Source organism: Engystomops pustulosus, chromosome 2, assembly GCF_040894005.1.
Source record: "Engystomops pustulosus chromosome 2, aEngPut4.maternal, whole genome shotgun sequence".
Lineage (NCBI taxonomy): Eukaryota > Metazoa > Chordata > Amphibia > Anura > Leptodactylidae > Engystomops > Engystomops pustulosus.
This window is the reverse complement of record NC_092412.1, coordinates 96458886-96603064: the sequence shown is the minus strand read 5'-3', so window position 1 is coordinate 96603064 and position 144179 is coordinate 96458886. Positions and strand designations below refer to the sequence as shown.

The 144179-nt window shown below is 41.2% G+C and overlaps 2 protein-coding genes across 10 annotated transcripts in view; one reads left to right on the top strand and one right to left on the bottom strand.

Moving 5' to 3' along the window:
• ATP11A (ATPase phospholipid transporting 11A) overlaps positions 1-42791 on the bottom strand; it is a 121823-nt gene extending 79032 nt beyond the window's left edge. For 6 of the 8 annotated variants that reach the window (XR_011853144.1, XM_072135588.1, XM_072135585.1 and 3 more), the window contains exons 1-2: positions 42346-42791; positions 6612-6734 (exon numbers count right to left, since the gene is read on the bottom strand). Coding sequence is in view for 7 of the 8 variants with exons in the window: in XM_072135588.1 (XP_071991689.1) it covers positions 6612-6734; positions 42346-42384 (162 nt within the window). In the remaining variant the exon portion in view is untranslated. The remainder of the gene's footprint in view (positions 1-6611; positions 6735-42345) is intronic. The other 2 variants (XM_072135586.1, XM_072135591.1) reach the window with 1 other exon arrangement.
• A 28314-nt stretch (positions 42792-71105) lies between these two features.
• TUBGCP3 (tubulin gamma complex component 3) lies at positions 71106-129544 on the top strand. 2 transcript variants are annotated; one of them, XM_072135584.1, is made up of 22 exons: positions 71106-71397; positions 76933-77040; positions 78259-78326; positions 81061-81138; positions 82371-82588; positions 83173-83345; positions 84833-84951; positions 90268-90393; positions 91233-91301; positions 92126-92252; positions 92338-92504; positions 103246-103356; positions 104203-104311; positions 105721-105910; positions 106179-106314; positions 114255-114323; positions 120227-120362; positions 123953-124041; positions 124145-124276; positions 124886-125026; positions 128365-128481; positions 128927-129544. In XM_072135584.1, the coding sequence occupies exons 1-22, from the start codon at positions 71322-71324 to the stop codon at positions 129083-129085; spliced, it is 2718 nt and encodes a 905-aa protein (XP_071991685.1). In that variant the 5' UTR covers positions 71106-71321; the 3' UTR covers positions 129086-129544. The 2 variants fall into 2 exon arrangements, with proteins under 2 accessions (XP_071991685.1, XP_071991684.1); XM_072135583.1 differs by having other exon boundaries at positions 71107-71397; positions 92120-92252.
• The last annotated feature ends 14635 nt before the right edge of the window (positions 129545-144179 follow it).

The following is a 144179-nucleotide window of genomic DNA, read 5'->3' as shown; positions in this document are numbered from 1 at the left end:
TATAAAATCATAATAACCTATAAAATCTGTATAAAACCAAGCGACTTAGCCTGATGCGCGGTGTCGTCCTTAAATACTATTTTTTTGATTCGCTGGTAGAACCCCGGTTTGGTCTAAGTTGCTCTGTGTTTGGATTATACAGATTTATATGTTAAGTGCTTAGTTTTAAACTCCGTTTGTGAGAATATCTAAGGAAAATACTTTTATTAACGTTATTCTGGGTAACCTGCACTATATACTCATCTTATGTGGTGCCAGAGAGGCAGTGCCGGTGTCGTTTGCATTCTATGGGAGGGACCCTGTTGCGGTTGTCCTGGACATGTGATGAAAGAGGTTCTGATGTGAATATGGACATCTTTATCTAATTCATGGAAGATTAAAGAGTTGAGCTCAGACTGCATGTTAATTCTTGAAGAAAATGTCCAATGCATCTGGTCTTCATAAACAAAACAGCAATAAAGAAGTATCTACCTGTCGCTGATCCATAGATCTAGTCAATGTGGCAGATTTACTTACGCCATCCCGTGGTGTGTTGTCCGACGAGAATTCGGGTCTTCGGATTCACCAAGGTCTGGTCCTGCATCCGTCGCTTCTATGCTGAGGTCCGCCGGAGTTCACCTGCTTCTTCCCGGTGCATATAAGTGTGTGTCACAATTGTGACACAATTCTAAATGTTAAATCCTGTGCGATGTCCGAATCCGTCGGGTTGTCCAATGGCCCGCCCCGCGATTTCTGTCGCGTGCCAATGCACCAAAATCCGATCGCATGCACCAAAATCCCGGGGCAATTCGCCGCAAAACGGAAATCATCGGGCAACCCGATGAAAATGCGTCCGACGGACCCTTAGTGAATGAGCCCCAATGTGTAATGCAGATAGTACATCTTTGAGGGTGCAGTCACACATTGCAGTTAAAACTGCATCGCAATTAGCTTTAAGGTGGTTTTATGTGCAGTTTTGTCAATTTGACAGGTGAAAGACATGAACTAAACGAGTGAATTGGATTTTAAAGGAGAAAGCTGTTCAACAAATGTCATTCACCTGTTGATTTGTTGTCTTTTACTTTTTACTCACATTACTCATGCAATTTTTTTTTTTTTTAAGCAACAACATTTTTTTTACTTTTGGTCATGGTAGATCATTATGTGTGAGGCTGTGCCAAATGGTCCAGCTACCGCATGTGATAGAGTATTTCCAATTATTTCATTAAACAGCATTTCTTTTAGAAAGTTAGAAAACTTTATTCCATGTCCTACCATGACATCTGATTTTCAATAATTCAATGCAGCTCTACTATTATATCATTAAGTAATCATGACCTTTAATGGCAGATAATACTAATACAGACAATGCCATATGCACCATATGGCCATAATGCTCACAAACAGCGTGTGCCAGATCCTAATGTTAGCGGATGTCTGGATGAAAGTTCTCAGTAATAAATTCATTATAAAACAAATTAGAATTTTTTTTGTTCCAACCAAATATAATTATCTAATTTAATAAACATTTCCATGCAGCAGAGATGAAATAAACAAAATCGGCTAAAGATGGTGATTTTCAGATTACCTATGCACGGCTAGCAGACTTAATAGTAGCGCAGCAATCAGCAGAGCACGCAGCTGTGCCCGCTTCAATAAGAATGTATCTCATCAACAAAACACTGGACAACTTCTTCTACCTAATCAATAATTACTCTAATTACAAAGGCTACCAACAACATGACGGCTGTGTCCTCATTGTGCTTTCTTTCTTGGGTTTATGAAAGTTTTGCAACACAGAGAAAACTCCTCTTAAAAAATGCTTGTAAAAGGCATGTCTGGTCCTTTAATGACCAAGGGTAATTGGTGCCTGAATGTCCAGGTATCAATTTTTGCAGTTCTGTTCTACTCTTCTTTAAATGATTATATATTTGAAACAGCTTTACATTTCATAACAATCTTTACACAATTTTTTTTATGGCATGTGAGACTTTAACTTGATATGTCATTAACAAATGACTAAAAATGTGAAAAAGAACATAGTTCGTTGTATTATCGCTTAAATTTGTGAATGTTTTTGTGCAGATCCACACCTGCCACACCTGTGTGTGACTTCTTTAAACAAAAATCTGCAAAAGTAGAAAATTCACAAAAAGTCACACATTCAGCGTAAAGGCGTATTTTCATTCAGATTTATGTTGTCCATGGATACGACCTCCTCCACACTCTTCCAGCAGTGCCCACATTTGCTCTATTGAGCACTGTCTGACCACCAGGATTCAGTGATCATTACTACAGGACGGCTGTGGGACATGCAGTAACTCCCAGATATTTCATATGCAGAAAAAATTAATTTCTTTGTGCAATCACTCCAGCAGTGGTGGTCGAATCTAAGGACAGCTGTCCTTTATTTATAAGGGTCCATATGAAGGCATTTATGGGAAGTCATCATTTTTTTAACATCCAACTGAAGAAATCTATGACAGCTGAACAAAATTAAATGTGAATGCTGAGATGAGAACTTTAATTCCTTAAAGGGGTATTCCCATGATGACAAGTTTCTTAAATGTACTCAGGATAACAAAATAACACATTCTCTAATTCACTGTTAAAAATACAAAAATACAGCATTTCACAGATATAATTCCAACCTGTCTCTATCAGTCCTGGTGTACACAATTTCAGTTGCCCCTAGACACGACCCTGTAACTTATGACTTAGGGTCGGGGAAGCCATCTTGGATTTCTGTGTGACAGCCATGCTAGCTGAGTTTCCCTGTTTCTGCTCCCTGCACTTTAGCTCTGCCCCCCTGCAGTGCAGCACGGAGCTCACTCACTGATGCACACTGAGAGACAGAATCTGAGTTTCTGAGGCAGCAGCAGCCAAAGGAGAACTACAAACTACACACAGATAAGTTGTTTCGCTGGAGAGGCACAGAAGGAAGGCACACCATATCTAGTGTGTTGTGAAATAGCAGAGATGTAGGAGAGCTGACTGTGTCATTATGTGCAATAGGTATGGATCTCATCATCTCTGATCCGTCTCATCTCTTTCTATGGGGCTCATGTACTAAGGGTCGCGCAAGCCCTTTTGTCGGACTGTGTACAGTTTTAAAGGCTAAAACGGCCTGCACAGGTATTTAATAAGTATGCGCACTGTGATTGTGGTGCATGCAATTCTTTTGTGGTGTAGCTGCGCTGGCTTCCATGCGACACAAATTAGGGGGCGTGCCAGCGGACAGTCAGTGATTCAGACTGAGCGCGGGATTTAACTTTCAAATTGTGTCGCAAGCCCATGCACTTAGATGCACCACTAAAAAGATGGTCAACTCTGTCGGACCTGAGCAGGGAAGCAACACATTCATGACTTTGGGCAGGGTGCATTATAGTCTGACAATGCACTTTCTCTGAACTACGGTGACCCCCAGTGTTCAGAAGCTGAATGAAAATGTATATAAACCACATTGTCAGCTCACAGAACTAGATGGATCATAATGTGTCTGCTTTGAGAGTCCCCATCCACAACCTGGGATTTTGCACTGGCAACCTAGGGAGGGACTAAACAGCAATAAAATTGAGTAAATTGTGAAGTAAAGGGTTAAAAATTATCTTTATTGTGTTAACAGGGGCCTACCAAACAGGGGCATAACTACAGCGCTAGCAGCCATAGCAACCGCTATGGGGCCCACAGTGTCAGGGGGCCCCAGCATCCGACCTGACACACTGAAGAGTGGCGGATGTGCATCATTATATCCATATTATGCTGCACTTTGTACATCATAATATGTATATAACATATATGTTACGTATATATGTTGTATATGTATACGGTGTATGGCATCTGCAAATACTATATGTGTGTGTATATATGGTGTGTGTTTGTAAATGTCACTGTATGTGTGTGTAAGTATATGCTCTATATGAGTGTGCATAAGTGTATAAATGTGTGATTGTAATTTTCATGTGTGAGCATGCAAATATGTATAATTTTCAAGTTGGAAGGGGGGCCCCATGCCGAAGCCTGCTATGGGGCCCTGCCACTCCTAGTAACGCCAAAGCTACCAAAGTTAGCTCCCTCAAGGATTTAATGCAGTGGCCGGATTTATCTTTGTAGCCAAGATATTTTTTCACCTTGTGAGACTTTTAGGTTCTGAAATTGTCCCGTTCATGCCCATAATATGTCCCAAAACAGAGCATGCTAGACCCAGACTTTTGGGATCTATTGTTTAGAACTAACAATTCGCACACCACAAAAAGCCCCAAAAGTGAGACTAAACAGGCGACTCATCACATGTATCACAACTCAAGGGAAAAAAACTTACATTGCAATGATTGAATGGGTATTCTCATCTGGGCATTAACATTTAATTTAATTTATCTGCCATTTATATACATTTTTTTAAATTTGATGTTATTAAAAAAATTACCTGAGTGAAGATAATTTCTCATAAATGTAGTCATTTGGACCCTTAGAAACAATACTGTGTCCTTGGATACGGCCACCTCTGCTGGAGGGATTGCACAAAGAAACAAAAGGTTTTTGTATATGAAATGTTCGGGAGTTACTACATGACCCACAGCCGTCCTGTGGAAATTGATGCTGAATCCAGGAAGTTAGACAGGACTCAATAGTGCATGTCTTGCCACCGCTAAAATAGTGCAGGTGGTCGAGGAATCTCGTTTCTAAGGGACAACATGGCTACATTTGTGGGAAATTATCTTCACACAGGAACATTTTTTTTAACAACATCCAATTGAAGAAATGCTTACATATGGCAAATGAATTTATAGATGTGAATGTATAGATGGGAATACCCCTTTAGGTAGCCCAACTTCAGCCAAAAAACTATGATACATATGCCTCACTGACTTCTATGTCAGTTTGGTGTCTGCTATGTGGAAGAAATAGTGCATGCTCCAGTTTCAGCATATCACTGGTATGTGGAATAACATGCGAATAGGCACACAATTAACATGTGAAAAGGAACATAGACAATAAAGGGTCAGTATGCTATCCACTGAAATTATGGATGGCATAATGAAGAAAAAAACAGAATGAGCCCCAAAAGTTATGTGCCTAATGTAGATATTTTCTGGATTTCTATATAGATTTGTTTTGGAGTTTTCTTTGTGGATAATCCAGCTGCTGCACAATTGCTCTGGGGGCATGTCATTTTTTCACATTTTCTAAAATACCGTATTTTCCGGGCTATAAGGCGCACCGAACTATAAGGCGCATTAGTGATAAAGGCCTTATATATGGAATTAATCCATATATAAGTCGCACCGGACTATAAGGCGCAGGGTCCGGGGGCGTGGCGGAGGTCCGGGGGTGTGGCTTCAAAACCAAGCGGAGAGGTCGCAACCAGCGACTCTCCACAGACCCGGCAAGAGGTAAGCGGTCTCCCCAGGGAGATGGGGAAGGGGGTCCGTTCAGGTGGAGGAGGGCAGCGGACCCTACTTACATAGGTCCCTGCTACCGGAGACAGCAGATCTCCAGCGGGAACTGCAGACCACGCGGCAGAAGTTGGTTCGCGCTATGGCGCCTGTTGTTCATGCCGCGTGGTCTGCAGTTCCCGCTGGAGATCTGCTGTCTCCGGTCTCCGGTAGCGGGGACCTATGTAAGTAGGGTCCGCTGCCCTCCTCCAGTCACCGCCCTCCTATAGGGCCCTCCACTGCTCTCCTATAGGGCGCACGGGACTGTAAGGCACACTTTGGATTTCTAAGGAAATCTTAGGTTTTTATGTGCGCCTTATAGTCCGGAAAATACGGTATATAGAAAATAAAAAGCTAAGATTTACATACATCTAACATATAGCTATCCAAAGCTATCGACACTCTACTATTTTTGGATGCTATATTGTGGTGCCGCTTGTGAATCCAACAGTTTTCTGGCGCTTCTATTTGTTTGACTCGTTTTGTGCAATTTATGACGCATAAAGAGAGCAGCTAAAAGTGAGTTCTTAACCCTTTAGTTTGTGCGCCAATTCATTTATCCCTTGCTCCACAAACATCCCACCGAAAAATTCAGCACTATTCATGCGCCCAAATTAATAAATGCACCTTTTTTTGTGCATTATGTGTCAGTTAAGTTATGTAGGCAGGACGGAAGCAATTACAATGAATATTACATTTACACCCTGAAACCACATAGGTGCATGTTTATTGGGATACTTTCAGTATATTGGGTGAATTTTTTAACCGTCTGTACAAAAGGAACACTCCCCAACCCCTATCAAGAAAGAAAGTAAATAATTTTTCACCATATAAATAGCTTACATAAATAAACTGTATGTATTCAATTGTTATTATTATTTATTGTAAAACAATAGGTACATATATGCATTAAAAACGGTAAAGAATATTGCTTTGTTTTTGCATAACATAAGAACAGCAAGCCTACATTTTAGGATTAGGGTAGTCTGCCATCAACATATGCCACTGTAGAATTTTTCTAAAGGAAACATTCTATAGGTGACATAAGGCATTTGTACAATAATGCAATAAGTGAGTCAGATGCTGATCCGCACAAGGCTTAGAGGATAAACAATAGGAAGAAGCAGCTGCAGCTATGGAAGGCTGCAGCCAGGTAACTACACAGGTGACTTGAGCTTGCGGTGTAAACAAGCTTACCTTAGAGGAGACAATCCTGTTATCTGGATACCTCTGAGGAATGTACGCTTCAGTGCCTGGAGGAGGTTCTTTGTGACCGACATAAATAGTGCGATTGTCTACCCAATTTTCTTCTCCAGCACACTAAAAGACAACAAGAGTTTATTTTATGAGCTTTGTATTAAAAGGGCAGTATAATATGTAGGTGAGGAAGGTAGCAATGCCACCATTAAAATGTAGTGTAATCTGTAGGGAACATTCTATAGAACATCGAGGCAGATTGTTCCCTATCTACAGTCAGCATGTTGTACTTGTTGTATAGTTTTGTTCTAGATATAGTATTACTTGTGATTTATAAAAGGGTTCTTCCTATTGGTAGCTGACAGCTATCTCTGTATGTACAATCATCTCATCATGGGGGAAGTCCTATCAGTGATTGACAGCCAATCATCTAGACATGGGGGGATTCTATCAGTGATTGTTTGTATAGAGATAGCTGTCAGTCATCTAGTCATAGGCGGTGGTCCTATCAGTGATTGACAGCCAATCATCTAGACATGGGGGGATTCTATCAGTGATTGTGTGTATGGAGATAGCTGTCAGTCATCTAGTCATAGGCGGTGGTCCTATCAGTGATTGACAGCCAATCATCTAGACATGGGGGGATTCTATCAGTGATTGTGTGTATGGAGATAGCTGTCAGTGATCTAATCATAGTCATAGGCGGTGGTCCTATCAGTGATTGACAGCCAATCATCTAGACATGGGGGGATTCTATCAGTGATTGTATGTATAGAGATAGCTGTCAGTCATCGAGTCATAGGCGGTGGTCCTATCAGTGATTGACAGCCAATCATCTAGACATGGGGGGGTTCTATCAGTGATTGTGTGTATGGAGATAGCTGTCAGTTATCTAGTAACAGGCGGTGGTCCTATCAGTGATTGACAGCCAATCATCTAGACATGGGGGGATTCTATCAGTGATTGTATTTATACAGATAGCTGTCAGTCATCTAGTCATAGGCGGTGGTCCTATCAGTGACTGACTGCAATCTATATATGGTTGTGGATAATGAAGTAGCTGTCAAATAAAAATAGGAAGATCAAATACAAAGGGGATATAGATTAATGTATTAAGGACAGTGTATACTAAAACGTTCCATATTGACAATATCCATTTATATTCAGATAACACCCCATAGAAAAAAACATCTTTAGAGATGAACTGAAGCATTGAACATATTCAGCTTTTACCTCCTGATATTGTCATCACAATGTTTTATTTTACATCTCATGGGGTCAAGAGAGGTTCAGTAACAATGTATTTCTTATGACCATTCCAAGCATCCACCACTGAGGGGCTTGTAACATCAGTATGTCAGAGGGTATATCAGGTCACATTCCAATCCACTGTAACCCTGTTAATAGCAGTGAAAAGCTGTAATATTGGCAGTAGTCATTGATTGATTTTATTTTAATACAAGTCCCTTAAGCTTTTCAGCGATTGATTAGTTGTGTCTGCTCAACTGGCAGATAGGTCAGCTGCCTAATCCCATGAAATTCTACATGAGCCTGATATTTGTGCTTCTTCTAACTTCCACACAGCTTGTGTAGGGAAATCCCCATGTATAAATAGAAGTAGTAAGAAGGGCAGGGGTATTAATCTATGATCACATATGCCATGTTAACAAATGTTTTCCATACTTCATAGAAGAGGGAAGACTCCTGCATTAGGCAACCAGTGTCCACTGTGTACAGTGGAGAGTAGGAAGAATAGTGACATTTCCTAATCAAATTCTAGAAGCTGATGCTAATGATTTCCACTACAAAGGAGGGAAAGGTGAACACATAACAAGATAAACAAGGATAAAAAACAGCCTGCAAATTGCCCGCCGGAGTTCTCAGCACACCAGTGTCCGTGACTACAGCTCCATTGATAATAAATCCCTTATACTTTGATAACCGCTCTACCGTTTTCTTCCAATGTTCAGATTCCTCAAACGGAAGAAATTGCAACACCACAACATATAATCAATTATCTTTTTCAAATTAATTTGGAGATGTAAGGTCTGTGAGTCCAAATCTTAATCCAAGTTTTTCCTGCTATGTTTTTGGAATATGTTACTTGACTTAATTTACTGATGCCTTGGCATCTTCACCTTTAGATGGAGGTTCCAGATGTTTTTTTTCTTAAATTCACACAAGAAACATAAACATAAAGTAAGGTAACACAGACAAACAAAAATGTCTAGAAGTTAAAGGGGTATTCCGGAATATGAACGTCTGATACAAAACCCCATGATGCTATAAATAAATGAATGTAAAAAAACTCAATGTCATTAGTCACTAAATGGAGCTTAAATAGTTTGAATTTATGATTCACAAAATTTTATGGCCTCTCTAAAGTATGCAGACTTATCACCAAGATGGCCGCCACTGGAAACTACAAGTCCCAAGATCCTTTAGTTCTCAGTAACTCCTCCAAAAATATGATGTAAATACTTTTGTGTAAAAACTACAAAAGTGCTTAAGGAATGATACCTTTATTGGCTAACCTGAAAAGTTATATTTAATTTCGTTGGTTAGCCAATAAAGGTATCATACCTTAAGCACTTTTGCAGTTTTTACACAAAAGTATTTACATCAGATTTTTGCATAAGTGTAGCTACATCATTCTCAAGGTATGCTCATTTTGCATAAAAGCAAATGGTAGATTTTCTTTAATATCTCAGAACACAATGGGAATTTTTTTTCTATTTAAGTATTGATAGATTATAATTTTATTTTATAATATGGGCCAGAATATTGCTGCCCGCTGCATTCAACACATTTGTGAAAAAAACTGTACCAAAAGGAATAAGAGTTTACAATTTCATGCAGGAACTTAGAAAGATTTAATAAATGCCTTTTTCAGGACAGCTAGGTAGGGAGAGGAGGTCAAACTTTAAATACGGTAAGTGACCTTTTTAGGCCAGTATGAAGAACTGCATCTGTATACTGATACTGAACTATAGCACAGTGCCAGTGACTGCAAGTCTAATAACAGTCCCATACCACAGTCACTGCATGTCTAATGTCAAACGGTCTCATACCACAGTCATTGTATGTCTAATCTCAAATGGTCTCATATGCATTCACTGCCTGTCTAATGTCAAATGGTCTCATACCCCATTCACTGCATGTCTTTTCTTAAACTGTTTTATACGCAGTCAATGCCTGTCTAATTTCAATTCTGAAATGGTCTCATACAGTCACTGACTGTCTAATGTCAAACGGTCTTATTGCAAGTCACTGAATGTCTCATCTAAAATGGTCTCATATGCATTCACTGCATGTCTAATGTCAAACAGTCTCATTTTGGAGTCACTGCATGTCTAATCTAAAATGGTTCTATATATAGTCACTACCTGTATATCTTATTGGCACAAGGGGTTAATGAACTGGGGTTTAGAACTCCCTAGACTTGCTTTAAGCTGCTCTATTTTTGCGCCACAAATTGCACCAAAAAACGAGTCGGAAAAATTGAAGCGCCATAAAACTGTTGGATTCAGTTTAAAAAAAAAAAATAATTAATTATCTTAATTTTTTATGTACCCCATTTTTGGCAAGCTAATTGCCCTATTATTACTCTTACTTTGCAATCCTCTACCCCTTATTACCCCCATTCAACAGCAATTTTGAGTATTAAAATTTGTGTCCCCATTGATTTCAATGGGTTTGGGATCAAGTTCGTACCGGACTTTGCCAGATCTGCTCATCACAAGTATTTATACGCAAATTAAGAGGAGACCACGAAACAGAGAATCCAGATGAGAAATATAAAAAAATAAAAAAGTCGTAGAATCACATGAAAGTCATCTAAAAAAATTACAGTATGAGGAAGGATATTCCCAAATATAAATAGAATCAATGAAAAAATTATAAAACACAATACAATTTTACTGCATATTCCTGTCTCCATTCTCATACAAGAAATACAATACCTTTTAGTGTATATAAATGAATAATTTAAATACACCTTTGTAAAAATGCATTATGTTAATGTACAGTATAAAATGGTATGACTGACAAAGAGGGCACAGCTACCTGCCCTGTTAACAAGAGATGTAAGCAGTGCAGGCCGTTTTCCATTACCATAGAACATCTTGTCAGTGTACCATAACAATTAGGAGGAGAGCAGACACAATGCTCATATTACCCCGCTCTGACTATCAGAACAGACAATGCTATTTGACCTGACCGTATTGCACTTGTAAACAACACATTAATGTTAGCAATAAAACCCTTTCTGGGAGCGAGTCAGACAAAAAGTGCATATCAGTTATCATCATGAAGCTGGATAGAGAGATGCATTACAGCTGTATAGAACATTGCAATCTAAATCTGTCTATTTAAAAAAATATATTTAAAAGCCATTACAATATTTCCCAAAAGCAACAAATGCCATTTATCAAAGAAATTCAATCCGATGGGATCTCTGACTGACATTGATGAGTGTGCAGTTACTGGAACGGCTATGAACACAATGTAATAACATCTACGGTATTTAAGAAACAATTCTTTTAATAAAAAAATGGAAAGGTCTGTCATAGTGCAAACAAGTCTATTGATTAGTTCCTTAAATCAAAGACATAAAATGATGTACGTACCCAGCCATCGATTGCTGTCTGAAGTCAGGACTTTTCAGATGACTTCTGCTGGGGCCTCACAAGCTAGAACCTGGCTATATCTAGACCTTAACAGTGCTTGAAAGCTGTATTTCTAGATTGGTAACTAAATGGACAATCCTCAGCTCTATGACATATGTGAAAGGATTACGTCTTCAAATAACTCCAAATTGCGTCTTCAATTATAGAAAACTAGTAGTGGGTCATTGGTGGCCTTTAGGCTATGAGACCACCACCACTTATAAGAGCAAGGTTCTTCAGTTGAGTTCAGTTAAGTATCAAGTACAGGAAATCCAGATAAATAACCCATTTTAAATTGTCTTTTGTAAAAAGGTTTAAAGGAAACCTACCATTTCAGATCGTCGGTGTAAGCTGTAAACACCGAGCACCAGCTCAGGGTGAGCTGGTGTCGGCGCTTAGTCTCGTTAGTGTTATAAACCGCGGTATCGCGGTTTTAACACTTTTAAAACTTTATAGCAGAAACTGCTTCGGCGCTGCTACCATGCGCCGCTATCTTTTTGAGGCTGCCGGCAGCCCACGCTGTGAAAACAACCGCGATCGGTACTAGCAATATGCAATATGCAGCAAAGACTTACCGGCTATGAGTAGGGCTCAGCCCGTGAGCCCTCTCCATGCAGTGCGACCTGACCACGCCGTGAATACACGGCGGTCGGTCGGGATTACCGGCGTATAAGACGACCCCAGAGAAGACAGAAGATTTTTCTGTCTTCAAAAGTCGTCTTATACGCCGGAATATATGGTATATCTGTGAAATATTGTCTTTGTTAATAACAGTGAATTAGAGAATGTGTTATTTTGTTATTCTGAGTATATTTAAGAATCTTGTTTTCGTGGGAATACCTTTTGCTCTTATAAGTGGTAGGGGCCCTAAAATGAATAGCCGACATTCAACTCCTTAAGCAGATAACACAAACCCTGTTTAGAAGGATGGTTGTGCTGTCCCTTTATGCACTAGGCTGTCCAGAATTAGCTGACAAATCTCTAATGTGTGTACAGACAGCTTAGCAGAACTTTCCTCCGTGCTAACAAATACTGGGACTGATGGGCTTATACTAACAAATAATTAGACAGAGTAAACTTAGCCTAGACAGTTTATTCCCAATTTATCACATTAGCTTATGCTGGATAATAGCAATCGGTGCACATTAGGCGGTCTAGTGTAGGCCTATATTACATATACCACATTAAGAGAAATGGATGTGGTCACTTAATGACTAAGGCCACATTACACCAAATCACAAACTGGCAGTGCTAATAGGAAGTGCAAAATTAAGTATCAACTGTTAAACTGCACCAAATTTTCTATCCACCCTTAGACACCACAGTCTCTAATGCAGGTATAATGGTCCAGATATAAGTTTTAACTTTTGTATTTTCTTATGTGACATTGTATTATTATGCTATATAACACTATTCCTAAGGTAAAGTCACATAAGTGGCAGCACTAGTTTCAACATTTCGTGTAAAAAAATATTTATCTACTAATTGATTATTTTTATTGTAATACAAATTAAAAGGTACAATAAGTGTTTAGAATCCTGAACATACACAGAATCCAGTTTAGCCTGTGTCAGAAAATCTCAACAGCCACTTTATATTTTGTATGTATGTATTTTTATATATTCACTTAGGGACACAGGAAGCAGATAGCTCCATTCTGTTTGTAGTGGTCACACTGAGTGGCTGAAAATCAGCTTCAATTAAACTTAATATTAACTAAGTTACAGTGACTTGTTTCAGTAATTTGGTTCAGCTTTATGAGCTGCCTGAATCCTGTTCCAACTTCTCAGAAAAGCTAATATTAAGAGATGCTGGTGGTTGGATCTCCATCAATCTAACATGTAAAGCCTATTCCTTTTTTGTTTTTTCATTTTCATTTTTCACTCCGCACCTTAAAAAATCTATAACTTTTTTATTTTTAACCTTTTTTTTTTTGCAAAGTCAGAGTATCAGACATTAATACATATCATGTTTTACGATCTTGTACAACATTACATGTTACCAGCATTGTCTAATCTTCTATATTAACAGAAACAACAATAAAACATCGAGTTTATACCATCTAACAGTTTTGAGTGAGTTGGTTTTTGGTTTTACATTTGTGCTTCATATTACTATGAGAAGGCTTGTGCTGTTGTTCAGTTACACTATGTCTCTAACAATTATCTTTGGAAATAGATTCTCTTACAGTTCCATAAATCTCTGAATCTGGAGCTCAGGTTCCCCTCAATTCTCGGGGGCAGTATTTAGTCCGGGTTACAATCTAATTTCATACGCCCAATAAACATATCTCAGGGGCGTGTAGTAATGGGACTGGTAAGATAGTAAATTGTTAGGAAGTTTGTTATGTCCTTCCAATATTTTTGTATTGGAGCACAGCTCCAGCTCATGTGCCAGAAGTCTGAGCCCATATCTCCACACCGGGGCACGCTGTGGTAGGTACCCGACCCATATCCCTCACTTGGACTGGAGTTAAGTATGCTTGGTGTGTGAAGTACAGCTGGATAAACCTGTTGTTTACTGAGGGAGAGACCTTAAGATGTGACGATAGGATGTCCGGTATAGATTCCTCATCTAGCGAGGGAATAAGTGTGGAGATTTTAGGATCTTTTTTCAGATTAAGTGAATTTTTTTATTTTTCCAAGAGCTCTGTGATGGCTTGTGTCCTGCGTAACAAATTACACTTCATAGTGATGGTATTTATTATTCCATGCCATGTACTGGGAAACCGGAAAAAAAAAATCTAAATGCAGTGAAAATGGTGAAAAAACGCATTTGCATTGTTTTCTTGTGGGTTTGGATTTTACGGCTTTCACTGTACACCCCAAATGACATGTCTACTTTATTCTTTGTATCGGTACAATCATGGGGATAAGAAATTTGTATAGGTTTTATAATGTTTTCATACATTTAAAATTAAAACCTCCTGCCCAATTTTTTTTTTTTTGCCATCTTCTAGCACTAATAACTTTTTCATACTTCGGTGTACGGAGCTGTGGGTCATGTCATTTTTTTGCCAATTTTGATCACGTTTTCAATGCTACCAGTTTTAGGACTGTACGACCTATTAATCACTTTTTATGGAATTTTTTTATATTTATCAAAATGTCAAAAAAGTGGCAGTTAAAAAAATGGCAGTGAAAAAAACGTTATTATATTTTGATAGATTGGGCAATTTTGGACGGGGCAATACCTAATTATACAGTTTATTTCTTTTTAGATCAGTTCTAGGGAAAAGGGGGTGATTTGAATTTGTATTTTTTTTATTATAATTTTTTTTAACTTTTTTTTTATTTTTACTATTTTTCAGACTCCCTAAGGTACTTTAACCCTAGGTTGTCTGATCGATCCTACCATATACTGCCATACTGCAGTATGGCAGTATGTGGGGATTTTCCACCTCATTCATTAAAATGTGCAAATCGCACATTGTAATGAATTGGTTAAAACGAGATACCCTTGGTTCTTTGGAAGACCCGAGGCTGTCATGTCGACCGATCGCTGCTCCCCGATGACGTCAAGGGGAGCAACGATCGTCACCAATATGCAGCAATATGAAACAAAGACTTCCCGGCTATGGAGAGGGATCACCCCACATGTAAAAAGTTGCCTGCTGAAGTGAGTGCGCAGGCGTGGGTTCAGTAACGCCCATGCTGGCCCACTCCTGACCACCCCACTGGAGTGAAGGTGGCGGATTGGGGAGAATAATCACAAGTGCTAAGAATAAGCTAACATTTGTGATTATTTCAGGGCTTCTACGCCACTGATGCAGCACAGAGGCCCTGATAAATATGCCCCTCTGTCACCATTGTCAACTTCCACATTCTCCTTCCTGGATTTTGAGAAAACCTCAAGGTAAGTCCACTGTCATTCTCCAAGCAGCTAAAAGGAATTGCTGCTCATGCCGTTTCCCACAATTTTTATAGGAGAAAGAAGTATCTATGCAAGATCATAATTGTTATGTTTCCCTGCTGGTCTCTGCAGATAAAAACTGTGTGTCACCAGAATTTGGAATGGAATCATTACACTATAGGAGAAAATCAATATTATGTATTTAAAGATGAAATCACAAATGGCAGTCACTGCATATGCTGATCAGGCAGGGGACTGCTCTGCAACTATTGCTATATTATTGAGTGACAGAAGATATACACTACAAATCCAGTATAAGATATTCAGCGCTTTATTTTGTCAAAATATAAGCCCCCAAAATAGGTTAGAGAAATCTTTAGTGTATCTCATGTCTCTCTTAACTGGGTTATAAGTGGCAGTGTCTTTTCTATTTAAAATAAGGCTCCTTCCAGGCAGCTGTAATATGTCTCTGTAGATTAAATTTTAGCTCAAAAAACAACATTAAATATTAAACATTTTAAACACAAACTTTCTTCTATAATAGAAAGATGAAAAAATAGTAATAAAGCTCCATCAATTGAAGTACCAAAGGAAAGTGTACAGGTTATGCTGTTAAAGGGATCAATAAGTGAAATGAGATGCATTTTCATGTTTTTTTTATAATTATTTATGTTCTGAGAAGACTGCAATGTAACTGGCAATAAGGGCTGAAAACATTTTATAGAGACTGGATTAATTTATACCGGTAGCTTCTAAGAATAAAATTTATACCCATCTTTGTGTCAGAGAAATATTCACCTTTATAGCGACTATATAAATATTAGGTCTTTGACGGCATTAGTGTAACAAAAAAAGGAAATCACATCTACTCAAAAGCCTATAATAGTGTAATAGTGGTATTTTTTTATTTCATGGATGGCTGCGCAATATTAAATGATAAAATAGAACATATTTAAAGAGTTGTCAGGATGATATAAACTAAGGCACCTTTTTCCATAGATTGTTTTTCGTATTATAGCATTGGGTTTAAAAAGCAAACCTGTCACCACACTAACTGCCTCCAAGCCTACAAGAATAACCTTTTTCTGTAATATGTACGTCCCCTGGGGGAGTTTTTAGTATATTTCTAGGTTGCAGCATGAATTAAGAATCATCTTTTGTTGTGTTGTATGATGCATTCAGGTAACCCCACCTCCTGCTGTCCGGTAACCCCCACCTCCAGCAGTCACTTTGCTCTGCCTACTCAATGCATCTGAATTTCCAGCTCTGCCTCCTTATTATGATGTAATTCCCTGGATATCTGGAGATCTAGGAGTTAGGGTTGGGCCAAACTAAATGCAGGAGGCGGGGTTACCTGACTGCAGGAGGTGGGTTTGCTTGAATGTCTGGCTGCACCAATATTTTCTTTTTTACCAAATAGTAAAACATATTACTCTTTTCTAATCTGGTTTTAGTTTCAATTCTAAGGATTGCTAGCTTCATTTTTTATCTACTGTATAATTAAGAATCCTCTCTTCTGCTATTTCAAAAGAATTTATATATACTTTATACTGTATATACTTAGATATACTTCGCGGCAACCTAATTGCCATTGACCACAGTATGTAGGCTTAAATAAGCAGCATATATCTAATTCAGTCTTATAGAAAATAAAACAGAGTGGCAGCTTGCAACCTCTTCTATTGAGACAGGAAACTTGGGAATCCTGTATTTGTCAAAGGGGGAATCAAAACAGTGCAACCCTTACAATCAGACAAGCTTAGTTAGCACAATACCATTTAGAATATTCAGAAATACTGGCTCAAGGAAGTTTTTATTTATAACCATTCTTCTGGTATTTATTTTACATTACATAGTGAAAAGAATATATCTAAGCAGCTCTTGTATAAACATCATTGCTACAACATGTGAAGCAATATGACAATATGGGGCTTATTTACTAAGCATCCGTCGCGTTTTCCAACGTTTTCGGGGATCGTGCCGCTAGGACAGGGATTTAGAAGGGGATTGTGTTGCACGCTTTGATGTGACAGAAATCGGGGGGCGGGCTGTTGGACGATTCGACTGATTCGGACAGAGAGTGGGATTTAACTTTAAAATTGTGTCGCAAGCCATGAACTTACATGCACCGGGAAGAAGATGGTGAACTCCAGCAGACCTGTGCTGATCTGCAGAGTTCCAGGCTGTTCTAGGTAAACTGAGGGGAACTTGCAGTCCCCTGTCCTGATGATGATAGAAGATAACTTAGTTTATGAAGAACCATGTACAGCAGGGGTAGGTAATTCATTTTCACATGGTTTTAGAGGACCGGACTAAGATACTTAACTCAGTTCTACCCTAACCTATATATTTTATTCAATATACAGTATAATAATAATATTAATAATAATAATCTTTACTTATATAGCACTACCATATTCTGTAGAGCTTTACAAATAAATAACCCCATCCCTATATTAAAAAAAAGTAAATTAAACATTACAATGATTAAATGAAAATATGGAGGACCCAATTGCATCATTATTTCATGATGGGGAGAGGAATTTAATTTTTCAACAATCTCACACTGGCCGGTCAGAATTAGTGAGAGAACTGGATGTAGCCCATGGGCCGTACAATGCCCTGTAATGGGACCACGGATTATAAATTACAGACACCTTACAGCTGATTATTGCAATCTGGGACTGTAGTCAAGCATTCAGAGGGCTTCACCAGAGGTCAGAGGGGTCTGTCTGTAACTATAGGTTGTCTGTAAGTCGGGTGTCCTTAAGTAGGGGACCACCTGTAATATACATTCTGGTTGTCTCCGTAGTGTAGTTTGATCCATGTATGTAATAAATCAGTATTAAATATTTCATATTTAGCAAGTGTATAGGCACCTGTAGGACTTTCATATATCACATATATTTCTCCATTGGACATTGTTTTATGTACAATAAAGTACATCCGTCTCCTTGGTTATAACAGCTAACAGCTGACATCAATTACATCTATACTGTATTTTCTCTGTAAATGTTAATACAATGAAGCTGAGGCCTCATTCAGAGAGAGCTGTAATGCTACACCGAATCACAGCCTGAGTTTTATGGCCTAATCTACCATCGTCTTAAGAAATGATGATGCTATTAGTTTGGGTCATTAGACCAGCAGATGACATGAGACTTGTGTGTGTATTGTGGGTGCTGAGATGCAGCCACATTAAGACTAGTACAATAAAGTCAGTTCTTCAAGAATGCACGATGCAAGACCTATAGAGAGAAAAGAGGTTGTCAATACTAGAGAATTGCCCAGCCTGTCCACCCACACCTACCAGCAAAAGCCTAAGAACCCTTTAAATGATATGTCCAATAAATAGCAGCACACTCACATGTAAAGATTATAGTCAAATGGGAGGAGGAACTTTATCCAGATGTCTACTCTTAAGCAAAATGGGAGCTTTATAAAGGAGGTGCACCATTAACATGTGTAAAAAACGCCTATTACAAAATCATTCAAAAATGCCAATTTACATAAATACACATACAGAGACATCCATCATAGCGTACTAATTAAAAAAAGTAGCCCCTATGTTTAACTGTAATATCCATCGGTGTGCTGCTATATATACTGTATATATGTACAATAAAACTGTGAACTTTTCTGTGTTTTTCATTGTATGCAAAAGAATATACCGGTATTTCTATTTTATCACATTTCGAAATGTCACATTGGCATCAGTGTAATGCATCAAAAATATCCCACAAAATACATATACAAAGGGCAAGCATCAATACTAATGATACAATATGTCTCATCCCTTCCCATATTGATCCAGTGATAAAATCAAAGCTATTAAAAGGCAAACAGGCAGCTCATCGATTACCTGAAATAGCAGATTGATTCTCAGGCTACCATTAAAGGACTGCAATTGGTAAATGTAGCGGGAGGATTAAAGCTTTATTTCATCTGATTAAATAAACGCAGAACCGAATAAGGGCGCAATGCATCAGCGGCTATCACTATGGGGTATACAAGCTGCCTTTCAAAAGACAAGTGTAGCAAAGGGACTTGACAATTTCAGGTTACATGCCACTAGAAATTAGTCTAATGTGAGAAATTAATTAACAATATTTGATATATCATATTACTAATATATTACTAATACGTATACATATATACAAAGACACACACATATATATATATATATACACTCACCGGCCACTTAATTAGGTACACCATGCTAGTAACGGGTTGGACCCCCTTTTGCCTTCAGAACTGCCTCAATTCTTCGTGGCATAGATACAACAAGGTGCTGGAAGCATTCCTCAGAGATTTTGGTCCATATTGACATTTGTCGGCTGCACATCCATGATGCGAATCTCCCGTTCCACCACATCCCAAAGATGCTCTATTGGATTGAGATCTGGTGACTGTGGAGGCCATTTGAGTACAGTGAACTCATTGTCATGTTCAAGAAACCAGTCTGAGATGATTCCAGCTTTATGACATGGCGCATTATCCTGCTGAAAGTAGCCATCAGATGTTGGGTACATTGTGGTCATAAAGGGATGGACATGGTCAGCAACAATACTCAGGTGGGCTGTGGCGTTGCAACGATGCTCAATTGGTACCAAGGGGCCCAAGGAGTGCCAAGAAAATATTCCCCACACCATGACACCACCACCACCAGCCTGAACCGTTGATACAAGGCAGGATGGATCCACGCTTTCATGTTGTTGACGCCAAATTCTGACCCTACCATCCGAATGTCGCAGCAGAAATCGAGACTCATCAGACCAGGCAACGTTTTTCCAATCTTCTACTGTCCAATTTCGATGAGCTTGTTCAAATTGTAGCCTCAGTTTCCTGTTCTTAGCTGAAAGGAGTGGCACCCGGTGTGGTCTTCTGCTGCTGTAGCCCATCTGCCTCAAAGTTCGACGTACTGTGCGTTCAGAGATGCTCTTCTGCCTACCTTGCTTGTAACGGGTGGCGATTTGAGTCACTGTTGCCTTTCTATCAGCTCGAACCAGTCTGCCCATTCTCCTCTGACCTCTTGCATCAACAAGGCATTTCCGCCCACAGAACTGCCGCTCGCTGGATGTTTTTTCTTTTTCGGACCATTCTCTGTAAACCCTAGAGATGGTTGTGCGTGAACATCCCAGTAGATCAGCAGTTTCTGAAATACTCAGACCAGCCCTTCTGGCACCAACAACCATGCCACGTTCAAAGGCACTCAAATCACCTTTTTTCCCCATACTGATGCTCGGTTTGAACTGCAGGAGATTGTCTTGACCATGTCTACATGCCTAAATGCACTGAGTTGCCGCCATGTGATTGGCTGATTAGAAATCCAACGAGCAGTTGGACAGGTGTACCTAATAAAGTGGCCGGTGAGTGTGTATATATATATATATATATATATATATATATATATATATATGTATATCACTTCCCTTTGATAAGTACAATTTTTATAATTCTGGATGATCTTTATGGGGGAATGCATTTAAAACAATTAATTAATGCCCCCACAGTTTTTAGCATGTGTTATTCATATGAGGCAGTGTATCTCTCATCTCATGGCTGCAGGCAAGTCCCTCATCCCCCTCCCTTCGGCAAACGAGTCATCCTCTGGTCTGGGAGTGGTGAAGGATACACTGTCTCAAATGAATAACACACGCCCTTGGGACTCGCTGCTCCTTCTGGCAGGGTGCCAGGTAGACTTGCAAAGTTAATTTTCTGGGAATTGGAACTACACATTTTTAGCTAAAAACAGTGTGAGCAGAAGTTAGTACAGTGCTATGGGAACCTGTCATTAGGCTCTTTAGTGTAAATCTGGTGACATGTTCCCTTAATAATGGCAGCTATAAATATGCAGAATATGTAGCCCCTTAAAGCCCCCTTTAAGCAGTATATTTGTCACTGAGGCTACATTGTCGCTTTAATGTTTACAACTTTTAAAAACCATATACCGTAACTCATTTCTATCAATCAGAATAAAGTGTATTACTTGCATATTACATTCATATACATTATCTGCTCTGTATCATATAATAAAGGTCACAGTCAACTTATTTATTTATATAGTTTCAACCTTATTGTGATATTGGATGGCTGCGACAGCTATGGGGATCCATGTGGCTGTCACACCTACAGGGACATTGTGGATGTCGCAGCTATGGTGACCCATGCAGCTGTCGTGACTTTGGGGAACCATTCAGCTATCAAGGCTTTGGAGACCCATGTGGCTGTCATAGCTATGGGGACCGATGCCAATATCACAGCTATGGTGACCCATGCAGCTGTCGTGACTTTGGGGAACCATTCAGCTATCAAGGATTTGGAGACCCATGTGGCTGTCATAGCTATAGGGACCCATGCCACTATCACAGCCATGGGGACCCAAGGGGCTTTCACAACTATGAAGATTCATACAGCTGTCATGGTTATGGGGACCCATGCCACTATAAGAGCTATGGGGACCAAGGAGGCTGACACAGTTATGGAAACCCATGAAGTTGTCACAGCAATGTGGACTAATGTGGCAGTGACAGCCATTCCCTTGTCACAACTGTGGGGACACTGTGCCTCTCATAGCTATGGGGTTGTTGTTTGGAAAGCTCAAAAAGCACCCCACACAAGTCTATTTCTAGTTGTCGTGACATTTGAGAGCTACTAGAATCTCTTTATAAATAAGGTACATCAATAGAGATTATAACAGTTATAGAGTGAATACATAGAGTGAATACAGAGGACCTCTGTCAAAACCGTTCTCATCACAGTCAAGAGGCTAACACTGATATGCACATCTTATTAAACCAATATCTACCACATCACTGCCCTAAGGGTCGACTTGTTCCAGACTTAATCCTGTCAAAGCATGTTTACAAAGACACTGATCAAGGAGACTATAAAAAAAACCTAGATTCTTTACTCATATCCCTTAAAAATCAACAAGACTGTTCAATTCATTTTCCAGATTTACAATAGCCAAATGTTGTCAGGATTCCATTATTCCCAAGCATTTGTAATGAGTAGTAGCTAAATGTGAGAAAAGTATACTGCTAAAAGTATCTAAAACTACGCTGCTGCATTTACAATCACTGCTACCAGACCCACAATGTGTTCACGCAATGTATTGTGGCTTTTTTCACATGTGATTAAACCCCCCTAAAAATTGTACTGTGCTATTCAACTGTTATCCACAGCCATATGTCTCATACAGTATACGCTCTCTATTCAACATAGAAGCACATATTCACGCACAAGTCATCATGTCCTTAATGGTTCTGTAAATAACCAAATTCTAGAAAACTAAACATTCACAATCAAAGACATTCACTGGTTAACAGCAAAAATTCTATAAAGCAACTTGTAATTAAAAGGGTAGCGGATGTTGAACTATGTACAAATGCAACGTACATTACTGAAGTCAGGAATATTATTTCCCTTATGAAACATAATTGCCAAATGTTTTACTTGAGTTTTTGTCTGCTTTCTTCCGGATCAATAAATTTATTTTATAAATATCTCAGTGGATTAAATGGAAGGTTGGTTGAATGTAGTGGAAATACTGCTTTGTTTCCCCTAACCTCTCTTACCACATTTCTAACGGGAGCTTGTAATGAATAATAAACAACTATATAAATATTACAGCCGGATACTTAAAATCAACTTGTTGTGCAGGTGGCAGTAAAAATCAAAAGTCATTTTATCTTATTTAAAGGGGTTGTTCAGTCACAACAGGTTAGCCCCTTTCCACAGTGATGATCAGTGGAGGTCTCAGTGATGGGAGAAAAATCACAGGAATGGGGTCCATTGTACCCTGAATGAATGTGACTTGCTGCTCTATTCATCTCCATATCTTGGAAATAGAACCACTGTTTCTTCATCACTTCCATCGACAGTGAATGGAGCACATGTCTGACCTGCCGCTTTAATAATTTGGGGTGCAACAGGAGTACAACCCCTATATACGTCATCTATGGGGTGCACGTCATCTGAGCTAAGATGAGACTAACAGAATACTGACTAAGAAAGGCAATTCTTCTTAAAAAAAGGAGAGTTACATAAATGTAACATACATGTGATGCATGCAAAACATACAGGTCCACATTAGAATATGCACCAGTATTTGTATGCCAAACTATGCAGCAGAAATCTGTCCATTAGACTTTTTCTCATTCTCTTCAACTTCTGCTTTGTGGTCAGATCATTATAATAGTATGGATATAAGACAGCAAGTGCAACTGAACTGCCTACAGCTGCAAGTGCTCAAGGTCTCCTCTACAAATGTAACTGACGTAGCAATAACTGACATACCTAGCCTATGCAAGAAGCTCAATTTTTGGAAGGCAAATCTGGAGATTTATGTCCATCCCAGATGCACCTACAGGCTGACTTGCTAAAACACATAAAGAAGTATAGCTTTATGGTTTGTAGCCACAAAGGTAAGTTCCTATTAGTCAGGAAAACATTCCCAGCTTTACATAGCTACATATAAAAGGATATAAAAATCTAGTGACTCCATCTACTGTCATATGTATTTACATAATTGTTACAGGGCGTCTGTTTTTGCAGCGCTCATCATCTGCCAGCACCATATTCTGGAATGTTGACTTTACTTGACAGAATTGACACCCATGTGCACCACAGACATGATTGACCATGAAAGTTCATAAGGACACGATAATTCATATCACATTTATTCTAACTCTCCACTTACAGCTGAACACATACACAAATTTTCTATGCACCTAAGGTCTCCACTGATAGTACTGAGAGGGTGATATAACTAATTCTTCAATGCTTGAATACAAATCGACAATACATTGTTTTAGGGGAAAGGTTATCTGCCAGATATACCCTAATGAGTTTGTGCCTATATCCAACCTAAGTAGGGAATCACAGTCAAATTAATAAAGGCATTATTTTAAGAAAGGTAATTAAACTGAGAAATACAAACATAAAAGTTTTTTTATGTGATTGTTTAGTAAATCATATGCAGATTATAGACTTGGTTGTCAAATTGGTTATTTTAGTGTGGTTCAGTAGTTAAAGGGGTTTTCCAAGGCACTTTTTGAATGAAACTGTGTCTACAGCTCTGCCATCTGGCCTATACACCATGGATCTAATAGTACAAAGTTCCTCAAAAAACCCTTTATAGAGAACCTGTCACCAAGGACTCCCCCACAAACCAAAAACACAGTACCTTCTAGATGTCTTTATATACGCTCCAGTAATATCTCTATGCATGGGATTGGAGCCATTATTCTTCTGAAACAAGACTTCTATTGATATTGAGAGATGCAGTCTGTACAGCCTGTATACCCCACCTCTTCATTAACACTAACACTGCTAACCTGCCCCCCTTATGAATGACACATAAGACACATGTGACTCTCTGAAGACTATTCCTAAGAGCAGTATGAGACTTATTTCTCTTCATATAGCCAGGTCTCTCTCATTCCCACCTTTCTGAGAGAGTGGTTAATGATGTAGCAGTGCTGAGTCACAAATTGCCCCTGTCTGTGTCTCTCTCTCTCCCAACGTTCCAGCAAGGGATTGTGTAGATTTTCCAACATTCTCTACAGTCCCAGCAGGGAAAAATAAAGGGAGCTTTATATGTTGCAGGTGGTCCATAAGTACAAGTTCCATACTGGCAGTATGTTTGTAGCAGTGAGACACATCAATCAGGAACTGAGAGACAGTTCAGTGCAGAGACCAATGCATATTCAGTACCCAATTAATATAATTGGACTCACATCAGGTGAGTTGCATATAAGTTTACAAACTGATTTTTTTTTAACATTGCAGCCATGGAGAGGAACCATTTAGGGATAAGGACACTGCTTTTTAATCATAGTTTATAATGAAGTATTTATTTTGGGGTGGGTTTATTTGTATGTCAGGTTTTCCGTTAAAAAGACTTTAGGAAAAGTTTGCTCAAAAGGTAAATTAGGTGAAGAAATTATATTTGTCTTTATTTTTTTGAAGTACCAGACAAGAAATCTGCGTGTGACCCAAAATTTGTGTGATACTTCCCTACATCACCCTAGCCTTTACAACTCCCATATACCAAACAAGAAATTTAAAGGAAATCTACCAACAGACTCAAAGGTAAACCAGGGACACGTGAATCTGATACTCACATATTTGTTATACATGCCTCCTTCCTTCTAAAATCAACTTTTAAAAGCCTGCTAGCTCCTGTGGGTGTTACCGGAGCCCCTCCATGTTTCAGATTCACAGACTGTTACACGGTGCAGTAGCACTTCCCCCCTCCCATAGTGTGCTTAAACTTCCTCTGCTGAAGTTACATCAATTTCATGCAATCACACTAGGAAGAGGGAGGGTGAAGTGCTGAGGTAGAAGGGACTAGTGTGAGACAGTGTAACAGCCTTTAAAGCTACAACACGGAGAGTCTCTGGTAACGTCCCAAAAGCCCATCAGGCTTATTAACATAATTTTAAAAGTTGATTTTAGAAGAAAGGAGGTCTTGGATAACAAATATAACACCATCATGGTACCTGGATCCATGAGGAAGTGCCCCTGGTTTATCATGCTGGATTTTGATGGTAGAATTTCATTAAAATCAGTTAAGAATTGACCCTTGAGCAATCAGAGCAAAAACAGCCATTGTCAGTAGTGAATTATGTTAAGGTGAACCTAGCTGATAGATCAAATCCTGTCATTCCTACTTATTTTCCTAAAAGCATTGTAACAGAGAATACATTTTAAGATGGCGCATCGTGGATCGTACCAAAAACATCGAAGCTAAAGGAATGTGGGTGTGACGTGAACAAGCGACAGCAGGCAAACTCTCCAATCAAGATCTGGGAACCTGATTTGTTATGATTAGTAATCTCCTCCTCTTCTGCTTCTTTCCTATTTTTCTATATAGACTTGTGAAACCAAATAAAGCTTGTGCAGTGCTGATTTTCCCCGGGCAACGGCATAAGTGAGACTTGAATCAGCAGTAGTCTGAGTCATTCCTTACAAGATGCTTATTGATTAGAAACACAGCCAACGCACACTAAAAGAGGATATCTTAAATCCTACCCTAACAATTATAACATAGGGTTATGCAAGTGTCTTTGGTTCCAAGCTGGTACCAAATCTAGGCAATAAGTGTCTGACCAATTTAAAAATGGTCCACAGTTTTCATACGGTCCAGAGTCCACGGCAGTTTTAATCCGCCCCTGGTCACAGAGGATCTGCAAGCAGTGAAAACACATCTGTTTCCAGGACTCCTTCAATAGAAAAACAGAGATTCCAAAATAACTTTAAGCTGCTGAACACAATCATTTTGATTCACAATTCATCCAATCCACATCTAGCTTGACATATAGAGGCAGAAATAATCAACGCATTCTAAACATACTATATAAAATGTGGAAAATAAAAGTTTTGCATACAAATTTACATGGAAGTCAACAGCCATATCATAAATAAGAAGCACCTCTCTGTATTCCAGCAGTCAAATGATATTTCAATAAGGTTTACTAGAGAGATAGTTAATATTTGCTGATTAGCAGAACTATTTCAGGCTCCATTGGAGACGGCTTTTGCTAGTTTCCCTGTGTAATGCAATTCTGAGATGCACTCATCTATAGCCATACTGAGATCCAGACAAATGAGGTTATCTGGTGGTTATTCCTCATGTCAGACATAACGGTAATGCACACTCTCATCTCTCGTAATATGTTTTAAACAAAGAGTAATGGTTTTGGATTCAAATTTCAGTCACAAGCATTTATGTCACAATTTACATTTCCAATTTACAGTGTATTTACTAGGTTTTGTGACACTGATGGAGATACATTTGTATAATGGTCTCATCAGTTCAATCAGGATGAATAAATAGTAGAGCTTGGTTATGACTGACTATGGCGTAATTATATACTTTTAATATTATGATTTAGTCAAGAATTGTTTTTACTTCAACTGATTTTAATAATTAGAGAAGTATTTTACCAGATAAGGAATATATATATATATATACATATCTACTGAAGAGCAAAATTAGAGAACAATACACAAATTCCTAAATATCAAGGTCATTGTGTAGTCCTATGTGAATCTATCCGAACTTGTATATAGTAGTTTTTGAAGCATATTTCATATAAATGTAAATTAGATAATTGTTAAAGAACACTGATCAAAATTAGAGAACATTTTCAGATACCTGCAAGGTAATGTGGCACCTGGTGTTAATTTCCTTAATTATTCGAATGCACAGCTCCAACAGAGTGCGCCCCTTTTTTAGGTGCTGCTTTAACATGTAGCGTGCAAAGCAATTCTGTCAGACTTTGCATGTGGCGCACGGTCTGACTGAGCACTGGAACAACCTCTTCCGTAGAGAAATTTGTGTTGTATGAAGAATGGTGCAGCTGCAACACAAAATGGTCATGTGCAACACATATGTGGCTCAGACCCTTCTAAAATACCAAATACCTTCTAAAATGCAAGCAGTTTTCACTAGAAAGAACATTTTCTGACAGAAAACTGGCACATGGAGCACAGTAAATGTGCCCCATTCTATCGTTACGATATCACTGACTCATTTAAGTCCCATAGAAGGCTGGTCGCCCTTGAAAGACAAATGCTGGAGAGGACAGGATAATGGGCAGAGTCTCCATGGGTAATTGTACACGGCAGCTGGACTTGCTTGCCAGTTCTGTCTCGTCTTACAGTGCCTCAATGTTTAAGAGCAGTAAGAATCAAAAAGCTAGACTTACTTTTGCTGAGGAGCATGTTGTGTAGAAAGAGGAGAAGTGGTCCACTGTTTATTTTAGTGATGAAAGCAAGTTTAATCTATTTGGATCTGATAGGAGGGGCAGCACGGTGAATAAGTGGTTAGCATTACAGGCCTGCAGCGCTGGGGACCTGGGTTCAAGTCCCACGGTCAACATCTGCAAAGAGTTTGTATGTTCTTTCCGTGTTTGCGTGGCTTTCCTCCAGTTTGGGTGGGTTTCCTCCGGGTCCTCCGGTTTCCTCCCACACTCCAAAAAATACTGGTAGGCTGATTAGATTGTGAGCCCCATGGGGAGAGGGACCACTTTGGCAAGCTCTGTGCAGCATAATCTGTAGGCGCTAGATAAATAAAGGAATTATTATAATATGTTTGTCAACAAACTGGAGAAGGACTGAAATCAAAGTATGTGAAGAAGTCAGTGAAAGGTGGTGGATGAAGTTTTAAGGTTTGGGAAAGGTTTTTTGCAGCAGGAGTTGAACCTCTCATACAGCTCCATGAAAAACTGACTGCAAGTGTGTATCAGAAACTTCTTTAACAACAAACGGTTTATGTTAATACACTTAATTTTGTAAAACACATGGAATACCCCTTACAAAAAATACTTCATATGTTTATCAATGGATTTTACATTTTTTCGGAAACAATCAAGTGATCATACATTGATCTTTAATTTTGATCTCCAGTGTATATCTCCAATTAGTTGGTTTACCACATTTCATATTTTCTGATGTGCAGATAAAATAATAGCATGTATTTCCTATATTTCAATTATTGTATCTAATTCTAAAAAACTAAACAAAAAAGTACTAGGTATATTTAGCTATCCTCCACAAAAGTGTAGTTGAAACATACTCACATCATACAACACAATAGGACCATATTTTAGGATGTGTCAGCTACAGCCCTTCCCTACTTTGGAACCATCTACAGTATCCCTATAGCAGTGATGGCGAACCTTTTAGAGACAGAGTGCCCAAACTACAACCAAAATCCACTTATTTACCGTAAAGTGCCAACTTGGCATTTTAAGCAGTAACTGATTGCTACCTGTTCTTTCACATCTTTAATTGTATCGACCGTCTGAGGCCACCAATACAGTTGAAAGAAGGAGGACAAATGCAGACCATCATTGTCGCTTCTCTCCAGGTTCTCTCTATACAGGATGAAACAGTTAATGAAGTGTCGCTGTAAAATAGCACTGAGAGCAACATCTAGGCAAGTTGCTAGGACTGCAGGAAGATTTGATGGATTTGATCCTGTTTGGAGAGCTCTGTCCTGGGGTGAAGGCCTGAGTGCCCACAGAAAGGGCTTGGAGTGCCACCACTGGCACCCGTGCCATAGGTTTGCCACCACTGCCCTATAGCAATATGAGCTCCACTGCCTCCTATTGCAATGGCAGATGCAGGACCCCCTATAGCAGTGGCATCTCTTGTTTTATAACAGATGCCCAAACATAGATATCATTTCACAAAATATTAATATTCTCCAATGAAATAAATAGGTGTTTATAATTAGAATCTTTATTTATATAGCGCAATCAAATTCGGTGTTATATTTAAATTATACCTCAAAGTGATGCATAAAGAAACTGACAAACCAGCATACACTACATTACTTTAATTACCATTTTTGATTAAATTCATCACAGAGGCCACTCATAGAGCCACCAATGCAGATGAGATGTGTAGCTTGAGTGCTTGAATGCTTGTTCTGCCCTGCCTAGAAAACTTACACATCTACTATGTACCACACCCACTTGAACTATTTGCCTGTACTTGAATTATGTCTAGAAAACAAGTTAAAAAATAACCTAAATGTTAAACTTTCTTTAACTCAGTTTAATATCAGTTTTAGTTGACTTTGTTTCTAGCCGACATATCACTATTATAGACAACACATCTAAATTTTATAAAGATATGACACAATCTATTTAACTAACATTTCAGGTTTCTTAAAGTCAAGTGAACATATTGAGATATCTCAAAAAGGTGTGGGGTATTTGGCTTGTGGGTGAAAATTCAGGATGAACCTAAAATCCACTTTAGCCTTTACAGTTGAACATAATGGGGCAGATTTATCAAGCTGTCTGAAAGTCAGAATATTTCTAGTTGCCCACGGCAACCAATCACAGCTCAGCTTTCATTTTACCAGTGCTCATGAATATTTTAAAGGCGAGCTGTGATTGGTTGGTCTGTGAATTTGAAGTCTTTTGCTGCTTCCCCTCCCCTTCACATACAGTAAAGCTTCTATGTAACACCTCAGTGAGCTTCTGCCTTCTTGATCGTAAAATAGAATTAGGAGATTTTAAGCAGATTAGGAAGGAAAGAGCATGATAAAGAGTCGACGAAATAAGTACTTTGCTCCGATAAGATATATTTCTCAATTTTTTGTCTTAATTTGTACTGCTGGTTTGTTGAAAACTTAGTGACCATTTAATCAGAGAAAACCCTGTTAGTGTAAGTTTGAAGCAATTTTTTGTTCAATCGCCACTTTCTTTAGGTCTATGAGTCTGATTTTCTTGGAACAAGGTTTTTAATGCCGCCATTTCAGGTAACATAGACAGGGGAGTGACATCAGACGTAGCAGCCGTAGATCGCCAAGCACTCCCGGAATGACAAGGGGTCCGATTGAGGTACCTGGGACCCCACCTGTGACACGCTCATCCTGTAAAATAAAATGATGCTAATGAGTTAGAACAGCCCATGAGGCTGTTACACTTTCTAGGAGCACTTCCCAACTACCCCGATGTCAGATTACAGCAGGCAGAGGGAGGGGAAGTAGGATGCATGCTCCTACACAGTGTAACAGCCTGTGAAACCCAAGCACAGAGATAACTTCTTCCATAAATGATAAACTGTCCACAGAAACCAATTGCAATATAACTTTGCTTGTACACTCTACTCTTGACAAATCAAAACTGTGCTGCTCATACATGGCCTACAATGCCCCTGTTATGGTTTGATAGGTTGATAAATGAGGCTTACAGCCTCCTGATCAATTTACTACAAGTTCCTTTCAGCATTCTAAACCTGAATTTTTAGCCTCAGTTGGCATTTCCCACCCAATTGGATCAATGCCAAGTATAGAGAAATCTAAACCTAGACATAATGAAAATGGGAAATGTATACAAGCAACAAAGACATATTATTACAAGCCTTTGTATTTGATCTATAGTAGAATTAAATTGCTGTTTTTAGTTCTTTATTGTTGTGGACTCTGAGTCCCATGATCTCATTCTTTTCTTCTGAGACCATAGTTTCTAGTGCATCTGCAAGGTAGCACCATGGGAATTCTACGTATAATTGCTTCATTTCCACGGTGTCCTGCTTTTGCACACTATGTTATACAAGACTTTAGTGAAATGCTAAATGCTATGGTAGTAAGATTTTAGTCAATAGAACTTATGTATGAAACTAACAATCCAAAACAGTAAAGACACTCTATGATGAAAAGGTTGATGTTTCTAGTATCTACAGTTCTACTGAAAAAGCAGCTAGTGACAAAGGTTGTTTCCATTTTGTGGTTAGATGATAGTTACTGTTATTTCCTTTAAGTAGTTAGTTATGACATTATGTCTCATTGTTCTTCTTTTTTAATTAATTAATTCAAAAGATAGAAATTGCCTATTTCTTCTTTTTATGTTGTAACTACCATAGTTTTTACTAACTAAAAAAAGACATGGGTCAGCCATGTTGGAAGCTTGAATCTCCTGTGTTGGCCAACTTCTATGCCCCAGGAAAGATGTCTAAAGAGCATTATCTGTGTAAAGTAACAGACAAGTTATCTGTCAAAAGCATCCAGAGTGTCAGCCTATTCTGATGGCTCTTGTGGCAAGTTAAAAAAAAATGCAATATTTCAAGATTTATGTATTTAACTTAATTTATGTATTTATGTATTATAAAATAGAAAATAAATATATCTATAGAAATGTTTGGAATAATATGTAATGTATCTGATAATACATTCCCTTTGATTTGTACAGGCACAAGCATGTATGTAATGTGTACAGCATAGCTGATATCTCTGTACTTTTTGTAGTTTCTGTAATACGCCCTTGAGGCTCCATCACCAGTTCTGTCAGATTATGTGGGGAAAATAGTGCTACACGCTAAGACGTTCTTCGAGTAATATAACAGACAACACAATGAAGCCCAGCGGATCACATTATAATTGAATGTTGTCAGTCCAGGACAGTTTTATACATTATATAGTGCTTTTGGAAGGAGGCCGGATCACACAAGCACTTACAGCTCCCCACCAGCTATGGCCTGGCAACTGTCAGTTACGGATCCTGGTAGGATCGCAGGATGGGTGAAGATATCCAGACTTTTAAAGGGACATTGCGCATCTATTGCTACTCACTAAGTGAATCCTGTACAACGCAGGGTTATTTAAATGCCACGGGACGGAGACTAAGCATGAAGGTTTTCAGCAATCTACCCTTTAATGTCACATCTAAGTTGTGTGAACAGACAAAAAATGTCCATATTTTCATTCCATTTCCAATTTTCACTTTTATTGTTAATAATAAGTTTTTATTATTATAACTATAAAAATATAATAATCATAAGTATTGTTTTGAATATTGGTTTAAGGCATCTACAAAATGGTCAGAAAAACAACTGTTAACTCAAATAGAAAGACACATTATCATGTTTTCCCATTAATTAAGACAGCAAAGTTATTTCTGAAGACAGATTCATTTTACTATGTCAGTATATGTTAGAGCAGTTTAACATATAATACAATATTTATTTGAAATGGTGTAAGACTAGAATAAAGTGTTGATGGAAAAAAAGGAATGAAAAATTGTGCAGAAACAGAATTCTACAGAGTGACTAAATTTAGCTCTGCACTGGATAAACAGATAATATATCATGGAGGTCTAATACATTCTGCTTCACAAGGCAGAATGCATATAAGGTTATCTGTCATTAGTTAGACTCACATTCACACAACTGTGCCTGCATCTTAGATGGTCTCAATATCAGTCAACTGGCAACCAACGCAGCACCCATCGTTTTTCAGTGGCAAAGTAGGGCCAAAATGAAGTGCAGAAGGCTTATTTGCGTCAAATGTGCATTGTAAATACAACGTTAAAAACAACATTAAAACAACCAATTTAAACAACATAAAAACAAAAAACTGAGGTCATTTTAAGAGGTAGAGAGTATGATAGGACAGCACGGTGGCTTAGTGGTTAGCACTACAGCCTTGCAGCGCTGGGGACCTGAGTTCATGTCCCATGGTCAACATCTGCAAAGAATTTGCATGTTCTCTCCGTGTTTGCGTGGCTTTCCTCCGGTTTCCTCCCACACTCCAAAACATACTGGTAGGTTGATTAGATTGTGAGCCCCATTGGGGACAGGGACCGATTTGGGAAGCTCTGTACAGCGCTGTATAATCTGTGTGCGCTACATAAATAAAGGAATTATCATTAATTATTAGGGATTATGGTGGCATAACAGCTACAGGGTAAAGCTAGGAGGAAGACAAGTTTAATTAAAACAGATTTTTATCCACTGACTCGTCCTGTAGTGTGATGCAGCCCTCCAAATAGTACTGTACATGAACAGATGTGCAACTCAGGGGATTGTACATCACATCTTCATAGGGATCTAGAGAGGAACCTTATTGTCCTTAATCCTCTGTGTAAAATAGGTTACAACAAATCCTCTTTCCATTTCAGCAGGGGGATTATTCAGAAGTGCCAGTAAATAAAACCATCCCTGTGTGTAGTTAGACTAGTACCTAGAAAAACCTGACTGAAATAGCAGAAATCGGTCTGGTAATTCAATTAACTTTCTCGATATTGATATTCTAGGAAAATTTATCTTCAGTAATTATCTGGATCTCTCTGCTTACATTGCAATGTTCACTCATGGACGATCACATTTTATTTTTATTGGTCTTTTTGTCAAATCTGTTTTACTACGTGACATATAAACCTAAAACAGAAGTACAGTATATAGCAACTAAAAGCATGATGTTGGAATTGTGCATTTTGATGCTTGCCAGGGCTACAATCCTTTTGCATACTCATTCATTCCAGTAAACATTCATTATTGGGTAACAGGAAAAACACATTTGCATAAAAAATATCTTAGCGGAAATATATTAATTGTTACAAGTATTTTAGGCAAAACATAATCACCCAAGTGTGAAAGTCCATATAATCCAGTGTGAACTTCCGGGAAACGGGCTGAGCACACCATATAGTTACTCAGGAAAAACACTACACTACGTAAAAAATATCTGATTTCTGCCTCTTTTCTGATCCTAGATATGGCAGAATTTTTTTTATTATTTGGAAGGTACAAACTCCAACATGTGAATCCACCGGGGACCCTTAGGGTACATTCACACGCGGTATGCCCGCCGTGCGGGCATACCGCCGTGTGCTGGAGTGGAGGAGGAGGTGACCCCTCCTCCCTCCATAGAGAATAGCGGCGCACGACCGCACACACTCCGAAAGATAGAGCATGATCTATCTTTTTGCGGTGTGCGGTCCAGATTGGTGCCACACATGTGTGGCATCCTTTCTGCGCCGTATCGCTATTGCCGTCTATGGGGACATACATGTGGCCGCAAATTTGCGGCCGCATGTACGTCCCCGCAGAGGCCATGTGAATAAGCCCTTAGCTTGTTGGGCCCCCAGGCCTTTCATAAGTTGTGCAGAACTCCTATAGTACCTCATACTGATATTATTCAGTATTCTAAGATACTCTGGATAAAATAAATATATGTATGGGCATATTTATTTATGTGCGTAATGTGCACCGCGTTTATCAAGGGTTTTAGACATAAAGGGCCGCGTTCTCCGAAAGGTGGGGAAACTTTCGGGCATAAACTAAGCCAACTAATAGGAGGTGCAACGTATGACTAGACAGTCTTACATTACGCCAGATTTCTAGCTAACCAGTACCCTTTCTTCCTGGCCTCCCCCTTTTCAATCACGCTGTAAAGCCCAATCACATTATAGCATCTTTCTACTGAAAATGAGCATGTAATCCTAAATTAAAGGCAAAAGCCTGTCAACAGGTAACTGACAGGGTTTCTTAAAGCATAAAGGTTCAATGCAAGGGCTAAAATACAAGCTATGGGTCCCACAATATATAGGACTACATCAGTTCACATCAGTGCTATTATTTCCATTATATTCCTGATATAGAAGACCCTAACAGAAACAGAATCCATAGGTTTACATCTACAGATATATCCCTTCCTGTTAATTAGAAACACTACAATTCAGTGGGATGCTCTGATATTTTTGCTGTTTGCTACATAGTGACAAATATCCTTTAATAGAAATAAATATGCACATAGATACAAAGTTTAGGACACATGATTTATTCTTCTCCATATTTTGTAAAACAGAGGGGGAATGATTTGGAGAGCAAACTTGGATGATTGTGTTTCCAGCAGCCCCTCAGTATATCAGGTTAATAAGTCTTTGAGATAGAATATTTAAATAGGCTTCCTGTACAAATGTAGTAACATATTAATTATTAATTGTACCTCGGCCCTCTTGGGTTTATACACATCCCCTTTCCTTCCCCATACACTATACTACCTGCCACCGTTGCCATGGCAACTTCAGCTCCTTCAAAGTGACTGCTTCCTTTATGTCGGTGGCTAGAATTTATATTACTTTCATCCTAATTTTATTTTCTATTATTTCCACATATCTTTAGTGATGGTCTTTAAATTTGACCATTGATGTTAGACACACTTGGCCTAGTTCCTTTACCTTGCAGTTCCAGCATGCAGAACACAGCATGGAGACAGGGCTTATGCACATTTCTCTGTAGCCATTATATAATTTACAGCCTTTATCTGATGAAACATAAGTTAGATCAGTTATTTGTAGCTTGCGTGAACTGTGTTTTTCTTGACTACAATAAAACATTAGGGTTCAAAAGTTGTCCTTAGGATACCAGGTTAGTGTGATCAAACTGAGCATAGCCAACTAGACATACATACAAAGTTCAGAGTGGTGAACTTTATTGTTGGGCTGCTCTTCCCAATATACAAAACTATTTTAAAGCAAATATTAAGGGGTTTTATAGATTATCTATAAAGCTATAGACAGGGTCGGCGCCAGCAGTGGGCATACCCAGTCAAGTGCCGGAGCCCAGAGCTGCTGGGGGGGCCCACATAAGGCTGTAGATAAGGAATCCAAAGGAGATATGGAGGGGGGTGTATCTAATTAATCCATAGGGGATATGGGGGCTTTATATAAAATAACCATAATATTATGTTTGGGATGATAAAGTAGGGAATAATTTAGGGAACAGGAGACTTTTTTAGTTTCTGAATTTTTAATGTCGCCACATGAGTTTACTGCAAAAGGGCCCACTGAGGCCCTGTCGCCCAGGGGCCTACTGAAACCTGAAGCTGGTGCAGGCCACAAATAAGAATGTTTACCAATTTAGGCAAAATCTCCATATTGTACTTCCCCTGCAGGCGTCCTTGCATGCATACAGTAATGAGTACACATCATCCTGACCCATTGGAGTTGCCACAGGAAATAGAAACAGAAATTCACAAAAGTGACTATCAATGGGTCACGTGACCTATGGCTCCTCCAGACAGAAGGGGAAAGTTTACCAGATTAATTACAAAAACAGTGCCCTATTAGGGCATTGCAAATGCTTTAGTAAACATTCTTATTTGTGGTCAACTCCTATAACTCAGCAGTGTCTTCTACATAGAGCATGTCCAACCATGAATTTCCTATTACAGACCTGTTGGTCTTTTATTATCAGACAACATAGGCTAATAAATATGGATTCATATTTCTCCATAGTTTATTATGTAACCGATTGATCTTACATCCATCATTATAATGGGAAATCAAGAGTGTGAACTGTGTGGTCATTGCTTACTTACACATATAACCTAAACAGCAAACAGAGAATTTCTAAGACCATTTCTTCATAGAGGAATGGCCCTGTCATGTATGAACACTTTGAAACAGATTAATGTTGCCCAACAGACAATGCTATAGACAAGACATACTGTACAATGTTCCCTAACACAAAAACCATGCTGGATCAGTCATTCAAATTATATTTGTTTTCCTAACTGCATCATGAATGAGTGTTTGAAGGAATTCTACCATCAAAATCAAGCATGATGAATCAGTGACATTTACTCACAGATCTAGGCACTGTGACTGTCGTAAAGACCAGCCTGTGAAGCTGCAGCACAGGCGGGCTCTGGTAACACCCACCTTTTTTAAAGTATCAGTGATCTTTGCTGACAGGTCTAGATAGCAGAATCTCTAAACCTCACAACTTTTACAAACCAGAGTTCCAGGAAAAATGTTGTTTCCTGTAGCAACCAATCACAATGCAGCTTTCCTTTCTCAAGAGCAGCAAGAAAGCTAGGCTGGTTGCTGTGGGAACAATACTTTCAAGCACTTTAATAAAAATCCCAATATGTGTTGTGCTAAAAAGTATACACAAAACTAGTGGGTTGTCATCGGCATTGGGGAAGATTAATTTAATGTAGACCAGTGTGGAGTAGAACTAGACAGTTCTCTGCTGCACAAGATTAATTACTGTGTCTGATGCTGGATGATTAATCTGGTGCAGTATAAGATTGGTGAAATACAACCCCTTTTACCGAAGACATGCCCCTTTTTCGTAGGAGTCAGAAAAACGCCTAAAATTGGTCTAAAAATCTTAGACACATGTGGCACATGGCATTTCAGGTGCAAATTACTCACAAATTGGCCCACATTTATCAAAACTATGTGCATTTTGCCTGTAGAGTGTGCAGAGTGCGTCAGATTCATCAAAACTGGCGCACGCTCTACATTAATCTGGCGCCCCCTGCACTGCTCTGGCAGTGTGCAACATTTGTTTTTGGTGCACTTTTTTCATGCTACAGTATTGTGGCGCAGACTGAACCAGCAATAAATGTGGTGCAAACTCTGACTAAGCAGTAACAGCCCCTTTTGGTGCAAATTTTTTTCTGTCTTGTCGCACACAGTGCAGCCGCAACACAAAACGCAGACACTTTATAAATACATGTGCAAGCAGTTTGCACGTTCTTCTCAGTGCAAAGTCAGACAGAAAACTGGTGCAGACAATTTAATTATGGGCAATTCTTTGAGAAGGGGGTGGGAATTCACAGTTATCAATTTAACCATAAATAATCTCTGGGATTATTAAAAGAGAAATGCAAAAAACAGAGTTATAAGTAAAAATGTCTCACAATTGCTACTTCTCGCCGAATACAATTATTTAAAGGTTAAAGCCCAACTCAATTACCTTTGGGAACCTGTTTAAAAGGTTTTAATCTTCCTCACCTGACATTGCAGCTTTATAGGGCAGGGGATTGTGAACTATATGCCAATACAAGCTTTTTTTTGGTGCTGCACTACCTCATGGACTTAAAATAGCTTTCTGAGGGCTTGTCTAGTCTGGGATACATTTTATTTTCAATGGTATCTTTTTGGGATGCCTATACCTTTTTGTCAAAATCATATTAACTCTTTCTAGGATGGATGAAAAGATTAATAATGCACATTTGAACATTATGGCCCACATTTATTAAAGCGTTTGCAACAGTTTTCCGTTGACTTTGCACTGAAAAGAAATGTAAACTGCTGGCACATGTATTTATAAAGTGTTGCGGCTTAAGTGCTTAGCTGGAATTTGCGCCACATTTATACTGACCTGTGCCACAATTTTGCAGAATGAACAATGTGCACCAAAAAATGGTGCATACTTCCAGAGCAGGGTGTACCAGCTTAATGTCGACCGGCAAACTGCGCAGTACAGACTGCACTAGTTTTTATAAATGTGAGTCTGTATTTTGCACCTTTAACGGTGCAGAATAAAAAGCATAAGAATTTTGTTCTATTTTTCTGGTGCTAACGCAAGTGTGTTCATGTTGCCTTTTTCTAAGATGTATAACTTTACTTTGATCCAATAATGGAGCTGGTGTAGGGCTTGTTTTTTATTTGAGGAGCTGTACTTTTCATTGATGTCATTCATGGGTACAACTTGGATGGTTTCTTCAATTTTTTTTTCTGGCATCATCATTTGTACTGCCAAGTCAGTGGAGGTGTCATTAGGGAGAAGTTTACATGTACCACAATATTTCAAGGATGTTCAGAATGTCAACATACGCAATGGAATACTGAAACTTTTACCTAAAATTGGCTAACATATAATTTACATACAGTTACATATGTGCCGCTGCAACAGGAAGCCCCAATTTTCACTTCAGTTATGAGAATGCCCTTCTGAGTTATATGTATACTATGTGCCTTTTTTATATTAGTTTTCTCTAGTAATGTTAAAAGGGAAACAGCAACAATTTTGAATCAAAAAGGTAATGAACAGGGCATGTTGCTTTTGTACATGTTATCCAAGGCATTCATTACCGCTGTGCACTATGTTCTGTGCCTATAGTCATACCGCTGCATCCAGCTATTTTTAATACTAGAGTATTATTGATTTTAAATTATGATGCTGGGCTTCTTAAAATAACCACTCTTTATACTGTCCAAGCATTGCATTATTATTCAGTAGATGCTATGTCTACTCTAGCATATAATAACCCAATACTGTAAAATAACAACATTGTGCTGAATACTCTGCTGCCTACAGCCCTAATTTTACATAACCAATTAGATGCATGTGGTCTAATTGTGTTCAGAATTAGAGAACTGATGAATTATCCTTGGGGAGGGGTGTTAGACCCCCAGTGTTCTGGTATTGATGAATGATCCTAAATATTCTGGTATGAGGCAACGTGAGTACAAAGTATATAGTCAGTATAGCCAATGTTTATATAAGAAAATGAATCCCAGAGGCAGAATTAGACACACACATAATCATCATTTTTCTGGTAGGTGCCCCCCACTTACAAGTACTTTTTATGAGTGCATAAGCATCCCCTTGAGGTCATAGGTCATAAGGTTGTAAGTTCTCATCATAGACATATGCACTGGCATCAATATGACTACCATCACTGTCTGGCACATTCCAGCACTGCTTGTTGCAATCTTAGAACACAATGAGGGGGTATTTTGGGCTGCATGGTGGGTTAGTGGTTAGCATTACAGCCTTGCAGTACTGGGGACCTGGGTTCAAGTCCCAGGTTCAGCATCTGCAAAGAGTTTGCATGCTCTCTCTGTGTTTGGGTGGGTTTCCTCTGGTTTCCTCCCACACTCCAAAACATACTGGTAGGTTGATTAGATTGTGAGCCCCATGGAGACAGGGACTGATTTGGCAAGCTCTGTGTAGCACTGCATAATCTGTGCTATATAAATAAAGGAATAATTAGTATTATTTTAAGTTTTATATATTTTTTTATTATACATTGGGTCAGGCTTCCCACCACTATCTGTAATACTCTAATAGAGATTATCTACTAGTTTGCATCATTGTTTTCAAGCTTTCTTTGTTTTTGTTATAAATACAGTACAGGCGGTCCCCTACTAAAGGACACCCGACTTACAGATGATCCCTAGTTACAGACGGACCCCTCTGCCCACTGTGACCTCTGCTAAAGCTCTCTGGATGTTACTTTAGTCCCAGACTGCAATGATCAGCTGTAAAGTGTCTGTAATGAAGCTTTATTGATAATCCTTGGTCCCATTACAGAAAAAAATTTTGAAACTCCAATTGTCACTGGGACAAAAGAAAAAAATTGTCTGGATCTACAATTATAAAATATACAGTTTCGACTTACATACAGATTCAACTTAAGAACAAACCTATGGACCCTGTCTTGTAAGTAACCCGGGGACTGCCTGTATTTAGCTGTCACTGCTACTAATAAAAATGTCTGTTCAACACAACATTTGTGTTAAGACAGTTGGGAGAATGATGGGAAAGTGAGAAACCGAAGATGTCTGGACAGCAAACTCTGTAAAAAAATATATTACATTTGGAAAATGTCAGTCTGAACGGGGAAGAAAGAGAAGACCCACAGTCAAAAAATCTGAACTTTTCGGTATGTACTGTTACACTGAATTGAATATTCATCTGTCTAAAGGTCTGTTCACATGGCAGTATGGGCAGTGAATGTTGCGGTGGTCTTCTACTCTTGCACCAATTTCAGCCTCCGAACTCAATCCACATCTTTTTTTGTGAAAGACTGGCTAAAATCTACTTCAATACATAAGACCCTATCCTAAGATTGGCAATCGCAGGTCTAGGGCATATAAACCCTGCAACATTTTACTCAGGAGGGGGGGATTAAATAAAAAGTTAATCAGGTAAAGGAACATCATAATTATATTAGCATTCAAATATATAAACCATGCATACCATAAAGAATGGACAAAGTAAAGCCCTGGCGGTAATACAAGTCATGAGACTTTGAAGACCTTGTGAGCAGTCACATCTTATTATGGCTGCACAGAGAGGCTACACTAGGCTTGGGAACAACAGTGCATTGTTTGGTAGGAAAGGAGATGTTTCTGATTAACTCACACAGTAGACTATGCTCCACTTTACCTAGAGTTCACCTATGTACAAATGTTTGTCTGGCTGCCAGAGAACATATTCTAGGCATGTAACAGGCTGTTCTATTCATTTTTACATAAGCATAATATTATACAAAAGGAGGCTCATATGTAAAAAATGTCAGGACATAATGCAGTCACGAAAATTACACATGTCTTGGAAATGTGCCACAATTACTTACACAACATGGGACACTTTGTACATTATATCACTTAAGGCGCTTCTTATTTTCCCATATCCACATGTCCTGCAGTTACAATCTCTATTCTACTCAGCTCTATCACTATATGCCTAGTATAATGTGTGTTATTGTCTTATATATTTTATTTTATCTAAGATGCACCTAAAGTATTTTAACTGGAATAGCACAAAATATAATATACTGTAGATCCCCATGATATTTTGGTTTTTGCACTCAAAGTGACTACTCCAGATATCTTTTGGAGTCAATGTTGTGCATATTTGTGCATGTTTCCACCTGTTTGGGTCTAAAGTATATGTGCATATTTAACAAACCATCTAGAAGAAGCCAGAAGCTTAGCATAAGGAAGCTCAACAAAAATATCAAATTCATCCATTTACTTGGGTAAGAAAGGACAAGGATAAAATCTACAGGTGTAAAATACAAGGCTGTCATTTAGCCCTTTGTATTTACATAGGAATTTCCATTATAATGGATAGATGTCCTCAAGAGTTAAAAGGCAAATTCAGTTCTGAGACATACTTGCATGTCTATCTATGAATGTTCCCTTCAGTCATTATTGTGCACATACCTGTAGTTCACAGGAAGTATTCAGCCATAAAAGTTTAAAGCGTTACCCCACAATATATTTACTGTCGCTATGTCTTTAGGTTCTTTTCATGTATTCTAACCTGGCAATGTAATAACCATGTTCTATGACAGATATGGAAAACAGGATACCGGTGATATGACAACAAGTGAGGGGCACACGGGGCACAAGCCATAGTAAGCAAGATGGACTTACATATCTATTGATGAGGCTCCTGAGCAGGCTGCAATCCATGTCTAGTGACAGCTGCCCTGGCACCTCTCGTGCCTCCTTCCTTGCTCTCTAGTTGTTACTTTCCACATCCATACACAGTGCCAATACAATCGATCTAGTCGATAGCCACAGATGACCAGAATGAGGAAACAGAAGCTGCTGGTTCTTGCTTAAGTCACAATGGATGGGGAAGCTGCACATGGGATGTATTACTTAACAAGTGCTACATTCTTTCCTGTGTGAGTGTGGATGGCTGGCTGTGGCATTGGGTTCCCGCAGGTGGTGATCCCTGGGTGAAGAGGTGACTCTTTGGTGGAGCTCTCTCTTGGCTGGCAGCATTCAGCATGCCCCCTCCTGTGGCTCTCTTCTACTAGATGCTGCCTGTTTCTCTTTGATGATCAGTTCCCTGTGTGCTCCACACCCCCTCCCATCTCATGTAATAATAGCCCTCCCTCTCAGTCAGCTCTGTGCTGGTGCCTCCCTCTCCAGCCCCTCGCTCTCTACCTCTTCTCTCTGATCCCTCCCTGCAAGCCTTTATTTGGTGGCTAGTCCTCCCACATTTCTCTTCCCTCCTGTCATGTCCTGTCACTATGCTCCACCCTAGGCTTTTACACAGCGCCCCCCTCCCCTCCCTTCTCTTCATCAATCTGTTCTAGTACTGGCATCCTGGGCTATTTTTATCTCATCGGGCGACTTATCCAGCTGCCTACAAATAAATGATGGGGAATTGCCTGCACTGCTTCTGCCAGGTCTCAGATTAGTGTTTCTATTTACATTTCTTATGTTTACCGTACACAATAGATGTGTGATACAATGTAACAATGTAGATGCTGTACAAAGCCAGGATGCAAGGAATGACAAGTGTTCTCCGATCCATAGGCTCTCTTGGTTATTTTTGGATCCTTTCCCATGTGATTACTGCCTGAGTGGCTGCTCCTCTCCTAGATGGCTCATGTTATGATTGACAGGCTGGAGCTGATGAGTCAGGCTGATAGTCACCTCTTGGCAGCAGGGCCAGGCTGCCTTTTGTTAACATTATCTAATCAGCTTGTGTCTGGAGCTGGAGGTGTAGACAAGGTGGCCTGGTTACCTCATGTCATCCACAAGCATAATCTATAGCCAGATTTATAGGCTTCTATTGTAAATAGATCCATTGATTTCTAGTTCCTCCATTCACCATGTTTTACAAGAATTAGATATGGCTTTTTCTCTGATGCAGAGAATTGAAATGAAGAGAAATTCATGAATTGACATTTCCGATTAATGTTTGTCAATATACACAACAAATAACAAACCAGTTGATCATACAGGTGCTGCATTATGCACTACTCAAAATAATTGAAGGGAATGCTTATGAATGAATCAAATCTTTAGTGATATAAGTTGTGCAAATAAATAATCAATTCAAATCTCCATTACCTGGGTAGAAATGAGCGGACCAAAATTTTCCGTTTGGATTTGGGATTCGGTTGCGTAATGTGCGACCCACCAGATTGATGCCCCGGCCAACTAGACATGGCTGTGGTTAGCCAGAGGTGTCACTAGTTGGTGTCAATTTGCCGGATTGGCTCTGCGGCCGCAAATCCAGCAATATGTCTAGGTTGCATGGGACTCACCCGAATCCGAACAGAAAGTTTATGTCTGCTCACCTTTAGTCCTGGGGTACATATTCCAGAGCCCCATAACAAAACCTGTCATTTTTATTTATGTGAAGGAATTTATTAAATAAAAAACTTACCATACCAGACTGCTTTTACACATTTTTTTACACAAATTTTCAGGATTAGGAGTAGTGGACCCGCGAGCGAAGATGCAAGCCTACACCTGGGAGCAGAGTCTAAATGGCACCTGGTTTGCACCAGAGCCCGCCGCAAAGCAGGTTAGACTTGCTGCGGCAGGATACCACCAGGTCGCTCCACAGGTGTGACTTTGCTCATGGTGGCAGCCAATGCAAAGGCCAGAATCAACAAGAAGCCGTTGCATGTGCGCCCTGGGAGGAGGGGACGAGGGCCCTGGATCGCAGGAGACAACACTGGAGTGCGGACAGGTGACTGAGCCGGCCGCACACATGAGGGGGCATGGAGAGGCACAGGGATGCGCCTCCTACCCAAGAAGGGGGTCGCAGGAACACCCGTGACAGTACCCCGCTTTTGGCCTTCCCCTCTTATTGATCTGAAGGAACCTTTACAGGAGAGTACGGTCCAGGATGTTATCCTCAGGCTTCCATGATCTCACCTCAGGCTCGAACCTCAGGCACCTTCCAGTCAACAAGGAAGAACTGCTTTCCTCTCACTATCTTCATGTGCAGGACCTCTTTGACCTCAAAGACATTGGTGGAATCACCCACAGGAGCAGGAGGAGGAGCTTGCTGGAAAAAACGGTTGTGGATGACTGGCTTCAGAAGAGAGTCATGGGAGACGGGATGCGCATGGTGGGAGGAAGGCAGCGCTTATAGGCAACAGGATTGATGAGCTTCAGCACTTCGAAAGGACCTAGGAAACATGGACCAAGTTTGTAGCTGGGGATCTGCAGCCGGACATACTTAGAGGACAGCCACACTTTATCAATCTTTAAAGAAGATTGGAGGAGGCCTGCGTTATTTGACGGCTTGGATCTGGGTTCGAGCAGACGTCTGTAGCAAGGAGACTGGAGTCTGCTTCCAGATAGACTTAAGATCTTGGACCAACTCTCAGTTGTGTAACTAGAAGCTGATGGGCCCCAGTGCAAAGTCTGTGCCGGGCCCCCGACTATAATGTATGGTTTATCGTAATAGTCTTCTCATATGGGAAAGTGACACCATAAGGGCCCCCTAAACCTCTTGGGCCCTAGTGCAACCGCAACCTCTGCACCCCCTCAAGTTACGCCCTTGCCAACTCTTCCATAGCAGGAACATCCGAAGGCACAGAAATAGGAGGGCGAGGGTGCTGTCCATAGACAATGAAGAAGGGAGCGGAGCCAACAGATTGGGGGTTCAAGGAATTTTAAGAGAATTCTGCCCATGGCAACAGAGTGGATCAGTCGTCCTGACGGGCAGCGACAAAATGATGGAGATAACAGCTCAAAGTCTGGTAAACTCTCTCTCTACTTGTCCATTGGACAGAGGATGGTATGCAGAGGAGAAGTTCAGCTTGGCTGCACAGGGATTGCCAGAAATGAGAAGCAAACTGGACCCCATGGTCCGAGACAATGTTCAGGGGAAGTCCATGAGGCCGGAAGACGTGGAGGAAGAACAGGGTGGCAAGACGATGGTAGACCAAGCAGAGGAATGAAGTGGGTATTGGCAACTGCAGGAGCAGACCTGCTGGCTTGAGACGTGACAACTTGTTACAGGCACAGGAAACGCAGGAACTCACAAAATCTTGAACGTCCTTGACCAGATCTGGCCACCAGTAGAAACGAGATATGAGAGCAACAGATCTCTGCACACCAGGATGCCCGGTCACACAAAAGCAATGTCCACAATTAAGTATCCTCACATGAGAGCAATGAAAGCAAATCCTCCTCCGTAGAGCTGGTCAGACATAGGTCTTGCTAGGGGGAAGCTGCCGTAGGTCCACAGGAGCGGCAACAACCAGCTGTTCAGGAGAAACAATGCGTCTTGGAACGGGTTCTTTCCCAATTACGTCAGAGGCATGAGAGAGGGCATTGGCCTTAACATTCTTATCCGCAGGACAGAATTGTATCAAGAAATTGAAGCGGGATAAGAAGGACCAGTGAGCTTGTCGTGGGTTGAGACGCTGAGCAGTCTGGAGATATAGGAGATTCTTGTGGTTGGTGTAGGTACAGACCAGATGACGAGCACCTTCCAGAAGATAACGCCATTCTCCCAAAGCTAGCTTTATGGCCAGAAGCACCCAATCACCTATGGAATAATTCCTCTTTGAGAAATTCTTAGAGAAATAGCCGCAGGTGAGGGTTCGACCTTTGGGCCCTTTCTGGGTGAGAATGGCTCCAGCACCAATAGATGAGGTGTCAACCTCTAGCAAGAACGGTTTCTCAGTATCAGGACGGGTGAGAACGGAAGCAGAGGCAAAGGCAGACGTCAGCTTAGTGAAAGCTTCTTCAGCTGCCGGAGGCCAGAGTTTAACATTGGCCTCCTTCTTGGTCAGCGCCACAATGGGAAATATGAGGGAAGAGAAATGTGGTATGAACTGCCGGTAGTAATTAGCGAAGCCCAGGAATCTCTGGATAGCACGAAGCCCTACTGGACAAGGCCACTGGAGTACTACAAACAACTTGTCAGGATCCATCTGTAGTCCCTTGTCAGAGATAATGTATCCAAGGACTGGAAGACTTTTCTTTTTTTTTTAATCAAATATTTTTTATTGATTTTTAACAGTTTTGCATTTATACAAACAATCCCCCATACCCTCCCCCCTCCCCTTTCCAAAGACAAACTCCCTCCCTTCTACCCCTCAAACCTACCGGACAATAAAGCATTTTACAATAAATACTTCAGAATTTCAGTGTTGCATGGGTATACAATGAATGAGTAAATATAGAATTGTACAGGTTATACAAAGTTCTAACATACAGTTATAAGTATTACATACAGGCAGAAAAAGGATTACGTCTCAAATGTGCTGATTGGAGACCCGGAGAGTCCAGCCAAGGGCCCCATATGCACTAAAATTTTGCATTAGCTCTTCTTTTACAATAGACACTTTTTTCTAACCGAATGATATTATTCATTTTGTCTACATACGCCTCTAACCCGATGCATCGGGGCAATCAACCCGTCTTCCAAGTCGTTTTGATCTAATACTCCAAAAAGACATACCATCGGTGTGGCCCGAACTGTTACACCAAACACTTTCAAAATCAGGTTTATAACATTTTTCCAGAATCTACTAAGTTTCCTACACTCCCACATCATATGTGCTCCTTCCATACCACCTTTTTTGGCACCTGTCTTCCCCCCTGAAGCCAACCCTGTATAACCAATGGGGAGTGCGGTAGACTCTATGTATTAAATATAGTTGGGATAGCCGGTGAGCCTCACAGAGTGAAAGTGAGGGGACAGCGGATAACACATCTGACCATTGCTCGTCCGTAAACGGCCCTAAGTCTTCTTCCCACTTAACTCGGGCAGTCTGCAATTGTAAGGTCTTCTATTAAGTCATGGGCAATTGTTAGAGCTTCATCTCTATTATGTACTTCTAGGGCATGCCTTAGTTGTAAGTAATGATAAAAACAATCATGTGTGAGTTGAAATACCTCTTGCAGTTGTTCAAAACTTTTTAAAATTCCACCCTCATACAGCTAAAATAGACCATGTATACCCCTATCTTCCCATCTCTGAAATCCCTCCAGTCCCATCACTTCATCAAGCAGAGGATTATTCCATAGTGGGGTAAATTTTGTATGGCCCTCTATTTTCGGCATATCTTTAATTTTTCGCCAAAGTTTCTGGAGTAGAATAATAGTAGGAGCACGGTCAGGTGGCCTGCCCAGCCTGGAAGACTTTTCTGATGAAAGTGGCTTTTCTTGAGCTTGGAATATAGGTGATAGGCTCTTAGGCGCCTGAGAACTTGGCGTACATGGGCCCGATGGGACTCAAGGTCCATGGAGAACACCAAGATATCATCAAGACAGTCCACCACACAGGTATACAGTAAGTCCCTGAAAATGTCATTGACAAACTCGTGGGACACTGCTGGCACATTATAGAGTCCAAAGGACATAACAAGGTACTCAAGGTGTCCATCTCGAGGCCTTCATGGATGTGGATGAGATTATATGCCCCCGCAGATCCAGCTTGTTGCAAACCTTGTTACCACATAGACGATCAAAAAGTTCAGTGATCAGAGGCAGTGGGTAGTGGGTTTTCACCGTAACTTTATTGAGACCGCAGTAATCAATGCATGGACGGAGGGAGCCATCCTTCTTGGCCAGAAAGAAAATCCAGCACCAGCAGGAGAAGAAAACTTGCATGTAAAGACCTTCTGTAGGTTCTCCTTCACATAGGCACACATGGCCGCAGTTTCAGAAACCGATAGAGAATACACTTGACTCCATGGTGGGAACGTGCCCTTCATTAAGTCTATTGGGCAATCATAGAGCCTGTGTAGTGGCAGAATTTATTAAATAAAAAACTTACCATACCAGACTGCTTTTACACATTTTTTTACACAAATTTTCAGGATTAGGAGTAGTGGACCCGCGAGCGAAGATGCAAGCCTACACCTGGGAGCAGAGTCTAAATGGCACCTGGTTTGCACCAGAGCCCGCCGCAAAGCAGGTTAGACTTGCTGCGGCAGGATACCACCAGGTCGCTCCACAGGTGTGACTTTGCTCATGGTGGCAGCCAATGCAAAGGCCAGAATCAACAAGAAGCCGTTGCATGTGCGCCCTGGGAGGAGGGGACGAGGGCCCTGGATCGCAGGAGACAACACTGGAGTGCGGACAGGTGACTGAGCCGGCCGCACACATGAGGGGGCATGGAGAGGCACAGGGATGCGCCTCCTACCCAAGAAGGGGGTCGCAGGAACACCCGTGACAGTACCCCGCTTTTGGCCTTCCCCTCTTATTGATCTGAAGGAACCTTTACAGGAGAGTACGGTCCAGGATGTTATCCTCAGGCTTCCATGATCTCACCTCAGGCTCGAACCTCAGGCACCTTCCAGTCAACAAGGAAGAACTGCTTTCCTCTCACTATCTTCATGTGCAGGACCTCTTTGACCTCAAAGACATTGGTGGAATCACCCACAGGAGCAGGAGGAGGAGCTTGCTGGAAAAAACGGTTGTGGATGACTGGCTTCAGAAGAGAGTCATGGGAGACGGGATGCGCATGGTGGGAGGAAGGCAGCGCTTATAGGCAACAGGATTGATGAGCTTCAGCACTTCGAAAGGACCTAGGAAACATGGACCAAGTTTGTAGCTGGGGATCTGCAGCCGGACATACTTAGAGGACAGCCACACTTTATCAATCTTTAAAGAAGATTGGAGGAGGCCTGCGTTATTTGACGGCTTGGATCTGGGTTCGAGCAGACGTCTGTAGCAAGGAGACTGGAGTCTGCTTCCAGATAGACTTAAGATCTTGGACCAACTCTCAGTTGTGTAACTAGAAGCTGATGGGCCCCAGTGCAAAGTCTGTGCCGGGCCCCCGACTATAATGTATGGTTTATCGTAATAGTCTTCTCATATGGGAAAGTGACACCATAAGGGCCCCCTAAACCTCTTGGGCCCTAGTGCAACCGCAACCTCTGCACCCCCTCAAGTTACGCCCTTGCCAACTCTTCCATAGCAGGAACATCCGAAGGCACAGAAATAGGAGGGCGAGGGTGCTGTCCATAGACAATGAAGAAGGGAGCGGAGCCAACAGATTGGGGGTTCAAGGAATTTTAAGAGAATTCTGCCCATGGCAACAGAGTGGATCAGTCGTCCTGACGGGCAGCGACAAAATGATGGAGATAACAGCTCAAAGTCTGGTAAACTCTCTCTCTACTTGTCCATTGGACAGAGGATGGTATGCAGAGGAGAAGTTCAGCTTGGCTGCACAGGGATTGCCAGAAATGAGAAGCAAACTGGACCCCATGGTCCGAGACAATGTTCAGGGGAAGTCCATGAGGCCGGAAGACGTGGAGGAAGAACAGGGTGGCAAGACGATGGTAGACCAAGCAGAGGAATGAAGTGGGTATTGGCAACTGCAGGAGCAGACCTGCTGGCTTGAGACGTGACAACTTGTTACAGGCACAGGAAACGCAGGAACTCACAAAATCTTGAACGTCCTTGACCAGATCTGGCCACCAGTAGAAACGAGATATGAGAGCAACAGATCTCTGCACACCAGGATGCCCGGTCACACAAAAGCAATGTCCACAATTAAGTATCCTCACATGAGAGCAATGAAAGCAAATCCTCCTCCGTAGAGCTGGTCAGACATAGGTCTTGCTAGGGGGAAGCTGCCGTAGGTCCACAGGAGCGGCAACAACCAGCTGTTCAGGAGAAACAATGCGTCTTGGAACGGGTTCTTTCCCAATTACGTCAGAGGCATGAGAGAGGGCATTGGCCTTAACATTCTTATCCGCAGGACAGAATTGTATCAAGAAATTGAAGCGGGATAAGAAGGACCAGTGAGCTTGTCGTGGGTTGAGACGCTGAGCAGTCTGGAGATATAGGAGATTCTTGTGGTTGGTGTAGGTACAGACCAGATGACGAGCACCTTCCAGAAGATAACGCCATTCTCCCAAAGCTAGCTTTATGGCCAGAAGCACCCAATCACCTATGGAATAATTCCTCTTTGAGAAATTCTTAGAGAAATAGCCGCAGGTGAGGGTTCGACCTTTGGGCCCTTTCTGGGTGAGAATGGCTCCAGCACCAATAGATGAGGTGTCAACCTCTAGCAAGAACGGTTTCTCAGTATCAGGACGGGTGAGAACGGAAGCAGAGGCAAAGGCAGACGTCAGCTTAGTGAAAGCTTCTTCAGCTGCCGGAGGCCAGAGTTTAACATTGGCCTCCTTCTTGGTCAGCGCCACAATGGGAAATATGAGGGAAGAGAAATGTGGTATGAACTGCCGGTAGTAATTAGCGAAGCCCAGGAATCTCTGGATAGCACGAAGCCCTACTGGACAAGGCCACTGGAGTACTACAAACAACTTGTCAGGATCCATCTGTAGTCCCTTGTCAGAGATAATGTATCCAAGGACTGGAAGACTTTTCTTTTTTTTTTAATCAAATATTTTTTATTGATTTTTAACAGTTTTGCATTTATACAAACAATCCCCCATACCCTCCCCCCTCCCCTTTCCAAAGACAAACTCCCTCCCTTCTACCCCTCAAACCTACCGGACAATAAAGCATTTTACAATAAATACTTCAGAATTTCAGTGTTGCATGGGTATACAATGAATGAGTAAATATAGAATTGTACAGGTTATACAAAGTTCTAACATACAGTTATAAGTATTACATACAGGCAGAAAAAGGATTACGTCTCAAATGTGCTGATTGGAGACCCGGAGAGTCCAGCCAAGGGCCCCATATGCACTAAAATTTTGCATTAGCTCTTCTTTTACAATAGACACTTTTTTCTAACCGAATGATATTATTCATTTTGTCTACATACGCCTCTAACCCGATGCATCGGGGCAATCAACCCGTCTTCCAAGTCGTTTTGATCTAATACTCCAAAAAGACATACCATCGGTGTGGCCCGAACTGTTACACCAAACACTTTCAAAATCAGGTTTATAACATTTTTCCAGAATCTACTAAGTTTCCTACACTCCCACATCATATGTGCTCCTTCCATACCACCTTTTTTGGCACCTGTCTTCCCCCCTGAAGCCAACCCTGTATAACCAATGGGGAGTGCGGTAGACTCTATGTATTAAATATAGTTGGGATAGCCGGTGAGCCTCACAGAGTGAAAGTGAGGGGACAGCGGATAACACATCTGACCATTGCTCGTCCGTAAACGGCCCTAAGTCTTCTTCCCACTTAACTCGGGCAGTCTGCAATTGTAAGGTCTTCTATTAAGTCATGGGCAATTGTTAGAGCTTCATCTCTATTATGTACTTCTAGGGCATGCCTTAGTTGTAAGTAATGATAAAAACAATCATGTGTGAGTTGAAATACCTCTTGCAGTTGTTCAAAACTTTTTAAAATTCCACCCTCATACAGCTAAAATAGACCATGTATACCCCTATCTTCCCATCTCTGAAATCCCTCCAGTCCCATCACTTCATCAAGCAGAGGATTATTCCATAGTGGGGTAAATTTTGTATGGCCCTCTATTTTCGGCATATCTTTAATTTTTCGCCAAAGTTTCTGGAGTAGAATAATAGTAGGAGCACGGTCAGGTGGCCTGCCCAGCCTGGAAGACTTTTCTGATGAAAGTGGCTTTTCTTGAGCTTGGAATATAGGTGATAGGCTCTTAGGCGCCTGAGAACTTGGCGTACATGGGCCCGATGGGACTCAAGGTCCATGGAGAACACCAAGATATCATCAAGACAGTCCACCACACAGGTATACAGTAAGTCCCTGAAAATGTCATTGACAAACTCGTGGGACACTGCTGGCACATTATAGAGTCCAAAGGACATAACAAGGTACTCAAGGTGTCCATCTCGAGGCCTTCATGGATGTGGATGAGATTATATGCCCCCGCAGATCCAGCTTGTTGCAAACCTTGTTACCACATAGACGATCAAAAAGTTCAGTGATCAGAGGCAGTGGGTAGTGGGTTTTCACCGTAACTTTATTGAGACCGCAGTAATCAATGCATGGACGGAGGGAGCCATCCTTCTTGGCCAGAAAGAAAATCCAGCACCAGCAGGAGAAGAAAACTTGCATGTAAAGACCTTCTGTAGGTTCTCCTTCACATAGGCACACATGGCCGCAGTTTCAGAAACCGATAGAGAATACACTTGACTCCATGGTGGGAACGTGCCCTTCATTAAGTCTATTGGGCAATCATAGAGCCTGTGTAGTGGCAGAGTTTTTGCTGCAAAAAGACATCAGCAGAGTCCATGTATGAAGCAGAGAGACCCACAGGTGGCTTGATGGACACCAAAGAAACCGTGGATCTGCCCACTGACGGAAGAAATGACCAGCGGCTTCTCTAGACGTACCACAGGAAAACGATTCTGGAAGACCAGGGCAGCATCCACGAAGTTCCATGCAGGCTCAGAATCCTGGAAGGCTGAAGCTTGAACCGGGCCACTTGTTCTAAAGCTGAGTAGAACTGGGACATTCAGATGTGGAGAAACTTTGTTCTCACCTAGGGGCACATTTTTCCAAGGAATCCTTGGTGCATGTGTTTCCCAAACTCTGAGGACGGACTGGAGATGTCTCAAGAAAATGCTCCAGAGTCTTCACCTGGAACGCTCCTGAGGAGACAGACAAGCTCTATCCACCTGCATGGGCTTCTCTGCAGCAGACACGGAAGAAGGCTGAGAAGGTCTTTGGAAGACAGGAGCCAGACGGGGCAGATGTCGGGTCCTGACTTCTGCTTGTTCAAGGCGCTGCTCCTGAATGGCCAGGCAGATGAGACCACTCAGAGAAGACGGCAGATCTTGTGCAGACATGGCGTCTTTAATCTTTTGAGAAAGTCCTTTTTTTAAAGGTAGTGACAAAGGCTGCTTCATTCCACAGTAGCTCAGAAGCTAGGGTACGGAACTGAACTGCATAGTCGCTCACAGATAAGGCCCCTTGGCGCACCTTCAGCAGTGTGGTCTCAGCAGATGCCGCCCAGGCTGGGACCTCGACGGACTGAATTCAGCGAAGAAGATGGTGATACTAGCTGTGGCCGGGTCTTTCATGTTCCAGAAGGGAGTAGCCCATGCCAGGGCCTCCCTGGAAAGGAGACCGATGATGAAAGCCACTTTAAACCGTTCTGTGACTAACTGCTTAGGCACAAGTTCAATGTGCAGGGAGCACTGGGTGATAAAGCCCCTGCACAACTTGAGGACCCCATCATACTTAGAAGTCATGGAGAGTCGCAGCCTAGGTTCTGTGGAAGGTTGACAAACCAGAGTAGCAGGAGGCTACTTTATGCTGCTGCTAAGTAGCCAACAATTGCTGAAACATAGCGGTGACTTGTCCGAGTTGCTGACTTTGCATGGCATCTGCTGGGACTGCTTGGCGGGATCCATAGCCAGATCTTACTGTTAGGATTGAGGGGTAGTAGACCCACTGTACAACCGCGAGCAGTGACGTAAGCTGACACCTGGGAGCAGAAACTAAGTGGCACCCGGTTTTCACCAGAGCCCTCCGCAAAGCGGGTTGGACCACCAGGTCGCTCCACAGGCGCAACTTTGCCCGTGGTGGCTGTCAAGGTGAAGTACAGAATCGTGAGACAGAGTTGTGGTCAGGGACAGACAGGAGGTCAGGACAGGCAGCACGGGATCAAGGTCAATGGCAGAGCAAAAGGTCAGGGCTGGCAGCAGAGGAACGTAGTCCGGAACAGAACCGGGGTCATAATGGGAAATCAGGATAAACATGCTAGAAAAGGAACACAGCTTTTTCAATGACATAAGAGCACAAAGATTCACTGGGGCTTGCAGGAAGAGGCCAACTTTTTATAAAAAAGTTGGAATGGCCAGAACCAATCAGCGGCATGCTGGCCCTTTAAATTGTGAGAAGCAGGTGCCCTGGCAGTAGGGGACGTGGATTTCGGATCATTGGAGACAAAACTGGAGCACTGACAGGTGAGTGAGCCTGCCACACAAATAAAGGGGGGAACGGGGAGGCACACGGGGGAGGGGGGGTTGCAGAAGCACCAGGGACACTGTTCTACAAGTACTTTTCTTTTTGTTAAGTTTTCTGTTAATACTAATGTAACCTCTCGCTACTTTTTCTCTCCCTTTATATGGGATATTACAATATGAATCTTGTAACATTGGCATTTATTTAATCATACATTTTCTCAATAAAAATCTACATACAAACAAAAGGTGCTTTTACAAAGGGTGTTTGGAAGTTGTTCTCTCCTAAGAAGTTGAGTGATAAAACGATTTTCAGCAATCTCTAGGGGTAGCTTGGTTACATAGGAACACATTGATCTCATTGAACTAATTGTAAACTATTAAAATTTCATTATAGAGAGCTTCCCTGCCGTGGGATATCTGGTTGTTTTCCCAAACTGGTTGTTAGATTTGCAACGAGTTTGGAAAATCAGGAAGCCTGTGGCCTATGGCTCCCACCAATGTCATTTACTGTCTGAAAAGGATGTATGCCTACGCAGGTGGACACAATGGGAGAGATTTATGAGAATTGTCTCAGAGCAGAACTGTTTTAGTTGCCCATGACAACCAATCAGGGCTCAGATTTCATTTTATAAACAGGTGTGGAAAAAAGAAAGCTGAGAAGTTTCCATGGGCAGCTAGAATAGTTCTGCTCTCAAGCACTTCTAATAAATCTCCCCAATGACTTCATGCGCCCCTGTTACTTAATTGACTATTATAGAGCCTTCTTAATATTTTGCCTTTTATGGGGGTATTGTTTCCTATATTGGCCACTCTGGGGGCCCCAGGAATATACTGTACTGTGGGGGCCTTCTTGGTACCTTGGCTGTTGTGGTGGCACTGTTGCTACATTGGCTACTGTGGGGACCCTGTTACTGTATTGACTACTATAGGGGGAGTTTTTAACACTTTGACTTCTGTGGGGGCACTGTTTCCTGTATCGGCTTTTGTGGGGGCGCCTTTAATACATGTTTACTTTTTGGGGGACTTTGACTTTGTGGTTACTGTGTCACTAAGATTAAAGCAAAGATTTACAGTAATTCCTTCTATCACATATGCAGAAAGCACATGGATTTCGCCCTCCCCAACAGTTTTCGGGCTTCTCTGAACGCCACTTGGGGCATGTTGGGGCGGAGAGTGGGTTAGCAGTGGAGTGGGTGGACTCAGGGCCCAGCACACCGCATGTACTAAAGTGTCCCAGGAAATTCATCGGAGACTATAGCAAAAAACGGTGTCATTTCAGACCCGGTCTACAGGTAACAGTTTGTGCCCATATCCTGTAAGAGGTGGAGCCAGAACACCAGCATAGGGAACATTAAGATCCCCCAAATATTTATTGAACACTCTGAGGCACATTTATTAACGGTTTTGCACCTTTTTTTTTGTGGGGCAATCCCAAGGTTTTTTCTTGCACTTCTAGTTTCCCAACACTTTTTTGGTGCAATTTTTGCTGCCTAATAAGACCAACAAAAAGCGACTCAACTTCTAAACCCCTTTATGAATGTGGTTTCATGACGCTCATTTGTTCTTCTTTTGGTGCGCCAAATGCATTAAGGCCTTTCCCCACAATATAACATTACAGTGCAAAACACTGCTAAGATCCGGAAACACAGGCCCCTTTCTGCAAATTCTGCCAATAAAAACATTATTTAGAAAAAACATAAATTATTTAGAAAGGTGTTCCTCAAGGCCCATTCACATACCAGTTGTCAATCACTGAAGAACATTTTGTGGTTGAAAAAATTGTAGTGATTATCTGGTGGAAAATTATAATAGCCTATATACTGTAAATGTGACACATGCCATAACACATATAGATATAGTGATGATCTTTGTACAGATATGACTAGAGAACAGTCACTCAGAAAGCATCATAATGATTACTGTTATCCATAGCTTTAGAGCATGTCAATCACAAAACATGCAGAAGTGAAGGGGAACCTCAATAGGCTTAATATGAGAAGACCATGGTTGCCATAATTGATGAACACTGTGGCTATGTAGTATACTGTATGCCAACACAGATTCTAGCAATATATCAGGTTTATTTCCTGAAGTATTTTGTCAATGTTAGGTATGTAGCTAGTTTTCCATACAGGGTATGAGAAATACATTTAAGCGGTTGGCTATAAAATAGTTTCACAACTTTTTTTGCACAAAAGATGAGTGGTAGAGGTTGAGCACAATGACTGGATGTCAGGTTAAGTGTTTCACACTAAGGGTCAATGCACACTAATGTATGGGGGATGTATATACGTCTGCAAATTTACAGTGGCGTATACACCCCCCATAGTTGTCTATGGCACCCTGGCTTGGTACAGGGAGCACACCGTGTGCACACTGTACCATGCCATGGCCGCATAAGATAGAGCCTTACAGCCATGCACCACTATTCTGAGCAGCGCTCAATTCTCCTCCTCATCAGAATGAGACTGATGAGTGCCTGCCAGGCCAGAGCCGTGTGCATGCACCATAAGATAACAAAATCACAGCATGCTTACATGAACTTCTACTCCTCCCCATCCTCCATGGAGGCATGCTGTGATTTCATGTGATCAGATACGTCCATGGGTAGATTTTTCAAATGTTAGTGGGTAAAGGACCTTAGAGGAAAACCCTGGTCACATGACATGAAATTCTGAATGATGTAAATGAGCTTTCTCTCAGTGGTCCAATAAGGCACTCTGTAAAGCATTTGTACACAGTTTCCATACACTAATAATAAGTAAACATAGCTGTGTATATCCGTAGTTGAATATTGGCAGACATCATTAAAGGGGTTTGCCCATGAAAAAAGTTTTCAAATCTTACAATTTTACTCTTTTTTGTTGCTGTTTTAGCTCCTATCACTCAGGAGTGTGGGTGGGGACTCTCTAAGCAGACACATGATGATCGCTGTATAGCTATGTAAGATGCTGTGTGCTTGCAATGTGCTTAGATTATCAGGGAACAGGATTATATACACTTTCATTTAGCTTCTGCACAGTGTACTAGTATCTGACTCACAGAAAAAGAGAGATGAGACAGTTTAGAGATGATAAGATCCATAAGATGGATATCACGCACAATGACACTCTCATCTCAGCTACATCTCAGCTATAACACATACAGAGTGCCTAGGCCCTCCACTAGATAAAGACCTTATCTTATCTGTAGATTGGAGAGTAAGGCCCATCCACACTCACGAGTGTGATGCGATGAACTCGCATCACGTTTTGCTCGGATCGCACGGCCCAAACGCTGCAAACAGGAACTGAACTCAGTTCCGGTTTGCAGCGTTTGGGCCATGCCTTCTGAGCAGCACACGTTGCAAGTGTGATGCGAGTTCATCGCATCACACTTGTGAGTGTGGAATGGGCCTAAGTGTCACGGGTGGTCCCATGGTCGTGGGCTCACCCGTGCCCCTCTGCCCTGCCAGCGTGTCACAAGCACAACTTACTGGTCCCGGCTTCTGCTCCATCTCCCTTGGCCGTGTGTGTATTTTCCCGACACCAAGGGCGCGCGCGCCAGCTTCAAAGGATATAAGGGGCCAGCGTGCTGCTAATTGGCGCTGGCCATTTTCAGGTAATCTATTTAAGCCTGCCTCTTCCTGCAAACCCTGCCAGATCTTTGTGCCTATGCCTTAGAGAAAGCTCCCCAGCGATATTTCTGCGTTCCTGTGTGTTCCTGCTCATGTGTGCCCGTGCTCCTGCTCCTGTCTTCCCGTGTTCCTGCATTCCTGTGTGTTCCTGCTCCTGTGTTCCTGTTCCCATATGCCTGGACCTCCCGTTTCTGACCCTGGATTGGTCTTGACCTTGCATCTCTGCTGCCTGCCCTGACCCTGTGCCTGAACCTGACCACAAGACTGACTCCTGCTAAGGTACCTCGACCTCAGCTGCCTACGCGGGCTAGTGGCACTCGTGGAACGACATGGTGGTACCCCGCTGCAGCAAGACCATCTCTCTTTGCGGCGGGCACTGGTGAAGACCAGGTGCCACTTAGATTCCGGTCCCGGGTGTCGGCTAGTACCATCTCCCGCGGTGGTCCAGCGGATCCAATTATCCCAAATCCTAACAGTAAGTCTCTGCACACTGCTGTATGTTGGCAAAAAGTGTCTGTGTCAGTACCTGTCCAGCAACCGTGCAACCACGACCAGGCTTGGAACTAGCTTTCAGACTAGGTAAGTGGTGGCGAACTCACCCTGAGATGTCCCTGCAGGCTAAGGCCCTGTCTGCAGCAGATAAACTGCCCTGACAAGGGCAAACCCGTTATTTAGAACCTAACTAAGAGATACCCTAAAAGATGACAGGAAAACTTACTTTGTCTGGCAGCTGCTGGAGGGTGGAGCGGACAGGTAAATAGACTACAGATATAGCCCAGTGTTCACACTGGTACACAGAAACCGACACACAACAGAGACAGGAAAGTTGGGTCACACTAGGACAGTGGTGGCTGTTGCTACCACGAGGTCCAGATTTCCCCCTCGGTCTCACAGATCAGTCTGCAGTCTTGGAAGAGACATTCAGCAGCTATCCAGGGGATACAACACTGCATGCAGTTCCTGTGTATTGGTGAAGGAAGGTCAGTATGGGTGAAGGAATGATTCCGGGGTCCGATGCTTCCTATAGCAGCCCTGGGGTCTGGTGGCTTTCCCCGGGGCTGCCGCTGCCTCTGCCTCTGTGTGAGCCGGGTCTGCTTACTGTAGTACCCGGCTGTAAGTGACTGACCATGTGTCACTTAATAAATAAATACAATCCCTCCCAAAACATGACATTTTACATTACATAACTTACGGTAATAAAGAATAAAACAACACTAAAAACCCGCACATATTTGGTATCACCGTGTCAGTAGCAAACAGTACAGTAAGACTGAAGCATTATTTGACCCGCATGCTGAACGCAGTAAAAAAAAAACCCAAAACCCCCCCAAAAAATAGATTTTCATCAACGCCCTTCAAATTGTTCTAAAAAGTGATCCAAAAAACCTATGTGTCCAAAAAAGATTGCACTGAAAAGAACAAAGCGACTCGCCAAAAATAGCCCTCAAACATCTGTCAAATAAAAAATGAAAAAAGTTATGCTTCTGAAAATTTGCCAAAAAATAAGATTTTTTCAAATACGTTTCTATTTGCCAAAATTAGGCATCCCCATAGTCACATTGACCCAAAGAATAAAGATTAAAACATTTTTTTTATGGTACAATGAACATAAAAAAACTAAAAACCCCCTAAAAAGTATTGATTATTTTTTTCCTCCTCCCAGAAAGAGTTAATAAAATCTCATCTCATCAATGTCCACATGGCATCACAAAGCAAATCTGCTCTGAATGGCGCAACCTCCCTTCAATGCCCTGTCGTGTGCCCATATAGCAGCTGACCCCCACATGTGACATATTGGCATACTAGGGAGAATTAGGGTTTCAAACTTTGTGGTGCATATTGGCATTAAATCTATTATAAATGTGTAATTTTGGGACCAAAATCAATGTATTTTCCAAGAAAATGTAATTTCTAGATCGCACCTCCATCTTCTCTCAAACCCAGCGAAACCCCTAAAGGGTTAACAAACTTCTTAATAGTTGTTTTACATACATCGAGGGATGTATTTTCTATAAAGGGGTAATTAATAGGGTTTTACTATTATTTCGGCATCATTTTTGCCAAATTTTCAGTTTTTTCATAAAGAACCATAAAACATTTCGCCCAAATTTTTCATCTCACTTGAATAACAATGTGTCACGATAAAACAATCTTTAATTCACGTACAAATGTGAAAGCGTTCCAAAGTTATAATGAATTATAGTGACACGTGTCAAATTCTAAAAATAGTGCTGTGTCGGGAAGGTGAAAAGTGGCTTCGGCGGCAAGTGGTTAAAGGGACAGTGCCCCTATTTTTCTATATATTTGCTCTTACAAAGTCTTGTGATGTAGGATTTACTTTGGCAGAATGTGGTACATAACAAGTAAAAGAGGCGATTTGGGACACTAAACAACCCACAGATCCTTATGGAATAGTGCTTTAGTGTCCCAAATCGCCTTTTATTACAGGGGAATTCCCATCTGGGCATTTATATTTAATTTAATTCATTTTCCATTTGTAAACATTTCTTCAATTGTATATTATGAAAAAAAATGTTCCTGTGTGAAGTTTCTCATAAATGTAGCCATGCTGTCCCTTAGAAATGAGATAGCTTCCTCGGATACGACCACATCACATTTTGGCAGCAGTGGCCAGACATGCGCTATAGAGTCCTGCCGGACCACCAGGATTCAGCGATCATTACCGGAGAAAGTCTGTGCGACATGCAGTAACTCCCAGACATTTCATATACAAAAACCTTTTGTATCTTTGCGCAATCTCTCCAGCAGAGGTGGCCGTAACCAGGGAGCCAGTCTTGTTTCTAGGGGACCATATGACTACATTTATGAGAAATTATCTTCACCCAGGTAAATTCTTTTAATAACATCTAATTGAAGAAATGTTTATGTATGGCAGATTATTGAAACAGAATGTGAATGCCCAGACGAGAATACCCCTTTAAGTCCCACCATGGAAACAATGAAAATAAAAAAGACTTTAGTGAGCAGTACGATGAGACGCATCGGCCCTCTCGCTGTACAGCCAGTGTCTGCTAAGTAGTGCAATGGAAGCCGGCGTACTACACCCTGGCTTCCATGCGCATGCGCCATTGTTATGGTGCTTACTGCACAGGCATGGGGAGCACCAGACATGGGTCTGATATGCCTCATCTGACCCATCTTTGGGTTTTATTTTTTTTATTGCGGCCACGGAGGGACTTGCTGTGAGGACCTGTGGGTGATCTAGGTCCACTTTAAGATACATAAATATATATATGGGTGGGTTTTCACCTTCTTCAGTTGTTCTGTCCAGACTTCAATATAGAGTTCAATGGTGTCTACAGTATTATTTTCCCTTGTATAGTGGTATTGTTTGGGCTAATTTACCGTATTGGCATTTTGCAATAGATAAATAGGTCTTGGTTTGCAGCTTGGGCACTTGGTTTCTAAAAGGTTTGCCATCACTGCACTAGGAGATAACCGATACTGAGGGACAAACAACAGATACAGACAGACAAGCGGAGTCAAATAAACCGGGTCAAAACCAAGATGGCGGCAAAGTTACAGAATCGTATAGCAAATAGAATGGTGCGTAGGCAAAGAAGAAGTCAATACACAGAATAGCAAGAAGCGCAAGAGCGCTAGCGATCACAGGAGACTGAAATAACCAGCACCCAATGAAGGGGCTGAGCAGAATATAAGGCAGCAATGGACACTACCTCCAGCACTGACTGGCTCAGCCGTCCATCAAACCGCAGACAAAAACGAGTTCAAAGATACACCCAGCTTTCCCAGGATCAGAAATGAGCTGTCAATCACAGGCAAAAAACTCTGGTTTTCCGGCAGAAGCCTGAAACCTGATCCCATCAGAACAATTTGTGAGTTCTGACAGTCTGTGTGTGAGCTCATCTTGTAATCCAGGAGGGAGGGATTGGATGAAGAGTAATGCATCATACAGACTAAGAATCTGCCCTGCCAGAGCATAGTTAGTGGCTTTACGATCATATCCAGGGGCATCTGAAATTGTATACACCAGGACTGATAAGCAACAGGTTGGAATTATATCTGTGAAATGCTGTATTTTCAATAACTTTGAATTAAAAAAAGTTTAATTTTATTATCCTGAGTATATTTAAGAATTTAGTCTTCGTGGGAATATCCCTTTTTAAAGGTTTGCCAATTAAAATAAAGTTTGAAAATTTTAATCCCATAGTGATGCTTACACAATGAAGACCATTTTTAACCCCCTTACTTTACAATGTTATTGGTGTCTTAGCTCCTATAACTCAGTGTAAAATTTGTGTGTGGGAAGGGACTCTTAGCAGACACTTCATAATTCCTCTCTGCTATGAGATGCTGTGTGCTGACAATGTGCTTATATTTTAAGAGTTTACCTATATTTTTATTTAGCTTCTGAACATTCTACTAGTATCTGACACATAGAAAAAGGGAGATTAGACAGATCATAGATAAGAGATGATGAGATCCATGAGATGGATATAAAACACAATGACACTCTCAGCTCTGGTAACTTACCTTTAACACACAGAGTAATTTCTGCTATATGCCTCCCTCCCTGATAAAGACCATTTCTGTCTGTAGCTTGTAGAGTAGGTCTCTTTCCGCACTGCTGCTTGCTGGCAGGAAGTGCCTGTGTCTGAGCTGGTCTTGTAATAAAGGGTGGAGGGGCAGGAGGCAGAGAGCACTGCAGTTTGCAGTCAAGAGAAGCTATTCATGAAAGGGATCCGACCATAGTCAAAAGATTTACAGTTGTATCCAGGGGCTAACAAAATTGTGAGGACTCATAGACTCATAGAGACAGGTTGGAATTATATCTATGAAATGCTGTATTTTTAATAATAATGAATTAGAGAATATGTTATTTTGTTATCCTGAGTATATTTAACCTTCAGCACTAAGCCATTTTAGGGTTTTAGGACCAAGCCTTTTTTTTTAAGAGGTTATAACTTTTTAATGCTTTAACATATCCAGGGTGTTTTCAGATAGTTTTCTCTTTATACATTGTACGTCAAACTAGTTGAAAAATGTGTATATCTGTTAGGCTCGGAGGTAGTGGATCCTCTGAACCACCGCGGATGATGACACAAGCCGACACCTGGGTGGTACCTAGTGGAACCCGGTTTTCACCAGAGCCCACCTCCAACCAGGTTGGACTTGCTGCGGCATGGTACTGCCAGGTCGTTCCACAGGCGCAACTTGTCCGCGGTGGCAGCCAAGGTCGAGGTAAGGGAACGACAGGCAATCTCTTAGTCGGGGATATGCAGGAGGTCAAGATGGGTGGCACAGGGTCAGAGTCAAGCAACAGATCAGGGTAGGCGGCAGAGGAGTGTAGTTAGGAACAGAACTGGGGTCACAATGGGAAATCTCAAAAACAGCACAAGGCATCAGACACAGCTTTCTCTAAGGCACGAGGCACAAAGATCTGGCAGGGTCTGCAGGAAGAGGCAGGCTTATATGGAATTCGGAAAATGGGCAGCGTCAATTAATGGCACGCTGGCCCTTTAGATCTAGAGAAGCTGTTATGCGCGCGCCCTAGGAGTCAGGAATGCGCCCGTATGACGAATGGAGTCGAGATAGGAGTCAGGACAGACAATATGCGTGGGCAGAGGGGCACAGGTGAGTCCGCGACCCACTATATGGATCGCAGGACTACCCGTGATAATATCTATTTAGTTAGATATCTGTTTGCACAGACAAACTGATTGCACAGGTATTTAAGAAGTGTCCACACCACTTTTTTTGTCGCACGTGACCGTTTTGTGGCACGGCTGCACGGCTGTTGCCCAATGGGACACAGATTTCTGCACTGAAGGGGGCGTTACAGTGCTCAGTCGGACCATGCGCCACATTTATTATGCAAAGTCTGACAGAATTGTGTTGCTGTGGGTGAATAAAGTATCCACATTTTTTTCCATTGATATATTGGTGTGCTGCCGTTCATAGGTTTTATTTATTACGGAACTGGTAATACCCAATATTTAATGTTTTTTTGGTGATTTTCACTTTTTTATTTTGTATTTGATTTTTATATAAGGGGACCTACAAACATGTTTATTTTTTCACTTCTTTTTTAGATCGCAAAATGACATAACTGGATATGCAGGCAGTAAAAATAAGGTAGGAGCGAGAGCTCTACCTGCAGCTTGCATTTCCAAATTTGTCTTTAGCTTTCTGTAAAGCCATAAGTGTGATATGATCTGAAGATGAGCGTGTCCAGGTAATACCCTATAAATGCCACGGTAACCATGACCGGGGCGTCTCTAGGGTTAAACAGCCAGGATCACGATAGTTGCGATCCCTGCTATTACTGTGGTACCTGACCTTTACATATTGCAGCAATACAACTGAAAAAAGTTGTAAAGTAAGGGGTTAAAAATTATCTTTATTCATCACTAGGGGATTGAAAAGAGACTACTGCAAAATTTTCAGTCTCTCTGATTTTTCTCTTTATTGGTATATTTTTGAGTAAAATGTACATTGTTCTATTATTATATAAACTACTTACAATCCAAGCTAAACATTTTGTATTTTTATCTGCAAATGAGAAATCATCAAATTAAAAAAAAAGAAACAGTGCTGTCAGACCTCAAATAATGCACAGGAATAAGTTCATATTCTTTTACAAAAAATAAAACTAACACAGGAAAAGTTCAGAAATCAGTATTTGGTGGAATAACCAAAAAAGGAAACAAGAACTGAAATGTAGAGTGCATTAAATACTTTATTAAATCAATTTAACCCCTTCCCGCCGCAGCCCTTTTTCGATTTTGCGTTTTCATTTTTCACTCCCCACATTCAAAAATCTGTAACTTTTTTATTTTTCCATGTACAGAGCTGTGTGATGGCTTATAACAAATTACACTTCAAAATGGTGGTATTTAATATTTCATGCCGTGTACCAGGAAAAAAATTCCAAATGCAGTGAAATTGGTAAAAAAACGCATTTGTGCCGTATTCTTGTGGGCTTGGATTTTACGGATTTCACTGTGCACCCCAAATTACATGTCCACTTTATTCTTTGGGTCGGTACGATTACGGGGATACCAAATTTGTATAGGTTTTATAATGTTTTCATTAGTATTTTCACAAGTATTTAAAAAAATTAAAACCTCCTGTACAAAATTTTTTTGGGGATTTTGCCATCTTCTGGGGCTAATAACTTTTTCATACTTTGGTGTACAGAGCTGTGGGTGGTGTAGTTTTTTGCGTATTTTGATTACGTTTACAATGTTATCATTTTTTGATCACATTTTGATCACTTTTTATAGAATTTAAAATTTTCTTTTAAATGGCAAAAAAGTGCCATTTTCGACTTTGGGCGCGATTTTTTAAAACCGTTATCATATTTTGATAGATCGGGCATTTTCGGACGCGGCAATACCTAATGTGTTTATGATTTTTACTGTTTATTTATATTTATATCAATTCTAGGGAAAGGGGGGGTGATTTGAATTTTTTGGTTTTTTTATTATAATTTTTTTATTTTAACTTTTTTTTAATTTTTATTTTTACTATTTTTCAGACTCCCTAGGGTACTTTAACCCTAGGGTGTCTGTACGATCCTATCATATACTGCCATACGACAGTATGGCAGTATATGGGGATTTTACTACTCATACATTACCATGTGCTGACAGCACATGGTAATGAATGGGTTAACCCGAAGTAGCTTGGGTCTTCGTGAGACCCGAAGCTACCATGGCGACGGATCGTCGCTCCCCGATGACGTCACGGGGAGCGACGATCCACGGAAAGATGGCGGCGCATGCGTGCCGCCGTCTTTTTGATGCTGCTGGCACCTTTGGCGGCGGCGATCAGCGGTAAAACACCCGCGATCGGTGCCGGCACCGATCGTGGGTGTTACCGGTAAGCCTTTGCTGCAATATGCAGCAAAGACTTACCGGCTATGGAGAGGGCTCGGCCCGCGAGCCCTCTCCATGTACCGGGACCCGACATGTGACGTAGTACTACGTCACATGTCGGTAAGGGGTTAAACAAATCCATTTAAAAGACAACATATACAGAAAAGGTCCACCAATGGTCAAAATAACTAAATATACATGATAAATTGATCACAGTAACCTGTATAGAGGTATAGAAGGTCTAGTCCTAAGAACGAGTCAAGGTATTTTATTACAAACAAGTATTGCACATAACCCAGAAGAATAAAAGAGGACAAGAACATATACAGCTATATACAGACCAAGGGTGGACAACACCCGACACATGTTTCGCCTTGCTTTGTAAGGGGTATAACCATGATATTTAATCACAGCTCTCATGTGTCTTGGCATGCTTTCCACTAGTCTTTCACACTCCTTTTGGGTGACCTTATGCCAATCCTGGCACAAAATTACTTATAGGGAATCTACCACCACAACTCCACCTATAAAGCTAGAACGGGTGGTAGGTGGATGTAAGGGACGTGAGGAGAGCTCTTTTTAGAGCTAATCCTCAAGTCCCCGCTATCTTTTAGAAAACTTTATTACCCTAATACGTAAATTTTGTTAAGCGGCTACTGGGGCGTGGAGTAGCCGGAGCTGAGGCTACACGTCACGTCTACTCCACGCCCCAGTAACCTCTTTACTCCTCCTACACTGAGATCTTTGTTGCACAGCTCCTTGTAGCGCTCGAGAAGGCCTCACACCTCCGAGGCTACTGCGCATGTACAGAACTACGGGGAGCTGCGCGCCGAAGATCTCAGGGTAGGAGGAGTAAAGAGCCTACTGGGGCGTGAAGTAACTGCTACTCCACGCCTCAGTAGTTGCTTAACAAAATTTACATATTAGGTTGATGCCACACATGGCGTTTTGAACCCGTTTTTTGGTCCGTTTTTAAGCAGTCGATTACAAAACGCACCCGTTTTGGACAGGTTTTAACAATTATCCTAATTAAAAATTGTAAAAAACAGATGCGTTTTCAAAAAACGGATGTGTTTTAAAAAACTTATGCATTTTTTAACGCATGGGTTTTTTAATGGACTGCTTAAAAATGAACCAAAAACAAGTTAAAAATGCCATGTGTGGCATCACCCTTAGGGTAGTTTTCTAAAAGATAGGGGGGACTCGAGGATGAGCTCTAAAAAGGGCTATCCTCACGTCCCATACAACCACCTACCACCCTTTCTACCTTTATAGGTAGAATCGTGGTGGAAGGTTACTTTTAACCCTTTACCTATAAAAAATATCCCTCAGAGTCAGGCAATTTATCATCTCATTTTCATATGCGACGAGTCAATTTTACTGGTTGCAGAGTTAGTGTCACTTCAATAGGCCCTATCTTCTGTTCTATAGTACCTAGAAACAAGTTTTTTTTATGTCATATTAAACATAAGGACCTGATCAGATCACACATCTGGCTTTATAGACAGCTAAAGACAAGGTTGGAAATGCAAGCTGCAGATAAAGATCTAGTCCTGGCCTTAGTTTTACCAGCTGTATGTTTAATTCTGTAGTTTAGTGATCTTTAACATGGGACGCTGGCGGCTAGTTCCATTACCAAGGGGGTATGCAACACCCCTGCCAAAGCAGAGGCAATGTGGTTGTTGGGAATAGCACCATCTCCATGTCAGGAGCTGTTAGGGAGACTGATCACCTCTCTATGAGGTCTCTAAGTACTGGAGAACTTGCAATTTAGCCACTGCCTGGTAAGGCAAGAGTTAACAATGCCAAATGTTATTGTCCAATGATGTTCTTGTAAAGTAGGCTGGAAGCTGATTGGAGAGTGCTACCACATGCGCAAGGGAATATATAAACCCATGGTGGGCGGGAGCACATGGTCTTAGGTGTGCAGACTCTGTCTTAGCAGAAGAGTGAGAAACTCCATCTTGGAGCACATGTCAGAGTTGCAGTAGCCAGTGTCATAATACCAGGAACCACAGGCGCCTCACAGGTGGTCTCACAAACACACACACACACACACACGTCTCCCCCAAAGTGCTTCCACACATGCGTCTCCTCCAGGGTGCTTACACACACACAAGTCTCCTCCAGGGGGCGTACACACACACACACATCTCCTCCACAGTGCTTACACACATACACATACAGGTCTCCTTCGGAGTGCTTACACACACGTACATGTCTCCTCCAGAGTGCTTCCACACACGCATACACTCACCGGCCACTTTATTAGGTACACCATGCTAGTAACGGGTTGGACCCCCTTTTGCCTTCAGAACTGCCTCAATTCTTCGTGGCATAGATTCAACAAGGTGCTGGAAGCATTCCTCAGAGATTTTGGTCCATATTGACAAGATGGCATCACACAGTTGCCGCAGATTTGTCGGCTGCACATCCATGATGCGAATCTCCCGTTCCACCACATCCCAAAGATGCTCTATTGGATTGAGATCTGGTGACTGTGGAGGCCATTTGAGTACAGTGAACTCATTGTCATGTTCAAGAAACCAGTCTGAGATGATTCCAGCTTTATGACATAGCGCATTATCCTGCTGAAAGTAGCCATCAGATGTTGGGTACATTGTGGTCATAAAGAAAATATTCCCCACACCATGACACCACCACCCCCAGCCTGAACCGTTGATATAAGGCAGGATGTATCCATGCTTTCATGTTGTTGACGCCAAATTCTTACCCTACCATCCGAATGTCGCAGCAGAAATCGAGACTCATCAGACCAGGCAACGTTTTTCCAATCTTCTACTGTCCAATTTCGATGAGCTTGTGCAAATTGTAGCCTCAGTTTCCTGTTCTTAGCTGAAAGGAGTGGCACCGGTGTGGTCTTCTGCTGCTGTAGCCCATCTGCCTCAAGTTCGATGTACTGTGCGTTCAGAGATGCTCTTCTGCTTACCTTGGTTGTAACAGGTGGCGATTTGAGTCACTGTTGCCTTTCTTTCAGCTCGAACCAGTCTGCCCATTCTCCTCTGACCTCTGGCATCAACAAGGCATTTCCGCCCACAGAACTGCCGCTCACTGGATGTTTTTTCTTTTTCGGACCATTCTCTGTAAACCCTAGAGATGGTTGTGCGTGAAAATCCCAGTAGATCAGCAGTTTCTGAAATACTCAGACCAGCCCTTCTGGCACCAACAACCATGCCACGTTCAAAGGCACTCAAATCACCTTTCTTCCCCATACTGATGCTCAGTTTGAACTGCAGGAGATTGTCTTGACCATGTCTACATGCCTAAATGCACTGAGTTGCCGCCATGTGATTGGCTGATTAGAAATTAAGTGTTAACGAGCAGTTGGACAGGTGTACCTAATAAAGTGGCCGGTGAGTGTACATGTCTCCTCCAGAGTGCTTCCACACACACATACATGTCTCCTCCAGAGTGCCCCGACACACGCGTCTCACCCCAGAGTGCCCCGACACACGCGCGTCTCACCCCAGAGTGCCCCGACACACGCGCGTCTCACCCCAGAGTGCCCCGACACACGCGCGTCTCACCCCAGAGTGCCCCGACACACGCGCGTCTCACCCCAGAGTGCCCCGACACACGCGCGTCTCACCCCAGAGTGCCCCGACACACGCGCGTCTCACCCCAGAGTGCCCCGACACACGCGCGTCTCACCCCAGAGTGCCCCGACACACGCGCGTCTCACCGCAGAGTGCCCCGACACACGCGCGCGTCTCACCCCAGAGTGCCCCGACACACGCGCGTCTCACCCCAGAGTGCCCCGACACACGCGCGTCTCACCCCAGAGTGCCCCGACACACACGCGTCTCACCCCAGAGTGCCCCGACACACACGCGTCTCACCCCAGAGTGCCCCGACACACACGCGTCTCACCCCAGAGTGCCCCGACACACGCGCGTCTCACCCCAGAGTGCCCCGACACACACGCGTCTCACCCCAGAGTGCCCCGACACACACGCGTCTCACCCCAGTGCCCCGACACACACGTGTCTCACCCCAGCGTTCCCCGACACACACGCGTCTCACCCCAGCGTGCCCCGACACACGCGCGTCTCACCCCAGAGTGCCCCGACACACGCGCGTCTCACCGCAGAGTGCCCCGACACACGCGCGCGTCTCACCCCAGAGTGCCCCGACACACGCGCGTCTCACCCCAGAGTGCCCCGACACACGCGCGTCTCACCCCAGAGTGCCCCGACACACACGCGTCTCACCCCAGAGTGCCCCGACACACACGCGTCTCACCCCAGAGTGCCCCGACACACACGCGTCTCACCCCAGAGTGCCCCGACACACACGCGTCTCACCCCAGAGTGCCCCGACACACACGCGTCTCACCCCAGAGTGCCCCGACACACACGCGTCTCACCCCAGAGTGCCCCGACACACACGCGTCTCACCCCAGTGCCCCGACACACACGCGTCTCACCCCAGCGTTCCCCGACACACACGCGTCTCACCCCAGCGTGCCCCGACACACACGCGTCTCACCCCAGCGTGCCCCGACACTTTTAATTTACATAGCACACACAGATTACTATTTTATTCACATTTAATTACTCCTGAATAAATAAACATATTTTCAATTTCTTGTTATTTAAAAAATCTACCTTTGTGAAGATAAGTTCCCCTAAATGTAGCCATGTTGTACCTTTGAAACAAGATAGTTGTCCTTGGATACGACCAACCCAGCACCCTGGCAGCAGTGGAAACATGCACTATTAATGCCCCTACAACCACCTGGATTTAGCGTTCAGTACCTCAGGACGGCCATGGGACATGCAGTTACCCCATACATTTCATATGCAAGATTACTAACATATAATCTCCTCAAATGGCAGACGTATCAAACGCTAAACTACATCTGACCATCAGAAAAGCAGGCAGTGCTATCATATACTAAGGACACTTGTGCCCCTTTATCTTAATGATTGAAAAGGCAGCACTTGTCTTCCAGGAGAGAAATAGATATAAAAATGTCACCACAACTGAGCATTAAAAATGTGAATTACAGAAACTGGGGTAATAAGAAGCCAATTTGAGCATCGTCCGTCTCATCCCCGACCCCATATTGTCCGAGCCACAAACTAGAGCGGAACTATAGTGAGGGGATGCGGGGAACACATTCCCGGTGCAGCCCTGCTGCTCCCGCCGCTGCTGTCTCCACAACACAGAGCGGAGCATTGTGGGAACTGACAGCTGCTTTCGGCGGGTTCTGTTAAAATGGCGCCTCTGCAGTAACCGTTAACGGGCGAGCTGCGAGAAAACAAACATCGCTAGGAAAGAATAGGGCGGCCGGCTGAACCCAGCATGGCGACACCGGACCAGAAGTCACCCAACGTTCTGCTGCAGAACCTGTGCTGCCGGATACTTGGCAAGGGGGAAGGTAATGCGGGCCGCACCGGATTCATTCAATACTTCATGCACTTGTTAGCCTCTGCCTTGTCATCCCTCTGACTTACCGGGGTCTATAAGTAATGACGTGACGGTGACTGAGCTGTCATGTGTCTGGGGGTCTGTCACTATGGAGGGGAGAAGGACTGAGCTGTCATGTGTCTACCTGGGGGTCTGTCACTATGGAGGGGAGAAGAACTGAGCTGTCATGTGTCTATCTGGGGATCTGTCACTATGGAGGGGAGAAGGACTGAGCTGTCATGTGTCTACCTGGGGGTCTGTCACTATGGAGGAGAGAAGGACTGAGCTGTCATGTGTCTACCTGGGGGTCTGTGACCATGGAGGGGAGAAGGACTGAGCTGTCATGTGTCTACCTGGGGGTCTGTCACTATGGAGGGGAGAAGAACTGAGCTGTCATGTGTCTATCTGGGGATCTGTCACTATGGAGGGGAGAAGGACTAAGCTGTCATGTGTCTACCTGGGGGTCTGTCACTATGGAGGAGAGAAGGACTGAGCTGTCATGTGTCTACCTGGGGGTCTGTGACCATGGAGGGGAGAAGGACTGAGCTGTCATGTGTCTACCTGGGGGTCTGTCACTATGGAGGGGAGAAGAACTGAGCTGTCATGTGTCTATCTGGGAATCTGTCACTATGGAGGGGAGAAGGACTAAGCTGTCATGTGTCTACCTGGGGGTCTGTCACTATGGAGGAGAGAAGGACTGAGCTGTCATGTGTCTACCTGGGGGTCTGTGACCATGGAGGGGAGAAGGACTGAGCTGTCATGTGTCTACCTGGGGGTCTGTCACTATGGAGGGGAGAAGAACTGAGCTGTCATGTGTCTACCTGGGGGTCTGTCACTATGGAGGAGAGAAGGACTGAGCTGTCATGTGTCTATCTGGGGGTCTGTCACTATGGAGGGGAGAAGAACTGAGCTTTCATGTGTCTACCTGGGGGTCTGTGACCATGGAGGGGAGAAGGACTGAGCTGTCATGTGTCTATCTGGGGATCTGTCACTATGGAGGGGAGAAGGACTGAGCTGTCATGTGTCTATCTGGGGGTCTGTCACTATGGAGGGGAGAAGGACTGAGCTGTCATGTGTCTATCTGGGGATCTGTCACTATGGAGGGGAGAAGAATGAAATGCCATGTGTCTATCTGGGGGTCTGTCACTATGGAGGGGAGAAGGACTGAGCTGTCATGTGTCTATCTGGGGGTCTGTGACCATGGAGGGGAGAAGGACTGAGCTGTCATGTGTCTATCTGGGGATCTGTCACTATGGAGGGGAGAAGGACTGAGCTGTCATGTGTCTATCTGGGGGTCTGTCACTATGGAGGGGAGAAGGACTGAGCTGTCATGTGTCTATCTGGGGATCTGTCACTATGGAGGGGAGAAGAATGAAATGCCATGTGTCTATCTGGGGGTCTGTCACTATGGAGGGGAGAAGGACTGAGCTGTCATGTGTCTATCTGGGGGTCTGTCACTATGGAGGGGAGAAGGACTGAGCTGTCATGTGTCTATCTGGGGGTCTGTCACTATGGAGGGGAGAAGAATGAAATGCCATGTGTCTATCTGGGGGTCTGTCACTATGGAGGAGAGAAGGACTGAGCTGTCATGTGTCTACCTGGGGTCTGTCACTATGAAGGGATGAAGGACTGAGCTGTTATGTGTCTTCCTGGGATTTGTCAGTAAGGTGGGGGAAAGGATTGAGGTGTCATGGGTTTACCTGAGGTCTGTCGGTAGGGATACAAAATATATGACACTAAAAGTGTGTTTCAAGGTGCCACTGTACTGGATATATGGCTGTTTGAAGTGGACCACTGTCATGACGTCTATAGACCTACTATTGTACGTGGTATGTGCAAATACAATGGGGCAGATTTATAAAACGTGTCCTAAGGTTAGACTAGTGCAGAGTTAGACTAGACTAAGTTCACACTACATTCAGCATATCTGTTCTTTAAAAAACTGATGGCAAATATCATATCTCTTATAATAGTTGCCATCTATAGATGTCTAATTTTTACCTACCTATGGATCTCACTTTTCGATTTATCTATTTAGATAGAAAGTGAAAAGTCTGCACAGTGGAAAAAATACTCCTTTGTTATGGAGGGGTGCAAAGCCTACACAGGTCCAGGCAGGGTCCTTAGATAGTTGTAGCAATAGAAAAGATTGTTGGAGTACTGTCTGCGTCTTTCCATTGCTACAACTATCTATCTATCTTTTCTTTCTACCGCTCTATTTCTGCACCTCCTATTAGTTGGCTTACTTTACACCAGATAATTGGGACACAATTCCTTTTGGTTAGCAGTATTTCTGGCTTGAGACCACATCCCTTTTGTCAAGTTAGTTGTAGGAGAGCCAGAAAACTATCTAAAACCTGTTATAAATGTGGTGCAAACAGATTTTTTGTGTGTGTGTGTAAACTACGTCAGAATTCTGTCGTGGACAGATTAATAAATCTCCCCCAATGTGTACAGCTGATGGCAGTTTTAAAGGGGTTAAACAGGGTGGATACAAAACAAATGAAAATATCATGTGGTCTTTAAAGACAACATATGGTGGGGTTAATGTTTATGTGTAAGCCATGCTTGGCAACTGTTCTGTACTGATCTGGATTTACTAGCATATTAGTTGGAGCATCTGAATGTGGCTTGTTTGGTGTTTTATGTACAACACTGGTAAATACAAAGGTATAATTATTTCGTTTTGGCATCTTGGTTTGTTCAGCTAATAAATAATGTATTGAAGAGTATCTTATAACACTCCAGCTTTCAGCACACAGTCCATAGACACCAGAACAATACTTTATATTGGATTTTAGGCAGCGGGGAGGCTTTAAAGGAGACCTGCCATGGAAAACAGCCGCATTCAGTGTTCTTGTGTATGTGACCCTCTAATGTACTCATACAACTATCTTCATTTTATGACTTTTTTTTTTTTTTTTTCATCTTCACATATTGCAACAGGGCATGGTAGAACTTTTTTCATATTGTTGGAAATCCTGGTGTACAAAGCGTATGAAAATAATAAAAGAAAGGATGGTAAAAAAAATAGTAAAAAAAAGTATTTTAATTGGTGGAGGCAATAATAAAATTGTGTTTAATCCATAAAGAATAAGAATACTAAAATACTTATGTCAGATTGAGATGTGTGCATGCAAACCTTAGTTTATTTTTAATCTAATTTGCCCATGGGTGCACGATTGGTGGAGCCACTTCTCGTGATGTACCCATGGTCTATAGCAGGGGTCCCCAAACTTTTTACATAGGGGGCCGTTCATTGTCCCTCTCAGACCGTTGGAGGGCCGGATAAATAGCAGTACATGTGACCGCATCTGTAATACACTCCCCCCCCCCCTCAATTAATTATTTAATATACTGCCCCCCCCTCAATTAATTATTTAATATACTGCACCCCCTTGTGAACTATTTTATATACTGGCCCAATGAATTAATGAATTGGGTCAATTTATTATTAATATACTGGGACCCTTCTCCATTAATTATTGAATATGCTGCCCCCCTATTAATTACTAGACTGTCCCTCATAATTAATTATTACCTATGCCCTCCCCCCACCATTAATTATTTCCTATGCTGCCCCTCCACCATTAGTTAGTTTATATGTCCCCCCCCACCATTAGTTATTTTATATACCCCCCCAGCATTAGTTATTTTATATGTCCCCCCCCACCATTAGTTATTTTATATGTGTCCCCCCCCACCATTAGTTATTTTATATGCCCCCCCCCAGCATTAGTTATTTTATATGCCCCCCCCCAGCATTAGTTATTTTATATGTCCCCCCCACCATTAGTTATTTTATATGTCCCCCCCACCATTAGTTATTTTATATGTCCCCCCCACCATTAGTTATTTTATATACCCCCCCAGCATTAGTTATTTTATATTACCCCCCACCATTAGTTATTTTATATTACCCCCCACCATTAGTTATTTTATATACCCCCCCAGCATTAGTTATTTTATATGCCCCCCCACCATCAGTTATTTTATATGCCCCCCCCACCATTAGTTATTTTATATACCCCCCCAGCATTAGTTATTTTATATTACCCCCCAGCATTAGTTATTTTATATTACCCCCCACCATTAGTTATTTTATATTACCCCCCACCATTAGTTATTTTATATACCCGCCCCAGCATTAGTTATTTTATATGCCCCCCCCACCATCAGTTATTTTATATGCCCCCCCCACCATTAGTTATTTTATATACCCCCCCCCAGCATTAGTTATTTTATATACCCCCCCAGCATTAGTTATTTTATATGTCCCCCCCACCATTAGTTATTTTATATGTCCCCCCCCCAGCATTAGTTATTTTATATTACCCCCCACCATTAGTTATTTTATATTACCCCCCACCATTAGTTATTTTATATACCCCCCAGCATTAGTTATTTTATATACCCCCCACCATCAGTTATTTTATATGTCCCCCCCCCAGCATTAGTTATTTTATATGTCCCCCCCCCAGCATTAGTTATTTTATATACCCCCCCAGCATTAGTTATTTTATATGCCTCCCCCAGCATTAGATATTTTATATGTCCCCCCCTCCACCATTAGTTATTTTATATGTCCCCCCCCAGCATTAGTTATTTTATATGTCCCCCCCCAGCATTAGTTATTTTATATGTCCCCCCCCTCCACCATTAGTTATTTTATATGTCCCCCCCACCATTAGTTATTTTATATGTACCCCCCCCCCACCATTAGTTATTTTATATGTACCCCCCCCCCACCATTAGTTATTTTATATGTACCCCCCCCCCCCCACCATTAGTTATTTTATATGTCCCCCCACCGCACCATTAGTTATTTTATATACCCCCCCACCATTAGTTATTTTATATGTCCCCCCCCCCGGCACCATTAGATATTTTATATGCTCCCCACCATTAGTTATTTTATATGATGCTCCCATAATGAATTATTTCATATATTAGGGCCCCCCGCTGGCACAATGTTTTTACTGCTGTTTAAAACATTTTTAAAAACCCTGTACTTACCTCTGGCTCCCGCGTCTTCTTTCTTCTTGCGGCTGCCGGACAGGAAAAGGTGCGCGGCCGCGTGATGACGTCATCACGCGGCCGCGCATGCAGGTTCAAAGAGCGATGTGCGCCGGGTGGGCCACATCGCTCCACCTGCAATAATAGTGCTCGAGCGGACGTTTCCGGCCGCATCGAGCACTATACTGTGACGGGCAGGAGCTTCCTGGCCGGACGGACGGAAGCCCCTGCCCGACTGCCGGGGGCCGCATAGAAACGGTCCGCGGGCCGTAGTTTGGGGACCCCTGGTCTATAGAGTCTGCCTTTATTTTTGTGAAGGGACAATGCTGAGTAGTCTGGGTGTATGCAGAAAAATAAAAAGGAATTTCCTCTTAGTTGATGGATGTCTGGTAAATCAGATTCCTTCATCTTGTATCTGTGACATCATGACAATAATGTTCATTATTTAATATCATAACCTGAAAGAAATGTTTCTGCTTTACTTCTGCAGCGGATGTAGCACAGCAATTCCAATATGCAGTCCGTGTCATTGGCAGCAATTTTGCTCCGACCGTTGAACGGGATGAATTTCTTGTTGCTGAAAAGATTAAAAAAGAATGTAAGTGTGAATTTTGCTCTAATATAGTGCCTGTAGCATTAGTGCTGATGCTTTCTGAACATCACAGCAGTTGAACCCCCTCTTATTTCCCCCACCTTTCTGAATTTCACATTACAATTCCTTGATGTGCTTGACTATCAATAAATAAACATGTGCATTGCTTTGTTTAGTTTGTTTCCCCAATTATTTGTAATAGATTGTAAGAAAGTACAGTGCTTGATCATATCACAATTTTAGCATTTCTCTTAGAGGAACATGTTACTACATAGTGACACAGACTATTAGGAGGGGTCTATTAACCCCTACGCACATCAGGTCGTAATAATACGTCCCTGCTGGAAGATACTTCCCTCACCAGGACGTTCTATTACGCCCAGCTTCTGGCACCGGTTCATGAGCAGAGGTGGCACCTAAAGCAGCAGGTGTCAGCTGTATATTACAGGTGAAACCGCGGCTCTCAGCGAGTGCCACAGTCAAGCATGATCGCGGCATGTAAGGGTGTTTCTCCTAAGGATCAGACCCACTGATGAGTCCTGAAGGTTTTAAAGAACCATTTGAGCATTCTATAGTATTCCTGTTTATTATGATGTTTCGTATAAAAAAAAAAATTGGAATATGTGCCGCAGGTTAGATATGTAAGAGACACCATAACAGACACTTATCACCAATCCACTTTCTATAATGGCACAAACTCTAGAATAAAGTGGGTGAACTGGTGAGCAAAAGTGCTCCATACCAAATAGAGGACACCCGATTCACTTTTGTGGGACTCCTGCAATTGTCATATTATCAGTTATTTAATTTCTTTTTGTTAGACACCGCACACAAATATTTTTTGTGTCTGTGTGCTTTCATTTGATTCATTTGCTAGCGCAGACTCATTCATTTCTATAGGTTCACACATATGGCTGTGGTTTGCACGGTTCCATGTGAAAGCCGTCTCACTGAGCAGTAAAACTCAGAACAGGTCCTATTTCTGTCTGAGTTTGCAGCTTTTCATCTGCTGGAAGTGTGTGCGCCAAGCTCAAATGCCGAGGACACAGACAACGGCCTCTCCTGGCTTTGACTCAGAATGACTGATATAAAAAAACTGCTGAGATTAGAGATGTGAATCGGCCGTTAGCGTGGTTGTTCTGTAGGTAGGTGTATATGTGTCTGTTATGGCACCATACTCTTGTCTGACATATTCGTTTGGGTAAATGTTGTGTTCTCTTTCAGTTGTCAGGCAGAGAAGAGAAGCGGATGGTGCTCTGTTTTCAGAGCTTCACAGAAAGCTTCAGTCTCAGGTAACAATTTTGTACAAATTTTGCAAGGATGTAGCAGCCAAATGTTTTTCTTCCTAAATAACACCAGATAGTAACATTTATTTTTAAATCTATTTTTGCTTTCTGATAGTAGATTACTTTCCTTCACATATTTATGGAGGCAGCCAACCTGTCCATCTGCATTAAAGGGGTTGTCCACGGTAAAATGTTTATATTGTAAATGCTCATAGACTCCGTAGTCTGCAGATGTTGATATCTGCTGGAATGATTTCTAGTTTTCTGTATGTTTGATGCTTGTCATTATAATGTGTGACAATGAGTTGCAAAGAACAAGACGTGTCGGTCTGTTGGGCTTTGTTTTAGTTTCCCAATTTGTCCCATGTCACCTCTGTGCGTGGCCATTATTAAAACATGAACAATAATACTTGTCTAGAGATCCATGTTTGGTGCTACAGGTGCCTGCAAATTGCATATTGTTGTTTATTTATCTATTGCGGCCCTAGCGAAGTGGTTCAGTTTCCTAAATCATCCTCACCGATTTTGCCAAACTATGAAAGCGGCTTTACAGGGGACCACAAAAATAAAAAAAATCTGTCATTGTTATCAGTTTATTTGTAGGACACATGTCTGGATTGGGTGGGGGTCCCTCTTTAATTTTGATGTTGGTGTTGGTAAGTGTCGTAGTCTATAATGGTATTTGCAGATGACTGCTATGTATAAAACGCCTGTAGGGCATCCAGTGAATGTACCGTTCATTGGGTTCAGCCTTGTAATGTGCAAATTGATGCCATTATTAAATAATGGGGCAGATTTATTAAGCTGTTTGAAAGTCAGAATATTTCTAGTTGCCCATGGAAACCAATCACAGCTGGGCTGTGATTGTTTGCCATGGGCAACTAGAAATATTCTGACTTTCAGACAGCTTGATAAATCTGCCCCAATGTTTTTATAGCTGGTCTTTCTGCTGTGTAAGTCTAGTCACTGATGTTTAAAGCAGACATAGGAAGGGCAGCGCTGCCATTAAAAAAGAATTGGGTTTCTTGTTGTTATTTTTGCACCATCAAACCTTTTAGCATCTTTGATCATAGGAAACGTCTTGCAAGGAATGGATTTTTCTTTATTTGATTTTAACATTATGTCCCGCACTGCCTAGTGAAGGCTTATTTTTAGGAACGTTTGGTTTATTGTTCCACAGATTTATTGAGTTTTTTTTCACATACAAGCCTTTTAGGCTGCTTGTGCTTCTGGTTGAAGGTTAAATCTACTATTGATTCCTAAATGGGGCCCGGAGAAGTAATGAGTTCATAGCAATAATGGCTATTTGTTTTGTCGTGTAAAATAGTCCTTGCTGTTCTTACATTTTGTAACCAAACTTTCTCTATTGTTACAGTCTGTGATAAGAAAATAACAGTATGGAAAACTATAAAAACAAAACAAAAGCCTTGACTTTTTTTGTACATTGGAGTCAGTGGAAAGTGGAAAACTACCTTTTCTGAAGGCCGTTTGTAAAGTACATGAAATTACTTTTGTGCTGAACGTTAAAGTGCAACACTGGCATCATTTAAGATATGATTGGTTCATGGATGTCTGCCAACAGTGTTGTCTTCTCTGCTGCTGACTACACTAGATACAGTCGGTGCATCCTGGTGGTAATGTTTATGTTTGTCTGATTCTATAAGCTGGTGGTCCCCAACCCTCGGGCCACAGCCCAAGACATTGCTTTTTGATGAGCTGCCATGACGACATTACTTTGGAGGCCGGCCAGGGAGCATTACTATGGGGGTTGAACTGCAATGGGGACATTTCGTTAATGAGTAGTGGCTGCATTTCCGACGCTAGGAATAAGTCAAGTCAATGAGTTTCCCAGTTTATTTTGTGGTAAAAGTGGGTGCTTTGGCTTATACTGAGGCCGACTTATACTTGTGTACGTGTGGTATAAAAAGGGGACCATGGTTCCGGTCTCTGTAAAAAAAAATTTGGGTACAGTCTGTCCCCGAATAGAACAAGACAAATTATAAGCCACACATAGAAGTTGCTAATGGATTGGCGATAAGCACGGGAGCCCTTCAGGCTCTTTAGCATAATTTTAAAACTCTATTTTAAAAGGAGCCCATGAATAACAAAAATCAAAAGATTAACTGTGTGCTGGATATTCAGCAACTGGATCTATGAGTAAGTGTCCCTGGTTTATCATGCTGGATTTTGGCCATTTCCTATAAAGAGAGCCGACGTGGATATGAGATTTCTTTTCTCTTTTATGTGCTATGCCAAAACAGTCCCCCCCCCCCCCCCCAACTTGTGTGTGTCTCTCTGAGAGTCTGGAAAGGGATCACCTCACTTAGGACTATACCCCTGCTGTAATTTTGAAGAAGAGAATCTTCCTTTATTGGGGTGTCTGAAATGGATCACTCTCCCCTAATTACTGTTTGACTCCTCTCTGTGAAATGTGAATCTCTTCAACTCGCATGAGGCAATTTTGTTGGTAGTAAATTGGCCTTTTTGTTTTATAATTCTGCTTCTACACGAGGATGCTGTCAGTTTACAGGTGAAATCAAGCTGACTGCTGAAGCTAAACAATGGATTGTTTCACTCCATTTTGGAATACACCTATCAGTACAAGTCTGTTAATAGCAGTTTTATTTCAGTTTTGAGAAGTTTGCATTCCAGAAGTTTTTGAGGTCACTGCATTACTGTATTAAAGTTTTGATCTATGATATTGGTTGAATGATACAGTAATAAACTATTTTTCTTTCAGGGTGTTTTAAAGAACAGATGGTCTATACTCTACCTCCTGCTTAGTCTAAGTGAAGATCCTCGAAAACAGCCAGGCAAGGTATGCAGTGGTAAGAATCCTAAGGGGGCATCAAGATGTACCATTGGTTCGTGGAACATATTGTCATTTCTTAGTGGTACACATTGTATAATTTGTGAACCTATAGTCCAGTGATGGCGAACCTATGGCACTGGTTCCAGAGGTGGCACTCGGAGCCCTTTCTGTGGGCACTCAGGCCATCAACCTAGGACAGAGTTCACTAAACAGGACCAAATCCATTAAATCTTCCTGCAGTCCTAGGCGACTTATGAGATGCTGTGCTCAGCACTATTTTACAGCGACACTTCATTGACTGTTTGGAACTACTTGAAAAGTGAGAAGGTGTTAAAAGAAGTGCATTATCTTTGTGGTCCTCCTGCTGGACCCACCATTCTTCCTAAACAGAGAGACCCTGGAGAGAAGCCACAATGATGTCTGAATTTGCCCACCTTCTTTCAACTGTATTGGTGGCCTCAGGGGGCCGATACAATTAAAAGATGTGGAAGAACAGGTAGCAATAAGTTACTGCTTAATATGGCACGTTGGCACATCAGGGTAAATAAGTGGGTTTTGGTTGTAGTTTGGGCACTCTGTCTCTAAAAGGTTCGCCATCACTGCTATAGTCTGTTTATATCTCAAGACCTCGAGATCTCCTCACCAAAAACCTCTTCTAGCGCTACTCCAGTAGAACTTTGACTCCATTTCATTGCACAGAAGCTACATGTTTCACCTGGGAATGGATTGTGCTGGTCTGAGAAGCTATCTTAAAGGGAACCTGTCACCACAATAACCCTATCAAGCCCACAAACAATAACTTGCTCTGTAATGTGTAGCATATTTCTGGTTTGCAGCATGAATGAAAAATCATCTTTAATTCTTTTGTAGGATGCAGTCGGGTAACTTTCCACCCCTGCTAACTATCTCCAGATAGACATAGAATATCATAACCATTAGGAGGCAGGGCCATATGCATGGAGTGGGCAGAGTAGACTTACTGCAGGAGGCAAGGTTACCTGACTGCAAAAAAATTAAAGATGATTTTTCATTCATGTTGCAACCAAGAAATACCCTAAAAAGATCTCCAGGGTACTTTTTGTAGACTTGGTGGTTGTGGTGGTGGGGGTTTAGTGCTGTGACTCTTTAAATGAAAGGAGGCTATCCAGTCTCTTATACCCACCCCCAATCCTTTCCCCCAAAAAAAATGGCGCACATAAAGGTCATAGCAAAATGTAACATTTATGTATTTACTTTAGGTGTCCAGTTATCCTTCCTTGTTTGCTCAGGCCTTGCCACGTGATGCTCACTCGACACCATATTACTATGCCAGGCCACAGAGCTTACCGTTAAACTACCAAGATCGAAGTGTGCCGTCTGCACAGAATACTGCCAATATGGGAAGCAGTGGAATTGGCAGTATAGGAATGTATTCATTAAATGGGCCAACACCTACCCCACAGTCATTTGTTCCTGGGTAAGTTCTTTACAAAATGTTTTACAGAAGCCATATATATTTAAAGGGCTTGTGCACTTTCAGCAAATATTTGATAAGATTTGTGTAAGGAAAGGTTATACAATTTTCCAATATACTTTCTGTATCAATTCCTCACGGTTTTCTAGATCTCTGCTTGCTGTCCTGCTATAAATGCCTCTATTTTTACTTCTAGTGGATAGAAATCTGTCTATGTGATATGATGGAGGTGCAGGTGCATGAGCCAATATTATCACACGATTCCTATTACGCTTTGATAGGATTACGCTCGTGCACCCACCTGTCCATCACATCACATGGACAGATTTCTATCCACTGGAAGTAAACAAAGAAGCTTCATATAGCAGAACAGCAAGCAGAGATCTAGAAAACTGGTATTTCATATCATAAATACTAAAGGGGAGTATTAAATTTGCATGCTATCCCCTACGATGACAAAAATTGTAGATGGCAGTTATTTATGTATATCGGAGATGGCTGAGCACTGTTTTCAAGGAGACGCTTGTATTAATATTTGATTTTGAGTTTTTCTTAACAACATTTTAATTTTTTTTTTATAATTTTAGGCAGCCTTTTCAAACTCCAATGGGAGATGCTCTCCGCCAGCAATTAGGCACACGTCTAGCATGGACTCTAGCATCTAGCCAACAACCTACACTTCAGAATGCTACATCTAAAATCCTTCCCACTACAGTAGCCCGTGGTATGCCAAGAACTAGAAGGGAGGGCGACACAAGTGGTAACTAAAATAAATATTTACAGATCATAATTTTTACAGGTCAATAAGAAGAAATTGTATATTTTGGAATTTGGGCTTTCTAAGTTTTTCACCAGCTTTGCAATGGTTAGGTTCAGGCTTTCAACCAGGAAAATATAAATATTTTAAAGGGGTTGACCATAGGTTGAAAAACATGGCTGCTTTCTTCCAAAAACAGCTCCACATCTGACCATGATTTCTGCTGGTATTGCAACCTAAGTCCATTCATCTCTATGCAGTTGAGCAGCACTACTGATACAAGCCTTGGTCCGGTGTGGTGCTGTTTTTGGAATAAAGCTGCCATGTTTTTTCAACCTCTGGAAACCCCTTATTAACTCCTTACAAAGGTGTGATGTATTAGAATGTCTCACGTCATCTGAGGGTGTATGTAGAAGGCTCCTAGGCTCAGTTCTCTGCATACAAGGTGGGTGTTTGCTTCATATTGATCGTGGGTTGTTAACCCTTCGATCGCCGCTGCAAGTGGCAGTAAAAAGCCTGTGACGTCATGGGGGAGCAACGGTCTGTCTCCGTGAAAGACCCAAGGCTCTGATTTCTAGTCATTGTTAAATGTCCCATTGTAACACATTGTGCCATTGGCACATCTTAATAAATGGTCAGTAATATCCCCCTATACTGCCATACTGTACATAGTATGTTAATACACAAATCATCCTATAGCACTGTCAGCGGTTCTCAACCTTGTTTGAGGTACTGAACCCACCAGTTTCATATGCACATTCACAGAACCCTTTTTTGATGATAAATCAAATATGTGTTGGTCTTGACCTCCGTGGCAGACGCTCTGTTGAACCTCTGAGACTGACTTGCCAAACCCCTAGGGTTCAATAGAACCCTGGTTAAGAACCACTGCACTATGTCAAAGGCTGGGGTCCCTATTCATCCAGGCCCCCCTATAATGCAACCCCAAAAACAACCAACACTACACAAAAAATGGAGCTGTCCACATCTCTAAATCAAAATATCATTTTATTAATCATTGATAAAAATTCATAACATGTACATAAGATACAAAAGAGCAAATTCCAAATAGACCAGAGAAACTATGTGGAAGCCATCATGAAAATTAGAAACATGTCCTGGTCATTAATGTGGAAAACTGTTGTGGAGATGAGGGGTTAATGGTGCTCATTTCACTTCTTTGTGGCTGTGGTAGTTTGTAAACATAAAGTTCCCAAGGCAGTGAAAGGAAATGCACAGTAGTGCTCCAAACCTTGATAAAACAATGGACTGAGAGGGCTCACAGGATAAAATATGTTTTACCTAAATACAGATTCTCTAATTTGGTGGTGGCGTTCCATGCTGTCTTTCATGTTACATGCCACTGGCTCCTATTCATGTTCATATATAGTAGTCTAGGCATGTGTTTATGTCAATTTTTTTTTTTTTTTTATTACCTGAACTTCTGTTTTTCAGTCCTGAAAGGTGAAAACTGGTTCCTTTTTTTGTAGGGTCCATGGAAATAACAGAAACTTCTCTTGTAAGAGATATTTTGTACGTGTTTCAAGGAATTGATGGGAAGTGTATTAAAATGTGCAATTCGGAGAACTGCTACAAGGTGGACCCCAAGGTAAAAGTATTGTGAATTTTCCAACTTCTTGATATTGGTGCGCTATCCATAGGACAAGATCTGATCGGTTGTTTTCACTTCCGTAACCCCTTAACCCCTACGGGACTCAGCCTCTTTTGGCCTTAAGGACGCGCTCCCATTTTTCAGATCTGGCCTGTGTCACTATAAGTGGTTATAGCGTGGGAACACTATGAGATATCCAGGGGATTTTGAGATTGTTTGTTTTATTGTGACACATTGTACTTCAAATTAGTTTAAAAATTTGGATGAAATCTTTTGTGTTTAGTTATGAAAAAAAACTAAATGGCGAAAATGTGGAAAAATTCTTTATTTTCAACGTTCTAAATTCTCTACTTTTGGTTCCAGATAGTCATAGCTTTTTTTAAGATTCCGCATATTTTACCAGAATGTTATGAGGCTCAAAATTTAGGTAAAATTTTTCCCATTTTTTTTGTAAAATCACCAAAACCTGTATTTAGATGGGCCTGCTAATTGACACTGAGAGGCCTAAATAATAGCTAGACTCATAAATTACCCCATTATGGAAACTACACCCCTCAACGTATGAAATAACACTTTTAAGAAGCTTGTTTACCCTTTAGGTGTTTTATAGGGGTTAAAACAAAATGGAGGTGCAGTCTGCAAATTGTAATATTTTTTCACAATACACTCGTTTTGGGTGGAAAATTAAACATTAAAAGGCTCCACAAAGTTTGATACCCAATTTCTCCCGAGTACACCGATACCCTATATGTGGTGGTAACCTGCTGTATGGGCGCACGGCCGGGCATAGAACGAAAGGAGGCGCCATCCAGATCAGATTTGCTATGTCACATTGTACAGGCTATAATTTTTTTAATTTTTTTTTTATTGAGGACCTATAGGAGCTTATTTCTTTTGCCACATGAGATGCACTTTTCTGGTACGTAATTTTGGGGAATCTATAGCTAATTGGTGAGATTTTATTAACTCTTTGTTTGAGAAAATGAAAATCATCAATTTTTGGGAAAATGTTTTTTTTTTTTTCCCATTTATATAGATTTTTTTATTTTCCCCATTTTTACTGAATAAGTAGCAATTTGGCAAAAATGTTGTTAATTTTAGCATCACCGTCTTTTTTCATATGCATAATTTTTTTATTTTTCGCCTCCCAAATCTATTTAAGGGCTTATTTTTTGCGAGAAAGATTGTTCTTTATAGTGGCCTTATTTTAGAGTGCATAACATTTTTTAAATCACTTTTTAGAGCATCTTTTTTTAATTAATTTTAAATCTTATTAATTAAAAATTATCTTTTTTGGAGCGTTTTTTGGGTTTTTTTTTTTTTTTTACGGAATTCACTTTGCGGAATTAATAACTATTCTGTTTTATTATGCAGATCGATACGGACGCAGCAATACCAAATATGAGGGGGTTTTGTGTATTTTATTCAATTGTACTGAATAAACTAATTTGGAGAAAATCTTGTTCATTTTAGCATCACCATTTTTTCATATGCATAACTTTTTATTTTTCGGCTAACAAATCTGGTTAGGGGCTTATTTTTTGCGACAAGAGTTGTTCTTTTTAGTGGGCTTATTTTAGAGTGCGGAACATTTTTTTTTATCACTTTTTAGAGCATATTATAAAAGATATTAATTAAAAATGATCTTTTTTAAGAATGTTTTTCACATTTTTTTTTCCCCCCTTCTGCGTTTACCGTGCAGGTCCAGTAATGATTCTGTTTTATTATACAGATTGTTACGGACACGGCAATACCAAATATGTGGGTTTTTTGTGTGTTTGTGGTTTTTTTGGGAAAGTGACATTTTAGGGGCTTATATTTTTATGTATTTATTTTTTATTTATTATAATGTGCAGTGTTTTAGTTTTTTTACTTTACATACTTGAATTTGAACCAGTGATGCTCTGATAAATATACTGCACTACAATACTTGCATGCTCAAGGGAAGGGATCTGACTGCCAGGGACAGCTGGCAGCTCCGGGGCACATGGCAGTCCTCGGAGCTGCCCAGAAGTGGATCGGATCCCCCGGTAAGCGGCACTGGGGATCCGATCCATAGCAGAAACACCCTTACATGCCGTGGTCATTCCTGACCGCGGTGTGTAAGGGGTTAACACCCATGATCGACGCCAGCTCCATTCACAGGTGTTACAGCGCAGTGAAAGACAGCTGACAGCCGCTGCTTCTGGTACCGGCTCTGTTTGTGAGCCAGTGCCAGAAGCAGGACGTTATAGTGCGTCCTGGTGCGCTAAGCATCTAGCCACCGGGACGTACTATAACGTCCTGGTGCGCCAAGGGGTTAAAAACTACATGGTACACAGCATAAAAGCTGTTGTTACTATCTTTTTTTTTTTTTTTTTCTTCACTATCCACTTAGCTTTTAGTATCAGTATCTGATCTCCTTATTCTCATTCACAGACAACAGATCAGATGCCTTCAGTGACCCTCCACACCATAAATTACCTGCACACCACATACAATTAACCCCTTCACTGCTCAGCTGCATAACTGCTCTCCTCTCCATTTTTTGATTTAACCTTGAAGAAAAGGCTCCTAAAAGCTGTTATCAATAATTTAAGGGGTGTAGTTTCTTAAATAATATAATTTGTGTGTGTTTTCTGTTGTTAAGGTCCATTAAAATCACTTTTGAAATGAACATAATGAACATATGGTGAATGTATACACAAGTCTATTACAAAATAATGTACCCACTTAAAAAAAAAAAAAAAAAAAACTTATATACTCACCCTCCGATGTCTCCGATGTCAGCGCGTCCCATCTTCTTTCTTCCTGGCCACGCATACTATGACGTCAGCAGCGGCCGCGTCATAGATGCGCCTTCTAGAAGAAAACATGGCCGCGTCCATAAAAGAGAAGAAAGAAGAGGAGCAGGCTGGGGGCAGGCTGGCTATATGCTGCTAGGGGGCAGGCTGGCTGTATGCTGCTAGGGGGCAGGCTGGCTGTATGCTGCTAGGGGGCAGGCTGGCTGTATGCTGCTAGGGGGCAGGCTGGCTGTATGCTGCTAGGGGGCAGGCTGGCTGTATGCTGCTAGGGGGCAGGCTGGCTGTATGCTGCTAGGGGGCAGGCTGGCTGTATGCTGCTAGGGGGCAGGCTGGCTGTATGCTGCTAGGGGGCAGGCTGGCTGTATGCTGCTAGGGGGCAGGCTACTGAGGTCTGTGACCAATGCATTTCCCACTCTCGGCTTATACTCGAGTCAATAGTTTTTCCCAGTTTTTGGTGGTAAAATTGGGGGTCTTAGCTTTTACTCGGGTCGGCTTATACTCGAGTATATACGGTAAGTCCTTTTGTGGTATGACTATTTGTTCAAAAATTCTAAGAGTTCAAAGTTTAAAAAAGAGCAAAGTTGCAAATTTTTATTTACAAAAGTTAAAAAAATTTATTCAAAATATATCACTGAAATGTGTCACCTAACATGAAGTACAATGTGTCATTAAAAAAACTATCTTGGTATATTAAAGTGTTCCAAAGTTATTACAATGTATAGGCTTAGTCCTTAAGGGGTTAGAATTCATAAATATATTTATTATTATTTCAAACAGTGTTTTGTAGAGAAAGCCACTGCAGATTTTTATAGGGTTTGCTGTGGTGTTCATAAATGTATTTTTTTAACCCCTTGAAATAACTGAGAAGCACTAGAAGGTACTCAGGCCTGTCACATCCTTTGGCAGCCTAATAGTGAAGCAAAATATTCACTAGTTCAATAGTATCAGAAATTATCGGAACCACTTCAAAACGCCCTAAAAAATAAACCCATTAGGTATAAGCATCCCTCATATTAAATGCCGTAAAGAATGAAAACATCCAAATCTCTGAATTTACACCATTTGATTTTCCTTACCATTTTAACACCCATAAATATTTTACTAAAAAGTGGTCAAATGGCTGTTCCGTTGTTGATCAATAAAAAATGCTCCAAATGTATTCTGGAAATAAATTTTTTGTGATTTGCACCACCTTTTGGAACTTATTTTTTTTTCCACATTCCCAGTACATGGCACAGAATCTCATCGCAAATGCCACATTTCACCGCACCCTTATTATATCTTCTTTCAACTCAATCCCTGCTTTGAATTGGCAATCTTGATATATAAAAAAAGAACACCTCAGGTTCGAATAAGTTCCTTCCAGTGTGTCCTAAATGTTTTATGTCAATGTTAAGGGGCTGACAATAAGTTCACTGGTAAATCGCATTTTATTGGTATAATGGAAATTAAACCTGAGCAACATTTTTCCAATTACATGACAGTACTGCCATCTAGTGGTCAAAATAAAAAACTTCTATGTAGAGATTTTTTTTTTTATTGGAAAATAATCTGTTTAAATTCTGAACTTCATGTAAGTGCCTGTGTACTTACGAACATTAGTATTGTGTTGTAGTGGCTTAAACAAGCATTAAAGAGTTCAACTGTGGAAAAAAGTTGAATAAAAGCTGTAAAATGAAACTTTTTTTAAGAATAAAAGCACCACTTTTACATAGAAGATGCAAAAGAAGTTGAAAAAACCCCAAATTATCCAAAACCCCCGCTTATGTGGTATTGCGGCATAACAACCCGTTATGACTGAAAAGCTGGCTATACTAAAACCAATGAGATTTTTTTTTCCCCAGTATTTTTTTTATTCACTAAAATTTGGCAAATAAGAAAATAATAGAAAAAATGTCCACATTGCCATAAAAATAACACAATAACAATGAAAATCTGCTCTGAATGGCGCTCCTTCCCCTCTATATCCTGATGTGTTTCCATAAAGCATTTTCCCACACATATGGGGTATTGGCATACTCGGGACAAATTGCGTATACAACCTTTGCAGTGCCTTTTGGTATTTTATTAATTGTGGGAATAATTACATCTGATACAAAAGCCCATAATGCAATAAATAAATGAATATAAGAAAATTCAATGTCATTAGTCACAAATGGATCTTAAACAGTTTGAAAAACATGAAAAAAAAAAGCCTCTGGATGTGTTGGTGTTACAAAGTTATAACCACATAAATTGACACCGCCTCTAGTTCCAATAGGATCCCACATGGCATGTTAAAATGTTTACTAAATAAAAAATCTCAATTCTTGTCTATGCCCATCTATCTAATTTTTTATGCGAGCATTGGACAGGTTTTGACCAATGTTTCTTCCCCCAAAATGCCACACAATGATGATACTGATAGATAAGCAACTTGTGAACTGGAGTATGTCTTTCCCTTTTGTTTAGATACTCAACTCCTCTTGTACTCAAATGGTTCCATATAAACTAACCATATACCATATATTCTGTTGAATTTCTTATGTAGGTTGCACTTTCTAAATCTCTGAAGGATACAACTGGTAGACTTGCAGAGTTAGGATGGCTTCATAACAAAGTGCGAAAATATACAGATCAGAGGAGCTTAGATCGAGCGTTTGGACTTGTTGGGCAGGTATGATTTAACTTTTACTACCTTTAGAGGTGATTCCATTGTATGCAGCTGATGGATAACATCACTGTTGGTCTTTGTGTGATTTGTATCCTGTTGTTTCCCCCCACGGTATCTCATACACTGAAGCCAATAACAAGGAGATCCTGCTCCTGATACACTGACCAGATCACTAGTGGGGTATTTGATTTTCACATACCCTTCAAGTGGGTTCAGTTGCAGCAATCTGATTCTTAAAGAGAATCTGCCTTGCAAATGAATCCACCCAAAATAAATACTTGATTAAAATGGTCTAACTAAATGGTTCTTTCAGTGGCCTCAATGTTAAAAAATGTGTGTGTAAATTTTTATGCAACTTGCCTGATGTGAGCCCAATGACACTAAGGGTGCAATCACACGGTCCGTTCTTGGACCGAAAGTTCTTGAAGCCTTTATAAAGGCACTGAAAACACATGTGCTTTTGTGTGTTTACCATGTGGTTTGAGTCTCTTTCTTCATTTCTGAAAGTGTAAGAAGCTGTGAAATGGATTCAAACACCTGATAAACATGGAAAAAAAGAAATGCCTTTAAAAACGCTCCAAGAACTGTCCACTGTGTGACAGAACCCTAAGTGTGTCCGATGAAATACTGCAAGTGGTTACTTGCTTTGCCCTGCCCTCCCTGATTGACAGATCTAACTGCTAAGATATACTGTAATGTGGCCTTTACAGCCAAAACTTGTGAACCCCACCTTGTATTTTACATACCGTTTTTGTATTTTTTTCAATCTTGTATTATATTCTTTTAATATATGTTCATAATTACCAGCCAGTACCAACATAATATTTTGCATGTCTCTCCAGAGTTTTTGTGCTGCGTTGCATCAGGAATTAAAGGAATATTACCGGCTTCTATCTGTTCTACATTCACAGGTAACATTTACACGAAGGCTATATAAGTTCATGTAACGTTGTGTTTTATTGGATCAAGTGTTTCTGTAGAAATAGGGACTTTCTGCTGGAATCTTATTAGCCTCTTAATAATGTTACAATTAAAAGAAGTTGGCAGCTGTTTAGACCTGAATTTTTCTAACTTGTTGCTGTCCACGGTTTTGAGTATTGGCTGCAGCATCCAACAAGAAATAACTTTTTTTTTTTTATTCCCAGTTATCTTGCTACTTCCGCCATACTCTGAATATTCATTCCATAAACATTTTCCATTTAAAGCATGTTGCCCACAAGTGAGTTTGGTCCTCTAGCCTTAATCCATGGGTTTGCATGATTTACCCGACAGAACCTAGAATCACTGGACTGAACCAACATCCTCAGTGTCATCTTCTGATTCTAGGTTTGGTCGGGTAAATCTCGCACTTCATGAGACAAGTTTTTACGTCTCTTCTCCTGACAAGCCTGTTCTGGCAAATGCTTGTATCCCCTGTAAAGTATCTATTCTGGAGCACTGTATGAATAAAGTGACAACTAGGGCCCTGCCTTTCTACTTGATAAAGAGATGAGTCTCTACAGTCTGAAACTTTCACTACTGATTAAGTAGTGTTTAGAGATTGTAGGGATAAACCTATATTTAGTACTAACCAATTGTCAGTCTATTCATTACATATCAGGAGGAGTGTTGTTAAGAGAAATTCAAGTAACCACTAAAAACATGTTAGGAAAAGTTTCAGGTCCTCATTAAATGAAAATTTTTGTAACATATATGTTTTTTTTTTTTTTTTTTTCTTCTTCAAAACAAGTTGCAGGTTGAAGATGACCAAGGCGTAAATTTAGGTCTTGAAACAAGTCTAACTCTTAGACGCCTGCTGGTGTGGACATACGATCCCAAGATGAGATTGAAGACTCTGGCAGCACTAGTTGATCATTGTCAAGGTAAGATGGAATTATGTTATGTCTGGCTTATATTAATTTGTCTCTGATTTATAATTGTATGTTCTTTATGAATTAATTGTTTCAGGAAGAAAAGGAGGAGAGCTGGCTTCTGCAGTCCACACATACACAAAAACCGGGGATCCATACATGCGATCTTTGGTGCAACACATTCTTGGCTTGGTTTCTCACCCCATAATGAATTTTCTTTACCGTTGGATATATGATGGCGAGTTGGAGGATACTTACCATGAGGTAAAGTGTGTGTGTGTAGGGATTTGCTACTAATTCTCTAATTTGCTTACCATGAACCCCACCTAATTATACTGTATATCAATTTCTGCAATACATAGCTGCTGCAATTACTACTGCAATGCAGCCTCTCCTTTCCTTACTAGCTTACTCGCCTCTGGTTTCTCAGCAATCTCAGCAGTGTTCCCCAGCGGGCAGTATTTTGCTCCCAATCCTGGTGACTATACAGGTGTAACAAAAAGGTTGGGACAGTGGAATATCTTGCAAAATATACTTTGGTTAAAAAAACTAGAAATGTGTCCAAATAATTTCAAAAAAATCTATTCAATGATGCCAAACTCTGCTCCACACTCACCCCCTGGGGGTGGTGGAGACTCTTTATTTTATTTTTATTTTTTTTCCTATTTTGATTTCCAGCAAGTACAGCACCATCTGACAATGAAAATGGTTTGAATTATAGATTTTCCTGCGGAAACTTGAATCTGCAATAAAAATAGATCCCTGCCCCTCCCCCAGGGGATGGGAGTAGGAGGCCATGTTACCTGAGTGAAGTTGCCCCCCCCACCTTGTTCAAATCAAACAAAATTGGTGTCAAACGTTTGTGCAGCAAAATTTTTTGTTTGTGCCGCTATCGTTTTTAAGATATTAATGAAAGTGTCCAGAGGTCATCAGAGGTCAACCAGCCCCCCACATTGCCCAAACCAAACTGGTGCCAACAATTCTGCTACGTTTGTGCAGGTTTGTGCTGCTCAAATTTTTTGTTTGTGCTGCTTCTGTTTTGAATATATGAACAAAAAAATTAAAGGTCAAAAGTTCAAGCAGCCCCCCACATTAACTGAAACGAACAAAACTGGTGTCAAACTTTAGTGCTACATTTGTGCAGGTTTGTGCAGCAAAAATTTTTGTTTGTGCCGCTATCATTTTTAATATATTCAAACTTTTTTTTCCAGAGGTCATCAGAGTTAATTTCTTCCAAAGTACAATGTGTTTGCTAGCCCCCCTGGTGATCAAACAAGGGAAGTGTCACTAGGTTTGTTTTTTACCAGTTCATCCTAAACACCTTTAACCTATGTAAACACCTGAACATACCTTAAAAATTATAGCAGCACAAGCAAAATTTTTTGCAGCACAAACGTAGCACTAATGTTTGACACCAGCTTTGTTTGATTTGGTTAATGTGGGGGGGCTGCTTGAACTTTTGACCTTTAATTTTTTTGTTCAGTTATTCAAAACAAGAGCAGCACAATCAAAAATTTGAGCAGCACAAACGTAGCAGAATTGATCGGCACCAGTTTCGTTTGGTTTGGGCAATGTGGGGGGGCTGGTTGACCTCTGATGACCCTGGAAACTTTCATCAATATCTTAAAAACGATCGCGGCACAAACAAATTTCTGCTGCACCAACGTAGCACAAACATTTGACACCAATTTTGTTTGATTTGAAGAAGGTGGGGGGGGGGGGCAACTTCACTCAGGTGGCCGTGTTTGATATCATTGGATAGGTTTAAAAAAAAAAAAAAAATATTTGACACCTATATTCTCAATTTCCTATCTGATGTGTATTTCATGAGAGAGTCCAACGTCTAACCTTTTTTTTACCCCTAATATATCTGCTATATAGACATGAAATTTTCTGTAATGCTAAGGTGTGTGATGCATTAACCTATCCACCAGAGCCCTCTTGGACCATTATTTTTTTAAATTAATTTTTAACTAATATGGGTGTTTTCTTGAGTTTTGTATTCTTTTAACTATACAAGGAACTTATTGATCAATGTAAAAAGTTTGGGAGATGGTTCTGGTATATTTATAGTTTGTAGGGTATAATAGTTTGATCGATAGGGGTCAAACCCTATGGTCAGTGGGGGGAATTCATGAAAGCTAGACACATTTGAGAAAATTAATTAAAGGGTTTATCCAGGATAAAAATTCTTCAGAGTCTCCCAGTATTCACAGTTTATCATCCTAAATGAATATGTCTTACCTTGATTCTAACTTTGTAAATATTTGCAGGATGATGTGTAACCATATATGCAAGGAGGATTAAATCTCAGATTCCTCTACAGACGTTTTTGTGCTGCAGAAACTACACTCCCCACAATGCTGTAAACACAGCAGAGAGTGTATCCACCCATTCCAGGCTTGACTGTGCTTGAAACCCCGCCGACTACACTTTCCAGGCTCTGCTGTTCCCAGCCCGCTACACTTTCCAGGCTCTGCTGTTCCCAGCCCGCTACACTTTCCAGGCTCTGCTGTTCCCAGCCCGCTACACTTTCCAGGCTCTGCTGTTCCCAGCCCGCTACACTTTCCAGGCTCTGCTGTTCCCAGCCCGCTACACTTTCCAGGCTCTGCTGTTCCCAGCCCGCTACACTTTCCAGGCTCTGCTGTTCCCAGCCCGCTACACTTTCCAGGCTCTGCTGTTCCCAGCCCGCTACACTTTCCAGGCTCTGCTGTTCCCAGCCCGCTACACTTTCCAGGCTCTGCTGTTCCCAGCCCGCTACACTTTCCAGGCTCTGCTGTTCCCAGCCCGCTACACTTTCCAGGCTCTGCTGTTCCCAGCCCGCTACACTTTCCAGGCTCTGCTGTTCCCAGCCCGCTACACTTTCCAGGCTCTGCTGTTCCCAGCCCGCTACACTTTCCAGGCTCTGCTGTTCCCAGCCCGCTACACTTTCCAGGCTCTGCTGTTCCCAGCCCGCTACACTTTCCAGGCTCTGCTGTTCCCAGCCCGCTACACTTTCCAGGCTCTGCTGTTCCCAGCCCGCTACACTTTTGTTCTTGGAGGCATCCTATATGTTATGGGGATATCTCAGATGTCATCATATGTGACCAACCAGAACCCCCTCACCCACCCCCCTGTGACTATGTCCATCCTGCAGTCTTATATGCCATAGGGTAGTGATCACATTTGTCTCATATGCCATAGGGTGCGACAAACAAAAGCATAGTTGTGTGCCACTGTTAAATTAGTACAGAAAACATGAATTTTATTAGAACACACACCTAAACACAGACAATACCATAAAAACAATTAAAAATAGTAGTACCAAAGTACATACAGTGCAAAATTGTATTATTGATACTCTGATAGGTACAATAACAAAACCCCTCCTGAACGGGTAGCATAAACCAAGACCAACCCAGTAGAAATGTAAACAAATTAAAAGTGCCTGTGCATATAGCCAGCTGACAGAAAGGTACTGAACAAGTAGACTGGTGCCTAGAAAGAATATTCCTCAAAAGTTAGTAAGTAGGTACGAGGCAAATCCCCAGTATACATTACAGGTTATCTGGCATTAAGCCAGGCAGCATGGCAACCACATCAAAAGTGCGGGTTGGTGCCAAAAAATCAGGAGGTGGAGGGCTCCCCACATGTTCTGTCTCACTGGAGACTTCCTCAGCGGTAAAGATGCCCCCATGTTGCCAGGCTCCCCTTATATGCCCTCATAGCACTCAACATCAGCTGTTACATTACTTCGTGCCGGAAGTGGCGCGAGAGTGGATGTGATTCTAGCTGTCAATCAATACAGGCGCATGCGCAATCAACTTGGTCCGGACATCGAAAATGACGAGGCGTCGGACATGGTGCTTTTAAGGCAAGTATAGTAACCAAGCAACCAGATGCTACTGACAATAGATAAACCAATCCTCGTGCATAGGAGAGGTATGTAAACACGGCGTTCTATCATTCTGCGCCGACCATTTGGCTCACCTTAGGGTACATGGATAAAAAACAATCTATTTGTTATAAGTGAAATCGTGCGTCTTGGTAAATGTAGCACTCAATATGAAATAAACGAGATGAGTATTAAGAAAAAGAGAAAGACGAAAAAAAAGTGAAAATACTTATGTGTCAAGAAGACTCAAATAAATTCAATTGTCAAAGTAGGAATTTGTTACAAAACAGCAAGTGATATCATCCCACTCCTACACAAATAAATCAATCCTGTGTACATCAAAGCAGCTAAATGGCAACAGTGATTAATAGGACGACAGTGAGTCCAGGACCTCATTTCTGAGGCACCCAGATAAGAAGTGTGTAATATTACACCCACTCTACATAAATAAAATATTGACAACAAGATAAAAATAACGGAATACCCACATAAAGTCACCAGTGGGTATTGGTATACTGTATTGAAGTACTATTCAAATTTGAAATGACGCAAGGGAAGAGAGTTATAAAATAAATTGTATATTATATGCGACGCAATTACAATAAAGTAAAGTGTGGTAGCTGAAAATGGTGCCTGAATATTAGTCAAACAGTAACAAGGCTATAAAGGTAAATCATTCAAGTGGCCTGTTATGAGACATGTGTATCGTCCAGAGGTACTGAAAGAGTACAAGTGGGAGCAAATATGAGAGCCCTCCCCCTCCTAGCCAGAAAGATATACATTCCTGTGTACTGTGGGTTTGAGTCCCAACGTAGGTAGAAATCAATTATAAAGATTAAAGTCACATAGTCGCATAGGAAATCAGAAGTCCAAAATCAGTAGGGGGTAGAGCTGTTGACAAGAGCCGTGTTGGTTGTCCATATTACATTGAGTAGTCTATCTTTCTCTTTTCTTTTCTCATTAATTTTCCTGTTCCTTTCCTTTTTTTCTTGGATATTGTCCAAACCCACAAAACTGTATTGATTGACATCTAGAATCACATCCACTCTTGCGCCACTTCCGGCATCTGTAGTGCGCATGCGCGCCCGACACGCTGAATGCAACAGCTGATGGTGAGTGCTGTGGGAGCATCTTTACCCCTGAGGAGGTCTCCAGTGATAGACGTAACACGTGGGGAGCCCTCCCCCTCCTGATTTTTTTTTTTTTTTTTTTTTTTTTTTTTTTTTTTCACCAACCCGCACTTTTGATGTGGTTGCCATGCTGCCTGGCTTAATGCCAGATAACCTGTAATGTATACTGGGGATTTGCCTCGTACCTACTTACTAACTTTTGAGGAATATTCTTTCTAGGCACCAGTCTACTTGTTCAGTACCTTTCTGTCAGCTGGCTATATGCACAGGCACTTTTAATTTGTTTACATTTCTACTGGGTTGGTCTTGGTTTATGGTACCCGTTCAGGAGGGGTTTTGTTATTGTACCTATCAGAGTATCAATAATACGATTTTGCACTGTATGTACTTTGGTACTACTATTTATAATTGTTTTTATGGTATTGTCTGTGTTTAGGTGTGTGTTCTAATAAAATTCATGTTTTCTGTACTAATTTAACAGTGGCACACAACTATGCTTTTGTTTGTCGGATTCACTCCAGTGTGTCGTTCATATTTTGAATTGGTGTATACTACTGCTGTGCAGGGTTCCACATTCTTGATTATGCATATGCCATAGGCTGGTCACATATGTGGTGGAGAGGATTGTCACATATAGGTCCACTTAATATGTGTCAAATCTACCCGCCCATCACATATGTTGGTGGCCGCATTTGAGTTAAAGGAGGCTCACATGTGACCATTCCCCCATGGCACATGTGAATACATGAGTTCATGTAGGTATATATACCATATATACTCGAGTATAAGCCGAGGTACCTAGTTTTACCACCAAAAACTGGAAAAACCTATTGACTGGAGTATAAGCCGAGGGTGGGAAATGCATTGGTCACAGCCTCCCAATATAAAGGCTACTCGCGGCTACTCCACGCCCCAGTAGCCGCGTTACTTCGCCTACCAGATAATCTTCGGCGCGCAGCTCCTGGTAGCTGCGCGCCCTCGTCAGAGTCCCCCGTCTACTGCGCAAGGTTATCTGGTAGGCGGAGTAACGTGGCTACTAGGGCGTGGAGTAGCCGCGTCTAGTAGCCTCATGTCCGGCTCCACACCCCAGTAGCCGCATAAAAAAATTAGCATATAGCTACAATAAAGTTTTCTAAAAGACACCCGGGACATGAGGATTAGCCCAAAAAAGGGCTATCCTCACGTCCCATCCATCCACCTACCACCCCTTCTACCTTTTATAGGTAGAATCGGGGTGGTAGGTTCCCTTTTAAAACCTTTATTGAAGAAAAGGTGATTTCATCGGTAGCCACAGCTACACAGAAAGAACATCCCCAGAAAAGACTAAAACTTGTTATAAATTCTGAGTAAAAAGACTGCGATTTGGAAGCTCCCTTATGCTCCATGGCAGACATCAACAATCAGGACCATTCCTAAGATTTCTGATTCTCGCTACTTCTTCCAAATTGAAGACCTGAATAGCCTCTTAAAAGAAATGTGAGACCCTAAATATTGAGGAAATAGTTCCCACTATGTCTCCTGAGGATGAACTTTTTGGTGGTCTAAAAGCAAAACTGCAATGTGTGTTTCCTCTTAATGACAACATGAGGGAATTGATCAAGGACTAATGGAAAAAGCCATATAAAAAGATAGTAATATCTAAAAACTTTAGAAAATGTCTAGTCTTTAATCATCAATTAATCATCGGAGAAGGCACTCCCAGAACAGCACTGCTATAAAGTGTTCCCCTACTAAAGTCTAGCAGATGCTTCTGCTGAAGGAATTTGGTTCTCAGCAAAGGAAGAGGCATTAACTTATGCTTCAAGCAGAGCTCCCTGGCTAAAGAAGTGGGGGTGGTGATATCCGCTCCAAGACAAAAGTGTGTAGTGTCCCCTTCACTGGAGGGTTTGTATATGGACAAGATTTAGACGCCTTTCTGGAGAAAGCCTATGGAAAAGGAAGGGATTTCGGGAGAACAAGAGTTTCCAAGATGTCCTCTTTTCGTGGTTACAAAATTTCCAAGAATGCCTTTCGTGACCAAGTTAAATGGAGCTACTCGAAAGGAGGAAAGGGTTCCTCTTTGCTAACCCACCTGACAGTAGCAGAAACGAGAAGCAGTGAAGCCAGGGTCGGGGATGACTCCTAGGGTTCATGACTCGGTGGTCAAAAATAACATCAAACCCTAGGGTCCTGAATATTATTCAGCAAGGATACAAGATGGAATTCGACTGTGCCCCCCACCTACAAGAGATGTTTCTCCACGGTCTTCTGCTTCTCACTCCACTCGCCTTCTCATCCCTCTTTCTCTCTTTATTTCTCTCCCTCTCTTGGGCTCGCTCCCTGTTTTGGGTATTAAACAAATAAAAACATTGTTACTTACCTTTCCTCATTCCCCCGGAGTCCTTCTGCTTCCTCTTCTGAGATGAGAGGGCAGCGCCAGGCGTGGGAGGAGCTGTCTCCACACATCTCTGCTTTAAAGCAGAGTGAGATGTGTGAAGTCAGCAGGTGATGATCCCACCACCCTTTCCTGGCCCCTAAGCCTCTGTAGTGTATCTGAACTCCCAACATTCTCCCAACTGAATCCACGTTGGTTAGGATCTATGGCGGTTAGTTAGAGCAACATCTCCACTTTGAAAATGCTAGACTGATCAGGTCATGGAATACACAACCAAATCTGCATACAATTCCACTATGTACACAAACTGACTGCTATGCATGCTGTAGATGAGTATCTGCTCAGGCGTAAATGATTTCCCATAATCATGTCAAGCAGTAAGGCCATTTTAGGTTTTTAATAGCTGACAACAACATGGGAAAATGACTGCTATTTACATTTTACTTTCTTGTCCTTGGCATTTACCCAATAATTAATGAGAAATCATAGTACAATTATCTTTTTTTTGCTCTTGAATTTTTCTGCATGTCATGATGAAAATCTCCCAGCCTTGAGCAGGAAATGCATCAGTACATCAGTGTATAATAACCTTGATTGCTTTTGTTCTTTTTTTTTTTTTTTTCACTAATGATAGGACTATATTTTTTTTCTCTGTGGTTGTTTCTTTGTGATTTCTAGGTGCAGATACTTCGTTCGCAGAGTGTAATTAGTTCTATATTTTTAATGTTTCTATTCAGATAGCGATTTTCATATTTAAAGCATCTTTTCCTAGTAATGTATTCCTTGTGTAGCGACGGTGTGGACAAATGAAAATTGCAGTTCCTGTCTCCTTTGGTCTACACAAAATGAAGCACTAGAGGTTTCTTTATGGCACTGGTGTTTTTCTGGTATCACATTGGCCTCTTTATGACTCTTTTAATAGACACATAAATTGAAGGCTTATATCTATATTTTATATAGAAAGAACAGGCTTTATTTACACATCCCTGATTTGTATCGCTTATTGTGAACCCCAAAACCTGCAGTGAAAGCGTTGTGGACAGTAGAACAAGGCGTTTTGTCAGTCTTCTTTCTAATTAGTGTTTAATCAAGGCAATAATTTAAAACGAAAGGAAACGGTATGTCTTTCCTGCCCCTAATAGTCACAGGTAAAACCCCTTCCCTTTTTAAACAGCTATAACGTCTTCCTGCTCAGCGATGGAAATATCCGTCATCGGAGCTGAGCCAGCATCAGGAAACATGGGGGGCCACAAATTTGCGGCTGGATATATGTTGCCTTGACGGGCATGTGAATAGGGCCTAACACTCATGCTCAGAGTGAGCTTCAATTGTGGGTGTGTAACCTGTTCAGAGCGACTATGGCATTTAAATTTCTCCAGGAATTCATTATTGAGTATTTCATGGTAATGAAAAAGCAATTGGATGTTTGCTTGTTAATGTCCCATAGTGGGACTGATGACGAATGTAAAAAAAAAAGAGGGATGCATTTATATAGGACTGCATGTTAGGAGGCTAGAGGGACAGGGGGATGCATTTACATGGAACTGTTAGGAGGCTATAGGTACAGGGGTTACATTTTACATGGGACTGCGTGTTAGGAGACTGGAGGGATGCATTTACATGAGATTTAATGAGGGGCTGGAGGGATGCATCTACATTGGACTTACTGTTTGGAGGCTGGAGGGACAGGAGGGATGCATTTAGGCTCTCTCCCATGCCAACATTTTGAGTGTGATAAGATATCTGGAGAAGTATCACAATACTCTATACCGATACTTTTTTTTCTTTTCATGAAAATATTGTATTAGCAGAATGCAATTAGTAAAAAAGAGAAGTCCAGTTCACCTCCCCTGATCTCTCTCCATGCACAGAAGCTGCACCTTGAAAACCTCAGTTTGTATAAACTTGATCAAAAAGGCTTCCAGCACTCGTAGGAGATACTCTTCCAAAATCTTTCTTTCTCTAAAGCACATCTTTACAGTGGTGTAAGCATATAAGCCAAAATTTGTGAACAGGTACAAAGACCTACGCGTTTCGCTTCACAGCTTAGTCATGGTCTGCTTGTTCTTGAGAACAAACCCCTCTTAAATTCTCGTGCTTTATTCTGGGCATGTCACCATCACCTGATCCAACTCGCAAGACTCTATCACAAATCATTCTTGAAATGGTAAAAACTCTTACTAAAAACATATACACTGAGGGTACAATTGGAAGTTTAGTTGAGGTCTGGTGTTCCTATACGTTTTAAGTACAGGTATTACACATAGAATTATCAATTTATTAAGCACCAGAAACGTAAAACACTATTTTCGTTCATAGAGTTGATATTAACCTAGTGGGTAAATCGGAACAAGTGTCCAAATGTCGTACTTTAGTAATAACAACACAGAAATAAATTTTGTCTTAAGTTGAGACCCTACATTTAAATTAGTATTTTTTACATCCGATAAATGTTTCCTTATACAGATTTTCAGAGAATTTACGGTACATCCCACATATGCTATTAAATACACTACAAACTGCATCACTGAAGGTCCTTTGCATCAAACTATGTACTTTCAAATGATACAGGACAGCTTGTTTGCAATTGGCCGACCTGAACCATTTGATGAGTCACATGCTTGTGACATCCAGAAAAAAGAGAAAAGGACAGCAATCCTGGATACTCCTAGAAGGTTTGGGTGGTGCTCGCAGCTGGGGATCCGGTGCTCAGAGTCCCATAGGAAATGATGTCACTATCACTTTTTCTATATATATATGTTCACTCGTGTAATGAAATTTATGCTTGAGAAAGATTCATCTGGAATCGAAACGTTGCTATTTTATGCCTGATGATGTTATAATAAAGACGATTTGGAATTGAACCGTACCGAGTGCTGTGGCTCTCTCCACTCTTATGCTTGTGACATCACTACAGGCCCTACAGCCCCTCTCAACAAACCTCCTGTCGACTCTAGCTGTACTATACAGTTCCCATGGCAACCAGAAAGCATGTCAAATGGAGATTAGCCTAGGGGCAAGGTGAAACCTCTGCTCGCTGCTACACATCTGCATATAGCTAATTATATAACTTGGGCAAACGTTTTTGTACTTTACAGTTATACAATCTTGTCTTTGAGGGAATACCCCTTTAAAGGAAACCTACCACCATGGATCTACCTATAAAGGTAGATCGGGTGGTAGGTGCATCTATAGGACGTGAGGATAGCCCTTTTAAGGGCTAATCCTCACGTCCCTGCAATATTTTACTAACTTTTAATTCTGTAATATGTAAATTTTGTAACGCCCCAGTAGCTTCTTTGACCTGCCTACCAGATGTCTTCAGCTCGCATCTGGTAGGAGGGTCAAAGAGGCTACTCTGCTCCAGCTACTCCACGCCTCTTTACAAAATTTACATATTAGGGCATTAAAAGTTAGTAAAATATTGCGGGGACTAGCCCTTAAAAGGATTATCCTCATGTCCTATAGATGCACCTACCACCTGATCTACCTTTATAGGTAGATCCGTGGTGGTAGGTTCCCTTTAAATCTTATGTGTAAAGTGAAACTTTGCTTCATTATTACTGTTGACCTGTTACACATACAAGTAAAGCATATGAGCATCTTCTGATCATATTTTGTCTTTAGTTTTTTGTAGCTTCAGACCCCACTGTAAAAACAGACAGACTTTGGCATGACAAATATACTCTAAGGAAATCTATGATTCCATCTTTCATCACTATGGATCAGTCTAGAAAGGTAAGATGGAGTTATTAAGATCAACACTATATTTCTCTGTAGTTACATGATTATAGAAGATTTTTAGATTAGATTTAATAACAAAAAACTTTTATACCTGCCCCAGTTCCTACCTCTGATCCAACAGGGGACTTCTCGTCTACGTTGGTGTACAGAAGCTTGTAATGAAGCTGACGTGATTTTTGCAGTCTAATGCAGGTGCATGGTGTTGAGGAAATGGAAGATGCCACACTGGAATTTAAAAAAAATAAATAAATAAAAATGAGGCCATAATTACCTGATAATAAGGAGTGGTTTACTGCAAGATGCATAAGGCCTGACACAATCCCAAATTCACATTGAATCGTGTTACAAAATGCAATTCCAACGCTAAAAGGCTGTGGGAAGAGCCTTGTCCTGACTACACTGTGTTAACATTGTGTTTACACCATGTTTACATACATGCAATGTTAGTGCAGTGCAAACACGCAAACTCCTCTCCGCAGCCCTTGTAACTGTGGTTGCTGGTCCCTTGGTATTGTGTGGTGTGTCATCTCCACTAACATAATTCTAGATCTGGTTGGCTGTCTAGCACCTGTCCTGTATTCTTTACCTTCAGGGTTTGCATCGCCCACCAGCAACTGGGTGCGGCCAAATTCACAGCAATGGCCCACAAGTTTAAAGGTAGCTTTTCAGTGTCTCAACTTAACTTATGCTTTGAATGGCTACCACAGGTAGCTAAAGAGTTGGCCGCTGTAGATAGTTGCAATAAGAGGACATGCCCATATGGTCCAACCAAGTTTTTCACTTTAAAGATTGTATGCAGAAAACTTCACTCTATTAAACAACTTTATTACTTGTCTTTAGGTACTTTTGATTGGAAAATCCATTAACTTTCTACATCATGTGTGCCACGATCAAACGCCAACTGCAAAGATGATGGCAGTAGCTAAAACTGCTGAGTCTCCCAAAGATGGTAAGTCAAAACTAGGTGACAGGCGGGTCAAGTTCTCAAAGTTTTGCTTGACCTAAAGTTTTTCTCCACCGAACAGAATTGGGAGAACTGAAAATCACACATACAGCCTGATGAAGGGAAAATGGCTTTCAATTCACATTAAATGGTCTCCGATGGGATTGAAACCAAAAGTACCTTTAACTATGAAACAGATATTTCTTAGAAACCTCCTCGGGTCCTTAAAGGCACAGTGAACATATGCCAACGTATTGTGTGGAGTATCTGTACTATGTCATATACGGCGTGCCCTAGGGACAACTTGAGAATAAACAAAAAGTCTATCCTCTATGAGGTGGTTTTGGAGATTTTTGTGACAACTGAGAGCAAATTACCAGGAGACAGAAGTCTTGATTTCAGGGTTGTGGAGTCGTAGCGAGAGATTGTGATCAAATGGACCAGCACCACCAACATATAATGAATTATAAAACAAAAATGATAAAGCTCCCTTTAAATGTCTGTTCCATTCCTGACCTAAGGATTTAAGCCAGGGGTAAACAACATTTCTTGGTCCACGGCCACATACTGCTCAACTTTAAGGGGCCACATCTGTTAATATTACCCTAAATGCACCAACAGCCATTCTTTCTCTGTGTCTGGTGCTGGTTGTATGCAGCAGCATCCGGACCCAGAGCAAGAGAGATCCCAGCTGCCGTACAGTACATTTCATGAGTACAAACCACTCCTATGTCCACTTCTGGTCCTGTCACCGGTGCATATACAAAGTCAGAACACTGAGTGGAGCAGCCTCCTGCAGGAGAGATCCCAGGAATAATGAGGACTCTCGGATGCATGGGTCTCCTGCACCAATGAACTCTACCATTAGCTATTGGACTCTGGGGTGCGGCTGCAACTTATGGTTTGACAGGCCATGTACATGCTCAGTACTGAAGCTCCTTTGCTACATATCAGAGGAGTAAGACGCTGGGAAGGAATGTCCATATATATCTCAGCTCTGCTATAGTTACCAGGAAAACAGGACTGTGGATTTGGATTATGTGACCATTTTGGGGGGGTTGGAGTCTGGGAAATTGCGGAGTTAGAGGTTTGGCTTACCAACTCCGCAGCCTTGCTTGATTTCTCATTTTGATTAAAATATGGAAGTTATAAATGATGTTTGTATGTAGCATTTGGTGGTTTTCCATTTGTATGTATAGTTATTATTTATCAAACACTGTTTATTTCATGGTGCTGTACAAGCGATAGGGGGATCACACACTAAGACAACAACAAGTGCGAGTTAAACTGCTTTGTTCAGGGACAAGGGCAAGGCGGTCTCTGCCCATAGATGGAGACACAAGGCGGGGGTGGGCATATCATAGCATTATTGCTGGCTGCCTTGTATTAACCAGTGTTATTGTATTTTGCTTTAGCTGCAGATTTATTCACAGGCTTGGAAAATGCTTTCCAGACTAAAATTGATGCTGCATATTTTGAAACGAGCAAATATTTGCTGGATGTCCTCAACAAGAACTACAATCTGCTTGAGCACTTTCAGGCCATGAGACGCTATCTCCTGCTGGGTCAGGGAGACTTCATACGCCATCTTATGGATTTGCTTAAGTAAGTTGGTTATAGTGTTTGTGTCTACTCAGATGACTGTAATGCATCTTGTATAAAATCTAGTTGAATCACATTATATAAGAGTATTTTACCTTTTGAAATACATAGGGTAAATGTGTAAATGTTCCCTAAAGAGTTGTCTGATTTTTAAGCAGCTATTTCTACAATATACTGAATGCAAGTGCTAGGGTAACCAGGGAACATAATCCCTTATGATGGAGAAAAAATATTTTAATTTGTTTTTGTCAAATATTTTATTTTTCCTTAGACCTGAACTTGTTCGACCAGCAACTACCTTGTACCAACACAATCTTACAGGAATACTTGAAACTGCAGTAAGAGCAACCAACGCTCAGTTTGACAATCCCGAGATTCTTAAACGTTTGGACGTCAGACTTTTAGAGGTAAAATGCATCTGTGAAATAAACCACAATGAATATGGGATCTTTTTGATCTCCTAGATTTTAGACCTAAAATAGATAAATGTAAAAAAGCACATTGAACGCTTTCAAGTAAGTTGTATTTTCTCCATGTTTATTGGTGACATATTGATTCCAGTTATTTTAAGGCAGATAGAAGTGCATTTCATTATTTTCAATTTCATTGAACAACCTTGTGTAGCTTTAACAATTACCCATGTATTTCTCTTTCCTCATAAACACGGCTGTTGTTTCTACGGGTCAGCGTGTGAGCCCACTTCCCAAGCCAAAAAACTCAAGCGCACTTCCTATTACTGCAAGAGTTTGCGGCTCAGCCAGTCTTTTGCCCCTGTATCATGCTGCAAATAATGGGCTGGCTGCAGTGGTCACAATTACACAAACATTGGGGAGACCGAGATGCTGGATCCTGGGGTAATAAGAAGATCCAGATGGACTTTTTTCCTAGTACTTATTTACATGGGTTACTATTGGTTTATATTTTAAAAGCTAGGCAGTTTTTTTGAAGCCTTTCTGTTTACTGGTGATTGCTTGCTTTTAGGCCAAAATGCACTTTTATTTTCTATTTGATGGTAATGGACTTGCCGTTATAAAACCATTCCCGGGCCTAGCTGAGACTGTTTCATTATCAAACTGTTTTTACTAAAACTCTTTACATCATTAAAGCCGTCCCCCATTTTCCTCTACCTTTATAATATGCATTATCTATAGCAGGGCGTCATTGAGTATAAAAGATAAATTGTACAAATAGCAGTGATCCGGCGCCGCGATGGTAGAATGATTTGTTCTAAACTTGCAGTAAAGTAAGTACTTATTAAACTAACAGAAACAGGATGTTTTTTTGGTGCATAATTGGCTGTGTGTCATGCAGAAGACCCATGTATTAGATGTAATTTTCTTGTATTTTACTGTGTGAAAATGCACTAGACTAATACCTAGGCAATTGCATACAAATGCCTGCATCCTAAAACATTTATAGTGTTTAATTCAGCAGTACCTCCCTTGCCAATATAAAGTAATAAACAAACATCCTTAGAGCTGGCAACTAAAGTGCTGCTAGACAGAGCACATAATAACCTCAATTTTCTTTTGATGATTCAAATGGGGCCATTTACGAGAAATAAGAAGACATTATTTATTGCATTCATCCGCACTGTAAAAATCAAAATAAGAATCAAGGCCTCCTCTTTAAAATAAAACTCTCTTGTTATTGAGAGTGCCTGCAAGCTAATAACTCAGGCGCTCCTTTAACAAAAAGGAGACTGAAATATGTCACAAGACCAATCAGTTTCCCCCCTGTGCTTATAGCCCATATTGTTTATACTCTGGCTTTGTCAGACAGGGGATTTTTTTCTTTTTTGTTTGTATTTGAAATTTTTCTCCCTGCCATCTAATTGGCCACTACAATCCCAGGGCTTTTTCAGCATACTTTTTTCAAAAATTCTGTTTCAGTAGAATTAATAGCAGAAAATGTGTTTTGTATTACACAAAAACAGCACTTTATAAAAGCTATGCTTTTTGAATATTTTTGCCATCCAGCTTTTTAATAATTTCATCTGTTCATTCTCGGAATGATGGAACAAATGTAATATCCAGAAGCCGCTTTTTTTCTTTCACAATTAATATTGTATTATGCGTTGATGCTCTGCATAGATCTTGAACATTTTACTTGATTTTAGCTCTTACATTTTAGCATTTCTGCTCCCACACCAGGTGCATTTGACTTATTTTTTATGGAGCAAATTGGTAACAAAGGTTACCTTTATCCTCTGCCTCAATGTTGCTGTCAACAGTTTTTACCCCACTAAATCACTACCACCCTCAGGTAGGGAATGAAATTTCCTTTCTAGAATTCCCTCTATTATGTGAGATCTCATCAATTTACCTATTTAAAAAAATCTCCAACAAAGTCAGGCAAATAGAAGTCATCTCATGTGAAAATAAGGAAAGAAGAGTCCAGTTCAGTGGTTGCAGGGGTAGAGTCACTTCAGAAGCTTTGATTTTATAGTAGAAACGCACTTTTTGTGTCATATTCAAGAAAACCAAGTAAACAGAAAAAAGATGGTTTGCACTACAGGTGGTCCCCTACTTAAAAACACCCGACTTGCATACGACCCCTAGTTACAAACAGACCCCAGGAAGTTGGTAATTTACTGTACTTTAGCCTTAGGCTACAATAACCCACTACAACAGTTATCAAAAGTGTTTGCAGTTAAGCTTTTTTGTTAATCCTGGTTTTTATGATGTCAGAGATTTTTATTTGGGGCCATTGTAAAGCTGACTTTCAAATTAACTCTTTCATGACTGCCCGGTACTGGGACGAGAGCACAAAACTAAGACACACCAGTCTCTTAGTAAATGTAAACTGTCCAATCTTTATTAGCGCTCAGCCGCATATATCAAATACAGGGTCATCAGCATAGGGGGGCGTGACAAGGAGATAATGTACTGCAATGCTATTGGCCATAATGAATTTTACCAGGACATTCTCCGAAAAGGTTAAAGGGGTATTCCCATCTGGGCATTTACATTTCATTTAATTCATTAGCCATTTGTAAACATTTCTTCAATTGAATGTTATTTAAAAAAAATGTTCCTTTGTGAAGATAATTTCTCATAAATGTAGTCATGTTGTCCCTTAGAAACGAGGTGGCTTCCTCGGATACGTCCACCTCTGCTGGAGGGATTGCACAAAGAAACAAAAGGTTTTTGTATATGAAATGTCCTGGAGTTACTGTATGTCCCACAGTCGTCCTGTGGCAATGATTGCTGAGTCCTGGTGTTCTGGCAGGACTCTATGGCACAAGTCTGTCCACTGCTGCCTAAATCTGAGATGGTCGTATCCGAGGAAGCTATCTCGTTTCTAAGGGACAGAATAACTACATTTGTGAGAAATTATCTTCACACAGGAAATTTTTTTTTTTTAATAACATCCAATTGAAGAAATATTTACATATGGCAAATGAATTAAATGTAAATGCCCAGTGGGAATACCCCTTTAACGTTTTCTTCTCAGAGGCCTTGTTTATACTAATTGCCCTGAGAAGACTTGGGCAAGCCAAAACATATGATAAGCAGGTGCTAGAGCAAAAATATAGGACAAGACTGAAGGACAGACTTGCCTCTCATTAAATGTCAAGGAGAAGCTGGGTGAGCAAACCGGTTACATAAAAATGAAGTTTGAATCATGACAGTAGCTGGACAGTTCTTGACCCCTGGCTAATACTAAAATCGCCACTTGATACAAAATGGCAGCTGTTTGGTTCTCTTGGTCCAATATGGCCGCTTTAGAGGAATATATCACTAACGATGACAACACAACATTTTTAAAATCCAATTGTCACAGAGCCCAAAAAAATTTGGCTGGAGTTACCATTATAAAAATATATAATTCCGACTTATAGAAATACAACTTGAGAACTGCCTGTACTTCAGTCTATGCTGTTTTCAACGGCTTTCGCCAAAAAAAAAAAAAAAATTGAATTTCAGCCATAAGACGGAGATAAAAAGCTGGACACTCAGTGACAGCGATGGACCATTTTGTACACACCTCACACCTGCGCTTAGTCAACCCTGTCCTATGGCTGAAATTCAATAAAGAAGATTTTTTTTGTAAGTACCGCACACTTTTGCTTTATTTTTGCTTTATTCAAGCAAAGGATCTCATCTTTCAGACCACATCAAGCTACCATAAAGAGAGAATTGTAGTTAAAAGAAAGAAATATATAAATATATATATTATTAATCTTGCTAAGAATTTGATTACCGTATATACTCGTGTATAAGCCGAGCTTTTCAGCACAAAAAATGTGCTGAAAAATGTCCCCTCTGCTTATACACGAGTCGTGCAGAGTAAAAAATACTTAGAAAATTATAAACTTATATACTCACCCTCCGGTGGCCCCAATGTGCAGTGCGGCTCCTCTTCTTGCTTGCACGGCCGTCTTCTTTCTTCTGCTGGGCGCTGCCATGTTTTTCCCCCAGGCGGCGCCTATTATGACTTCAGCAGCGGCGCGTCATAATATGCGCCTGCCGGCAGGGGAGAGCAATGGCAGAAGAAAGAAGACGGGCACGCAAGCAAGAAGAGGAGCAGCGCTGCACATCGGGGCCACCGGAGGGTGAGTATATAAGTTTATTTTTTTTTTTAATGATGGGCTGGCTGTATACTACTGGGGGGCAAGCTGGGCTGGCTGTATACTACTGGGGGGCAACCTGGGCTGGCTGTATACTACTGGGGGGCAACCTGGGCTGGCTGTATACTACTGGGGTGCAAGCTGGGCTGGCTGTATACTACTGGGGGGCAAGCTGGGCTGGCTGTATACTACTGGGGGGCAAGCTGGGCTGGCTGTATACTACTGGGGGGCAAGCTGGGCTGGCTGTATACTACTGGGGGGCAAGCTGGGCTGGCTGTATACTACTGGGGGGCAAGCTGGGCTGGCTGTATACTACTGGGGGGCAAGCTGGGCTGGCTGTATACTACTGGGGGGCAAGCTGGGCTGGCTGTATACTACTGGGGGGCAAGCTGGGCTGGCTGTATACTACTGGGGGGCAAGCTGGGCTGGCTGTATACTACTGGGGGGCAAGCTGGGCTGGCTGTATACTACTGGGGGGCAAGCTGGGCTGGCTGTATACTACTGGGGGGCAAGCTGGGCTGGCTGTATACTACTGGGGGGCAAGCTGGGCTGGCTGTATACTACTGGGGGGCAAGCTGGGCTGGCTGTATACTACTGGGGGGCAAGCTGGGCTGGCTGTATACTACTGGGGGGCAAGCTGGGCTGGCTGTATACTACTGGGGGGCAAGCTGGGCTGGCTGTATACTACTGGGGGGCAAGCTGGGCTGGCTGTATACTACTGGGGGGCAAGCTGGGCTGGCTGTATACTACTGGGGGGCAAGCTGGGCTGGCTGTATACTACTGGGGGGCAAGCTGGGCTGGCTGTATACTACTGGGGGGCAAGCTGGGCTGGCTGTATACTACTGGGGGGCAAGCTGGGCTGGCTGTATACTACTGGGGGGCAAGCTGGGCTGGCTGTATACTACTGGGGGGCAAGCTGGGCTGGCTGTATACTACTGGGGGGCAAGCTGGGCTGGCTGTATACTACTGGGGGGCAAGCTGGGCTGGCTGTATACTACTGGGGGGCAAGCTGGGCTGGCTGTATACTACTGGGGGGCAAGCTGGGCTGGCTGTATACTACTGGGGGGCAAGCTGGGCTGGCTGTATACTACTGGGGGGCAAGCTGGGCTGGCCGTATACTACTGGGGGGCAAGCTGGGCTGGCCGTATACTACTGGGGGGCAAGCTGGGCTGGCCGTATACTACTGGGGGGCAAGCTGGGCTGGCTGTATACTACTGGGGGGCAAGCTGGGCTGGCTGTATACTACTGGGGGGCAAGCTGGGCTGGCTGTATACCACTGGGGGGCAAGCTGGGCTGGCTGTATACTGGGAGGGTCTGTGACCAATGCACTTCCCACCCTCGGCTTATACTCAAGTCAATAGGTTTTCCCAGTTTTTGGTGGTAAAATTAGGAGTCTCGGCTTATACTGAGGTCGGCTTATATTCGAGAATATACGGCAGATTTTATAGGTAAACAGGTGACATTTCACATAACTTGTGTGCAAGGCAGGGCCTTCATCTTTCCCACCAAGAATGTGCATCCAAATTAATATAAAGCCTGTTATCCCATGAGGAAGTTACACAATGATTGTAATACATGTGTGGTCAGTCAGATAAACAGTCGACATGACCTTTATTCCCCCTCCTTGCCAGATTGGTATGTTTCATTCATATGTGATGTCATTATTCACTAATGTATTGTTTCTTATTGTATTTTTTTTTTTTGGTGTTGACTATACACTACATAGATGCATTGTCTATAGGAGACTTGCCCTCACCTGTCTCTATCAGTTGATACTTTTTATTTGTATAGCATAGTCTGAAGGAGGCCACATCTTCTCAGCCTCCTCTCTCTCCCAGGTCATGTTGTGATGGATGACTGCTACACCAGTCTCCCCTTTTATTTATTAAATCATTTTAAATGTTAACCTTTCACACTGACCCTTTTCACTTTTTTTTCGTAATGTAAAGTGGAAACTGTTACCACATTTTCATATATACAACTGGTAACATGTTCTCATAGAGCCTTATTAAAAAAACTGATACCTTTCTTTTAGCTAAAAACGGTTTCCCTTACATCTGCATAAACTTCATAATATGTTCCCTGGCATCGGCAAAGGCTTCTGCTTGGCCGGCCTCTCCCAACTACTCTTCCCAATGCCTTTTTTCTGCATCTCATGTGACCAGAGTGACATTCTCACAGGTCCGTTAGCCACCTAACATTAGCAAACTGTACACCGTTCATATATCTGATCACCTGAAATAACAGCATGCCTCCATGGAATTCTACTTCTACCCATCCTCTATGGAGGCTGATGTGATTTCATGGGATCAGATAGATACATAGGGTAGACGTTGCTGATGTAACAGGACCTTTGATGCTGACATCCTGGTCACATGACTTTAAGTGCCCAATGATGTAACGGAGCTCTCCATAAGCAGAATATCATAGACCGTAACAAAAAGGCAGGGCAATACAAATAAATTTTACTATGCAGGACTCTGGTTGTGTGGTGGACTCGAATCAATTGAGTTGCTTATAAGTTTACAAACTGATTTTTGTAACCTTGAGGCAATGGAAGGGAACCATTTATGGATAAGGGTTATTTTTTTAAATCATAGTTTTGAATAAAGCCTTTATTTTGGATCAGTTAACTTGCATAAAATTATGTTTTGTTATTTGTTTGTAACAGTTCTTATGTTGTGTCTTCTTTATGTATGTAAGTGTACAAATGTGTCCTCACTCTGCTGATATCTAATTTTGGTTTAGGACTCGTAAAACCTTTTCATACAAAGTGTCTGAAAGACATCAGTTAACAACATGATGGCAATATGGCCCCATATATGATAGATTGCTTATTGTTCTGTTATCATATTCCTATTTGGTAGCATGTCTAACCAGTGGACACATCTGTAAGAGGAGTTAATTTGGTTTGCCCATGAAAGAAAGTTGTCAAATTATGTCCCACTAATGATTTTAAAATGATAAAGATAACTTTATCAGTTTTAACAGGTTTAGTACTTTATTTAGCTCCTATTACTGCATTCGTTTAAGCAGTGTGGGTGGGAACTGATTCCTCTGTGCATTGCTCCTGCATGAGATGCTGTTAGCTAACAATGTACTTAGATTATCATGATACAGGGTTTAGATATACTTTCATTTTGCTTCTAAAGTTTCTACTAATATCTGACACATAGATAATGGCTGATGAGAAAGAGCAAAGTTATGAGTTTAGATATAGGACATAGTTGGGCCGATTTATCAAGCTGTCTGAAAGTCAGAATATTTCTAGTTGCCCATGGCAACCAATCGCAGCTTCCTTTTTAAAATATTCATGAGCCCTGGTAAAATGAAAGCTGAGTTGTGATTGGTTGCCATGGGCAAATAGAAATATTCTGACTTTCAGACAGCTTGATAACTCTACCCCAATGACACGCTCTGCTATTTCACCTAATGGAACGCGCTCAGTAGTGCTATGCCCCCTTGGATCAAAAGCTTATCTTTCTGTAAAGCAGGTCTCTTTCTCTGCAGGCTGCTGGACCGGAGATGTGTGTTCATGTGAGAGAAATATGACCTCCCCAACCATAGTCAGGAGTTTATGGCTGTGTATTTTTGCTAATAACATTGAATTAGACAATGTGTTATGAGTATATTTAAGAATTTTATCTTTGTTGGAATACCCATTTAAATGGGACCAGAAAAAAGTGTCATTCTATGTTTTTTTTTTTTAAATATACTTTAACATATAACCTAATCTAACACAGATTTAATTTTTCATCGTTTTTTTTTTTTTAGGTTTCACCTGGAGACACTGGATGGGATGTATTTAGTTTAGATTATCACGTGGATGGACCTATAGCCACAGTAAGTAGGACATAAATGGCAATGGCATACTGTAAAGCACATCTCTGTATTTAGAAGCTGGAGCTCCATAGAAGGATTCATCTGGTAGATTGTTACAGCAATGATAACGGTGTTTCCCAGGTATAATAACGAGGACCTTTAAGCTCTCATGACTGCTCTGTTTTAGTAAAAACTTGTGTCTTCTATGAAAAATAATTTAATCTTGCTCATGCGTATGTAATACGTATATGTCACAATACATTTCTAATAAATAGAATATATAAATATATATACTAACGAGAACCAGGGCACAGGTCCCAACTTATTTTATAGAGCATTCCTGAATAAGTCAGTAAAATGGTGCACTTTTTAATATATCCTTGCCCTTAATGGTAAAAAAAAATTGATGGAAATAGCCACAAATGGTTCAGTGGTCCAGATGAGTAAATTCACAATATTTTCCTGAATGTTTACACAAGACATTGCATGCAAGGAATTTTCTTTTTTGTTTTTTTTTTTTGCAATCCTCCTTCTGTGGTTCTGATTATTGCCAGCATTCCCGTTAAAGGCTTACAATTTTTAAATGTGTAATATGTAGATAAATGCCTTTTATTGAAACTGTTTCTTATATATTTAATAATTAATTTGATCCCTTTCAGATTTAAGCAGGTCCTTAATAAAATAGTTCATTCATTGTGTTCCATTATTCATAGACTATCAACTAATTTGAAATAATTTGCAAGGCACTGTAAAATGCATTTAAGTGCTATCATATTTGTACTATTTAAAATAAAATATGATGAAGGATTCATTAGGTTTGATTAGAAAATGGCTGGTTTATTGTTCAAAAGCGTTTTACCCCATAAAATCTGTATTTTACTTAATGAACGTATTATATCGCTTTGTTCAAAGAGCAAGTGGTATCTCTCTCTCTTTTTTTTTTTTTTTTTAACTTGAGTATGTTTGTACTGAGGACTGATCTAATTTGTATGTACGTTAAAGGAGTGTCTGCTCTGGATTTGTACTGAATGAAATTGCTTGTGTATATTATACCTTTGAGGTTGCATTTAAGTATATATGCTTCAAAAAGGTGGTTATCCACTGAAACATCGCATCTTTGGAATAAAGAACACCCTGCTCTTACACACACACACACACACTCACTCACTCACCCTGCTCTTACACGCACGCTCACTCACTCACTCACCCTGCTCTTACACGCACGCACGCACGCTCACTCACTCACTCACCCTGCTCTTACACGCACGCACGCTCACTCACTCACTCACCCTGCTCTTACACACACACACTCACTCACTCACTCACTCACTCACTCACTCACCCTGCTCTTACACGCACACTCACTCACTCACCCTGCTCTTACACGCACGCTCACTCACTCACTCACCCTGCTCTTACACGCACGCTCACTCACTCACTCACCCTGCTCTTACACGCACGCTCACTCACTCACCCTGCTCTTACACGCACGCATGCTCACTCACTCACTCACCCTGCTCTTACACGCACGCACGCTCACTCACTCACTCACCCTGCTCTTACACGCACGCACGCACGCTCACTCACTCACCCTGCTTTTACACGCACGCTCACTCACTCACTCACTCACCCTGCTCTTACACGCACGCTCACTCACTCACTCACCCTGCTCTTACACGCACACGCACTCACTCACTCACCCTGCTCTTACACGCACACGCACTCACTCACTCACCCTGCTCTTACACGCACACGCACTCACTCACTCACCCTGCTCTTACACGCACACGCACTCACTCACTCACTCACTCACCCTGCTCTTACACGCACACGCACTCACTCACTCACTCACTCACCCTGCTCTTACACGCACTCACTCACTCACTCACCCTGCTCGCACACGCACTCACTCACTCACCCTGCTCGCACACGCACACGCACTCACTCACTCACTCACTCACCCTGCTCGCACACGCACACGCACTCACTCACTCACCCTGCTCTTACACGCACACGCACTCACTCACTCACTCACCCTGCTCTTACACGCACACGCACTCACTCACTCACTCACCCTGCTCTTACACGCACACGCACTCACTCACTCACTCACCCTGCTCTTACACGCACACGCACTCACTCACTCACTCACCCTGCTCTTACACGCACACGCACTCACTCACTCACTCACCCTGCTCTTACACGCACTCACTCACTCACTCACCCTGCTCGCACACGCACTCACTCACTCACCCTGCTCTTACACGCACACGCACTCACTCACTCACTCACTCACCCTGCTCTTACACGCACACGCACTCACTCACTCACTCACCCTGCTCTTACACGCACACGCACTCACTCACTCACTCACCCTGCTCGCACACGCACTCACTCACTCACCCTGCTCGCACACGCACTCACTCACTCACTCACTCACTCACCCTGCTCTTACACGCACACGCACTCACTCACTCACTCACTCACCCTGCTCTTACACGCACACGCACTCACTCACTCACTCACTCACTCACTCACCCTGCTCTTACACGCACGCGCACTCACTCACTCACCCTGCTCTTACACGCACGCGCACTCACTCACTCACCCTGCTCTTACACGCACACGCACTCACTCACTCACTCACCCTGCTCTTACACGCACACGCACTCACTCACTCACTCACCCTGCTCTTACACGCACTCACTCACTCACTCACCCTGCTCGCACACGCACTCACTCACTCACCCTGCTCTTACACGCACTCACTCACTCACTCACTCACTCACCCTGCTCTTACACGCACACGCACTCACTCACTCACTCACTCACCCTGCTCTTACACGCACACGCACTCACTCACTCACTCACTCACCCTGCTCTTACACGCACACGCACTCACTCACTCACTCACCCTGCTCTTACACGCACACGCACTCACTCACTCACTCACCCTGCTCTTACACGCACTCACTCACTCACTCACCCTGCTCGCACACGCACTCACTCACTCACCCTGCTCTTACACGCACACGCACTCATTCACTCACTCACTCACCCTGCTCTTACACGCACACGCACTCACTCACTCACTCACCCTGCTCTTACACGCACACGCACTCACTCACTCACTCACTCACCCTGCTCTTACACGCACGCGCACTCTCTCGCACATGCAAGCTTGTGGCCGTACATACTTCCCCCATAGACGGCAATGTCACTTTAGTTCAGGCCAGGGGTGGGGGATAGGCAGTCATGCACAGGACTTATCAGGGGGTTTGTAGAGGGGATACAGTGCATCCAGCAGTCCTGCTCTAGAAACACATTAGCAGCAGCATGACAACACTACCAATCCTATTGCACAGGACTACTACTCCTATCCTGTGTATATGAGCACAGAACAGTACTACTACTATTCCTATCCTGTTAATATTTGGGCACAGCACTACTTCTCCTATCCTGTATATATGAGCACACTGTCGCGTGCACTGCGTTTAACTATGAGACCTTCTTTTTTTTTTCTTTTTTTTAAAGAAAAGAGGTCTATATGAAAGTTTAATTAGGTAAATATTATTGAAAATATATATGTATTAAGTGTGAGTGTATCTCATTTATTTTTTAAATTATTTTGACAAGTGTATAGTGACAATGAATGAAAGGAACAGGAAATGGAGAATCATGCCATAGTACATGTAGCATCTCTATAGCAGAATCCTGCTGTGCTGGGCATCAGTAGGTGCAGGGAATGTTTGAACGCTGCATGTGTAAGGAGATGCTGAAGCCCAATAGAGAAAGGCAGCTGCTTTGCATTATGGGATTTGTGATCAACTGCCTTATAGGCCCCTCCCACATTTACTTGTGGTACAGAATAGAGGCTGAACAAGCCTTGAGAAAACAAATAAAATGTATTTCTAGTTCCAGTGATCCATAATGAATAGGTTGTTATGAAATATTTTGCCTTTGGGATCTTTTTGAAGCAAGTTGAGTTGTGGCATAACCCCTTTTAAAAGCGATTATTCAGCCTCATCTTTTTCTCCTACATCTACAGTATGGGGGATAAATTGTGATTTGTGGTAGTCTCATTAGTGGGAAGCCCATGGGTCAAGAGAGCAGGGATCCGTTGCACCCCAAATGAATGGAGTGGCAAATTAACATGCATTCTACCACTCCATTCACTGTCTACGACACTCGCAAAAGTAGCTTAGTGGTATAGGAGCAGATGCAAGTGCAACCAGCTGCCCTATTTACTTGGGTGTACAACAGGCCCTCTTCTCGTGATCTGTAGGGATCCCAATCGGCAAGTTATACCCTATCCTGTGAATAGGGTAAACTTGAAGTGGGCCTATAAGCCCTTTTAAAGGGGTATTCCTATAGCAAGATTCTTAAATATATTTGTGATAACATTTTGGTTGTACCTGGTTGGATAATTCTCATGAATAGCTTCTCATGTCTGCATACTGTAGTGATCTCTTGTATTACAAGATGAGCTCAGACAAAGGCACTTCCTGCCAGCAAGCAGAACTATGCAAAGACTAAGGCCTCTTCAATACACGTCAATGCATGTCATATACACGCGCAGAACACGCACGTGAAAAGAGCCTTACTCTACGAGCTGCAGATAAGGTCTTTATAGAGCTGACTGTGTTTTATGGATTTAGGTGAGTTAGTAGAGCTGAGAGTGTCATTGTTTTATATCTATTTCATGGATCTCCTAATCCCTGATCTGTGTCTTTTTGTGTGTCAGATACTAGTACAATGTTTAGAAGTTAAAAAAGTGTAGACAAACCCTGAACCTTGAAAATCCATGCACATTGTCCGCTCACATAATCTCATAGCACTAGAGGAATCATAAAGTGGCTGCTTAGAGAGGCTTGCCCACACTCTGCTTATTGCTATTTTAGCTCCTATAACGAAGTGATGGTTAAAAAAAATTCCAGAGTAAAATTGTAAAGTACCATAAAGGGGTTAAAATGATCTTTATTGTGTAAACATCACCGGGGGATTCAAATTTGAGAACTTTCTTTCACGGGAAGCCCCTTTAAAGCCTGTCTTTTAGAACCTTCAGAAATCCAATTTCTACAGTAAAATATTTTATGGAAAAGTAGTATTTTTAGCAACTTGTGACTTATTCTCTGTAATATGTCTTAACATATTTTAAGGTTTATTAATGGACTTGAACACGTGCTTCTTAAACACTGGGTCATTTCTAACCCCATTGAAAAAAATCTGGCATCAGGTTTTCACCATTAAACTTATGTTTTAAGTTCCCACATACTGTGCCCCATGCGTTTTCTATAAAAATACCTAGCTCGGATCTAGCTAAAATCACTACCTAAAATTTTCTGGCACCTTGCCGGGCGACTCCTCATGTCACAAAGGGAATGTTTGAGTGATATGGTGCTTGTTTGTGACTAGCTGAAGAGAATTCCTGAGAGAGTTGAGCGAGACATTGGTTGTGTGTGACTCACTGAAGAGAAATCAGCTACCTCTACCCCCCCCTCCCCCCAATTTGCCAGACTTCGCACGATTTGCATATATGGAGAAATAACTTTGCAATCAGAATATGACCACTTTTGGGCATGAGGAGAAACAATTTAGAGATGGTTACATTGCTTCTAATGGCAGTTTTTAAAAATGTTTATTTGTGGGAGAGTAAATTTACTTATTATGTTTCCTTTAAGTAATCTACTGTGAAAACACTTAAAATACACATTGACTCTTCTGTGAGCTACTCACTTGTGTGAAAGAATAGTACAGTATGATTTCCGTTTTGTAAGGCTGAAACCCCCATTATGAATACTGGAAACAGTATGGTAACAACCTAAAGCTTTAATTTTTTATAATTTTTATAGATCATAGTTTACCAGTTGTTCTGGGTAACGTGCTTCCAATGATTGTTTGTTTGTTTTTCTTCTTACATCCAGGTATTTACCAGAGAGTGCATGAACCACTATCTCAGAGTGTTCAACTTTCTGTGGCGCGCGAAGAGGATGGAATATATTCTAACAGATGTCTGGAAAGGGCATATGTGCAATACGAAGTTACTGAAAAGTATGCCAGGTATGCTGTGAAAATGTCATATCCAAATTAGTATTGGCTTTTTTGTATACATGCAGTCCCGGGTTACGTACAGGAGAGGTTCTGTAGGATTGTTATTAAGTTGAATTTGTATGCAAGTCAAAACTGTATATTTTATAATTGTAACACCACACAAAATCTTTTTTGGATTTTATGATAATTGGATTTTAACTTCTTCCCGCACCCCCGCTACCCCGCCTCTTTAACCCTATAGATGCCACGGTCATAGTGACTGCGGCGTCTATTGTGCATTGTTACGACGATTGGCACACTTCATGCACGGCATCCAATAAGGACCCCAGGGTTGCCTTCACTAGCAGCCTGTTAGGATCATGCTTACAGCACGATCGAACAGTGCAGCTGTCAGCCTATGCAGGATGTAAAGGCTGACTATGTAATATGCTGCAATACATTAGTATTGTAGCATATCACAATGCACAAGTGATCAAATCATCTCCCACCCAGGGACAAAATAAAACTGTGATAAAAAGGTTTTAAAAGACCTTAAATTACATTTTTTCCTCTCAAGTCCCATCCCATGCCATAATCAAATAAAACATAAAGTGAAAATCGCTCACAATACACAACATATTTGGTATCACAACATCTGTAACAACTCGTACAATAAAATAAAATTGTCACTGAACCCATACGCCGTTGAACGCCGTAAAAAACCAAACACCCTCAAACAAAAAGTATGAAAATTTCACATCTGACCTCATAAAAAGTGATCAAAAAGTAACATTTACCCCAACATAATACCAAGCAAAAGTACAGCTTGTCCCGCAAAAAAAATAAGCTCTAAAACAGCTCTGTAAACAAAAAAAATAAATGTTCTGCTCATTGTTACATGGTGATGTAAAAACAAGTTGACCATAAAAAAGCCATATAAATGGGGTATCGCCATAATCGTGATGACCCATAGAATAAAGATAATACAATATTTTTATGGTACAGTGGACGTCCGGAAAAAAAAATGCTAAAAACCATAATCAAGAGTGAATGATTTTTTTTTTTTTTTTTTAACCACCACCAAGAAAGAGTTTATAAAATCTGATTATTATCTATTGAACCCCTTGTAAATGCTGTACCTGAAAAGTGGATCTCATCCACAAAAATATAATAAATTGCAAAACAATAAACATTTTATAGCCTGTAAAATGTGAAGATCCTCTGTGAATGGCGCCTCCTTCTCTTCTATGCCCGGCCGTCACCAACACATATGGGGCATCTTCAAACTCTGGAGGAATTGGGTATCACACTTTGGAGTTTTTCGGCATTTAATACTTTCTGGCGGTTTTTAATTTTTTTTTATCCAAAATGAATACATTGTCTAAAAGATATTACAGCTTGTAAATTACACCTCCATTTTGTTTTAACCCCAGTGAAATATCTAAAAGGTTAACACACTTCTTGATTTTGCACACATTGACGCGTTTAGTTTCTTAAATGGCGTGATTTATGGGGTTTTACTGCTATTTAGGCCTCTGAAGGTCACTTAAAAAGGAGCAGGTGCCTCTAAATAAGGGTTTTGCCGATTTTCGTAAAAATGAGAAAAATTGCACCCAAAATTCAGAACCTCCTAACAACCTAGAAAAGAGAAGAGGATGCATAAAACCCTATGCCAATATAAAGCAGACATTTGGGAAATGTTAGTTATAACGTTACTTGGGTGCTAGGACTATCTGCCTGAAAAGCAGAAAATTTTGAACATGAATCATTTTTAGAAATCGTTGCCAAATTTCAAATTTTTTCATAACTAAAAACAAAAGATGTCAAAATGTTTCTCTTACTTTGTTTTCTCGTCACACATTGTACTTCAATCTCAAAATCCCTTGGATATGTTAAATCGTTACAAAGTTATAAACTTCTATAATGACACAGGGCAAATTTTCAAAATCAGGCCTGGTCCTAAGGCCCTAAAATGGCAGACACAAAGGGGTTAACTTTTGGGTTGTCATAACAACCAGGATTAACAATCTAAATTACAGACACCTGTGATAACTGTTACAGCTGATCATTGAAGCCTGAGGCTAAAGTAGAGTAAATTACCAACATCCAGAGGGCTGTTTGTAATTAGGGATCGTCTGTAAGGGGTGTTCTTAAGTAGGGGACGGCCTGTATTTGATTTACAAAGCAACGTCGGCCAGATTAAAACCCCAGTTAGTAATATTACTCATATTTTATATACTGGGCACAAGGAAAAGCTGGAGCTTTTATTACAGTAATGTCACAAATGTACTATAATTGGTACACCGCTCCTGAATTCGCTATGACCCTGTGGATTTTTTTTTTTATCCTATTTCTTTTTTTGTTCTGAATGTCAATTTGTTACCGTTTCATAAATTGATGTCTGTAAAGTTGGGTTCTCATAGAAAATACTCATAGCAGATTTGCCACCCAAAGTTTGCTAACTGAAAGTGTAATACAGTTAGCCAAATTTCTTCCACACACACACCAAAAGAGTGATTTATATAGATATTGATATAGAGATGCATACTTTTCACAGATCATTAAATAAAAAATTGTTAAACAGTAAACCTTTCGTGTCTTAGGACATTCTATTTTTGTATTCTTTTCGTTATTCAATAAACTGTTTTTCCATTTACCTGTCACCACATTTGCACATGTACAGCTAGTGACACCTATAGAGCTCTATTAACTAACAGACTCCCTTCTTTTAGCTGAAAGTAGTTTTGCTTACATCCACATAAATTGCCTTTTATCTAGTGAAATGCAGTGATCAGCTGTAAGATGTATGTAATGAAGTTTTATTGATGATCCTTGATCCCATTACAGAAAAAAAAATTGAAAATCCAATTGTGACTGGGGCAGTAGGAAAAAAAATTGTCTGGAGCAACATTTATACAATTTGCTTACAAATTCAACTTGAATACAAACCTAAAGAACTTACCTTTTACATAACCTGGGGACTGCCTGTACTTCAGTGACAAATTGCTCACTTGTTCATTGTGTTTATAGGTTTTGTTAAATGAAATCTACCATCAAAATATCAAGTATGGATAAACTAGGGACTCTTGCTTATAGATCCAGGCACCGTGACACTGGTAATCTTCTTATATTTGTTATCTAAGGCTTCTTTCTATAGTCAACTTTTATAATAATGCTAATGAGTGAGAAGTGCTCTGAGGGGCGATACCAGAGCCCCACCATGCTGCAGATTCACAGGCTATCACACTGTGCATCAGCACCTCCCTCCCTCTACATAATTTTACTGGTCTGGCTGCAGCAGAGGAAAATTGATCACACAATGCACAATGTAACAGTCCGTGAAGCTACAGAATAGAGGGACATTGGTAACACCACCACAGCCCTTCTGGCTCATAAGTATAATTTTAAAAGTTAATTTTACAAGGAAGAAGGACATGGATAACAAATATAAGAAGATTTACCACAGTCACAGTTCCTGGATCGATCAGTAATTGTTCCTGGTTTATCTTGCTTGATTTTGATTTCCTTTAAAGGTATAATAACATAGTGCTGTCTAGAAAAATCTTAAGATATGTACTGTTTCTCATATTTCATATTTATACTATTCATTTACATTACAGAGATCTCAGGGGTGCTTCATCAGTGTCACGTCCTGGCTTCAGAAATGGTTCATTTCATTCATCAGATGCAGTATTACATCACATTTGAGGTACAGGATTGATTATTTTTACTTCAGGCATCGATTACCTTGTATTATTTGTTTCCTTAGTTTTTTTAATCTTAATAAATGGTTGCTTCTCCTGATTTCTTAGGTTCTGGAATGTTCTTGGGATGAGATGTGGAATAAAGTTCAACAAGCCCAGGACTTGGATCACATTATTGCTGCTCATGAGGTGTTCTTAGATACCATAATCTCTCGTTGTCTTCTAGATAGTGAATCGAGGGTAAGGTGTTTTTTTTTTTTTTTGTTTTTTTTTTAAATAAAAAAAATATATTTATATATACAGTACAGACCAAAAGATTGGACACACCTTCTCATTGAAAGAGTTTTCTGTATTTTCATGACTATAAAAATTGTAGATCACACTGAAGGCATCAAAACTATGAATTAACAGATGTGAAATTATATTCTTAACAAAAAAGTGTGAAACAACTGAAAATATGTCTTATATTCTAGATTCTTCAAAGTAGCCATCTTTTTAGCTTTGATTACTGCTTTGCACACTCTTGGTATTCTCTTGATGAGCTTCAAGAGGTAGTCACCTGAAGAGTTTTTCACATCACAGGTCGTCCTGTCAGGTTTAATAAGTGGGATTTCTTGCCTTACAATTGATGGTCCTAACCCCATTTATATCTACAATTTTTATAGTCCTGAAAATATAGAAAAGTCTTTGAAAGAGAAGGTGTGTCTGTACTGTATATGTATATGTGAATATATAATTATTATATTGTGTGTGTTACCCTATAATAAATGAAGCATTGTTCACAACAAAAAAGAAAGATAATTTGTATTCATTGTGCTATACCATTAATATATATTGGTTTTTTCTCAGACGCTGCTAAACCAGCTTCGTGCTGTATTTGACCAGATAATTGAGTTCCAGAATGCGGAGGAAGCAATGTACAGGGCGGCTCTTGAGGAGTTACAGAGAAGATTGCAGTTTGAGGAAAGGAAAAAACAAAGGGAGTCTGAGGTAAAATTTGTCAGTATAATTCTCGATCTAAATGCATCTTCTATATAAAGAATCACAGCTGAAACCTCCTCAGGTGCCCATGATCAGCCCTATCACAGAAGGCCAAGGGTGCGGTCACACGTACATTTTTGATACCATTTAGATACCGAATCAGAACACATAGGCGATTGATAACCTGCACCCGTTGTCTTACATAAAACACATGTGATTGGTAACCAGCACCCGGTGTCTTGTTTAAATAAAAACGTGAATGTGATTGGGCCGTGACACGCTCCTGTGCGGTTTGATTCCTTTTCTAAGCGTAATCAAAGCGCACACCCTCACCCGCATACCCCCTTTCTGTCTAGAATTCCATATGGAACATTTTAAGGTGAACAAACACTTTGAAAATCTTCTCCAAATAGCTTAATGTTGACATACCTTAGATTCTTCATTGAATATGATTTCTAGATTTTCTTTAGACCGAAGCTTTGCTCTTTCTGGGAGTTTCTATTTAGTAAAGTCTCTGAGAGGAGATTTATCATACACTTGTGCTCATTGTGTGCCAGTGTATGATTAAAGCTCACTCCTCCCAACAAGATTGATCTATCAGGCTGCTAAATCTAAGGCTGCATTCACACGAACGTGTGATTTCTCCTTTCCTGTATTTCCGTACTATATCAATTATTATATACCCGTAAATTTTCATCTGTATGTCACCATACCCATTCCGTATAAATTACGGTGGGCTGGCAAATGATGGATGTTTGACTATTGGCTGACTGACAGAATGCTCCTCCCACTTGTTCTGGGTACTGCATGTATATACAGCAGCATACGGTGCAGCACATATGCAACCTCTATTTTATATGTTCCCATAGACTTCTATGGGGCATATACACTCACCGGCCACTTTATTAGGTACACCTGTCCAACTGCTCGTTAACACTTAATTTCTAATCAGCCAATCACATGGCGGCAACTCAGTGCATTTAGGCATGTAGACATGGTCAAGACAATCTCCTGCAGTTCAAACCGAGCATCAGTATGGGGAAGAAAGGTGATTTGAGTGCCTTTGAACGTGGCATGGTTGTTGGTGCCAGAAGGGCTGGTCTGAGTATTTCAGAAACTGCTCATCTACTGGGATTTTCACGCACAACCATCTCTAGGGTTTACAGAGAATGGTCCGAAAAAGAAAAAACATCCAGTGAGCGGCAGTTCTGTGGGGGGAAATGCCTTGTTGATGGCAGAAGTCAGAGGAGAATGGGCAGACTGGTTCGAGCTGATAGAAAGGCAACAGTGACTCAAACCGCCACCCGTTACAACCATGGTAGGCAGAAGAGCATCTCTGAACGCACAGTACGTTGAACTTTGAGGCAGATGGGCTACAGCAGCAGAAGACCACACCGGGTGCCACTCCTTTCAGCTAAGAACAGGAAACTGAGGCTACAATTTGCACAAGCTCATCGAAATTGGACAGTAGAAGATTGGAAAAACGTTGCCTGGTCTGATGAGTCTCGATTTCTGCTGCAACATTCGGATGGTAGGGTCAGAATTTGGCGTCAACAACATGAAAGCATGGATCCATCCTGCCTTGTATCAACGGTTCAGGCTGGTGGTGGTGGTGTCATGGTGTGGGGAATGTTTTCTTGGCACTCTTTGGGCCCCTTGGTACCAATTGATCATCGTTGCAACGCCACAGCTTACCTGAGCATTGTTGCTGACCATGTCCATCCCTTTATGACCACAATGTACCCAACATCTGATGGCTACTTTCAGCAGGATAATGCGCCATGTCATAAAGCTGGAATCATCTCAGACTGGTTTCTTGAACATGACAATGAGTTCACTGTACTCAAATGGCCTCCACAGTCACCAGATCTCAATCCAATAGAGCATCTTTGGGATGTGGTGGAACGGGAGATTCGCATCATGGATGTGCAGCCGACAAATCTGCGGCAACTGTGTGATGCCATCATGTCAATATGGACCAAAATCTCTGAGGAATGCTTCCAGCACCTTGTTGAATCTATGCCACGAAGAATTGAGGCAGTTCTGAAGGCAAAAGGGGGTCCAACCCATTACTAGCATGGTGTACCTAATAAAGTGGCCAGTGAGTGTAGATCGGAAATGCACGAGAAAATAGGACATGCTGTATATTCTTTTACGGCTCGCTGGCGGTACAGTGTGCAATACGGCCATGTAAATGGATGGCCATATTGTCCATGAAATTGGGTCGTATGCAAACCATATTTTTCATATGTTCATGTGAATGCAGCCTAACAGTCAGCCTATTTTATTTTCAACTATTTTTACAACACTTTCCGAATGTACTCGAGTATAAGCCAACCAGAGTATAAGCCGAGACCCCTAATTTTAACACAAAAAACTTGAAAAACCTATTGACTCGAGTATAAGCCGAGGGTGGGAAATGCATTGGTCACAGCCCCCCGTTGTATACAGCCTGCCAGTCCGCCGTTGTTTACAGCCTTCCAGTCCCCTGTAGTACACATCCTGCCAGCCCCCTGTAGTACACATCCTGCCAGCCCCCCTGTTGTATACAGCCTGCCAGCCCCCCTGTTGTATACAGCCTGCCAGCCCCCCTGTTGTATACAGCCTGCCAGCCCCCCTGTTGTATACAGCCTGCCAGCCCCCCTGTTGTATACAGCCTGCCAGCCCCCCTGTTGTATACAGCCTGCCAGCCCTTAAAAATAAGATACTCACCATTCTAACGGCAGCTCCCCTACCATCTTCATGTCTGCGGCGGGTCCACGGCAGCTCCGTCTGCAGCGCCTCTTCTCCTTCAGGTCGGCTCTAGGACCGTTGTATGCCACCCGGGCCGTGCGTACGGAGACGTCGAGGTCCTAGTGCCGACCTGAAGGAGAAGAGGCGCTGCAGACGGAGCTGCCGCGGACATGAAGATGGAATCGGAGTATTGAGTTTTTTAATTTTTATATACCCGAGTATAAGCAGAGTGGGGAATTTTCAGCACAAAAATTGTGCTGAAAAACCCGGCTTATACTTGAGTATATATACGGTAATAATTTATTAACACTATAGTGTGAGTGCTTCTTTACAGCCATTCTGTTACTTAATATGTCGTTTCCCAGCCACGTAGCAGTCTTGGCGGAATCAGTGAGTTTGTGTAGATAAGCAGAGTGGCACCGGGTTTTGAAAAGAAAAGCCACATTTGGAGGTGTGTGGAAGATTTAGCCAGAAGGGACTGAAAGACGAATTTTATTTCAATCCTGAGAGACCCCTTTTACATGTTTGTATACAGCTTTATAGTAATGTACAAGCAGTTAACGTTTCTGCTAACATTCCACCAAATAACTTGTTTTATGAACTTATTATTATAGGGAGAGTGGGGTGTTACAGCTGAGGAAGAAGAGGAAGAGAACAAAAGGGTTTCAGAATTCCAAGAATCCATACCAAAAATGCGTTCACAACTGCGAATTCTGACTCATTTCTATCAGGTAAGTAGCAAAATGTCTTATTTTATAAACCAAATTTATTCTCAATTATTGTGTTTTTTATGTTGCGTTCTATATTTAAAAAGTTATATGAAAATCCTGCCTTTCACTCTGGCCACTATGCCAAATAACAGGCTAACACTGGACATCACAGACCAGAATAACACTAGAATTGCCTTCACTGGCAGATGATGTCACATCTTATCTACAGAACTTCCTGTACAGAGAATGCCTAAAATAAAGCTCCATCATAGGGCTCAGTAAGTCATCTCTAGTCTATTGGAGTGTATTTTCATGAGGCCAACATTAAATACATTAATGCTACAAAAAAAGAGGAGGCGAGATGGTAGGAAAAACAAACTGGTGATACATTCCCTTTAAGGAAAATGTGTTATGTCATTTTAGTTATTAAGTTTACTATTTTTGCTTTTATCTTTTCCCCTCTTAGGGTATTGTTCAGCAGTTTCTAGTTTTGCTGACAACAAGTACCGATGAAAACTTGAGATTTTTAAGCTTTCGATTGGACTTCAATGAACATTACAAAGCAAGAGAACCAAGGCTTCGTATGTCCCTGGGGACAAGAGGTAGACGTAGCTTACACGTCTAAGAGAATGATCTCTCGTCCTTTGTGTTGTGGACCTTCCGCTGGCAGAGGCGAGGTATATCCTGCAGTGTATGAATGGCTGAGCCTGTTCAGTAGATGCAATACATCTATATAATCCAGAGGTGGTTTTTGCTATGAATGAATGCTTATCTTACTCAAGAATGAAAATGGACTGCAATAGAGACTACAAAATGACTCTGCACCCATCAAGTTGTGTATTACAACTTCTGTACATGTCGGCGCACTACACGGTGATCACACAACCACCAGATGCTTGTTCTTGGCCCTGTAATAAACACAAGCAAACCAGACAATGTGCAGTGTTTTGCTTCTATTTATTGACTGTAGGGTTTTCTTGTTTGTATTCAACACACTGAAAGAATTTTTTAATACTTTGCTGTCAATTTTTGAACCAACTGGTTCACACTGTATATTTAGTGTTGTATATATGTTAATTTTTTTTTTTTTTTAATTTTGTGTCCAAATATTTTTCATGGGAAGACGGGAGGAGGCATCTTCATACTATATTGCAATTTCTTTAAAAAAAAGAAACCTGCTGCTTGAGGTTTATAGTTAAAGGGATATCCCACAAACATCACTTACAATGAGAAGCAGTCTCCCTGTTGGCCCACTTTAATTCAGCAGTAGTCCTATACCTCATCTAATGCTCCTTACAACTCTATGGAAAACCTAAGATGGCAGCACTCCATTATCTTTCCATTGAGTGGCAGCAGAAATGTGTGACCACTGCTCCGTTTATGATGAAGAACCAAGAATCTTCATTGTTGTGACTGACAGGACCGCTCTTCCTCCCCCCTAAGCAATCACATATTTATCTCCTATACTGTTAATAAGGCAAGAGAGGGACCCCCTTTAAGTAAACGAAGATTACCATTAAAGGCGATGTCCACTTTCAGCAAATAATGCTAATAAAGCTTCTATGTTTACTAGATAAAAATGTCCATGTCTGTGATACACAGAGGAGCACAAGCTGTTATTATCACACGACTCTGATTACTCTCTATGATGATAACGGCTTGTGCACCTGCCTGTCCATCACAGGCCATGGACAGGTTTCTTTCCACTGGAAAGTAGCGTAAAAGATTTATATAGCTGAGATCTAGAAAATCGTCACGAATTGATACAGAAAGTATATTGTACATTATATAACTTTTCTTTACACAAACAATATCAATTATTTGCTGAAAGTGGACAACCCCTTTAATTTTTTGTTTACTGGCTACTAAGTCAATTATGTTTGTTTCAAGTGTATCTCAGGGCATAAACAGAAAATATTATTTCTGCTAAAGGTTGTGTTGCTGTAGATGTCGAAGCCACTGAATGTGGCTTACACCGGTAGCATTGCCAGGCTGGAGGACACCTATATGTCTATTGATTAGGTTGCCACAGTATGTTGGTCTAGCCTGCAGCCTTAGGCTACTTACACAAAAATGTAGACAAAAAAAGACAAAAGGCTGGTAAATTATGTCGATAGCTTATCTTACCCCTTGAAGAGTCACATAATTGTTTTATATAGCAACTTATGGACAAATAAGGACAGCACATGGATGACATTTGGGAAGATGAAAAATAGTGATGCCATACATAGACTTCTATTGGAGGGTAGAGCCACAGACACAGGTAGGAATCTGCTCTGAGTTTTCAGAATTCTCCCTACAGATCATTGCTAAACACATTCATGTGTTTGGGTCCATTGAAATGAATGTGTTAATGTGGCATATAGAGAGGAAGGAGGGAAGGAACAGCATTGCGTGATACATGGGAGTAATGCAGCCTCCCATAACTCTGATTGTGTCCTATTAGTGCTGCAGAGTGCATGACACATCCATGTTTACTTCTTGCTTATCTTAGTTTTATATATAAATAAAATAAATGTAACATGATGTATCGTCTTCTGTAGTATGTAAATGAACAGCTTTGTCATCGCTGAGGGTCAACCTATTTTAACTTTGTATATTTTTCCACTGTAATTATTTATATATTACCGTTTTAGTTCTTTGTAATATGGAAATCACGTATCATTTAAATCCATGTTTTACTATGTCACAAAAAAACACAATAAAAAAGCAGTTTTTTTAAATGTTTGTTCCAGTGTATTACATCAGATTACAGTTTCTTACAGTTTATGATGACATTATGGTTACACAGTATGGTGTGCTGGTATTATTTGTACTGTGGTTTGCAATGTTCACATTTTTAGTAATATTTTGATGTCTTTTCCTCTGGTTCTAATGCTTCTAAAGGATAAATATTGTGCCTGGTGAAAAAACTACTATAAACAGTTTGATTCACTTTTTTCTTATGGTTAACACGTAGTTTAGAAATGTTAATACAAGCGAGTTACATACAAGATCTGTAGGTTTGTTCTTAAAGGGGTATTCTCGTCTGGGCATTCACATTCAGTTTCATATATATATAATATTATAACATTTCTTCAATTAGATGTTATTAAAAACAATTCTCATAAATGTAGTCATATTGTCCCTTAGAAACAAGACTGTGTTCTTGGATACTACCACCTCTGCTGGATGGATTGCACAAAGAAACAAAAGATTTTTGTATATGCAATGTCTGGGAGTTACTGCAGGTCCCACAGACGTCCTCCGGTAATGATTGCTGAAGCCAAGTGGTTCTGACAGGACTTAATAGCGCATGTCTGACCACCGCTTCCACCTCACATTTTGGCAGCGATCTCGTTTCTAAGGGACAACATTTTATGAGAAATTATCTAATCTTTTTAATAACATCCAATTGAAGAAATGTTTACATATGGCAAATGTATTGAATTAAATGTAAATGCCCAGATGGGAATTCCCCTTTAACCCCTTCACGCTCCGTGGCGGATATATCCGCCACGGAGCGCAGTGACTTAGCGCTCAGTGGCGGATATATCCGCCACGGCGCTTATGCCGGCTCGGCTCTGGATCAGAGCCAAACCGGCATCGGGAAACACGGGGTGCCAGCTGTAACTAATACCCGGCACCCCAGTGTAACACCCGCGATCGGAGTTACACTGGGGTGCATCTGGGGGGTCTTTCCCCCACGATCGCCCCCCCCGAACCGTTTTCGGGGGGCGCAGATCGTTGCTATAGCGACTCTGGGGTCCGATCTGGACCCCAGAGTTACTTGCAAGAAATGCCGGTAAGATGGCGCCTGTGACGTCATCTTACTGGCACAGTGCCAGCCTATGCAAGTGTATAGGCTGACACTGATAATACTCTGCAATACATCAGTATTGCAGAATATTATCATGAACAAGCAATCAGATTATTGCTTGTTCATATCCCATGGTATAAAAGTGAAAAAGTAAAAAAAAAAAGTTATTCAATAAAAAAATAGTCATAAATCACTAAAAATGCCCCAAACCCCCAAAACATATAAAGAGACATATAACTCAAAAAAAAGTCTAAATCATAACACAAACCCCACATATATAGTATCACCGCGTCCGTAACAACCCGTAGAATAAAAGTAAATCATTATTGAACCCCCACGATAAACGCCGTAAAAAAACCTGTTATAAACCCTCCAAAAATTATGATTTTTACCTTTTCAATCCCACAAAAAATGCTATAAAATGCGATCAAAAAACCATATGTACTCAGACATGATACTGGTGCAAAGTACAACATGTCCCGCAAAAAACAAGCTATCAACCAGCTCCGTAGCCAAAAAAGTAACAATGTTATGCCACTTGGAAGACGGCAATACATAAATGATAGATTTTTCCCCACATTAGGGTTTTGTTTGACAAATTTAGTAAAACGTAAGAAAATTTATTCATGTCTGGTATCCCTGTAATCGTATCAACCCATAGAATAAAGATAACATGATTATTAGTCTATACGGTGAACACCAAAAAAAAAAAAAAGTAAAAAATCCAGTACAGAACTGATGCTTTACTACTCCTGCCCTCAAAAAAAAGTTCCTAAATTTTCAACAATAGGTGATACCAACCCCAAAATGGTAACACTGGAAAAAGCATCTCATCCCGCAAAAAAAATGCCGTCACATGGCCCCAATAACGAAAAAGCGAAAATTTTATAGCCTTCAAAAGGGGCCAATGAGGAAACTAAAATCTGGGCAGCTGCAGCGCCCTCCTTCCCTTCTGCACCTCGCTGTGCGCCCATAATACAAGTCACAGCCACATGTGGGGGGTCTTTGTACTCAGGAGAAATTGCAGAACAAATTGTATGGTGGGTTTTCTCTTTTTATATTTTGGAAATGTGTAAATTTTAGTGCTAAATGAACGTATAAGGGAACAATATGACCATTCTAAATTTCACCTCCATTTTGATTCCATTACTATGAAGATCTCAAGGGGTTAACAATCTTCGTAAAAGCTGTTTCTGATAGCTTGAGGGGTGCAGATTTGAAAATGGGTAGATTATATAGGGGGTTTTGATGCTAAATATGTAAAATTTCATTCAAAACAGTATTTATCCCCAAAATAGTCAATTCTGAAAATCCGGAAAATCACTATTCGATTTGTAAGCCGTGTGACATCAAAATAAATTATCCAAACATTTCAGAAATTATGAAAATGTAAAGTAGACAAATGGGAAATGTTATTCAGCAACTTATTTAGGTGGTAAATCTATCTGCCTGAAAACGCAATGATTTGGAATTTCGAAAATGGCAAATTTTTCAAATAATGTATCATATTTTCTTTTTTTTTTTTGTAAATAAATGCAAAACTTATCTGCCAAAATTTACCACTAAAATGAAGTACAACATGTGGGGAAAAAACAATCTCAGAATCGTTTTGATAGGTAACAGTGTTCAAAAGTTATAACCATATAAAGCGAAGCAAGTCAGAATCCAAAAAATCGGGCTGAGCCTTAAGCTACAAAATGGCTGCGTCCTTAACCCCTTAAGGACGCAGCCATTTTACAGCTTAAGGCTCAGCCCGATTTTTTGGATTCTGACTTGCTTCGCTTTATATGGTTATAACTTTTGAACACTGTTACTTATCAAAACGATTCTGAGATTGTTTTTTCCCCACATGTTGTACTTCATTTTAGTGGTAAATTTTGGCAGATAAGTTTTGCGTTTATTTACAAAAAAAAGAAAATGTGATGAATTTTTTGAAAAATTTGCCATTTTCGAAATTCTAAATCATCACGTTTTCAGGCAGATAGATTTACCAGCTAAATAAGTTGCTGAATAACATTTCCCATTTGTCTACTTTACATTTTCATAATTTCTGAAATATCTGGATAATTTATTTTGACGTCACGCGGCTTGCAAATAGAATATCGCTTTTCCGGATTTTCAGAATTGACTATTTTGGGGATAAATACAGTTTTGAATGAAATTTTACATATTTAGCATCAAAACCCCCTATATAACCAACCCATTTTCAAATCTGCACCCCTCAAGCTATCAGAAACAGCTTTTACGAAGATTGTTAACCCCTTGAGATCTTCATAGTAATTGAATCAAAATGGAGGTGAAATTTAGAATGGTCATATTGTTCCCTTATACGTTCATTTAGCACCAAAATTTACACATTTCCAAAATATAAAAAGAGAAAACCCACCATACAATTTGTTCTGCAATTTCTCCTGAGTACAAAGACCCCCCACATGTGGCCGTTACTTGTTTTATGGGGGCACAGCGAGGCGCAGAAGGGAAGGAGGGCGCTGCAGCTGCCAGGAATTTAGTTTCCTCATTGGCCCCTTTTGAAGGCTATAAAATTTTCGCTTTTTCGTTATTGGGGCCATGTGACGGCATTTTTTTTGCGGGATGAGATGCTTTTTCCATTGTTACCATTTTGGGGTTGGTATCACCTATTGTTGAAGATTTAGGAACTTTTTTTGAGGGCAGGAGTAGAAAAGCATCAATTCTGTACTGGATTTTTGACTTTTTTTTTTTTGGTGTTCACCGTATAGACTAATAGTCATGTTATCTTTATTCTATGGGTTGATACGATTACGGGGATACCAGACATGAATATATTTTCTTACGTTTTACTAAATTTGTCAAACAAAACCCTAATGTGGGGAAAAATCTATAATTTTTGTATTGCCATCTTCCAAGTGGCATAACTTTGTTACGTTTTTGGCTACGGAGCTGGTTGATGGCTTGTTTTTTGCGGGACATGTTGTACTTTGCACCAGTATCATGTCTGAGTACATATGGTTTTTTGGTCGCATTTTATATCATTTTTTGTGGGATTGAAAAGGTAAAAATCATAATTTTTGGAGGGTTTATAACAGTTTTTTTTTACGGCGTTTATCGTGGGGGTTCAATAATGATTTACTTTTATTCTACGGGTTGTTACGGACGCGGTGATACTATATATGTGGGGTTTGTGTTATGATTTAGACTTTTTTTTTGAGTTATATGTCTCTTTATATGTTTTGGGGGTTTGGGGCATTTTTAGTGATTTATGACTTTATTTTTTTATTGAATAACTTTTTTTTTTACTTTTTCACTTTTATACCATGGGACATGAAGAAGCAATCTTCTGATTGCTTCTTCATGATAATATTCTGCAATACTCATGTATTGCAGAGTATTATCAGTGTCAGCCTATGCACTTGCATAGGCTGGCACTTTGCCAGTAAGATGACGTCACAGACGCCATCTTACTGGCAATTCTTGCAGGTAACTCTGGGGTCCAGATCGGACCCCAGAGTTACTATAGCAACGATCGGCGCCCCCCGAAAACGGTTCGGGGGGGCCGATCGTGGGGGAAAGACCCCCCAGATACTTGTTAGATGCCGCGGTCGCGCTGACCGCGGCATCTAACGGGTTAAGCACCCGCGATCGGAGACAACTCCGATCGCGGGTGTTACACTGGGGTGCCGGCTATTAGTTACAGCCGGCACCCCGTGTTTCCCGATGCCGGTTCGGCTCTGATCCAGAGCCGAGCCGGCATAGGAGCCGTGGCGGATATATCCGCCACTGAGCGCTAAGTCACTGCGCTCCGTGGCAGATATATCCGCCGCGGAGCGCGAAGGGGTTAAGGGGTTAAGTTGGATTTGTACACAAGTTGTAACAGGTATGTTTTGCGAGTTGTAACTACAGACAAATATATTTTTATCCCAGTGACAATGGGATTTTTTCAAAACAATTGTGTTGTGATGGGAACATGGATCAACAATAAATCTTCCTTGCAGAGACTCTACGGCTGATCATTGCAGCCTATAGCTAATTCAGTGAATTATCAACATCCAGAGGATAGAAGGGTTCATCTGTAAATTAGGGACTGATGTATTAATATGTTTGTCTGATGATCTAGAATGTTTTCAAACTTATTCTTGGGGAATTTATCAAAACATACACTGGTATACAAGCCCGGACATACCACCTCTGCAGGTAGTGGGCATGGAGGGGCATTGAGTGGGGCATGCAAGACTGTTCAGTACACTAGCTATAATAGCCTTTGCCCTTTGCTGGTGCAATTTTATGCGACTGCGTGTCTAGCCCAAAGGTCAAGTCCTGGGGAGCAAATCCCCCCCCCCTCCAATTTGTGCCAGATATACAGTATGTCAGATGTACGAAGAGGATGAATTCTATGCTAGGGCTCCTGAAACCTCACTCTGGGCCGCTCTGTGGTTTGGTTGTGAAAACCTAAAAGGCATGATAAATGCCACCCCCAAAATCCCCCCCCCCCAATGATTTTTTTTATTTTCTAAGTTTAAGGGCTTTTCCATTAAAAACAATCTCTGGTGAGAATGTTTTTTTAAGGATTGGAATGTTTGGAATTATTACTAGGAAAGTTTATGTTCGGGAGTCCAAGACTTTATACTCACAAATTCTTTTTACTCACAAAGCCATTCCTTTCCGTTTTTTGTTTCTGCTGTGTTGGGCTATGCTCATACCGTATAGTGGGCCCCCGTTTTGCTATATAACCAGGCAAATTTGTTTTACTTCTGCTACATTTATTTAAAATGGCATTGGTGTGGAATAAGTTCTACATGGATGAAGAAGCAGACAGGATGATAATTGGGATGCAACTAATTCTACCAGAGAAACATTATATTTATTTCATGTGTCAAGATCTTTTCCAGGATAGTGAGTAAGAAAGGATAATTAACTCTAAATAGCGTGTCATATGTACTAGTCAAATTTCCCCCAGGCACTTTAAGTGAATGTCATTCCAATTGAATGGAACATTGATTGCTAGATGCTAAATAACATGTCACTGAGTTAATACTGAGGACTTCACACTTATAACTATTGATTTATACATTTGATAGAGATTCAAACAGGTTCCGTTCATACATTAGATTAGATATTCTAGTAAGTTATTTATATCCGCTGTCTGCAAATAAAGTAAGTTCCCACCTGACACATGTTATTAGCTATGGTTCTAAACCTTCTCATCGCATGTTTAATAGATGATTAGACAGTATTAGCAGATTTACACTTTTGTCTCTTCTGGTCATTGTACTGTGGTTGCCCAAGTGTTAGTATTTTTTTTTTTTTTTTTTTTTTCTGCAACAAAATTTCTGACTTCTTGAAAAATGTGAATCAATGAATATTGAACTCTTTTTCTCCCTTGGATAGGAGAATATAATATTTTTTTTTAAAGAAGATAGCTGCAAAGATGGACAGAGCTTTTTAGCCAGTGCAACAACTGTTCTTGAAAAGAGAAGGAAAACCCTATTCTATGGTGCCCAGTAGGTAAATCTAAATTGGTGTAAAAGACTAGCAGTAGCTCCTGCTGTATTGCTTGTTGATTTATTAAAACCATTTTTAGTATTACCATTATTGTTATTTTGAGAGGTGGCTTTTCATAACATAAACATGTGTGTTGAGACACTACCAGGAAGTAAGGACCAATCGGAAACTATTAAATTTCAGAATGTCAGAAAAATCTCATTAGATCATTCTTCCATTCTAAAATCTTATGTAACTACTGAACCCCTGTAAATATGTAGATGCTTGTATGTAAGGGGGATTTGGTGCCTGTATTTAAAAAACACAAACAAAACCTTAAAAGGATAGATTGGACAATTCATTTGCATAGAATGTTGTAAAACATGATGGTAATTTTTCCCTCCTCAATAATTTCTGACTATGGCCGAGCAGCAGCGCGAGCACATTAATTGTTATAGTGCCGACACCGCAGTAGATGGGAAGTGCTTCCACTACATGTCTGGATAATGCAAGGACTCCTATCGAGGTGCAAGGTGTGCAGTCTGTGGGACTTGGTCAATGTACTGGTCCGCTTCCACTAAAGTCAGTGGAGGGGGGGGGGGGTTATGTATTTAGCCTAGTGCATCATGTGCATGTAATGCCGAAATTATTAAGAGCTTCCGACTATGTTATTCAGGTGCCCCAAACAAAATCTTTGCCAGATCCTGGTGTAGATTTCTACCATTTCCCTATTTTTTTTAGATAATCTATCCTTTTATCACTAATAAGTAATTGTTAACTTTCTAATTGTCCCGCAAAAACAGAAAAAAAATGTATATAGTTGTATTCTGGGAGCCGGGTTCAGATCAGAGGAGATCACAATCCGACAACCCTTGATCAATTACACATCTAGACTTGCAGCGTTGCTAGGTTCCCATAGTAACGATACTTGACTTCCGTCCGATCCTGGATTCAATTGGCCTGTTTTCACTGACGTAATGAGTAATGGGCGGGTTAAAGAGTATTTAAATCTTGATTGTAAGCTCACTCGGGGTTATGACCTCTATTAATAAGCTGCTAGTCATGCTATGATTTGGTCTCCCTGACGAGTCTTTAGAAATGTAAGGCATAAAACGTTCAGGAGAATTGGCATTGACAGGGCAAGTGTGCAATCATTAAGGGAGAGTGCAATAGGGACAAACAGCGCAATACTGGACAGTGTGTATATTGTCTGCAGCTACTTGGGAAAAAATAACGAGGCTAGATTTAAAATGTGCAATGAATTTATATGGACACCGCCATCACGACAGCTCTGCTGACATATACAATACACACTATGACCTATTCCCTTACTATCCCAACAAACAGGAGAAACTTGACCCGCAGGGCGGAAACCTCTATATGCGGGTTTCAGTTGGGATTGCATGCATTAAAGGAAACCTATCACTTACAAGTGGTAGGTTTAGACACATATACATGGCACCAGCTCAGGGTGAGCTGGTGCCAGAGCATATTTTTGTTAGGGGAACAAAGCCCCTATCGCCGTTTTATAAGTTAGATTAACTTATAACTCGCCGCACCGCACTTGGGCACGGCGCACCATGCGCGTGCCCGTGCGTGCGCCGGATTCTAACGTGCTGGAGAGCCGGTGACGTCACCGAGCTCTCCGGCACACGCGCGCCTGCACAACTTGGCACAGAGAAACAGGCCGTGCTAAGTTGTGCAGGCGCGCGTGTGCCGGAGAGATCGGTGACGTCACCGGCTCTCCAGCACTTTAGAATCCGGCGCACGCGCATGGTGTGCCGTGCCCAAGTGCGGTGCGCCGAGTTATAAGTTAATATAACTTATAAAACGGCGATAGGGGCTCTGTTCCCCTAACAAAAATATGCTCTGGCACCTGCTCACCCTGAGCTGGTGCCATGTATATGTGTCTAAACCTACCACTTTTAAGTGGTAGGTTTCCTTTAAGTATATTTTTGGGTTCTAAACCCTGCAAGCGTTTCTCTCTCCCTTCTCTAAGCATTAATGACCATACGACTCTGATGTTCTTTTAGATAAAATTTTTAAAACACTTTTCACAATTTTTTAATTTTAAGAGTTCTTAATAAAAGCTATGGTTTATTATCTCTTCTTCACCGTCCCTACATCTTTTGCATCTAAATGCAGTGAAAATGATGAAAAAACACATTTGCGCCTTTTCTTGTGGGCTTGGTTTTTACAGCTTTCACTGTGTGCCCCAAATGACAGATTTACTTCATTCATTGGGTCAATACGATCACAGGGATACCAAATTTGTATAGGTTTTATAATGTTTTCATACATTTACAAAAATTTAAACCTCCTGTACAGAAAAGAAATTCTTCATTTTACATTTGTTCTTGCGCTAATAACTTTTTCATACGTTAGTGTACAGAGCTGTGGGTGGTATCATTTTTTGCGACTTCTAATGACGTTTTCAACGCTTTTATTTTTAGGACTGTGCGACCTTTTGAGCACTTTTTATAGAATTTTTTCTATTTTTCAAAATGGCTAAAAAATGCAATTGCGACTTCAGGTACTATTTTCCGCTATGGGGTAAAACGCAGTGAAAAACGGTTATTATATTTTGATCAGGCATTTTCGGACACGGCGATACCTGATGTGTTTAGGATTTTTACTGTTTATTTACACTCACCGGCCACTTTATTAGGTACACCATGCTAGTAACGGGTTGGACCCGCTTTTGCCTTCAGAACTGCCTCAATTCTTCATGGCATAGATTCAACAAGGTGCTGGAAGCATTCCTCAGAGATTTTGGTTTATATTGACATGATGGCATCACACAGTTGCCGCAGATTTGTCGGCTGCACATCCATGATGCAAATCTCCCGTTCCACCACATCCCAAAGATGCTCTATTGGATTGAGATCTGGTGACTGGGGAGGCCATTTGAGTACAGTGAACTCATTGTCATGTTCAAGAAACCAGTCTGAGATGATTCCAGCTTTATGACATGGTGCATTATCCTGCTGAAAGTAGCCATCAGATGTTGGGTACATTGTGGTCATAAAGGGATGGACATGGTCAGCAACAATACTCAGGTAGGCTGTGGCGTTGCAACAATGCTCAATTGGTACCAAGGGGCCCAAAGAGTGCCAAGAAAATATTCCCCACACCATGACACCACCACCACCAGCCTGAACCGTTGATACAAGGCAGGATGAATCCATGCCTTCATGTTGTTGACGCCAAATTCTGACCCTACCATCCGAATGTCGCAGCAGAAATCGAGACTCATCAGACCAGGCAACGTTTTTCCAATCTTCTACTGTCCAATTTCGACGAGCTTGTGAAAATTGTAGCTTCAGTTTCCTGTTCTTAGCTGAAAGGAGTGGCACCCGGTGTGGTGTTCTGCTGCTGTAGCCCATCTGCCTCAAAGTTCGACGTACTGTGTGTTCAGAGATGCTCTTCTGCCTACCTTGGTTGTAACGGGTGGCGATTTGAGTCACTGTTGCCTTTCTATCAGCTCAAACCAGTCTGCCCATTCTCCTCTGACTTCTGGCATCAACAAGGCATTGCCGCTCACAGAACTGCCGCTCACTGGATGTTTTTTCTTTTTCGGACCATTCTCTGTAAACCCTAGAGATGGTTGTGCGTGAAAATCCCAGTAGATCAGCAGTTTCTGAAACACTCAGACCAGCCCTTCTGGCACCAACAACCATGCCACGTTCAAAGGCACTCAAATCACCTTTCTTCCCCATACTGATGCTCAGTTTGAACTGCAGGAGATTGTCTTGACCATGTCTACATGCCTAAATGCACTGAGTTGCCGCCATGTGATTGGCTGATTAGAAATTAAGTGTTAACGAGCAGTTGGACAGGTGTACCTAATAAAGTGGCCGGTGAGTGTATATTTATATCAGTTCTAGGGAAAGGGGGGTGATTTGAATTTTTATGTTTTTTTTTTTAATATAATTTTTTTTTTAACTTTTTTTTTATTTAGGTACTTTAACCCTAAGTTGTCTGATTGATCCTACCATACACTGCTATACTACAGTATGGCAGTATATGGGGATTTTGCATACCATCTATTACAATGTGCAGATCGCACATTGTAATAGAGAGCCTCAATCATGACAGCCTCGGATCTTTGTGTGATCTGAGGCTGTCATGACAACGGATCGCCGCTCCCCGGTGACGTCACGGGGAGTGACGATCGGAGCCAAGATGGCGACGCCCACGCGCCGCCGGCTCTTTAAAGGGGTTGTCCGAGTTTAAAAAAAAAATTATATGTGGCCGGGAGGGGGGTGACTAAAACAATAAAGATGTACTTACCTCCCGGTGCCCTCCCGCCGGAGCAGTGCTGGACTCAGTTCCGGCCGGACCCGACAACCTTCCGGACCCCATACACAATGCTGTGTATAGGGACGGATAGGCGTACCCGGCCACTGCCGGCCGGAAGCTGAGTCCAGCGCCCGGACCGGAGCGACAGCAGCGCTGGATACCGGAGGGCACCGGAGGTAAGTACAGCTTTATTGTATTAGTCACCCCCCCTCCCGGCCACATATATATATATATATTTTTTTTTAACTCGGACAACCCCTTTAATGCAAAGGGTTTACACCCGCGACCGGTGCAAGCGACGGGCGTTTGCTTTTGTCTCCAAAAGGTTCGTCATCACTGTACTATAGAGTAAAGAAGAAAAATGCAGCATTGAGAAGCATTCAATCGTGTTATAATGTTTATTTATGTATTAATCCATGGCAAAGAGTTTGTATGTTCTCTCCGTGTTTGCATGCGTTTCCTCCGGTTTCCTCCCACACTCTAAAAAAAAAACAAAAACAAAAAAAAAACAGGTAGGTTGATGAGATTGTGAGCCCCATGGGGACAGGGACTCATTAAGCAAGCTCTGTGTAGCACTGTGTAATCTGTGTGCGCTATATAAATGAATTATTATTAATTATTTATTATGGCAACTCGCATTATGCCACTGGACCAATTTCCTACTTTCCGATAATAATAATTCCATATTTTTAAATATTTTTTTTTTGTAGAAATAACATTTTTCTATTTCGCCCACTATGTCCTGGTCTGGTAGAAGTTTGTCTCTCCAATGTTTAACTATGTGTGCACAAATTATTGCACAAATTCTATTCACTACCCAGATAGTTTCTGCTTGGATATTTTCAATACGGATATTGAGCAAGGATAGAGCTGGGCAAAATTTTATTTTCCTGTTTTTTTTTTAAAATCCATTTGATCCCTTCTGCCTTTTAGTCTGTGGTGACAATGGACAAGTGAAGCTGTTACTATGAGGCACTGTGCTGCCTGTTACCTTCCAAACTAAGCAGATTCTCTAAATGAAGTACAGTCATGGCCAAACGTTTTGAGAATGACACAAATATTATATTTTCACATGATCTGTTGCCTTCTGGTTTTTATGTGTGTTTGTCAGATGTTTTTATCACATACAGAAATACAAGTGCAATCATATTATGAGTAACAAAAGCTTTTATTGACAGTTAGAATGAGTTAATGCAGCAAGTCAATATTTGTAGTGTTGACCCTTCTTCTTCAGGACCTCTGCAATTCTCCCTGGCAGCTCTCAATCAACTTCTGGACCAAATCCTGACTGATAGCAGTCCATTCTTGCACAATCAATGCTTGCGTTTTGTCACAATTTGTTGGTTTTTGTTTGTCCACCCGTCTCTTGATGATTGACCAAAAGTTCTCAATGAGATCAAGATCTGGTGAGTTTCCAGGCCATGGACCCAAAATCTCTATGTTTTGTTCCCTGAGCCATTTAGTTATCACCTTTTGCTTTATGGCAAGGTGCTTCATCATGCTGGAAAAGGAATTGTTGATCACCAAACTGCACTTGGACGTTTGGGAGAAGTTGCTTTTGGAGGACATTCTGGTACCATTCTTTATTCATGGATGTGTTTTTATGCAAGACTGTAAGAGAGCCGATTCCCTTCGCTGAGAAGCAACTCCACACATGAATGGTTGCAGGATGCTTTACAGTTGGCATGAGACAAGGTGGTATAACTCACCTTGTCTTCTCCGAACAAGCTGTTTTCCAGATGTTCCAAACAATCGGAAAGGGGATTCATCAGAGAAAATGACTTTACCCCAGTCCTCAGCAGTCCACTCCCTGTACCTTTTGCAGAATATCAGTGTATCCCTGATGTTTTTTCTGGAGAGAAGTGGCTTCTTTGACGCCCTTCTTGGCACCAGGCCTTGCTCCAAGAGTCCTTTGCCTCACAGTACGTGCAGATGCACTTATACTTGCCTGCTGCCATTCCTGAGCAAGCTCTGCACTGCTGGTAGCCCGATCCCGAAGCTGAAACACTTTTAAGAGACAGTCCTGGCACTTGCTGAGAACCTCTCCTTGAATTCCTTGATGATGCGATATATTTTTGACTGCGGCGCAATCTTTCTAGCTGCGATACTCTTCCCTGTTAGGAAAGTTTTGTGCAGTGCAATGATGACTGCACGTGTTTCT

Coding starts and splice junctions, on each gene's coding strand:
- TUBGCP3 (XM_072135583.1), top strand. CDS start 71,322: ATGGCGACACCGGACCAGAAGTCACCCAACGTTCTGCTGCAGAACCTG. Junction 84,952..90,267: donor GCTACAAGGTGGACCCCAAG/GTAAAAGTATTG, acceptor TTTCTTATGTAG/GTTGCACTTTCTAAATCTCT. Junction 103,357..104,202: donor CTATGGATCAGTCTAGAAAG/GTAAGATGGAGT, acceptor ACTTGTCTTTAG/GTACTTTTGATTGGAAAATC.